This window comes from Crinia signifera, chromosome 8 (assembly GCF_055691185.1).
Source record: "Crinia signifera chromosome 8, ASM5569118v1, whole genome shotgun sequence".
Taxonomy (NCBI): Eukaryota; Metazoa; Chordata; class Amphibia; order Anura; family Myobatrachidae; genus Crinia; species Crinia signifera.
In genome coordinates this window covers 175,617,465-175,761,643 of record NC_139224.1, presented here as the reverse complement: position 1 = coordinate 175,761,643, position 144,179 = coordinate 175,617,465, and positions in this window count along the sequence as shown.

Below are 144,179 nucleotides of genomic sequence, written 5' to 3'. Positions count from 1 at the left end.
TATTTAGCCCTGCCCCTCCCACCAAAACGCCACGAATCGCGGCAATTTCAAGCTTCTGCCCCCAGGTAAATGAGGGGGGGAAGGGGGCTGCTGGAATCCGGGAGGGTTGCCCACCTTCCGGGGGGCCGGGAGGGGGACCCAATTTTCGGGATCCTCCCGGCCATTCCGGGAGGGTTGGCAACCCTGGAGTAATGGTGGATGGTGGCTGTGGAGAAATGGTGGATGGTGGGCATGTACTGTAGCCCTGGCTGGGCGGGGGGAGGTGATGTCAAGGGGGTGAGGTGAGTAGAACACTAGTCTTTTCCTTAGGGGGGGCGGGTTTGTGTATAACACTGGGCGGGAACGTTATACACATAAAACACTGGTCTTTTCCCTAGGGGGGCGGGTTTGTGTATCCCGCTGGGCGGGAACGTTATATACATAGGGGATGAGTGACAGATCTGGCTAAATATATAAGAGATGTGTAATGTGACAATCTGCAGTATTATATGGTGCCGAACCTTCTGCTTCATACAGTACATATAAAATAATATGACCCTGTCCAAATAAGTGATGGGTCTATGTTCCTGCTGATGGTGGTTACAGAACATGAAACATACAATTTGTGCCCCCCCCTCCCCCCAAATAATAATCTATTGACCATTTTTATGACGACAATTGTCACGTCACCGTTTTGTCTTTGTAGACTTAATCCATGTTGACCTTGTGGTGTCACCCGACTCACCCTAATGGCTGTCTATGTAGAGATTGTAGATCTCCCAGCGCCCTTCTGTACCGCAACCAGGTGACGATCGGCTATATCCCAGAGCTGCTGGCTGGGATAATGTGTGGTGGTGGCTGTTTCTGGCCTTTACACACTGTGGGAACGGCATCTTGCACCCTTTACGGGGAGTCGGATTGAGCCGGGATGTTTCATGTGGTTACATGTTACAGTCTACAAACCTTAGTGTCATTGCTAACTAGAGATGCGTTGTTCAGTTTTCCTGAAATTACAAACACACCCAAATTTGGGGGTTCCAAGTCAAATCAAGGTCCCACACGAATCACTTTGGGTTTGCAAGTGGAATTGAGTCCTGGCTTCAGATTTGTTGTCAGTTCAGAACTGGGATTTAAAAAACGAACCAGGGGTGTGGATTGTACTGTATGTCAACAGGTCCAAATTACATGATTTTATCGATTATTTCTCGAGTTTAAACCAAACCGAAAAATAATTCTGATCCGAAAACTAAAATGTGGTTTGGCCAAAACCAAAACACGACGGTGTACTAGAACTAAAATCAAAACTCGGGGGTCCGTGCACATCACTATTTGTAACGTATGACGTCATTGTATAATATTTGGCGTCTATAGAACAGATTGATATGTGAATAATGAGACTCAGGGGTAGATGTATGAAGAAGTGATAAAGGAGGAGAAGTGATAAAGTGCCTGGTACTTTATCACCGGCCAATCAGATCCTTTTTAAACCCAACCTGTAACTTAGCAGTCAGGAGCTGAATGGCCGGAGATAAGGTACCACCAGGCACTTTATCACTTCTCCTCCCTTATCACTGCTTCTTACATCTACCCCACAATGAGCATCTGGTCACAGCAGCTATGTGTCCGGTGTTTTGCTGGCTATATTGATCCCAATAATCCGTTACTTTCTTTTCCCGTGTATACATCATTATCCTTGGCAAAAAAAAAGAAAAAGGAAAAAAAAGGAAAGCAATAACTCCAATAAATACAGGAGACATGTGCTGTCTAATCCAGATATTAAAAGGTTTCAGGAATTACTAATGCAAAGGTTAGACATGATACTATATTACATATTCTGGCAAAGGCCATACATTATTCATGAGCGCAGGCAGAAGCGTTCCTGGTGCAATGTAACATAAATTAAACACTCTATATATTTTATTCTAGATCATATATATTAAATGTTACAGGAGTCAGGAATAAAAGGCATTTTCCAAACAACTATGGAAAGATCCTTTGATATTTCTTAGCTCAGCAAATCCCTGCAGCTTCTTACAGTAGGGCGGATATTAATAACTAGTGAATGCGACGCTGGATGTTCTCGCCATGACCACTTTTATCGGGGGCAAGGAACGAATCCCATTTAAAAATCAAATCATTGAACAGATATTTTTTTTTCTAAACATATTTAAAGGGGCGGCTTCAGCCGAATGGGTACATTGTGCAACACTACATTTCACCTTAAATAGATTTTTTTTTAAATTATATCTATATGCTTTTATTTGCTATTGAATAGGATATTTATCTTATACTAAAACACCCTTCATAACTACAGGCTGTGAAGGAAGACATTTTGTAGCTGTGATAGGGGTGTAACTCCCAGAGACATTGGAGGCAGTGGTTGCTGGGCTCCAGCTGTCAAAGGGGCTCAAACAAAGATCTCTTTGTTCTCATTGCATAGGGATTTGCTACATTCACTGCTTGCTCACAAACCACCTTTGCAGCCCACTTGAGCTGAAAAGTCTCAGAATGGAGGCACTAAATGAAAAATGCCGTAAAACCCCTCTTATAGGGGTTTTACCACATTTTGTAATGCAGGAAATCCGGCATGCCAGGTCTTCGTTACAGGGATTATTACCATGAACCGCCGCTGCCCCCCCCCCCGCATAGACTCCTGCTGTGCTGCTCAGACCAGTGACCTCCTCCTCCCTAGCCCTGTACATCCCCTTCCGAGTGCAGGGAGGTGGAGGCGGAGTCCTGCAGCAGCATCTAGGTAGGAGGGAGAGCCGCGGGGACCCGCTCACCCCCAGCCGGCTGCTTCGCAAAGGGCCGCTCTTACCGCAAGAGCTCCCCTTTGCGATACTCAATGCATTTTTTAGAGCATAGGCAATTAGTATTGCAGCAGTAGCCGGCGTAGGGGCGTGGTAATGGGCTGCGGATGTTATTGCATCCCGCCCAATGTGAGACAACAGATCACCATAGACGTGTGCCCTGGGGGTGCCGCTGTCTTTACCAGAATGTACCAGTGTAATTTACTAAAATGGGAGTTCTATGGAAGATGAGGTGTGATTGGTTGCTATTGGTTACATCCTATTTTCACTTGTGTCAACCCTTTGACCATTGTAACCTAATGCATATCGACTTTATTTTTAAGCGGTCAACCTTTCGACTAGAGCTAGACACTGTCGACCTAACACGAACCATACCTACTTCTGTCACAGGGCCTGTCGAAGCACCCGACACTATTACAGACCCCAAACACGATCCAGCGACTCACGCACAGGTACATCTCAGCAATGTGACCAGATAACGCATGTAAGACACCGTGTGCAAGTGCTAAAGGAACAAGGACACAGAACCCAGTGTGAATCATGCAGAATGAAGCCCTGGGACGTGCGGCGATCTGGCAGAGAGCGCCAGGCTATGACAGATCTTACTTATAATAAAACACTTCTGCCAATGCGGTCTTGCCCCAGTGAGGCCAGCCCGGGTCACGCAGCCGCCGTTCTATCCCCTACGCTAAATAAACACATTTCTGCACCATATAATGTTCCTTATTTATCGGCTAACACGGTGCGGGCAGAACACGCACCGCAACACTGAGCAAAAAGTCAGATATGAGTTTTCTCAGTAGAACTTTACTGATCCGGCGGATTCCTGTGGGTTACAGAACGCACTTATACACTTTGTGTGATTCACCAGTAGCTTAGCTATTCGGCATCGAGCCACCAGTGGGTGGAAAAAAGGATCTATACACTACACTAACCATATATACAGTATATATATATATATATATATGTATATATATATATATATATATATATATATATATATATATATATATATATATATATATAGGAGATAGGGCGGCACTCCAAATGTAGCACAGGTCCCAGCAGGGATAGGAATGAATCCAGAGGTGCCCTCCGTGGCTTGAATCCGATGCGGAGACAAGAGTATGCAGCGTGGGGGGGGGGGGGGGGGGGCGGCGGCACTCGCGGTTAAAGAATAAACACACAACAAGGCAGGAGTATCCCAACGTTTTATGGCACCTTGATAAAGTGGCGACACGGCCACGAAACGTTGGGATACTCCTGCCTTGTTGTGTGTTTATTCCTTAACCGCGAGTGCCGCCGCCCCCCCACGCTATATATATATATATATATATATATATATATATATATAAAGCTGCACTCAGGCACTGGGGATATCTGTACTGTTACCGGGTTTGCATCAACCTTATGGAATTGTCCCTATATTATTGTGCCCATCAGTTTTCCTACATCAGCTGCATATTACTTATACAAAGAATCTGGAATGGGTGGTGGTGCCGCGCTCTGTCACTGAAATTCTACAGATGTTTGATAAAATGTTTCTTTATTTGTTTACAAATGTATCTTTTATACATATAGCAATTGGCCTTTTCAATACACTGTTCAGTCAATCGGGCTGAAAGTGCATTCCTTCAAGGTCAATAAATATTTATTGACCTTGAAGGAATGCACTCTTTCAGCCCGATTGACTGAACAGTGTATTGAAAAGGCAAATTGATATATGTATAAAAGATACATTTGTAAACAAATAAAGAAACATTTTATCAAACATCTGTAGAATTTCAGTGACAGAGCGCGGCACCACCACCCATTCCAGTATCTTGTACAAACGGACCCAGTCATCCGTTCAAAGTGCAGCTGCTAGTCAAAGAAAACACAAATAGATTCAGTGCGCAGGTACAAAAACTTATTTTATACAAAGAATCGATTCAACCAACAACTGTTACTCCCCTACCCTATAATTGATGGAGCGGAGTTGATTCCCCCTGATGAAGTCTTGTATGACGAAACGCGTCAGCTTACCATCTATCTTGAAAGGACAATTCAATGAATACCTGTGTCTGACTCTGTAGTTTAATACATTTTACTAATGCTATTCCACCGTGTATTTGTACAAAGCTGGGGACTTATCATAAAGCGCACTCATTTATTTTATACTTTCCATGTGTTCTATCCCCTACTCACAGGGAGGGGGCTACTGATCTTCACATGACACTAGCCACCCAGGAAATGATGTTTTACCTGTATTACAATGGTAGCACTGATTGTTGCCTGGCATAACTCCGGACTGTAATGTATACAGTTATATGCAGAATACAGCAATAGCATGTAAGATATAATGTACCTAGCTCTGTGCCCCATGTACCCACATATTGCTAACCGTATACTGTGACCAGAATATGATAAATACAATCTAAGCAGTAATTGTGACAGAGGGGACGGGGACATGGCTCTGTGCTTCTGTTATGTCACATAGTTACTCAGAGACTGATGTAGAAATTGCTGCTGGGGAAGAAGAGTCACGTATGTATTATTTATGTTATATTCGGAGAATATGCTAACATGTCCGCAGATTGGAGGAGATTGTAGTCAGATCCGTGCCGGCTTCAGTGTGTAAAAAAAGAGGTAAATAAATAAAAAACGGTCAGGGGGTAATGATTTGGCTGCGGGACCTTATGTAATAAGTGTCCCCCGGCTGTGACATTACCCTGCTGGCTGGTTGGGCCTGGTGCTGGTTCTTAAAATATGGGGGAACCCTAGTCATTTTGTCCCCTGTATTCTGGGAACCAAGTAGAGATGGGCAAAACGGGTCACTAGCGAGAGCTGGGATCCAGCAGATCAGTCAATGAAAAGATTTGTATCTTTTAGGCGGATCAACGCAGAGGCAGAACTCTGGGAGGCAATGGAGTCATCTGCCGCCGGGCTCCTGCTCCCAAGGGGGCACCTCTCCCCCCCCTGGAAGTTTAAATTAGTCATTTTAAAGCCAACAATATTGCTTCTGTGGCTGAGTTCTGAAAAATATATGTTATCTATCTATCTATATTTCTGAACAGAAATATATATTTTATATAAGGTTATATAGGATTGTGTGTGTGTGGGAGGGGGGGCACCAATATATATCTTGCCTCCGGGCAACTGGAACGAACTTACGCCACTGGATCAACGGTTCACTTTGAAAGAAGGGGTAATTTGTTAATAACGAACTTTGTTTTACAATCATTTATTCCCATAATTTTTTACTTTAAAAAAAACAAAAAAACATTGAGCTGAACAAATAAGAACATACATAATCGAGTAAAACACTGATCGATGGCTGGGTGCAGAATCACCATCGATGGCAACCATCGATGGCGTCTGCACCGTTGGCCATCCCTTATCCTAGCAGCAGCAGCCTTATTATTCTTTCTTCTACTTGCAGTAGCAGCACTGAACTCAGTCTCCGGAGTCAGTACATCTCAGCTGCCACAGGTGGCAGTGCTGAGATCAGGAGAATGCATTGTAATTAAAAACGAAACTGAAAGTAAAAGAACGACGGATCACCTTTTTGGGATCGGCGGCTCACTCGTTCTTGAATCGTTCTTTTAAATTATTTATTTGTTTTTCTTTCTTTTTTTTAACATGCAGCCAATATGAATTCGTATCGGCAAAAATATGAATTCCTACGCCATTAGAAAATACGAATCAGTCAAATACAACTGATTAGTAAATTTTCCTCCAGAATACGAATTTGTAAATGCAATACGACGGCGATGCCAGTCACATGTATTCGTATTAAGAATATGAAGGCAAATTCTCGTATTCGTAGTCTTAGGGTTTTGGTGTCAAACCCGACTGTTCTACAGTTCTAGTAATCTGGGTGGGATTCTTCTATCTGCAGCTCAGCAGAATGCGGAGGTAACATAACTTTCATTTTTAGTCACATTAACACTAAAGAATGTTTATTGCTTTCATTGTTTATGTCCTGAAGATACAAATTAGGGGGTGTAATAGGATTCTGCAGCACGGTTTTGCCCAGTTGTGTGCTTTTTTGCTTTGCTTGCTAACCTGAATCAGGCCTAACATTTCCCCTACCCCAGAGTCAGAATGTAATGTGCGAAGACAGCAGTGAGTACGGGACGGTAGCCGTGATCCCAGACAGCTCTCTGCGAGGATTAATTCTCCTAACAACTACATTAAGATTCATGCTGATTGTTTATCCCTGATTAGCTGGTGTTTATCAGCAGCGGGAGTGATAAATGGTTCGCAGGTGCGCACAGGGGAAGTTACTGTTATTTTGTTTAGTACTTAACCCAAAAACTTGTTCTGTGACTGGAGTGATGGGAGGCCTCTCGGAATAGGACGGAGGGCGTACATATTGTAAATGGCAATGTCTGCGCGGCGAGCATTCCAGACAGAGACTAATGACATGGGGCAAAGTGCTAACAATTAAGGAGGAGTCGTCTGATTGTGTTTGTGGCCAAGTTTGATGCTTTTTCTAATAAAATATCCCGGTGAAAATAAACTGACATACAGTATAGTGAGATATTTCTGGAATAGTAAATCTGGGCTTCTAGAACCTCAGAGCTATTTGTATCCCGCAAATAAATGAACATTTGGAGCATTTTCAGGACAAAAGATATTCATGTTCGTTGCCAGGGGTTACATGCTTGTTGCCGAGGGTTTCTTGCTCTTTGCCAGGGGTAGCATGCTCATTGCCAGGGCTCTCTTATTCACTGCCAGGGGTTACATGCTCATTGCCAGGGCTCTCTTATGCATTGCCAGGGGTTACATGCTTGTTGCCGGGGGTTTCTTGCTCATTGACAGGATCTCTTACTCATTTCCAGGGGTTATATGCTCGTTGCCCAGGGTAACATGCTCATTGCCAGGGTTCTCTTACTCGTTGCCAGGGGTTACATGCTTGTTGCCAGGGGTTTCTTGATCGTTGCAGGGATCTCTTACTCATTGCCAGGGGTTACATGCTCTCATTGCCAGGGCTCTCTTACTCGTTGCCAGGGGTTACATGCTTGTTGCTGAGGGTTTCTTACTCATAGCCAGGGGTAACATGTTCATTGCCAGGGCTCTCTTTTTCATTGACAGCGGTTACATGCTTGTTGCCATGATCTCTTACTCATTGCCAGGGGTTACATGCTTGTTGCCGGGGGTTTCTTGCTTGTTGCCGGGATCTCTTACTCATTGCCAGGGGTTACATGCTCATTGCCAGGGCTCCCTTACTCGTTGCCAGGGGTTACATGCTTGTTGCCGAGGGTTTCTTACTCATAGCCAGGGGTAACATGTTCATTGCCAGGGCTCTCTTTTTCATTGCCAGGGGTTACATGATTGTTGCCGGGGGATTCTTGCTTGTTGCCGGGATCTCTTACTCATTGCCAGGGGTTACATGCTCGTTGCCAGGGATTCCCGGAATGTGGTACTTCTGGTAACGCTGCATACGCTGTGCTAGAGCTCCTGTAGGACCTTTACATACCTCCCAACTGTCCCGCTTATCGCGGAAACGTCCCGATATTTTGGGACATTCCTGCGTCCCTCCCGCCGCCGGTAGTGTCCCGCGGCGGGGGGGGGGCAGTTGGGAGTCCCCCCCTGTAGTCCGTGAATAGACGCACAGCGTCTATTCTTGCAGGCAGAGGGGGTGGGGGCTGGCCAGCAGCTCACAGAGCTGCTAGACATGCCCCCACCGCGGTAGAAAACGGGGGCGTGGCCTCGTGACAGCATCGCGAGTGTAGGCCACGCCCCCTTTCGGTAGACCACGCCCCCGAAATTTGGCACGCGCCTAAGGCGCGCACACCGTCCCGGCTCTGCCTTCGCAGAAGTTGGGAAGTATGCCTTTAGCATCTGTCTCTTCCAAGGTAGTGCCCATTTTTGGAGGCCCATTTTAAGCAGGCTCGATTTTATCACTTACCGAGCTTTGATAAATACCCCCTAAGACAATCATTCTTACCTACAAAAAGGACAGATGACGTGTTACTCTAACCTTGTGTATTGGAGAGGGAGGGTTCTGCTACAACACTGTGCTCCCGCTTATACTTAGTATTGCTATCTAAGTCAGTAAATGTCCTTCTGTATCGCAAACCCCGGCAATACCGCGCACTCTGCAGAAACGGGCTATTGCCTGCCTAGACTGACTTTTATTTGCAAAAAGGGTGGACCAATCACCGACCATCTAATGGTTTCCCCCCGTACCCTTGCATGCGAACTCACTCCGGGAAGGGGGACGTGAGTTTTAAGCGCCTGGTGGGCAGTGTCTAACCGCTTGGTAAGCAGCGAATGTACTCTGCTTCCGAGCCAGCGTGAATTGCACTCCTATGTGTGTGGAGTTTGTATGTTCTCATCACGCTGGCATGATGCTCTGATATCCTCCAAACTTCCTGAAAACACGCCAGTAGGTGAATTGGCTTCTGACAAAATGAAGATGTGTGCGCTTGTATCCAAGGGAATATAAGGGAATCAACTCTCTGTTGTACCAGCCAATCAGCTTCCAACTGTCAATAGGGAGATCTATATTCTCTGTGCAGGACCCCCTGCCGTCTCAATGTGATGTCATTGGATACGAGATAAGTGCAAAGAGAGGAACAGATGTCAAATCCAAATGATTTCAAAATGATCCTGTAAATACTTTTAAACCTAATAAATGTTTTTCTACCATAGCAGCCATAGGAGAGGTGGGATGGTGACAGTCATTTGCATAATAATACAGAACAGTGGAAATGTACAGGACACAGAAATGAATAGTTACTCGCGGCACTTCTGTACTCACATAATCATTATTATATAAATAGACTTTTAAAAGCCAGGAAATAAAATTGCGGCCTCAGATCACCATATATGATGTTATTATTTCATTTTGAAGTTGATCAATTACAGGCAGAACACAGAACTTGTCAGAAACACAGTCTTTAAATCAAGTTGTGCTATAACATTTCATTATCCTGGTAGGAAGCAGGAATACACCCTCGTACCTTTCATTCCCAACGTCACCAGCCCCCAGACTAAGGCGTCTCATTTCCCTGCGATACAGGTATGTCTAATATCTACATCCCAGATGCAAATATAATTATGGCATCTAATTAGTAACATAAACAAATATGTGCAAATGAACTGGAAAGCAGCTTTTTTTGTTGTTATGTTAAGTTGACATATTAATAATAATTAATAGACAACCCTTGTTTTAATTGGGATTTCTTCCATGTAGTTGTAAAGGGGAATTTTTCATCCATCTATCAATCAGGAATTGGCAGCTGTTGAGTGTACTTGTTAGCAAGTGTTTTTTTTTTACCAGGATAAATAATTGTTTACAGGGGGGAGTTGGATTGCACCCCTAATTGTAAATGTAATGAGAGGTGCTAGCATGCTGAGACTTATAGTTCCTTACAGTATAAATGTTATTCAGGGTAATTATAAGAAACTCAGATTTGATACATAGAGTAAATGTGAGGTGCTTAGTATAATTGTGGGCCCGCCAACCACGACTGGAGGGTCCCTAACAGTAAGGTTCCTGTCTGGGGGACGGGAACACACAGCCTAGCACAAGCCAATCGCCCCAAGGCATCACACGAATGAAAGATGGAAGTGTTATAAAGCAGTATCTATGTGATAAGAGTGTTACACACGTGAGTGGAAATTAATAGAGTGTTAAAAATTGTTACAAATTACAATAGTAAAAATATTGGGTTCTAAAAACTGTGCTAGATTTAGTAGTCGGCCCCAAATTCATTACTAAAGGCCGCCATCCACCGGCGCAATGTATTTCATGTGATACCCTCCTGGCAGCTGGACCACATATGATACTTCGTATACATATTATTCATGGCAGCCATGATGATCTGAGACTCTGATCTGAGGCGCAATCAGAGTTGGAGAAAATGACACTTTTCATCCGATCCCTCGTTCCGGAAGCTCGGAACAGATGAAAAGTGGACATATAGCACTAGTGGATGGGGCCTTAACACTGATAAATTGTATACATTTATTCAAGACTAATTTAGTAGGGACTGGGCCCTCCTGACCACTCTCTTGTCTCCAGGCTGTTAGTGTTGCTTAGGTACAGCCAAGTATCAGAAAGTCTGGGGGGGGTGGAGATAAAAAAAAAAATGTAACTTGCAAATAATCACTAAGCAACCTCAGATATATACAACCATTATATATGTATAGTATACTGTATGAAGCACCAATGTTAGGACAAATACCTATGGACCAACCTCCCATATAAAATAGCGCCCCCTCTTTCAAATACAGTGTCTCTGTACCCCACAAAGGAGTGGTGGTGAGCCGCTAGAGTTGCAAAAAATAGAATTTATGAGTGTATGGATACAGTGACAACCTGAGGTGCTTCAAGGAGGTATACAGCTATATATTTTAAAAAATCCACCTTTTTAATAGCAGTATACTGTATATACATAAAATGATGCAGCGATTAAAAAATATATAACAAAAAGAAGAGAATCAAGGTAAGATCATAAAAAAATTGAATAAAATATATTTACAGTATGCATCAATCCATCTAAATAGGAGACACATGGGAAACATAAATACGTATATATAATAGGCGTATTCCTATCCATAAATACACCTATGTTATACATTTGTTTTTTACTATCCTGAAAATACATCAATTCGGATTTGTATTCATGGCACATTCATATTTGCATTTACAAATACGAACGTATACGCCATCGAAAGAATACGTACACATATATTGACAATATGGCCGCTTATTAGCTGGATACGGGCACTAATTGTCTGGCAAATACGCCTGGAAAATACACTTCATTTTCCTGGCATATTTGGCTTCAGCCTGCACGGATCAGTCAGATCCATCATATCAGTCAGATCCATCATATCAGTCAGATCCATCATATCAGTCAGATCCATCATGTCAGTCAGATCCAGAGTCGGAACTTACGAGTGGTTGGCCCAGGTGCAAAACTACATTTTTGGGCCCTCCTATTCCACTCCAACCCAAGTTCACAATATGCCACACAGCAATGGGTGGCAGAAGTGGGCCCCTTAGTCTTCAGGGGCCCCGGTGCAATGCACCTGCTGCACCAATGGTAGTTCCGCCTCTGGTCAGATCCATCATATCAGTCAGATTCGTGCAGGCTTTAGTGTTAAAACAAAAAGGGAAAAATAAATAAATAATTTTCAAAAATGCCCCCCCCCCCCCCCCCTTATAAATAAATAGGGTTCCCCTTATTTTTTCAAACCAGCACCAGGCCCAGGGGCCGGTCCTGGTTCCCAAAATACGGGGGATAAAACAAATAGGGGTGATTTTAGCCTGTGTCCCCAATCTTAGCTTTTTAGGTGGATTATACATATATGACTGAATGACGGATACTGTACTCATCAGATCTAATATCATCTGGTTGTATTAGTGTAAGCAGCAGCACCGGACTAGATGGGCCAAGTGGGCATTATCTGGCATCAAATTCTATGTTTCCATGTAATAGCACTCCAGTATATATATATATATATATATATATATATATATATATATATATATATATATATATATATAGACATTGTAGGGGCTCTGCACACACTAAATTAACTGATAATAAATAGCGGAGATTTGGTTCATGAATTGATCAATGCATTTATGCATTTCTCTCATGCACCCTGCTTTAACTAAGATTCCATAGCTTATGTTAACCATTTCCCTAGATGATTAGTGACAGGTGTGTTGGTAGCTGCTCACCTATAAAAGCACAGTCTGCTGTGAGCTTCAGACCAGATAGCATGCCTGGAATCAAACATTGATGTGATAGCTATGTGTATTGTTGTAGCCATATTGAGCGATAGTGCTAGGACCTGCAGAAAGGTGGGGTCCCGTGATGGGGGCTGCAGGCTTAAATGCATTGATCAATTTATGAACCAAATCTCCACTATTTATTTTTAGTTAATTTAGTGTGTGCAGAGCCCCTACAATGTCTGTTTAAACAATGTGGTCACAAGCCATAGGGCACCCCAAAACTAGGAAAGGTGAGTGCCGATGTTAAGTGTGTATATATATATATATATATATATATATATATATGTATATACATATATACATACTGTATTCAACTACTGAGTGGTGATATAAGTGGGATTGACTCATATTTACACTCTGAAAAATCCTTCGGATTAGAAGATAATTTCCTTTTATTTGAGCTGAAATAACCTTCATGAAGATGAAAATTGTTCCGTTCCTTCTGAGAAGTTAATTAAACAATCTTAACGAACATTAGGGTAATTTTAAAAACAGTTTTGATCTGTAAAAACAGGCGAGGACTGCCACCCATAATGCACCAGTTACCAATTTAAGGATGAGCTGACCCTTTACTTCTACTTCTACCAAGTCATGACCCTTTACTTCTACCACATAAAAATCACCAATATTTTGCCTGTTCCTGAAAATGTCGGCACTATAGAACCTGTAGTTTATTATTTCCAGGAAATGTTTATTCTTTCTTTAGTTTGTAGTTTTAACTTTTTGGTTGTTTTTGCAGTTGTTTACGTGTCAATATATGCTGTAACACTAGGGGCCTGTGGAGTATTGCACAATGTTCTGCTCATCGCTAAAGCCATCCACTAAGGCAGTGATTTTCAACCTTTTTACCTTGCAGAACACTAAATAAGATTTTAATATTGCCAAGGCACACCATGAGACCACCACAGGGCAAAACACATAGGCCCCCACAGGACTAAGCCAAACCTATTGGCCCCCATATAAAAACAATCACACTGGTCCCCACAGGTAACAAAAATACAATGCATTGGCCTTTTACATGAAAAGAAGAGACCGGTTAATAACAGTTGAACTGGTGGTGGCTGTAAACTGGTTTGGGCATCTCTAGATCTGGGGCACACTTGAGAACAGCTCAAGGCACAGTAGTGTGCCACGGCACAGTGGTTGAAAAACACTGCACTAAGGTGAGGCATCGCATGCGACCTCTACAAATGTCCTGACAGCTCCCAGCGGCTAGATCCCATGCGATACATCGTATAAAGTCAGTTTGCATACAGTGTATCATTTGCAATCCTATTCACCACCCCGGGAAACAATGTATCCTTGGGGGTGCCGGACGGGTTACCCGACGTCGGGATCCCGACTGTCAAAATGCCGACAGCCGGGTGCCCGACGGCCACCCGCTATTTTCCCTCGTGGGGGTCCAGCGAGCCACTGTGTCCGCAGCGTGGCGAGCGCAGCGAGGGTAGCTGCACGGGATTTTATGGGCATTGCCATGAAAATACTGGGCGTCCCCCTGGGAACATACAGTAGGTTTCCGCCCCCTACTGTCCGCCCCCTTTTCGGCGATCTGCGGTCAGAATAGTTTTGACTATCACCGACTTTTATTCCCAAAGTGGTAATTTGTCTCCTGTTCTGCTGCATGCAAGGGGATGTACTGTAGGTGGCGGGGGCGCGTGTTAGTCGGGGAGGAGGGCGGCACTGACCTGTTTGCTTAGCAGTGAGTATATGCAGGTCTGAATCAGGCACATTGTTAGGGCGAGGCGCTGAAAATATTCCTGCAGTAAATTGAAGACGAGGTTCCCGGAAAACAGTTCCGTTTTGTAGAGAATCATTTCTGAAAGTCCAAATACTAGGTTCAAAACTTGTTTAGACTCTTTGTAAATGTTTTAAAAAACAATTTAATTTACATTTATTAAATCTGTCATTTGTTTTTTTAAATATAAATATTTGTAAAAGATAGTTTATTAAGAAATTATATTTCAAACAAAAACCTTTGGTCACCATAACTCGCCGACCATAAAACGCTGATCTGCGTATAAACACGGAACGCTTCGTCCGTTGCTAGTCCCCCATAATGGCAAATATTTCGTAACCACCTCCGATCACTCACGGTCACGCTTTATTTAACAGTTCACAGAGTCATAAACCAGATATAAGCAGTTTGCCGGATATTTAGGTCGCCTTGCCGATTTTATTTACGGACAAAGCAGCCGTTGTTTATTTCCTTAGTTTTTTTCTCCCTCTGTGTAAACATTTTTGATGAATTCCCTTTAACCTCCGCAAATGGAAATAACGTTTAGGAGGATTCCCAGATTGACCATTTTCTACAAATAGTGTCAGGTAGGAATTTAAGGTCATCAATTAAACTTTAGGCACAGTCAGGAAAAACAGCCCGGAGGCCGTTCTTTGTCACACCACCGAGAGGGCGGTCAGAGAAACACTAATCCATTACGTTCCAAATGAGGCCGCTGGTAATCATTACTGACGAATAAGAAATATCATATTTTATTGACTTGTGTATAGAATCCGTCTCACTAGTTAATTGGGTGACTTTTGCTTTACAAATGTAAGGATCGTTCTAGAAAAAAAGTTGCAAAGTACGTGAAGCTGTGATACAATTTCCTTGACGAAATCACTAACAAATATGACAAGTTCCATTTATTTTCCACCGTGCGAGAGCGCGTTCCAGGAAACCGGTAACATATGGCTCTTTTCATTCCGATCTAATGCTAGGAATATTATTGGAATAGGGTGTTCCCAGGAGCGACAGACCTTAGACCGTTTCTGCCAAATGGACTTAAAATGGCCCTTCTGTGGTCTCAATTCCCAGCATTCTTAGTAACTGGCAGGCGAGGAGCTGGGGTATGTGCGCAGCCCACTAATTTCATTATTGCATTATAGACTCTGTGAGACGCTTGCAGCCACCTATTCCGCATCTGCATTTAATCTGTCGATTTTCCACAGCTTTTCTGCGATTCCTGAAAATAATATATATATATATATATATATATATATATATATATATATATATATATATATATATATTTCCAGAAATCTTCTCTAGAATACGGTTATGGCCTGGTGATTTGTCCGGCTACACAAAAGCCACACAGAACCAGTCGGTATCACGTTGGGTGTCGGAGAGCTGACGTCTAGCGAGGAGGCCTGCTCCCACATTAACGGCTAAGGAAATCATTTCTCCCGATTGTGGGGAAGGGAGAGAACTGACAGTGCATGCGCTTTCAAACATTAAGGAAAAGCCTGGACCAGAGGGCAGAGCGCAGAGCGCTGCTTCACTCACTGCAGAGCATTTCATTTTCATAAATTAAAATACACGGATTTGATGTTTTGTCCATTAGTGTTCTTGCTACAGGCTACAGCTTCTGCGCTAAATTAAAACCTTGCTTGGCCCAATTTAAGGATTTCCAGAGAATCTGAAAAATACTAGAAACTTTAACATTCTGGATGTCATAAGGGTTACATTGTATTACAGTGCGAATTGTGCAATAGTGCGGTACGGGAAATGTAAGATAGATGGATGATAGATAGATAGATAGATAGATAGATAGATAGATATGAGAGATAGATAGATAGATAGATAGATAGATAGATAGATAGATAGATAGATAGATAGATAGATAGATAGATAGATAGATAGATACTATAGATAGATAGATAGATAGATACAGCAGATAGATATATTAGATAGATAGATAGATAGATAGATACAGTAGATAGATATATACTGTACATAGATAGATAGATAGATAGATACAGTAGATAGATAGGTAGATAGATAGATAGATAGATAGATAGATAGATAGATAGATAGATAGATAGATAGATAGATCGATAGATCGATAGATAGATAGATAGATAGATAGATAGATAGATAGATAGATAGATAGATAGATAGATAGATAGATAGATACAGTAGATACATATATACTATAGATAGATAGATAGATAGATAGATAGATAGATAGATAGATAGATAGATAGATAGATAGATATATTAGATAGATAGATAGATAGATAGGTAGATAGATACAGTAGATAGATATATTAGATAGATAGACAGATAGATGGATAGATAGATAGATAGATAGATCGATAGATAGATAGATACAGTAGATACATATATACTATAGATAGATAGATAGATAGATAGATAGATCGATAGATAGATAGATACAGTAGATACATATATACTATAGATAGATAGATAGATAGATAGATAGATAGATAGATATATTAGATAGATAGATAGATAGATAGATAGATAGATAGATAGATAGATAGATAGATAGATAGATAGGTAGATAGATACAGTAGATAGATATATTAGATAGATAGATAGATAGATAGATAGATAGATAGATAGATAGATAGATAGATAGATAGATAGATAGATACAGTAGATAGATATATTAGATAGATAGATAGATAGATAGATAGATAGATAGATAGATAGATAGATAGATAGATAGATAGATACAGTAGATAGATATATTAGATAGATAGATAGATACAGTAGATAGATATATTAGATAGATAGATAGATAGATAGATAGATAGATAGATAGATAGATAGATACAGTAGATAGATATATTAGATAGATAGATAGATAGATAGATACAGTAGATAGATATATTAGATAGATAGATACAGTAGATAGATATATTAGATAGATAGATAGATAGAGTAGATAGATATATTAGATAGATAGATAGATAGATAGATAGATAGATAGATACAGTAGATAGATATATTAGATAGATAGATAGATAGATAGATAGATAGAGTAGATAGATATATTAGATAGATAGATAGATAGATAGATAGATAGATACAGTAGATAGATATATTAGATAGATAGATAGATAGATAGATAGATAGATAGATAGATACAGTAGATAGATATATTAGATAGATAGATAGATAGATAGATAGATAGATAGATACAGTAGATAGATATATACTGTACATAGATAGATAGATAGATAGATACAGCAGATAGATATATTAGATAGATAGATAGATAGATAGATACAGTAGATAGATATATACTGTACATAGATAGATAGATAGATAGATACAGTAGATAGATAGATAGATAGATAGATAGATAGATCGATAGATAGATAGATAGATACAGTAGATACATATATACTATAGATAGATAGATAGATAGATAGATATATTAGATAGATAGATAGATAGGTAGATAGATACAGTAGATAGATATATTAGATAGATAGATAGATCGATAGATAGATAGATACAGTAGATACATATATACTATAGATAGATAGATAGATAGATAGATAGATAGATAGATAGATAGATAGATCGATAGATAGATACAGTAGATACATATATACGATAGATAGATAGATAGATAGATATATTAGATAGATAGATAGATAGGTAGATAGATACAGTAGATAGATATATTAGATAGATAGATAGATAGATAGATAGATAGATAGATAGATAGGTAGATAGATACAGTAGATAGATATATTAGATAGATAGATAGATAGATAGATAGATAGATAGATAGATAGATAGATACAGTAGATAGATATATTAGATAGATAGATAGATAGATAGATAGATACAGTAGATAGATATATTAGATAGATAGATAGATAGATAGATACAGTAGATAGATATATTAGATAGATAGATAGATAGATAGATAGGTAGATAGATACAGTAGATAGATATATTAGATAGATAGATAGATAGATAGATAGATAGATAGATAGATAGATACAGTAGATAGATATATTAGATAGATAGATAGATAGATAGATAGATAGATAGATAGATAGATACAGTAGATAGATATATTAGATAGATAGATAGATAGATACAGTAGATAGATATATTAGATAGATAGATAGATAGATACAGTAGATAGATATATTAGATAGATAGATAGATAGATAGATAGATAGAGTAGATAGATATATTAGATAGATAGATAGATAGATAGATACAGTAGATAGATATATTAGATAGATAGATAGATAGATAGAGTAGATAGATATATTAGATAGATAGATAGATAGATAGATAGATAGATACAGTAGAAAGATATATTAGATAGATAGATAGATAGATAGAGTAGATAGATATATTAGATAGATAGATAGATAGATACAGTAGATAGATATATTAGATAGATAGATAGATAGATAGATAGATACAGTAGATAGATATATTAGATAGATAGATAGATAGATAGATAGATAGATAGATAGATACAGTAGATAGATATACAGATGGAGCCGGGCTCCCTCTTGCTGGCGAATCACCAGACTGTCTCCTGCAGTTTCCGTGCGGCGGGGAAAGGGGAACCTGTCCGTGCGAAAGGGGACGCGCGCGCATCTCGTGCGCGCGCGTCCCCTTTGGCAGATACAAATGGCGGGTGGCAGGGGATGGCGGCTGTCGTCGCCATCGCCATTCCCTGCAAAGACAAGCCCCGCTCCATCTGTATACTATAGATAGATAGATATATACTGTAGATAGATAGATAGATAGATAGATAAATGGTAACCACTGAAGGTCGACATGACTTAGGTCAATACCTGAAATAGGTTGACATGCCTGAGGTCGATGTGGATGGAAGGTCGACACAAGCATTAGGTTGACAATGGCTAGGTCAACAATCAAATGGGTTTTTCACTTTTTTTTAGCCGACATGTGCCGACAGGCGGTATTTCAGGCCCTACCATCCGCTAGGAAGTGACGGGAGAATAGAATAGTGCGCTGAGCGTAGCGAGGCACCGTGCTCAGAGCATGGCGATCGTAAGGGGCTGATACACTTTGACGATGTCCATGTCGACAAAAAAGTGAAAACCCCATACCATGTAGGCATGTACAACCCATACATTATAAGCACCAATGTCTCCCTAAATATACAAAAGCACAAACACGGCATACATAGAAATGCAATTCCAATACTTACAATATGATTTATGTCCAACCATGTGTCCATGTGCCCCTCCAAATATGGCCTCCACCGTAAAGGAGACAGATTCTAGAGGTACTACTGGTCCTCTAGAGTCTGTCAGAGGAGTGCAACATGTTCAGATGGACTGCTGGCACACTGTGTCCACCTACACTCTGGCAATGAGCATATAAACCCTGGCAATGACTAAGAAACCCTTGGCAACGAGCATTAAACACATGTCAATGATCATGTAACCACTGGCAATGAGCAAGAAACTGCTGACAACAAGCATGTAACCACTGGCAACAAGCATGAAACACCTGGCGATGAGCATGTACCCCGGGCAATGACTAAGAAATCCTTGGCAAAGAGCATGTAACCACTGGCAACGAGCATTAAACACGTCAATGAACATGTAACCACTGTCAACGAGCATTAAACACATATCAATGAGCATATAACCCCTGGCAATGAGCAAGAAACGGCTGACAACAAGCATTTAACCACTGGCAACAAGCATGAAACACCTGGCGAGGAGCATGTAACCCCTGGCAACAAGCAAGGAACCACTGTCAACAAGTATGTTTGTACCAAAAATGTATGTGATTAATGTATGGATGGGGGGTTGGGCACCAGAAAATATTTTGGTAGGACGGCCACGAAATTTCTAGTTATGCGAATGCAACTAACATTAATTAGCAAAAAGAAGGGTTAGTGAATAGTAGCATGCAAACGATATCCGGATACACCAGGAAAGGTCCCTGCGGTTACACTTTGGGGGCAACCTTTTTCACACAGCAAATTAAGCTTTACAAAAAGTCACTGCTGGGGGCCCGTTCCTCCAATGCTCTGGATAAATGCTGAATTCTAGAACAGTATTTGCTTTTCTTTTGTGAGGACGATGGACGAGGTCATTATTACCTAATAAGCATTCATGACGTGTAAGACGCGGGATTCTTCTCCCGTTACTATCAGGAGTGATGCGCACAGCATCCGATAAACACTCGCAAACCTCCGCGGCCTGTTGTACTGTAACTAAGAAGGTTATATATATATATATATATATATATATATATATATATATATATATATATATATATAATCCTATTTCACTTGCAAGCAATAATACAGCAAAGCTCTTACATTTTGAGAAATATTTAAATAACATTTTTGAACCACTAATGAGATGCAGGATATTTACATTTTTATTTGATGAAGTCAGTCTGTGCTATCTTTGTTCTTAATTTGGTCTCGAAAGAATTAGCAGTGGGAAGAAAAATAGTCTGTAAATATGTATGAAATGGAATTTAGTGGGTGAGCTAACAGGTAGTGACTGCTGGCGTCTTACACGGCGGGAGGCAAAGTTTCCTCTACAGTTTTATTCTTGGCTGGAAACCCATTGCTTTCCACACAGATTTAATCCTCAAAATGCACATCAAAGCGCCCCGACGGGGGGTGTATATCTTCCGAGGCAGCAGAATGTCAAAGATCTAACTTAAAGATTTTAAAAAAAATGTAAAACATAATAGACCCGGGATAATGACACAGCGGTGCAATGTGAGCGCTTTATGCTGGCAGCGAAGGAAAACGCCCGGCGGCTCCTCCGGAAAGCTGTGGAAAATGGAGAGGAGCAAATAAGGAATTCTCTGGCAAATCGGATGTCGCCCGTGCTATGGTGTAATTGCTGGGTTTTATAACGTGTTACACGCTATGGCGGTGCCCTGTGGATCCTCCTCTGTGGCTCTCCAGTAGTACATATAATGTGACGAGGAATCGCGTACACTGGTTATGATGAAGTCTTGGTCTTCATGTAGTACCAGGTAATCAGCGTAGGCAAGGATGATTACAGCATTGCAGCATGTAGGTGTCACAGCATAATACAGGCACCTCAATATGTTCCCTACTGTAGCCCGCACCCTGGCCTAGCACCTGGACAGCTGTCCCACCATCAGGAGCATTTACCCTCCTGCCCTGGAAACACTTATATCAGGAAGCCACAGGTGCTGCTAATCAGCCCAACCCTGATCACATCAGTTAGGAAGCCTGGACTGGATCTAATTTTACTGCTGCTGCTGCTGCTCTAAAGCCTGGCCTGGATTTTCCACATTTTACCTGCTTGCCTTCATAAACTTAGTACATGGACACTACAATAATGACTACAATTATTATAAATCAGCAGGGCTGATATCAGATTTTGGGGGGCCTCACTCTCCAGTGTCCACAGCACCGCTCACATGGGTATGGGTCGATAGCTCAGCAGTATCTAGGGCGACAGTCAATAGGTCGACACCAAAAAATGTTGAGATGCAAAAGGTCAACACAAGCAAGGGCCGACATCAGAAAAGATCAACATGAATTTTCATGTTTTTTGTGTCTATGTTGATATACAGATGGAGCAGTTCTCTTCTCAGCTGCTCCTGGTGATAGAATCTGCCACTGATCGCCATCTGACAGAAGGGAGCAAGTGCACACAAGATGCTCGCGCCACATTATGTCGGAGCCCGCTGGCAACGTCCTCCAGCTCCCTGCTGCCCCCACTAACCCTGTCTGTCTCCCTGATACGGAGACGGGCAGGGAATCCGCTCCTCGTCGCTGTGCTGACAGGGACGAGCGAGCGTGTTAAACGCTTGTTCTTCCCCGTCAGATGGAGCGCCTGACCGCCAGCCTGCGCATGCTCAGGGGATCTGGCCATTCCTCAGGCTGGCTGGGAGGCGCTCCATGTTGACCTTTTTCCAAGTCAACTTTTTCATGTCGACCTAGGCAGATGAGCTAAAGACCACATCCCAGTCACACTACTCTACCTCTACATTGCTTCAAGTGATATGTGAACATAGTTTATTACAAATTACACTTTACAGACTCCAGTTCTAGGTGACCTTCCTGTCCTGGCCCGGTATGCGAGTCCAGGCAGTTCCCCCTGATGGCGGCCCTGTACACCAGGGGAAACCAGGGCTCTGGGACAAGTACTGCCGCATGCTTTTGTAGGTTGGTAGTTCCCCGTGCACAAGATCTTAGAGACCCAGAAGGGAATTGGGATGGAACACAAACCAGGGAAATTTCTGGAAGCAGCCCTCATAGAGGTGGGGTCTGTGTAAGGGGGTGGAGTCTGTTGAAGGGGCGGGACCATAGGTTCTGATTCTGAGTTGGACACAGTGGCAGCCGTCCTTGTGTGTTTTCCTGCAGTTGTATCTATGACTTTATGACTATACCACCACAAAGCCCTTCCCTGGTGTCATGGGCAGATTGGGAATATTGAAAATGTGGCCCCTTTACACACCCACATCGCCAGACTGCCAACTTCTACCACCTAACACACACACACACCAGCTTGCTACCCTCTACCCCCAAACACACACGGCTGTCACCCTTTACCCTGCCCCCACCCCCTTGGTGCCCTAGACCATCCGGAAACTTCCCTGTCCTGCTGCAAATCTGCCAATGTAGAGCTCCTATGGGTATCAGACAGTTACACAGTGCAGTGCACTCATGGAGGTGAAATAGAGTAAAATGGAACAAACAAGGAAAGAGGCAATACTGGGGCAATCACCTAGCAAAGCAAACCTGGCTGCCATAGATAAACGCTGATCGGGGGCAGAGCTGATGTCACATGACTTCCCCTCACACACCTGGCCACGCCTGCGTATTACCTGACACTCCCAGATAGCAGCCGCTCACCATGTAATGATTCCCCAGTGTGTGCAGTGTGTGTGCGTAGCCCAGGACTTACTCAGCAGCTGTGATAGTATCAGGCTGATCGGGGCGGAGCTGACATCACATGACTTCCCCTCATACACCTGGCCACGCCTGCATATTACCTGACACTCCCAGATAACAGCCGCTCCCCATGTAATGATTCCCCAGTGTGTGCAGTGTGTGCGTAGCCCAGGACTTACTCAGCGGCTGTGATAATATCAGGCTGACCGGGGGCGGAGCTGATGTCACATGACTTCTCCTCACAAATCTGGCCATGCCTGCGTATTACCTGACACTCCCAGATAACAGCCGCTCCCCATGTAATGATTCCCCAGTATGTGCAGTCTGTGCATAGCCCAGGACTTACTCAGCGGCTGTGATAGGATCAGGCTGATCGGGGGCGGAGCTGACACCACATGACTTCCCCTCACACACCTGGCCATGCCTGCGTATTACCTGAAACTCCCAGATAACAGCCGCTCACCATGTAATGATTCCCCAGTGTGTGCAGTGTGTGCGTAGCCCAGGACTTACTCAGCGGCTGTGATAGAATCAGGCTGATCGGGGGCAGAGCTGACATCACATGACTTCCCCTCATACACCTGGCCGCGCCTGCGTATTACCTGACACTCCCAGATAACAGCCGCTCCCCATGTAATGATTCCCCAGTGTGTGCAGTGTGTGCGTAGCCCAGGACTTACTCAGCGGCTGTGATAGAATCAGGCTGATCGGGGGCGGAGCTGACATCACATGACTTCCCCTCACACACCTGGCCACGCCTGCGTTTTACCTGACACTCCCAGATAACAGCCGCTCACCATGTAATGATTCCACAGTGTGTGCAGTGTGTGTGTAGCCCAGGACTTACTCAGTGGCTGTGATAGAATCAGGCTGATTGGAGGTGGAGCTGACATCACATGACTTCCCCTCACACACCTGGCCACGCCTGCGTTTTACCTGACACTCCCAGATAACAGCCGCTCACCATGTAATGATTCCCCAGTGTGTGCAGTCTGTGTGTAACCCAGGACTTACTCAGCGGCTGTGATAGAATCAGGCTGATCGGGGGCAGAGCTGACATCACATGACTTCCCCTCATACACCTGGCCACGCCTGCATTATCCCTGACACTCCCAGATAACAGCCGCTCCCCATGTAATGATTCCCCAGTGTGTGCAGTCTGTGCATAGCCCAGGACTTACTCAGCGGCTGTGATAGAATCAGGCTGATCAGGGGCTGAGCTGATGTCACAAGACTTCCCCTCACACACCTGGCCTTGCCTGCGTATTACCTGACACTCCCAGATAACAGCCGCTCCCCATGTAATGATTCCCCAGTGTGTGCGTAGCCCAGGACTTACTCAGCGGCTGTGATAGAAACAGGCTGATCGGGGGAGGAGCTGACATCACATGACTTCCCCTTATACACCTGGCCCCACCTATATTATCCCTGACACTCCCAGATAACAGCCGCTCACCATGTAATGATTCCCCAGTGTGTGCAGTCTGTGTGTAGCCCAGGAATTACTCAGCGGCTGTGATAGAATCAGGCTGATCAGGGGCGGAGCTGACATCACATGACTGCCCCTCACACACCTGGTTACACCTGCGCATTCCCTGAGACTCCCAGATAACAGCTGCTCACCATGTAATGATTCCCCAGTATGTGCAGTGTGTGCATAGCCCAGGACTTACTCAGCGGCTGTGATAAATACAGGCTGATTGGGGGCAGAGCTGACATCACATGACTTCCCCTCACACACCTGGCCACGCCTGCGTTTTACCTGACACTCCCAGATAACAGCCGCTCACCATGTAATGATTCCCCAGTGTGTGCAGTGTGTGTGTAGCCCAGGACTTACTCAGTGGCTGTGATAGAATCAGGCTGATTGGAGGTGGAGCTGACATCACATGACTTCCCCTCACACACCTGGCCACACCTGCGTATTACCTGACACTCCCAGATAACAGCCGCTCACCATGTAATGATTCCCCAGTGTGTGCAGTGTGTGCATAGCCCAGGACTTACTCAGCGGCTGTGATAAATACAGGCTGATTGGGGGCAGAGCTGACATCACATGACTTCCCCTCACATACCTGGCCACGCCTGCGTATTACCTGACACTCCCAGATAACAGCCGCTCACCATGTAATGATTCCCCAGTGTGTGCGTAGCCCAGGACTTACTCAGTGGCTGTGATAGAATCAGGCTGATCAGGGGCGGAGCTGACATCACATGACTTCCCCTAATACACCTGGCCCCACCTATATTATCCCTGACACTCCCAGATAACAGCCGCTCACCATGTAATGATTCCCCAGTGTGTGCAGTGTGTGCGTAGCCCAGGACTTACTCAGCTGCTGTGATAGAATCAGGCTGATCGGGGGCGGAGTTGACATCACATGACTTCCCCTCACACACCTGGGCACGCCTGCGTATTACCTGACACTCCCAGATAACAGCCACTCACCATGTAATGATTCCCCAGTGTGCACAGTCTGTGCGTAGCCCAGGACTTACTCAGCGGCTGCGATAGAATCAGGCTGATTGGGGGCGGAGCTGATGTCACATGACTTCCCCTCACACACCTGGCCACGCCTGCGTATTCCCTGACACTCCCAGATAACAGCCGCTCACCATGTAATGTAGGAGCTGGACTGGAGGCAAAGCCTGGGGGTAGGCTCCCCTGACAGGGTTTGTAGGGAGCTGACTAGCAGTGTAGTCATAGGAGGAGTGTTTAAGGAGAGGGTCATAGGGGGAGGGGCTTAACGGGGTGTTGGAGGGGTTTATAAGCGGGGTTCAGGCGGGAAATAGGGGTCACTGGGAGATTTTTCTTAACAGCTAAACATCACTGGCATCTCCCATGGCTTCCCCAGGCAACGCTGATGCGGAGGTAACCGCTGCGCTGGCTGCCCTTAGGGAGGCAGCGGGCACCAGAGGGGCAGAGTGGCTGCAGCAGCAGATGTCAGGTCTGCTGGGGGGACTGGGAGCAGCAGCGCAAGAGGCTGCTCCAGCGGGCGCACGGCCTCGGAGGTCTAGGCCTCCGGAGCGCTTCAGCCCATCTGTGTCCCCCAGGGTTCAGCGCCGTTCACGGAGCCCCGTTAGGGACCCTCCAGGCCTGGCTGCGGGCCAGGCAACGCCCGCCCGCCCGCAGGACCAGGTCTGGGAGGAATCCGACCAGCAGGCGGAACCCTCCGCGCGGGGGGGATCCCCCCCCCGTGCAAGAAGATCCAGCGGTGAGAGGTACTGGACCAGGAGCTGCGGGGCATGCGGGGCATGCTGCTGCCCAGCGCGGGGTGAGTCGTGCCAGGGGGGCAGAAGTACAGGCTGAGGAACGCAGGCCTGGTACACGGAGCGAGCGGCGCACAGCTGGCTCCGCCTCCAACGAGGTCACGCCGGCTGGTGCTGTACCTGAGGGTCGGGATGACAGGAGAAGAGAGATGTCAGCATCAGCAGAGGATGGAGAAGTACCTGGTCCATCATCGTTGGCTGGGGCTCGTCCGGACACTGGACCTGCGGCTGCTGGGTTCACAGCCCCCAGGCAGCCTGGTGAGTCTGTCTCTATGTTTGTTAATGCTTTAGCGCGGAGTCAGGGGGGGGGAGGGTCAGCCCTCCAAGGGGAGATGAGCAGGGGCTTTACTGATTTGTTGAGTGGTTTTGCAGATTGGTTAGTGGGTTTGCGACAGGGGGCGGGGCCGTCCCCGGCGGCGGCGTGGGCACCGCAGACTTCGGGCTCGCCAGCTAACTATAGCGTGCCTGTCAGCAATAGTGTGCCGGTCAACGGTGGGGCGCCGGTGGGGAGCGGGGTGCCGGTATCTGGCGGTGAGCAAAGCAGCAGTAGTGCGGGGGCGGAAGGGGGCAGTGTGGGGACGCAGGAGGAGAGTGGGAGGCTCAGTGACACTGCAAAAGGGGAGGTGTATTTATGTTTTGAGGGGCCGTTGGGGGCCCACCTGAAGCAGGAGGTGAGGGATAAGATTTGGAAAGGGGAATACGTGGATATATTTTCACTGCTCCCGTTAGAGCGTTTTAATCTGGATAGGCCCCGGAAGGAGGAGAAAAAGGAGGAGGAGGAACGGCGGCGGTATCGGCTGATACCGAGGTCATTCACGAACTGGTTGCAAGCATTTGCTATTTTAGCTAGTGTGATTGGAGAGAAGGCACCTGACAATTGTTCAGGTTTGTTTTGTTACATGGATGCGATTGGGGAGGCGTACCGTGTGTATGGGGGCCTGGCTTGGCTCAGGTACGATGAGCAGTTTAGACAGAGGAAGGCTGTGCGCCCTAACATACGTTGGGACCACAAAGATATTGCTTTATGGTTAAAGGTGACGGCCCCCATGAAAAGTGGGCAGCCCTTTCGTGGGGAAGGGGGGGGGGCCGAGGGAGGCCACTAATGGGACAGCCATGCAGAAAGGACTCTGCTTTGCATTCAATGACGGGTCGTGCCGGTTTGGGGCTAAATGCAAATTTAAGCACGAATGTTCCTCGTGTGGAGGGACCCATGGTGCAAATAAATGCTTCAGGGGGAAGTCCCGGGACGGTAATTCTAAAGGGGGAGACACCAGTTCGGCTGGAAAGGATGCTGGGCTATCTGCGTAGGTATCCCGACCAGCAGACAGCCGTGTTGTTGGAGGAGGGGTTTAGGGAAGGTTTTAAGATACCTTCCGATGTGCAGGTTTCAGGGGGTTTTAGGAGGAATTTGAAGTCTGCAAGGGAGCATCCAGAGGTGGTGCAGGAAAAATTGCTTAAGGAGGTGCAGCTGGGTCGTATGGCTGGACCTTTTGGGTCGGCACCTTGGCCAGATTTGATAGTCTCTCCATTGGGGGTGGTGCCAAAAAAGGAGGCGAACAAGTTTCATCTTATACACCATTTGTCTTTTCCAAAAGGGGCGTCGGTCAATGATGGCATTGACCCCGACATCTGCTCGGTGGTCTATACATCGTTTGACGCGGCTGTTCAGTGGGTGAAGCGGTTTGGGAAAGGGGCTCGGTTGGCAAAGACTGATATTGAATCGGCGTTTCGTTTGCTGCCGGTTCACCCAACCAGTTTGCGTTTGTTGGGATGTTGTTGGGAGGGGGAGTTTTTTGTTGATCGATGTTTACCGATGGGTTGCTCCTTGTCGTGTGCTTATTTTGAGGCCTTTAGTTCTTTTTTGGAGTGGGTGGTTAAGGATGTCTCTGGGTGCAGTTCAGTTATTCATTACCTAGATGACTTCTTATGTATTGGTCCTGGGGGACCGGTGTCTGCGACTTATTATTGAGGACTGTTGAAAGGGTGTCGGCAGACTTTGGGGTCCCGCTTGCACCAGGTAAGACGGAGGGCCCTGCGACTGTGATCAGTTTTCTGGGTATTGTCATTGATACCGAGAATATGGAGTGCCGCTTGCCTGAGGAGAAATTGCTGGGTTTGAAGGCTGAGGTAGGGAGGGCAGTGCTGTTAAAGAAGATTAGATTGCGGGAATTGCAGTCCTTGCTGGGTAAATTGAATTTTGCGTGTCGCATTATGCCTATGGGCCGCATTTTCAGCAGGAGGTTGGCAGCAGCGACAGCAGGGGTGGCTCTTCCTCATCATTTTGTCAGATTGGGTAGTGAGTTGAAAGGGGACTTGCGGGTGTGGGCAACTTTCTTGGAAGCTTTTAACGGCAGAGCCTTGTGGATGTCAGACACGTGCGTGGCTACTGAGTTAGACCTCTTCACAGATGCGGCCGGGAGTGGCGGTTTTGGGGCATATTGCCAGGGCCATTGGTGTGTAGGCCGGTGGCCGGAGTCTTGGGTGCATAAGGGCTTGGTCAAAAACTTGGCATTGTAAGAGTTGTTTCCTATTTTGGTTGCAGTAGTTGTTTGGGGGGAGTTATTCTGCAATAGGAAGATTTGTTTTCACTGCGATAATTTAGGGGTTGTCATGGCCATTAACCAATTGTCGGCGTCTTCACCGCCAGTGGTCACGATTTTGCAGCAGCTAGTATTGGAATGTCTGGCCTTGAATTTGTGGGTGGTGGCTAGGCACGTGCCCGGTGTCTCTAACGGCATTGCGGATTCTTTATCTCGTTCACAGTGGGAACGTTTCCGGGAGTTGGCACCAGAGGCGGACAGGGAGGGGACCGGGTTCCCGACTCGGCTCTGCTGGACGGGTAGTCGATCAGCTCATGAGGGAATCTTTGGCCCCGAAGACATGGTCGGCATATAATGAGGAATGGAGGAGCTGGTTGGATTGGCGTGAGGTAGTAGGTTTGAAAGAGGACGATGACGAGTTGGCTGTCTTACTATATATAGGCCATTGTAAGGAGATTGGTTGGTCAGTAGCAAAAATCACGCGCTGCATGGCGGGTTTGGCTTTTGGGTTTCGTGCAGGTGGCAGGCCTGATGTTACTAAGAATTTCCTGATTGCGCAAGCTTTAAAAGGTTGGAGGAGAGGATATGTGGTGCAGGATCAGAGAAGGCCGGTGTCCTTCCAGTTGTTGCAGAATATGGGCATGAAGTTAAGGGAGGTCTGTAGTTCCAATTTCGAGGAAAGGTTGTTCGGGGTAGCCTTTTCGCTTGCCTTCTTCGGGGCACTGCGGATAGGTGAGCTAGTGAGTCCAAGCGTGTCCAGGCCGGGGGGATTGTTAGAGGAGGATGTGGATTTATACGCGGATAGGGTGGAGCTAGTGGTGAGGAGGTCTAAGACGGATCAGTTAGGGAAGGGGAAGAAGGTGGTTCTCTTCTCTGTACCAGGGTCGGATATGTGCCCGGTGGCACGCCTGAGGAATTTTAGGGAAGTCAGGGTGGGCAGGGAAAGGGATCCCTTGTTGATGCATGCAAATGGATCCTTTCTATCAAGGTTTCAGTTCACAAGTGTGTTTAGAACAGTCCTACGGACGTTGGGCCTCAAGGGGGAGGAGTACGCGGGTCACTCTTTCCGCATTGGGGCTGCAACTGAGGCTGCTAGAATGGGATTTGGGGATGAGTTAATTAAGCGTATTGGGCGGTGGGAATCGTCTCGCTTTCGTTCTTATGTTCGTTTAGGGGATTGTTGAGGTTGATTGTGTTCTTTTCTGTTTTAGGGCAGCCTCCGTGCCTGATTTGGATTTTGGGACATTCATATGTCTTTTGGGGAGCGTTACGGGCTGATGTCAGACCGAACGGCCGCCAGCTAGGTTTGGATAGAGAGGAGGCAGTGGTTCGCTGGCTGGGGAAGCGCGGTATGGTATGGAGTGGAGTGTTGCCGGAATTTCACCGTTTTGTTCGGCTCGATAGGGCCCCCGACATATTAGTGTTGCATGTGGGTGGGAATGATCTTGGGGGCAGGCCGTTTAGGGAGTTGATACGGGATATCAAGTTTGATCTCCTACGTTTATGGGCAATGTGTCCGGAAGTGATCACGGTTTGGTCGGATATTGTGCCACGCCATTATTGGAGGGATGCACGGTCGGCTGATAAGCTCAATAAGGCACGTATCAAAGTTAACATGGCGATTGGGCGCTTTATGGCCAGGAACGGGGCTGTGGTGGTGAGGCACAGGGAACTTAAGTCGGGTGCCGGGGCATTTTGGAGAGGGGACGGAGTGCACCTGAATGCTGTGGGGATAGATGTTTGGTCTTTGGGACTACGAGAGGGAATAGAAACAGCGTTCCGGATGTGGGGGGGGCGCACGGGGTTAAGGGTTTAACCACGTGCTTGGTGGCGGAGGGGGGTCCTCGAGGTTAGTGGCATTGAGGCTTAATTATGCGGCGGGGAGGGCCCCATGAGGGGGCTGGACTCCCCTGGGTGAGGTTAATTAATGAGCACTGGGTGTTGACAATTGGTGCCCTCGAGCCAATCGCTATCGGCTGGGGGTAAGAACTCCTGGAAGTGCTTAGAGGTGTGGATAGATTTATTGAGGGCCTCGGGGACCACCTTCCGTGTGAATGTTTTGGTTATTGTTAAATTGTATTGTTTTAATAAAGATGGCTGCTGTGGCCAATTTTATCCAACAGGAGAGTCATGTCATTTTTGGGTGGATAATTGGGCACAGCGATTAGACAATACCCTGTCATGATTACCCAGTGTGTGCAGTCTGTGCGTAGCCCAGGACTTACTCAGCGGCTGTGATAGAATCAGGCTGATCGGGGGCGGAGCTGACATCACATGACTTCCCCTCACACACCTGGCCACGCCTGCGTATTCCGTGACACTCCCAGTAAATGTCTGGTTACTACCCCCAAATCAACTTGCGTACGGCCAGCGATCAAAAAAGTAGCAGGACTTTATGGCAGGATGGCTTCACACACGTGTACTATGGGCTGTACATCCAGCATATATTGTGTACACAGTGTTATCTTCACACTCATGCACGGATGCTCATCGGTCAAGAAGTTTTCTATGATAATATTTTTTTTTAAGTAATTTTTTTCCCATTGAACCTGGGTTTTTTGTTTGATCCCCGAAAAGAGGCGGCTTATGCTTCGCTGTCTTGAGGCTGGTGAAACAAAATCCCAGGTAAACCGCGACTCGCAATGACATTTCGGGACAATTGGATAGCCCATGGCGATATATTTACCCGCAGTAATTTACCGCTGGTAATTGGATACCCCTGAAGGACTGATATCGGTGAGCAGGTAACACATATCAAATCAATTCACCAAACCCCAACTTGGTTCTTTGTAAAGAAACAAGGATTATGTGTGAGGAAGCTTAAAACGCGACACATTGGCAACACGTATAATTAAAAGCAATGCTAAGGTTAATGATCTGTGTAACTCAGTTATGCAGTAAGTTGTAATGTGATACAATGATCAGCATCCTAGGGCGAAATTAAGTACAATCTATTAATCAGAAGAGAGAGGTGGTGTGTAATCACCAATGGCACCAAACTATGATTAAATAGGATAAAAACAATATACTTCTCTCTGGTTTCACTTGATTGAAATTTATTTTTGTGCATATGGAGAGAAAAATAATATACAATATAGTGTAATATTGCCATAGCAGATAATGAAACAAAAAAGTTATTTGGCTCCAACAGAATCTCACACACACAAACAAAAACTCAGCTCTGGAGTAATAAAATACGCAATAGGCAACTTAGGCAGTAAGAACGCACAGTAAGTGGCCAGAGACCAGCAATATGTAGGCGTCCAGTGTTGGTTTGTGCTGGGGATAATTCACTCAGTATCGAACCAACAGTACTGTCATCTGGTGAACAATGGGTCACTTACTGTGGAGGCCTTAAAACATTTTGAGAGTCCATTGGTTCATTAGAAGGCAAGTGTGTCAGTATAATAAGGACATTAAATACCTAAAAACCTGAAAAAACAGTGGCTTGTTTCACCACTTTGTGTTCATGGCATACTTGCCGACTTCTAAAATAGCCTCTCCGGGAGAAGCCCGGAGACAAAAGCCGGATCTCTTGGTCGGGGGGCGGGGAAAGGGCTGATGACTCAAAGCCCCGCCCCCAATTGATGCAAACGCCGCAATTTGCGGGTCCACGAGTAGGGGAAGGGCTAAAATTATCCAATATGCATCATTTTCGTCCAGCCCCTTGCCGCCGACCCCCAAAAAAGGTAATTAGTGCTGCATGGAAGGCGAGCTGACTCCATGTGTAGGTCATAGGTCGGCGAGCTGACTCCATGTAAAGGTCATAGGTGGGTGAGCTGACTCCATGTGTAGGTCATAGGTGGGTGAGCTGACTCCATGTGTAGGTCATAGGTGGGCGAGCTGACTATGTGTAGGTCATAGGTCAGTGAGCTGACTCCATGTGTAGGTCATAGGTGGGCGAGCTGACTATGTGTAGGTCATAGGTCGGCAAACTGACTCCATGTGTAGGTCATAGCTAGGTGAGCTGACTCCATGTGTAGGTCATAGGTGGGCGAGCTGACTCCATGTGTAGGTCATAGCTAGGTGAGCTGACTCCATGTGTAGGTCATAGGTGGGCGAGCTGACTATGTGTAGGTCATAGGTCAGCGAGCTGACTCCATGTGTAGGTCATAGGTTGGCGAGCTGACTATGTGTAGGTCATAGGTCGGCAAACTGACTCCATGTGTAGGTCATAGCTAGGTGAGCTGACTCCATGTGTAGGTCATAGGTGGGCGAGCTGACTCTATGTGTAGGTCATAGGTCGGCGAACTGATTCCATGTGTAGGTCATAGGTCGGCGAGCTGACTCCATGTAAAGGTCAAAGGTGGGTGAGCTGACTCCATGTGTAGGTCATAGCTAGGTGAGCTGACTCCATGTGTAGGTCATAGGTGGGCGAGCTGACTCTATGAGTAGGTCATAGGTCGGCGAACTGATTCCATGTGTAGGTCATAGGTCGGTGAGCTGACTCCATGTAAAGGTCATAGGTGGGCGAGCTGACTCCATGTGTAGGTCATAGGTGGGCGAGCTGACTATGTGTAGGTCATAGGTCAGTGAGCTGACTCCATGTGAAGGTCATAGGTCAGTGAGCTGAGTCCATGTGAAGGTCATAGGTGGGCGAGCTGACTCCATGTGTAAGTCATAGGTAAGCGAGCTGACTCCATGTGTAGCTCATAGGTCGGCGAGCTGACTCCATGTGTAGGTCATAGGTCGGCGAGCTGACTCCAGGTGAAGGTCATAGGTCGGCAAACTGACTCCATGTGTAGGTCATAGGTCGGCAAGCTGACTCCATGTGTAGGTCATAGCTAGGTGAGCTGACTCCATGTGTAGGTCATAGGTGGGCAAGCTGACTCTATGTGTAGGTCATAGGTGGGCGAGCTGACTCCATGTGAAGGTCATAGGTCGGCAAGCTGACTACATGTGTAGGTCATAGGTCGGCGAACTGATTCCATGTGTAGGTAATAGGTCGGCGAGCTGACTCCATGTGTAGGTCATAGGTGGGCGAGCTGACTCCATGTGTAGGGCATAGGTGGGCGAGCTGACTCCATGTGAAGGTCATAGGTCGGCGAGCTGACTCCATGTGTAGGGCATAGGTGGGCGAGCTGACTCCATGTGTAGGTAATAGGTCGGCGAGCTGACTCCATGTGTAGGTCATAGGTGGGCGAGCTGACTCTATGTGTAGGTCATAGGTGGGCGAGCTGACTCCATGTGTAGGTCATCGGTGGGCGAGCTGACTCCATGTGTAGGTCATAGGTGGGTGAGCTGACTCCATGTGTAGGTCATAGGTGGGCGAGCTGACTCCATGTGTAGGTCATCGGTGGGCGAGCTGACTCCATGTGTAGGTCATAGGTCGGCGAGCTGACTCCATGTGTAGGTCATAGGTCGGCGAGCTGACTCCATGTGTAGGTCATAGGTGGGCGAGCTGACTCCATGTAAAGGTCATAGGTGGGTGAGCTGACTCCATGTGTAGGTCATAGGTGGGTGAGCTGACTCCATGTGTAGGTCATAGGTGGGCGAGCTGACTATGTGTAGGTCATAGGTCAGCGAGCTGACTCCATGTGTAGGTCATAGGTGGGCGAGATGACTATGTGTAGGTCATAGGTCGGCAAACTGACTCCATGTGTAGGTCATAGCTAGGTGAGCTGACTCCATGTGTAGGTCATAGGTGGGCGAGCTGACTCCATGTGTAGGTCATAGCTAGGTGAGCTGACTCCATGTGTAGGTCATAGGTGGGCGAGCTGACTATGTGTAGGTCATAGGTCAGCGAGCTGACTCCATGTGTAGGTCATAGGTGGGCGAGCTGACTATGTGTAGGTCATAGGTCAGTGAGCTGACTCCATGTGTAGGTCATAGGTGGGCGAGCTGACTATGTGTAGGTCATAGGTCGGCAAACTGACTCCATGTGTAGGTCATAGCTAGGTGAGCTGACTCCATGTGTAGGTCATAGGTGGGCGAGCTGACTCTATGTGTAAGTCATAGGTCGGCGAACTGATTCCATGTGTAGGTCATAGGTCGGCGAGCTGACTCCATGTAAAGGTCATAGGTGGGTGAGCTGACTCCATGTGTAGGTCATAGCTAGGTGAGCTGACTCCATGTGTAGGTCATAGGTGGGCGAGCTGACTCTATGTGTAGGTCATAGGTCGGCGAACTGATTCCATGTGTAGGTCATAGGTCGGTGAGCTGACTCCATGTAAAGGTCATAGGTGGGCGAGCTGACTCCATGTGTAGGTCATAGGTGGGCGAGCTGACTATGTGTAGGTCATAGGTCAGTGAGCTGACTCCATGTGAAGGTCATAGGTCAGTGAGCTGAGTCCATGTGAAGGTCATAGGTGGGCGAGCTGACTCCATGTTTAAGTCATAGGTAAGCGAGCTGACTCCATGTGTAGCTCATAGGTCGGCGAGCTGACTCCATGTGTAGGTCATAGGTCGGCGAGCTGACTCCAGGTGAAGGTCATAGGTCGGCAAACTGACTCCATGTGTAGGTCATAGGTCGGCAAGCTGACTACATGTGTAGGTCATAGCTAGGTGAGCTGACTCCATGTGTAGGTCATAGGTGGGCGAGCTGACTCTATGTGTAGGTCATAGGTGGGCGAGCTGACTTCATGTGAAGGTCATAGGTCGGCGAGCTGACTACATGTGTAGGTCATAGGTCGGCGAACTGATTCCATGTGTAGGTAATAGGTCGGCGAGCTGACTCCATGTGTAGGTCATAGGTTGGCGAGCTGACTCCATGTGTAGGTCATAGGTGGGCGAGCTGACTCCATGTGTAGGTCATCGGTGGGCGAGCTGACTCCATGTGTAGGTCATCGGTGGGCGAGCAGAATCCATGTGTAGGTCAAAGGTCGGCGAGCTGACTCCATGTGTAGGGCATAGGTGGGCGAGCTGACTCCATGTGAAGGTCATAGGTCGGCGAGCTGACTCCATGTGTAGGGCATAGGTGGGCGAGCTAGCTCCATGTGTAGGTAATAGGTCGGCGAGCTGACTCTATGTGTAGGTCATAGGTGGGCGAGCTGACTCTATGTGTAGGTCATAGGTGGGCGAGCTGACTCCATGTGTAGGTCATCGGTGGGCGAGCTGACTCCATGTGTAGGTCATAGGTGGGTGAGCTGACTCCATGTGTAGGTCATAGGTGGGCGAGCTGACTCCATGTGTAGGTCATCGGTGGGCGAGCTGACTCCATGTGTAGGTCATAGGTCGGCGAGCTGACTCCATGTGTAGGTCATAGGTCGGCGAGCTGACTCCATGTGTAGGTCATAGGTGGGCGAGCTGACTCCATGTAAAGGTCATAGGTGGGTGAGCTGACTCCATGTGTAGGTCATAGGTGGGTGAGCTGACTCCATGTGTAGGTAATAGGTCGGCGAGCTGACTCTATGTGTAGGTCATAGGTGGGCGAGCTGACTCTATGTGTAGGTCATAGGTGGGCGAGCTGACTCCATGTGTAGGTCATCGGTGGGCGAGCTGACTCCATGTGTAGGTCATAGGTGGGTGAGCTGACTCCATGTGTAGGTCATAGGTGGGCGAGCTGACTCCATGTGTAGGTCATCGGTGGGCGAGCTGACTCCATGTGTAGGTCATAGGTCGGCGAGCTGACTCCATGTGTAGGTCATAGGTCGGCGAGCTGACTCCATGTGTAGGTCATAGGTGGGCGAGCTGACTCCATGTAAAGGTCATAGGTGGGTGAGCTGACTCCATGTGTAGGGCATAGGTGGGCGAGCTGACTCCATGTGAAGGTCATAGGTCGGCGAGCTGACTCCATGTGTAGGGCATAGGTGGGCGAGCTGACTCCATGTGTAGGTAATAGGTCGGCGAGCTGACTCCATGTGTAGGTCATAGGTGGGCGAGCTGACTCTATGTGTAGGTCATAGGTGGGCGAGCTGACTCCATGTGTAGGTCATCGGTGGGCGAGCTGACTCCATGTGTAGGTCATAGGTGGGTGAGCTGACTCCATGTGTAGGTCATAGGTGGGCGAGCTGACTCCATGTGTAGGTCATCGGTGGGCGAGCTGACTCCATGTGTAGGTCATAGGTCGGCGAGCTGACTCCATGTGTAGGTCATAGGTCGGCGAGCTGACTCCATGTGTAGGTCATAGGTGGGCGAGCTGACTCCATGTAAAGGTCATAGGTGGGTGAGCTGACTCCATGTGTAGGTCATAGGTGGGTGAGCTGACTCCATGTGTATGTCATAGGTGGGCGAGCTAACTATGTGTAGGTCATAGGTCAGCGAGCTGACTCCATGTGTAGGTCATAGGTGGGCGAGCTGACTATGTGTAGGTCATAGGTTGGCAAACTGACTCCATGTGTAGGTCATAGCTAGGTGAGCTGACTCCATGTGTAGGTCATAGGTGGGCGAGCTGACTCCATGTGTAGGTCATAGCTAGGTGAGCTGACTCCATGTGTAGGTCATAGGTGGGCGAGCTGACTATGTGTAGGTCATAGGTCAGCGAGCTGACTCCATGTGTAGGTCATAGGTGGGCGAGCTGACTATGTGTAGGTCATAGGTCAGCGAGCTGACTCCATGTGTAGGTCATAGGTGGGCGAGCTGACTATGTGTAGGTTATAGGTCGGCAAACTGACTCCATGTGTAGGTCATAGCTAGGTGAGCTGACTCCATGTGTAGGTCATAGGTGGGCGAGCTGACTCTATGTGTAGGTCATAGGTCGGCGAACTGATTCCATGTGTAGGTCATAGGTCGGCGAGCTGACTCCATGTAAAGGTCATAGGTGGGTGAGCTGACTCCATGTGTAGGTCATAGCTAGGTGAGCTGACTCCATGTGTAGGTCATAGGTGGGCGAGCTGACTCTATGTGTAGGTCATAGGTCGGCGAACTGATTCCATGTGTAGGTCATAGGTCGGCGAGCTGACTCCATGTAAAGGTCATAGGTGGGCGAGCTGACTCCATGTGTAGGTCATAGGTGGGCGAGCTGATTATGTGTAGGTCATAGGTCAGTGAGCTGACTCCATGTGAAGGTCATAGGTCAGTGAGCTGAGTCCATGTGAAGGTCATAGGTGGGCGAGCTGACTCCATGTGTAAGTCATAGGTAAGCGAGCTGACTCCATGTGTAGCTCATAGGTCGGCGAGCTGACTCCATGTGTAGGTCATAGGTCGGCGAGCTGACTCCAGGTGAAGGTCATAGGTCGGCAAACTGACTCCATGTGTAGGTCATAGGTCGGCAAGCTGACTCCATGTGTAGGTCATAGCTAGGTGAGCTGACTCCATGTGTAGGTCATAGGTGGGCGAGCTGACTCTATGTGTAGGTCATAGGTGGGCGAGCTGACTACATGTGAAGGTCATAGGTCGGCAAGCTGACTACATGTGTAGGTCATAGGTCGGCGAACTGATTCCATGTGTAGGTAATAGGTTGGCGAGCTGACTCCATGTGTAGGTCATAGGTGGGCGAGCTGACTCTATGTGTAGGTCATAGGTGGGCGAGCTGACTCCATGTGTAGGTCATCGGTGGGCGAGCTGACTCCATGTGTAGGTCATCGGTGGGCGAGCAGAATCCATGTGTAGGTCAAAGGTCGGCGAGCTGACTCCATGTGTAGGGCATAGGTGGGCGAGCTGACTCCATGTGAAGGTCATAGGTCGGCGAGCTGACTCCATGTGTAGGGCATAGGTGGGCGAGCTGACTCCATGTGTGGGTAATAGGTCGGCGAGCTGACTCCATGTGTAGGTCATAGGTGGGCGAGCTGACTCTATGTGTAGGTCATAGGTGAGCGAGCTGACTCCATGTGTAGGTCATCGGTGGGCGAGCTGACTACATGTGTAGGTCATAGGTGGGTGAGCTGACTCCATGTGTAGGTCATAGGTGGGCGAGCTGACTCCATGTGTAGGTCATAGGTGGGCGAGCTGACTCCATGTGTAGGTCATAGGTCGGCGAGCTGACTCCATGTGTAGGTCATAGGTGGGCGAGCTGACTCCATGTGTAGGTCATAGGTGGGCGAGCTGACTCCATGTAAAGGTCATAGGTGGGTGAGCTGACTCCATGTGTAGGTCATAGGTGGGTGAGCTGACTCCATGTGTAGGTCATAGGTGGGCGAGCTGACTATGTGTAGGTCATAGGTCAGCGAGCTGACTCCATGTGTAGGTCATAGGTGGGCGAGCTGACTATGTGTAGGTCATATGTCGGCAAACTGACTCCATGTGTAGGTCATAGCTAGGTGAGCTGACTCCATGTGTAGGTCATAGGTGGGCGAGCTGACTCCATGTGTAGGTCATAGCTAGGTGAGCTGACTCCATGTGTAGGTCATAGGTGGGCGAGCTGACTATGTGTAGGTCATAGGTCAGCGAGCTGACTCCATGTGTAGGTCATAGGTGGGCGAGCTGACTCTATGTGTAGGTCATAGGTCGGCGAACTGATTCCATGTGTAGGTCATAGGTCGGCGAGCTGACTCCATGTAAAGGTCATAGGTGGGCGAGCTGACTCCATGTGTAGGTCATAGGTGGGCGAGCTGACTATGTGTAGGTCATAGGTCAGTGAGCTGACTCCATGTGAAGGTCATAGGTCAGTGAGCTGAGTCCATGTGAAGGTCATAGGTGGGCGAGCTGACTCCATGTGTAAGTCATAGGTAAGCGAGCTGACTCCATGTGTAGCTCATAGGTCGGCGAGCTGACTCCATGTGTAGGTCATAGGTCGGCGAGCTGACTCCAGGTGAAGGTCATAGGTCGGCAAACTGACTCCATGTGTAGGTCATAGGTCGGCAAGCTGACTCCATGTGTAGGTCATAGCTAGGTGAGCTGACTCCATGTGTAGGTCATAGGTGGGCGAGCTGACTCTATGTGTAGGTCATAGGTGGGCGAGCTGACTCCATGTGAAGGTCATAGGTCGGCAAGCTGACTACATGTGTAGGTCATAGGTCGGCGAACTGATTCCATGTGTAGGTAATAGGTCGGCGAGCTGACTCCATGTGTAGGTCATAGGTGGGCGAGCTGACTCTATGTGTAGGTCATAGGTGGGCGAGCTGACTCCATGTGTAGGTCATCGGTGGGCGAGCTGACTCCATGTGTAGGTCATCAGTGGGCGAGCAGAATCCATGTGTAGGTCAAAGGTCGGCGAGCTGACTCCATGTGTAGGGCATAGGTGGGCGAGCTGACTCCATGTGAAGGTCATAGGTCGGCGAGCTGACTCCATGTGTAGGGTATAGGTGGGCGAGCTGACTCCATGTGAAGGTCATAGGTCGGCGAGCTGACTCCATGTGTAGGTCATTGGTGGGCGAGCTGACTCCATGTGTAGGTCATAGGTGGGTGAGCTGACTCCATGTGTAGGTCATAGGTGGGCGAGCTGACTCCATGTGTAGGTCATCGGTGGGCGAGCTGACTCCATGTGTAGGTCATAGGTCGGCGAGCTGACTCCATGTGTAGGTCATAGGTCGGCGAGCTGACTCCATGTGTAGGTCATAGGTGGGCAAGTTGACTCCATGTGTAGGTCACAGGTCGGCGAGCTGACGACATGTGTAGATCATAGGTGGGTGAGCTGACTCCACGTGTAGGTCATAGGTCGGCAAACTGACTCCATGTGTAGGTCATAGGTGGCTGAGCTGACTCCATGTGTAGCTCATAGGTCCTCGAGCTGACTCCATGTGTAGGTCATAGGTCGGTGAGCTGACTCCATGTGTAGGTCATAGATCGGCGAGCTGACTCCATGTGTAGGTCATAGGTCGGCGAGCTGACTCCATGTGTAGGTCATAGGTCGGCAATCTAACTTCATGCGAAGGTCATAGGTCAGTAAACGAGCTGACTCTGTGTAGGTCATAGGTGGGTGAGCTGACTCCATGTGTAGGTCATAGGTCAGTGAGCGAGATGACTCCATGTGTATGTCATAGGTGGACAAGCTGACTCCATGTGTATGTCATAGGTGGACAAGCTGACTCGATGTGTAGGTCATAGGTCAGCGGGTTGAATCCATGTGTATGGATTGCTGGGTTTAGCAGGGTTTATCAGGCGCTTGTTGTTGTGAAACGAAGAAAAGTTGACAAGTATTGCAGAAAACTGAGATTTCACTGTAGAGAGTTGTAATGTTGGGAGAGATAAGGTAGGGAATTGAAAGAAATGAATGAATAAGTACGACGGTAGAGAGAAAGTGATAGAAGATAAAAGGATGAATAAGATGAATAAAATTCAACAAAATAAAAATTCAATCAATAAATAAAAGTTAAAAATAAATACAAATAAGAATAAAATAAAATAATGCGCCACGTTTACAATTCCTTTGTAGGAATAAGCGTGGAAGGTATCAGTCCGGAGATCCTATCTCACCCTATCAAATCCTACCTGGAGTCTGTATACATAGATACTACAACCGTAAGTGGGCAGCACGGGTCTCGCGCTATGCGCACCGGGCTTCTGTCGGAGTCTTGGTAACGGTAGTACAACGGTTTGGCCTGTTATACAGCCTGACACCTCCACGTACACGCTGCCTGTTATACAGCCTGACACCTTCACGTACACGCTGCCTGTTATACAGCCTGACATGCCACGTACACGCTGCCTGTTATACAGCCTGACACCTCCACGTACACGCTGCCTGTTATACAGCCTGACACGCCACGTACACGCTGCCTGTTATACAGCCTGACACCTCCACGTACACGCTGCCTGTTATACAGCCTGACACGCCACGTACACGCTGCCTGTTATACAGCCTGACACACCACGTACATGCTGCCTGTTATACAGCCTGACACGCCACGTGCACGCCTTCTATTACACAGCCTGACACCTCCACGTACACGCTGCCTGTTATACAGCCTGACACGCAACGTACACGCTGCCTGTTATACAGCCTGACACCTCCACGTACACGCTGCCTGTTATACAGCCTGACACGACACGTACACACTGCCTGTTATACAGCCTGACACGCCACGTACACGCCTTCTATTACACAGCCTAACACCTCCACGTACACGCTGCCTGTTATATAGCCTGACACGCCACGTAAACGCCGTTTGTTATACAGCCTGACACGCCACGTACACGCCATCTATTATACAGCCTGACACCTCCACGTACACGCCTCCTGTTATACAGCCTGACACCTCCACGTACACGCCTCCTGTTATACAGCCTGACACCTCCACGTACACGCTGCCTGTTATATAGCCTGACACACCACGTAAACGCCGTCTGTTATACAGCCTGACACGCCACGTACACGCTGTCTATTATACAGCCTGACACCTCCACGTACACGCGGCCTGTTATACAGCCTGACACGCTACGCACGCGCCTCCTGTTATACAGCCTGACACGCCACATACACGCTATCTGTTATACAGCCTGACACGCCACGTACACGCCTTCTGTTATACAGCCTGACACGCCACGTACACGCCTCCTGTTATACAGCCTGACACGCCACGTACACGCCGTCTGTTATTCAGCCTGACACGCCACATACATGCCGTCTGTTATACAGCCTGACACACCATGCACACGCCTCCTGTTATACAGCCTGACACGCCACGTACACGCTGTCTGTTATACAGCCTGACACACCATGTACACGCCTCCTGTTATACAGCCTGACACGCCACGTACACGCCGCCTGTTATACAGCCTGACACACCACGTATACCCCGTCTGTTATACAGCCCGACACGCCATGTACACGCCGTCTGTTATACAGCCTGACACGCCACGTACACGCTGCCTGTTATACAGCCTGACACGCCACGTACAAGCCTCCTGTTATACAGCCTGACACGCCACGTACACGCCGTCTGTTATACAGCCTGACATGCCATCTACACGCCGTCTGTTATACAGCCTGACACGCCACGTACACGCCGTCTGTTATACAGCCTGGCACGCCATGTACACGCCGTCTGTTATACAGCCTGACACGCCACGTACACACTGCCTGTTATACAGCCTGACACGCCACGTCCATGCCGCCTGTTATACAGCCTGACAAGCCACGTACACGCTGCCTGTTATACAGCCTGACACGCCACGTACACGCCGTCTGTTATACAGCCTGACATGCCACGTACACACCGCCTGTTATACAGCCTGACACACCACGGCCACGCCGCCTGTTATACAGCCTGACATGCCACGGCCACACCGCCTGTTATACAGCCTGACGCGCCACGTACACACCACCTGTTATACAGCCTGACACGCCACGTACACGCCGTCTGTTATACAGCGGGACACGCCACGTACACGCCGCCTGTTATACAGCTGACACGCCACGTACACGCAGTCTGTTATACAGCCTGCCACGCCATGTACACGCCGTCTGTTATACAGCCTGACACGCCACGTACACGATGTCTGTTAAACAGTGGGATACGCCACATACACGCCTCCTGTTATACAGCCTGACACACCACGTACACACCACCTGTTATACAGCGGGACACGCCACATACACTCCACCTGTTATACAGCCTGACACGCCACGTACACACCACCTGTTATACAGCCTGACACGCCACGTACACGCCATCTGTTATACAGCCTGATGCACCACGTACACACCACCTGTTATACAGCGGGACACGCCACGTACACGCTGCCTGTTATACAGCCTGACACGCCACGTACATGCCATCTGTTATACAGCCTGACGCGCCACGTACACGCTGTCTGTTATACAGCCTGACACGCCACGTACACACCACCTGTTATACAGCCTGACACGCCACGTACACGCCATCTGTTATACAGCCTGACAGGCCACGTACACACCACCTGTTATACAGCGGGACACGCCACGTACACACCACCTGTTATACAGCGGGACACGCCACGTACACACCACCTGTTATACAGCCTGACACGCTACGTACACACCACCTGTTATACAAAGGGACACGCCATGTACACACCACCTGTTATACAGCGGGACACGCCATGTACACACCACCTGTTATACAGCGGGACACGCCACGTACACACCACCTGTTATACAGCGGGACACGCCACGTACACACCACCTGTTATACAGCCTGACACGCTACGTACACACCACCTGTTATACAAAGGGACACGCCATGTACACACCACCTGTTATACAGCGGGACACGCCACGTACACACCACCTGTTATACAGCCTGACACGCTACGTACACACCACCTGTTATACAAAGGGACACGCCATGTACACACCACCTGTTATACAGCGGGACACGCCACGTACACACCACCTGTTATACAGCCTGACACGCTACGTACACACCACCTGTTATACAAAGGGACACGCCATGTACACGCCGTCTGTTATACAGCCTGACACGCCACGTACACACCACCTGTTATACAGCGGGACACGCCACGTACACGATGTCTGTTATACAGCGGGACACGCCACGTACACTCTGTCCGGGAAATGAGAGCCGGTCAGGAAGAGACATTTATATCTGTCTGCAAATGATCTCACTTGTTACAAAGGATAAATGAACTTGGGATCATACAGAAGACGGAGCGACAGTCACCAGCGATGACAGCGCAGCCGACGTCTCTGTACCCTGCGCTTCGTGTTCTGGTCTCCTAGGTAACTAAAAGTGCATATTATTGGAGATATATAATATATCAGGCTCCACCGGCTGGGAATGTACAGCTGAGGAGTAATTGATTTTCCATGAGCTCCGGATTATCTTGTCTATTGTATTTCTGGAAGACGCAATGAGACAAAACATATCTGGGCAGCATAGCGACTTGTCCCTCGTTCTCCTCCTCATCAGTGCACGATGGCAAATTACAGGATCCTTTCTGAGCGCCGACAATTCTCCTTCATACAATTTTATCTTCAATAAAACGCCAATCTTAGTAAACAAACCCACAGTGTCTAGAAAGACAGTTAATAGGCCGACACAGTCAAAAGGTTTATATGTTCGAAATGTGGACATGGAAAAGATCAACATGGTCAAAAGGTCGACGCACAAAAAAGTCAACATGAGTTTTAACATATTGTTGGTGTCAATGTTAACACCTATTGACATGGACCACCAATAATGTGTAAATTCCCTGTCAAACTTTTCATGTCGACCTTTTCACCATATTGCTATCTATGTAGACACTGTTGGGGAAATGTAATAGGGTGTGAGATTTAGAAAGTGAGAGATTTGGGGAGAGTTTTCTAACTTTCTTACTTAAAGCGGCAATCATTTACATGGCAAAATCAGCCTGGTATTTCAGTGTAAGTGATTGCCACTTTAAGTAAAATGGGAAAACTCTCCCAAAATCTTTCACTTTCTGATTCTCACACCCTTTTGCATTCCAACCAGAACCAATTTTGTTATTTGCTTAAAAAAGTTTTAAGGGTAAAAAATGCACATTTAAAAATTAGAAAAAGGCCCTTTAATGACCACTTTAAGTACTTTGTTAAAAAAAATGACTTTAGAATAGATCACGGCCAAAAGCGGGCACTCAAAATAGGAGGCATGGCTTTGCGGCAAGGGGCATAGCCTACACATTGTGTCACTCCCATGAGGCCATGCCCCCATTTGCCACAGTGGGGGCATGGCCAGCACAGCATCTATTCACGGTTGACATGGGGGACTCCTAACTGTACTCCCCCCAAAGGACACGGGAACATCCTGAAAAACAGGACGTTCCCACGAATATCAGGACAGTTGGGAGGTATGCTGAAAACACTGACAGTTTTTTTAACTACCACTTTAAAAACAATTACTCGATCCCTAATTGTTGCTTATTAACCAATACCCACCAATCACCAAGCACGTCACAGCACATTATGGCCACGATCAGAGACTCACTACAAAAATGTTCTAGAAACTTTGTTGGAAAGAATCAGAGAAAAGAGCCCGGAGTTGAGGGAAAAAATATTGTCATACTCCATCAGTCCACACAGTTCTCTCTGTGAAGCAGTTTTTGGCTGAGAAACAGATTGCGGTGCTACATCTCCATCCGCGCACACCAGACCTACTGTAGCACCGTGTGATTCTTATTTTTCAGATCTGCGCTCAGGGGAACCCATTCTCCCTTAGTTTCTGAGGTAAAGAAGGAAATGACAGAACTGCTGAGACAACGGACAGGTAATGAGGTACAGCACAGGTTTGGCTAACGGAAAATAAGAATGCAGCAAGTGTGGATGCAGAAGGTGGGGGGGGGGGGGGACATAAAATGGGGAACGGAAGTAAAACGCACCTAATATAATGAAATGTAAATTATTGTATCAGTCTCGTTATTTAGTACCCTGCTCGGGCACTGACGTCACATGACAGCGTCGCCTGCCCCCAATTCCCCAACCTCCGAGCAGGGTAACAGTAAATCCAGGCTTACTTTTATCTGCGAAGGGAGGAAAAATCATTTTAAAAGTCAGCCGCAATCGTATTATTTTGTCTCTGTGCATGTGAGCCGATGTGTAAGTGTACACATCCGCTCGTGTGGTGCCGCGGGGATTCGGGTGGGGGGGTATGTATTTGGCAGTGCAACATTTATCTGCCCCATCCAGGAGCGTGCTGTCTTGAACAAGCTAGCCAAAATTTGACTGCACATACAGACGACAAGGCGGTCGTTAATGACCCGCGGGAGCGTGCTTCATTAGCGATATAGCGGGTACACATTAGCCGATGTCGTTATTGCGCATATTAACATAACTGTATAACCCAGCTCAGCTGCAAACTCCGCAACTTGCAAAGTAAAAGAAAAACAGATCTTTTGTGGGGTTGTGATAATATAACGAAAATGGCTAAGAATAGAAGGAATCACAAACAGAGCTTTTCTTCTTCCTTTATTCCCAGTGTAATACTTAATAAATTAGAAATGATCTCACAATGTTAACTTGACTTTGTTATCAAAAGATTCCTTGACTTGTCCAAAACAGTAATATAAACCTCGCTCGGGGGAAGTGGAGCGTATAAATAAAAACGGCGATTCCTGGCAGAGCTGAAACGCAAAGAACAACGGACCTGATTTACTGCCGTGCGCAGTGGCCGCGTAGTTCTGCATTTTATTTGCAACTGTGTTTGCTGAAATATCCATAAATACTCCAACACAGTGGCGCAATTATAATGGGTGCAGTATGTGCGGTGCAATCATTATTAAATACCCCTCTGGGGTCCAGCGACCGCGGAAACGGTGCTGTGGAAATCGCTGTTTTCCTGGAGATCTGCATTGGGGCAGAGTGGAAGGAGGCCCGAAACATTGTTAGAAAGTGGCGGGCGTTAGTGTGCAGTGACTGGCAGGTGGCTATTAGTGCGCACAAAAATAATCCGCTCAGCTGCCGTGTCATTGGCGTGTTCATGTCATGGGAGTGTCCGTGTCATGGGAGTGTCCGTGTCATTGGCGTGTTCGTGTCATGGGAGAGTCCGTGTCATTGGAGCGTTCTTGTCATGGGAGTATCTGTGTCATGGGAGTGTCCGTGTCATTGGCGTGTTTGTGTCATGGGAGTGTCCGTGTCATGGGAGTGTCCGTGTCATTGGAGCGCTCGTGTCATGGGAGTGTCTGTGTCATGGGAGTGTCCGTGTCATGGGAGTGTCCGTGTCATTGGCGTGTTCGTGTCATGGGAGTGTCCGTGTCATGGGAGTGTCCGTGTCATGGGAGTGTCCGTGTCATTGGCGTGTTCGTGTCATGGGAGTGTCCGTGTCATGGGAGTGTCCGTGTCATGGGAGTGTCCATGTCATTGGCGTGTTCGTGTCATGGGAGTGTCCGTGTCGTTTCGATGATGCAACCAATAATGGTATAAAGAAACGCACCAATCAGAATACAGATGCTCATACCCTTGGCAGGGAAAGGGTTACATGGTTGCTGCTCTGTACAGTAAATGACTCTCATCAGTGGTGCGGAGACCCTCCCAGCCAAAGGCAGTATATGCTCCTATTACCCAGCATCCTCCTGCTGTTGGGATGCACACAGTAGAGTGCAGGTGCGAGTAGGGGTGGTCTCTGGTGCGACCAATGCGCCTAATCGCGTTTCCCTACACCACAATTATTCCGCCTGATGGATGTGCTGAAACCTAATTCCCCAGCAGCCGTCCTGGGAGCTGGAAGGGGGTGAGGAGGCCACAGATGTGACGGCTACACAATGTACATTACAGAAACGGGATGAAACGCATCGCTATGTACCCGGTACAATCACAGCTTCCTACAGTAACAGCCATTCCATTAATTACCTTCATTAGGCCCTCGGAAACACAGGAAAAGCAGATTGTAGGAGGAAATGTCTGCAATTAATGGCCCACAAGACGCAGCGCAAACCTTACACACGCTATAAAACGCCGCCATAAAATAAACACATTATGGCAATTTTAATCACAGATTTTCCCTGGAATAAAACAATTGCGTTGCTGCTCATTGCCGGGTGAGCTGCGTCTCCGCTCTCGGGCGACCGACTGAACTTTTACATCAGAAATAGATCTTTTGCAGCAAAGTGCACAAACAGGTTAATTCCATTGCGCAGAAGATTTAATACCCACTTAAGCGCTTGGCAGAGGACAGGAAGTAGCGCCGGTAATCGCTGCGCCACTCTAAAATGAGCCATTGTACGTTCACGACCCCTTAATTGAGCTGTAAGTGTGGGAATGTTTCTCCCAACTTGTTTAAGCGGATACGTCGTACCCAGGAGCCCCAGGTGCCCTGCCATATTTGTTATGTCCCCCCCCTGTATGATGTCTGCCGGAAGCTTTTCCACAGGCTTACCTGTGGGAAGATCAGGATGACTGGTATAAAAAGTGAGTAAGTGGCAAGCATGGTTGGCATGGTGGGAAGCATTACTGCCGTGCGACATTGAGGTCTTGGGCTCAATATTCACTAAGATATAATAATAATATTAATAATAATTATTATTATATAGAGCTCTCTCCAATAGGACTCAAGGTGCTTAACAGATAGAATGAATGTTATACAGTACAGGAACAATGACGTACAGAAAAGCTTTTCAGAAACTATACTTAAGGGAATTACGGAAAGCTTGAGTGTGCAGGAAAGTCTTGAGTCGGTTTTTGAAGTATTCTAGAGTGGGGGCCTCTTGAACTGTGCAAGGAAGTGAGTTCCGGAGAGACGGAGCCCCAGATGAATGATGGGAGATTCTAGGTACAGTCCTTCAGCTGCAGATCTAAAGATGGGTTCTGTGTGGAGTCTGTATGTTCTCTCCATGCATGAATTTCCCATGGCTGCTCTGTTTTCCATCCAGAAACCAAAAACTGGCATGATGAAAAAGATTGACACTGGAAATGCCACGCAGACACTGATGAAGCGTTGACATTATTGAGTACTGACAGACTGGGGTAGGGATGACTGACTGACATATTTCCTGTAAGGTGCGTGTGCTATGTAAATAACACGTATTACTAGGGAAAGCCGGTGTTATTGGCAGAGAATGGGCTGCTCCTCCACCAGAGAGAGGTACTGCAGGGTATCGCCAATACACGGCAACAGAGGAATGCTGTCCCTGACATGGAGTACAAACATTTTCTCCTAAACTAGCGGTTATGGTATAAAGAGTCACCAATTCCAAAAGGTCAACACACGAGCAAAAAGTCGATGACTTGAGTTTTTCATTAGTGTTTTTGATGTAGAATTTGTAGTTTTCATCATGTGAACTTGTAATTTGTGCCCCGTGTCCCCCCGCACGGCTAGCTTCCCTCTCCCTTTACCTCTCCCTTTCAGTGTCCACATGGAGGGTCAAGTAAAAAAAGTCCAAAAAATTGAAATTCGAAAAAACTCATGTTGACTTTTTGACATGTGGACAGTTGCTATGTTCACCTTTTGATTGGCCATATTGTGTCGACTTATTGACAACCTAGACACTGTTGACGATATATTATTTTTATATTAATCTGTTGGATATGGTTGTACATAAAACCCCCTTTTCTTTCCCCGTTGGCCAATGGTCTTCGGACGCTGTTGATGGACGGGTGCACTCGCCCCTCATCAATTCGTCTGTGCTGATGGATTTCCTGTGGGCTCCACCACTGAGATCTGGATTTCCTTCGGTGGGGACGTATAAAGCCGGATTATGCAGAATCACTGAAGAACTCCGTGGTCTCTCTTCCTTTTGCTGATTACACTTTTGATGGTTCAGTAAATGTCAGATAAAACCGAATACAGAAATTACACAAATAAATAGGACGTAAATACTGAGAGACGAGTTATGTTTGCTGGATTTATGCATATTTTATCATTTACTTATTACATTTATTAAATCCATGCTTATTTGAGTTCCTGCATAGACATCGGTGGGGGAACCCTGCACCCCGGTTTATGCCATGTATCTGCTGGGATGACACACCTGACCTGTGACAGTGTGACGGAATAACAAAGAGCTCTCATGCTGTGGTACAGGTATTAGTGAAGGAAGGGGGTGGGGGAAGGAGGCGGCGGTCAGGAGATACTGAGCCTCAAAGAGGACAGAAGGAACAAGTGAAAAGAACTAAAATATAACCAATGCCGCCATCAGTGCCCCCGTGTTATGTGTGGTGGCACCGTCCGCACCACACTAGTTATGGTCCTGCATATCAGCTGTCCTTAAATCAAGTCAAATGGGCCTAAAAGCTTCGAATGTATTCTCATAACTCTTACCAATTAACATGCTATCTTTACATAATATAATCAAGTAAATTAACTTATCTTCATAAATTACCCCACTGACTTTAATGAAAATAGATTGGAAAACCGGAGAATAAGGCGGCAACACGTGCATTCATCTGCCAGCTGTGCTATCCTGTGATTGCAGAGCTGCGCCAATTTATCTCCTGTACATTGGGGCCACCCACTAGACACTAAAATATTCCTTGGCAATACCCCGCGAGTACTACTCAGAGTACCACCACCGGGTGTGCACTCCGTAATATCTTATTCTTACATACTGGTAAAAGCTGGAATCTCTTCATTTACTCTCGGTATATATATGCTGATGACTGGATACAGATACAGAAGTACCAACACACTCGCCATTCCTACGAATGGGGTGCAAACAGCACACACACTTCCCAGGATGGGGTGCATTGGCCTGTGACCAGGGGGCCCAGTACTCACTACAACAAACTAACTCACCTTAACATTCAAATAATCAATTAAATAAATAATGGGGTTTTAGTTCATGAATTGATCAATGCATTTAAGCTTGCAGCCCATCGCCAAGGGACTCCATTTCACTGCAAGTCCTACACTAACAACTAGTTTTCATGGGAACCTAGTACCTGCTTACACATCATAGCTAAAATGAACATGTGTTTCTTTCCTTGGTTAATGCTCAACTGCCAAGTACCTTATGGCTTTTAAAGGTGAGACCATCCCAAACACAGCACCTGAATTAGTATTAAAGGGGCAGCTGTCACAGGTTTCAGGTAAATGAGCTTATCTAGGGTGCATGAGAAAGCTATGATCACAGTAACAGAAGTTAATTAAAAATCAACCCAAATATATAGATACAGAAGTACCAACACACTTTCGCAGGAATGGCGAGTGTGTAGGTACTTCTGTATCTATATATTTCGGTTGAATCAGTCTGTTAAATATTCCGGCTCAAGACATTTATACCTTAATGAAAACCCCTGATTAAGTCTCCAAGAGAGACAAAACGCGTTGGGTATTGATCTAAAGCTCTTGAAAAATAAAAAATAACTACTCTTCAAAAAACAAGAAGCTACAAGTATATTTCTTGTATATATATATATATATATATATATATATATATATTTATATATATTCAGAATAGGAATCTATGAATGCAGAGCAAGGAGGTCATTGACAGAAAGCGTGTCCTGATATTATTCCTAGCAATAATTATAGCAGAAGCCCATCAACCTATCAAGTCCAGAAAAAGTCCAATATTGGATCTTATCAAATAAACCAAATTGTGATGTTATTTATTGAGTGATCAGCAGATATTCCTACCAGGATCAGCTGCACAAATTTAATTCTTCCAATAGTTATCACCCCTGATGAAGTCTTATAGACGAAATGCGTTGGGTTTTGTTGATCTTTAATAAAAGGACTATTTTTCCAGACATGGACTGGGCCTAATCATTGTGGATGAAAATACAAGGAAACAAATTTCTAAAATGTTATATTGATTTTATTATGTTATATTGGGAGGTACAGGTTTTATACTAAGTAGCGCACCCCAATCCCCCCCCCCTTTTTTCATATATATATATATATATATATATATATATATATATATATATATATATATATATATGTGTGTGTGTTTTATTTTATCTATTTGAAAGTAATGTAAAGGACATCACACATTTAGGGTGATGAAGACACTATTGTGGGTGTATTTTTACAGGTGGGGCAGATGTAACATGTGCAGATAGAATTAGATTTGGGTAGGGTTTTACTTCAAAGTGAGATCTATATTGCAGTGAAAAAATAAAGCAGCCAGTATTTACCCTGCACGGAAACAAAATAACTCACCCAAAACTAATTCTCTCTGCGCAAGTAACATCTGCCCCCCTGCAGTGAACATGGTTTTGTCCATCTAAGAAGGATTTTGTCAGAAAGAGTGAACTAGAATAAGGCCCTAAGTGTCAACAGCGACTGAATAAGTTTCAGCTAGCGCAACTCTGTTGGGTGTCTTGCCTCGGTGCCTTCCAGAAAGGCGTGGAGCCACTTTAGATAACTTTGCGTGGCTGGCGGCACTCAAGGACTTTGAAACGTGCGGTATAATCAGTGAAAAGTTTGACCCCTTCATCAGGATCATCATATCCTGATGAAGGGGTCAAATACCCTGAAACGTTGAAGTAAACTTTTCACTGATTATAGTCCACGTTTCCAAGTCCTTGAGTGCCGCCAGCTATGTGTATGTATATATATATATATATATATATATATATATATATATAATACTAGCCCAATTATCTGTGACCGAGGATAGGATATCTGATGCCTGAAATATTAATCACAGAACGTCCGATTAATAATAAGCAGATCAGAAAAGTCCCAATTTCCACAATTCATGTCTCCAGAATCTCTCAGTTTAAGGCTAATTACTATTTTCTGCTACCAATGAGCTAATTAATAATTGTACAGCTACTATTTGCTGTGGGGTAATTAACATATTTGTAGCCATTGGGATCTGTGGTGCAGTAGATTTAACACATTAACGAGCAGCTGGAAAAAGATTGTTAGCCCCCTCGTCCAAGGGACAATTAACCCTTTATGGCCTAAGCTCCATGTAATTGTGTGTAGCAGACAGCACCGGGTGAAACATCAGCACGGGCGGCTAATAAGTGCTTATATACAGATGTTCCGGGAGAATAATGGGGCACGGACAGAGGAACCTAGCGCAGTGTACAGAAAACACAGTGTAGCGGGCAGAATTCGTCCCCGGCCCTAATGTTTGGGGTTTGTACACGTGCATGCACGAATATGAGCATTGGTGCGAACCCCGGGAGAGGACAGATTCGGCAAGTTCCCTCCGGGAGGGGTGGCGGGCAGTGGGGCGAATGTAGGGGAGTGCCCATAAGAACACTGGGCATACCGCTACAGAGGCAGCTGTGTTCATGCCGAATTCGGCGGATAGCAGGTGCTAGAAAATGCCACAACAATACAAACATCGAGAAACATAAAGTCAGCAACCGGGACTATGGGGGTTATTCTGGTTCACTCCTTCTGGCAAATTACTTCTCAAATGGACAAAACCATGTGCACTGCAGGTGGGGTAGATGTAACTTGTGCAGAGAGAGTTAGATTTGGGTGGAGTTTTACTTGAAAGTGAGATGTGTAATGCAGTGTAAAATTAAAGCAGCCAGTATTTACCCTGCACAGAAACAAAATAACTCACCCAAATCTAATTCTCTCTGCACCTGTTACATCTGCCCCCCTGCAGTGCACATGGTTTTGTCCATCTGAGAAGGAATTTGTCAGAAGGAGAGAACCAGAATAACCCCCTATAGCAGGTCAAAAATGTCTCGGCTCACCCCAAAAGGTCAACAAAAGGAAAAAGTGCACGGAGAAGGTTGAGACGTATTTTTCACTTCTTTTTTTCCCCGATGTCCATGTCGTGAACTGACCACGTCTATCTTCAATTAGTGTACAGTGTTCCCAATCGGAGGCAACAAACACCTCCCCCCCCCCCCCCCCCCATCACCCTACCAGCATATTTATGGATTGTGGCAATTAACCGGAGCACACATGCAAGCCTGGGAAGAATATACAAACTCCACACAGTAACCACGCTGAGAATGGAACCCAAGACCTAAGTACGCTAAGGCAGCAATGCTAACTATTACGCCGTCCGTGCTGCCCTTATTTGCACTCTGTCTCTTTTCCAAGAATGACCCCCCCCCCCCCCCCCCCCTCAGTTTCTATAGATGCCGCATGAGCAGAAGGGGTACGGGTCATGGAAGGTCAACATGGCTTAGTTTGACACATAAAATAGGTCGACATGACTAAGCTGATAGGGGTGGAAAGTTGACACAAGCATTAGGTTGACAATGGCTAGGTCGACATGAGTTTGTCACGTTTTTTTCTGCCCTGAATGTCGACTCGGTCAACATGGACAGCGTCAAAGTATACCGCGTGGCCCACATGGCTTGCTGTGATCACCATGCTTCGGGCACGGTGCCTTGCTACGCTTGGCACACTATTCTATTCTCCCTCCGTACCCTAGTGGATGGTAGAGCATAAACTACCACCTGTCGGCACATGTCGGCTCAAAAGCAAACATGAAAAACTCATGTGGACCTAGCAATGGTCTAGCCATTGTCGAATGAATGCTTGCGTCAACCTTACAACCCTGCCAACTTTAGTCAGGTCGACCTTAACATGTGTCGACATAACGACCGTATACCGGCAGAAGACTCTAAACTTGTTTTACTCAGTTTCCCAAATGAATCAAGGTCACGTTTCCTTTTATTTCTTGTAAGTGAGCGCGGATCTGGGATGAGCGGGGTCTCTCTCTTCCGCTGAGAGCCTGGAAATCCAGCTGTCGGAGGAAAAAGATGTTATTGAAAACCTCTCTCCCCTCATCGGCTGCTCCTGACAGGAAATCTTTGAGATGCGCCAACATTGATGCGTCCTGAGATTTCATCTGTCTGGTGCAGCTTCAGGAAATGCTGAGCCCGTTCTTCCTATTAGGCAGAATACACCAGTTCCCAAATCCTTCTAACAATCATCTTTGGTCTGCTCTTAGCCTGACAGCCGTCTGTCTACCCCTCTGTCAGGCAGGACCTGAGAACCATATTATAGATGCAGACATGAACAGCGCATCCAAGATTACGCATGAGCCGCTGTCCGCGTTATCGTGCGCAGCGCGCTTTGCATTATGGGTCTCCGCTAACGATGAATGCAGTAATACTCCGGCTTTTGCACCGAGCCGGGGATGAAATGTCTTTTTAATTATTTTCTGATTGGCTGGAAATATTCCTGAGTCAGCCGCATCACTCTGGCAGATGCCGCAACACTTACAGAACTTTCCGGAGTACAAATGCCAGCTTGCAACAATTCTGCAGGTGTCGGAACAGATGTACTTTCCCAGGCAGCGGAAACACATCCGGGGTGTTGTGATATTAATATTTACATGCACACAGCGGTTGTGTGTGTGTGTGTGTGTGTGTGTGTGTGTGTGTGTGCGGCTGGAAAAGGTTTCTGTTTATCAGACAACTGCGCTGTGGAGACGTGCGGCGCTTCTCAGGTTCGCTACAGCGCAAACTAATAATAATCCTACGGCCAAGAGAAGCCGCACATTTCTAATTTAGGGGGAAACAAAGCATCATCCCACTGATGGCGATATCTGATCCATAGGTCGGCAGTGTCTAGGATTGATAGGTCGACACATGTAGTCGACACTGGAAAGGTTAATGTAGACAAAAGGGGTGACCAAAACTACGGCAGATGTAGCAATTTGTTGATACATGGGAAGGTCGACGCGACTTTGGTTTTAATTTTCTTCAGTTTTTTGGAACTTTTTCACACTTTATCGTCCACATGGTTGCCGACTGGGAACAGTATCGTGTGCCAAGCACTGTCGTGGAGGAGCGGGGGCCTTATTCAGAGCAGGGCGAATAGGAGGGGGCACTGTATACTAATTTGGGGTCCATCTGATGCAATATACAAATTGACACAAAAAACTATGAAAAACTCATGCCAACATGTCATGTGTTGAACCATACATGCTGACATTTTGCTTGTGTCTACCTTTTGACTATGTTGACCTTGTGTATGTTGACTATTTGGTGTTGACCGATTGACCGTCGACCCTTTTTACCATAACCACTGGTGGCACGGTGAGCTCCAAATATTCTGTATGTTCTGCTGCCTTCTGTAGAAAAAATAACACATTGGGCAGTATTCAATGAGGATAATTCACCCTGTTTCACAGCGAATTTGTGCTATTTTAACGTTGGGAGGTGATTTTTTTGGGTCAGAAAGCGAATCACCCTATTCAACGTGCACTTCTCGCCGTCTTTCTAAGTGATTTTCGCCGTGTGTCGCCGTGTAGCAAATCGCCATCTTTTCATGGAGAAGTGGAAAGTAAACTTTTATAGTTGTTGTTGTTTTACATTTGGTGTAAAAAAATCAGGAATTTTATTCTGAGGAGGGGCATGCTATTTTTATTCATGTGCTTATAGCACATGAATATATATTTAATTTAACATATTTTTTTTTACACAGAGCAGCCAGCGGGGGGGGGGGGGCAAGAGCCGCTCATTAGATATTCATATATTCACTGCTCCCGATCATTACATATGCACGATCGGGTGTTGTGAATACCTGGTCCCCTGCTGGCTCTCCCGGGGGGCAGCCTGTGCTGCCTGGCTCCTGGGGAGCCCACCTCCCCCCACATACGTTCTGGGGCAGGCAGGAAGACTTCCATCCAACGTCCTCAGGCTCCCTGCGGGGTTCACACTCGCCGTCAGGGGCAGCGAGCCCCTGCGACGTTGAATAGGGGGGACAGCGAGGCTCCGGAACACGGCGGGCAGTGGCGAGTGTGCAGCAAATCCTAAACAGGATTCGCTGCACGCCGTCAATATTCTCATTGAATACTGCCCATTGTATTAATGTTGTACTTAATCCTAACCAATCTACTTATGAGCTAGAGATGTCACCTGTGCGGTCCTACTGTACCTACTCCCCCTTCTGCAATAACAATAGGTCAGGTCTCAACAACGTCTGCAGCTGTGGCTCAGTGGGCAGAGCTATGACGTGCTGGCTTTGTGCTACAGTCAGTGACTGGAAGTTACACCCCTGGGTGGCTGTGAGAGGCGGAGCTGAGTCAGGTAATTCAGACAATCCCAGACTGGTTTAGGATTGGATGGACCATGGTCAGGTGATTGGAACATGTCACAGCAGTACTCCAGGTTAGGATCTGATGTGAACTGAGGCCTAGTAGGCCAAGAAAGCTGAAGCCTAAGTATCTTACAGAGGATGCTGACACAATTCCATAAGCTCAGACCACTACATTGCAGGAGCGGTAAGTGAACCAGCGGCACAATATACAGACTGGATCGTGACACCCGCGAATCTGGCTTTAAATAGCCGACTAGCGAATCAAAATAGTAACTAAACACAGATTAGGAAAAACTTCAGGGTGGTCAGGACGGACTTCCAAAATGGCAAGTGAAAGATGAACCACATGTCCTTATATACTGTCTCATAAGCTCCACCCACTAAATCCCTAATAGGTAGGGAGAAAGCACATGGCAGCTGAACCACACACCTTAAAGCTAATTTAGCACATACTGACACAAGAAACAGGGCTCTTAGATGGCCTTGCGCCTGTACAGCCTTCGGCCAGGATTAGCGACTCACTTGCAAGCAGTCGCGGGATGTAATGAGTTAGTGAACCTGGGATTTGCAGTGCTCTTAGCGGGCGTTCAAAGTGGTATTCTTCCATCGAATAACAGAGGAACATTAGGTGTTACCCAGTGGTTGGAAATGCCGACGGTCCGACGTAGAGTGATGACGCTGATCTTGTAAAGAATCTGCTGCAAAGTGAGTTCCTGGCCACTAATCTGTAGCAGAGTATCACTAATTAACAATTATAACGGTAGGTTCCGTCCCTCGCCACGAAACTCGTTTCAAGTCTTAATGCTCCGAACAGCTCGGAAACCACCTAAATGTGTTCACATATGATATAAAAACTTTATACAGTTAATAACAATCCCCAACATGTCCGCAAAACTTGGCTTTGTGATAAATAATAAATGTCCGCTACATTTTTTAGCGATTCCACTAGATGGAAAAATGATCTCCATGCCGCCATTATTATACATGTTCTTATTCTTATAAGGGAGCGGCCAAGCTCAGCGCTGCCATCTGGTGGTTGGTCTGGTGTACGGGCCTACTCTATTCAGTTCCCAGGACTTTGGGGATGTGGCCAAGCTTGTGGGTGCGGGGAAGGGTGGCCATGCCCCTTGCAAATTTTGGGCCCTGCTCTGACAGTGTGGGTATGGGTCATTAGGGTGACAGTGTCTAGGTCGACAGTCAAAAGATCGACCATTATTGATCAACAGTCAAAAGGCTGACACATTATAAAGGTCGACATGCATTCAGGGCTGGCAACAGAAATCTTGGGTCCCTGTACACTGATATTTCCGGGGCCCCCTGTCAGCCACCCCCAATCCCAAACCCACACAACCCTCTTCTCAGGGGCGGATTGGGATTGAAATCTGGCCCGGGAAGGGGGGGGGGGGGGGGGTGTTTGCTGATGCTGACACTACAGCCCCAGGGGGGGGGGGGGGGGTGATGCGGTCACTACTCACCACCGTCGTGCTTCCGCTGACATCCAGCAGCCGCAGCTGCTCACACAGTGCAGCATAGCCCAAAACAAATATGGCCACCACATATGTGCATATAATATATGCATATATGCGGCGGACATATTTGTTTTGGGCAATGCTGCCATTTGTGACCAGGCTGGGCTGCGGCCGCTTGGAACCAAGGTAGGCGGCCCAGCCAGAGGGAAATCTGGTCTGGCCCACCGGGAAATGGCCTGGTTTCCAATCTGCCTCTTCTGCATGTGTCCTTATGCCTGGCTACAGCCCCCTAATTCCTCTTTATTTGCTGGAGACTCCTCATGTCCGGCACAACAGCCCATTTCCCCTTTATGTGATATAGCAGCGCCTTAAATTATTCCCTTATATTATTAGTCCAGTTTTAAATCATCTTCCTGAGGGAGAATTCGGCTCAACCACAGTAATCCTCAATTTTTGCAGGTCCCACGGCTACATTATCCATACTAACAATATCCATTATTCTACAGATGTAGCAGACTTTATATAGTAATACTCGGATTATCGACACACTATTTTTAGGACCCACAACATCATGTAGAGCGCTGACATGCTTGGTACTGTATATAAACCACAGTCTGCTCCTTCTGTATTAGCTGACTACAACAATTGATACAAAGACACCGGAGCGCTTAAGTTAAGTTTGTCAGACTCCTAAAGTTCTCCGGTAACATCGTGTCCTTGTGGACTGTGCGCGGATGGCGGCAAACACTCTGAGTCTCATTTACAGAAATATAAAACCTGAATTATTATTCAGCAATGACTTATGTGATTCTCTCCCCCCAAGAGGCCCAAAGTCATCAGTGTTGTAGTCTCTAATAATGGGGAGAGCGACTGATGTGTTAATCAAGCAGGTTTGAAAATTCCGTCCGATTTTCACATTTCACGCTATAAAGACATGGTAATGAGGAGAATCTTGGAAGGCTGACCATTGATGTCACTGCCTTCTGTAGGAACGCGCAACTTTATCATTCATGAGGCTCGTCAGGAGAAACTTTCCCATTTGCCAAATAGTGATAACCTTTAAAAAGTAATTAATATTATGCGATATTATTATTATGATGATTTTAAAAAAAAATAACGAATGTTACTGTTTTAATCCGTAGTTTCACTGTTTTACTTTTAAAAACATACAGTTCACACGGTTTAATAATTTTACATTGTGGAGGCCTAGTACACGGGGAGCGGCCATTTTGGGGCTGTGGTGGAATCGCCAGAGTGCCAGGCATGTCCAAAGGCTCTCCAGCTGTTGCGAAACTTCAAGTCCCATCATGCCTTGTCACAGTTTTGCTTTAAGGTAATGCAAAAACTATGGCAAGACATGCTGGGATGTGTAGTTTAACAACAGCTGGAGGGCCACAGTTTGGACATGACTGCGCTATACGGTGACTGCACATCCAGGCTGCAAGCAGCATCCATCAGATATAACTCTCCCACCATGATTATTATCTGGGGCGTATTAGGAGAGAAGAGGGACTGTTTGCAAGTCCGCTCTTGTAGAGCAGGCAGCGCAGTATGCCCTAAGCACTAGTATTACTAGAAAATCCTAGGGCTCAGCCAGAATCTAATGTGCATGCAAAGGACTTCAGGAACATGGCCGCCACATTCTCGGTGTCTTTCCTACTGTGCATGTGCAAAACGCTGGGCTGTCAGACGCGAGATGTTCTCTGTGACTTGGTGTTAAATGGGTGCAGTGTGGGCCATAATTTACACACTGCACCCATGTTTTAATGTTTATCTTTGCAGAGTCTCCCATTGGGAGCTGCAACCGCTGCAAAAATGGGTACTTGTGAATTATCCAGGCGCCCGATATTGAAACTGTATTACAGTACATTAAGTATACGATGCGACGCGATGCAACGCGATTTCCTTTGAAATTTCCTTGAAGACAAAATCGCGTCGCATTGTATGGTATTGTATGGTATACAATGCGACGCGACGCGACGCGATTTTAACCCATTTTGCCCAATTATAATCCCGCCCAGGCCACTATCAACGCAAACCCGAAGTGTGGCGAGCGCAGCGAGCCCGCGAGGGGTGGCGGTACGCGTCCTCCGACCTTTTCATACCCCCACTATCCATGTCGGCGTGGAGTTGAGAATATAAAGTGTGGCGAGCGCAGCGAGCCACCGAGCCCGAAGCGTGGCGAGCGCAGCGCGCCCCACGAGGGGAAGCGGACACCTGTGAAGCCCGCGAGGGGACGCGGATAGCTGTGAAGGTATCGGCGTCCCCTCGTGGGGCTCGCTGCACTCGCCACGCTTCGGGCTCGGTGGCTCGCTGCGCTCGCCATACTTTATATTCTCAACTCCACGCCGACGTGGATAGTGGGGGTATCAAAAGATCGGAGGACGCGTACCGCCGCCATTCGCTCGGGTTGGCGTCATTAGTGGGGTGGGGTGGTATTTCACTTTTTGGGGGGTTTTGGGCATTTTTACATTGAAATAAATGTAAAATCGGGTCTCAGGGACCATTTTACATTGATTCCAATGTTAAAATCGGGTCCACTGCTAAAACCGGGTCCTTCTCTTGTCGCATCGCATGCCATTTGGTTAACACGCGATGCGACGCGATTTTTCGGACCCGATCAAAATATCACAATAATATCACGGATAATTCACAAGTACCCAAAAATTATAGCACATGGGCAGTAGCCCCATGTTTCTGCACAGTCTACTGTACCGCAGAGAGGAAAGGGCCCACCCTGAGCTGGCAAAAGGGCCACTTCTCTGTTAAAATGACAACCTATTATAGATAGTGCTGTGGTGATAATGATGATTCATTGCTCATTGCCTAGGGTTACATACTTGTTGCCAGGAGGTTACACGCTTGTTGCCAGGGGTTACATGCTTGTTGTCAGGGGGTACATACTCATTACCAGGGGTTTTCTGCTTGTTGCCAGTGGGTTACATGCTTGTTGCCAGGGGGCAGTTGGGAGTTTCCTCTGCCACTTGCACCTATTCCCAGAGACAGAGGGACAAGGGCCATGGCCAGCAGCTCACAGAGTGCTGACCATGCCCACGAGTGGCTGAATGGCGTGGCCTCTCAATCAAGGCCACTCCTATGAGGCCTGAGTTCCCCAGCCGAAAGTTGGGGTGTATGGGTTACATGCTCATTGCCAGGGGTTACATGATCATTGCCAGGGGTTACATGCTTGTTGCCAATAATTTCTTGCTCATTACCAGGGGTTATATGCTCATTTCCAGGGTGTTCTATGCTCACAGTGCGTTGTACGCATTTAGCTCCCATGGGAGATGCTAGAGGTCCAGTAGTACCTGTAGTATATGTCTCCTCCAAGGCAGTGGCCACTTCTGCAAGGACGTTTTAGTAGATTCCATGTGTATGGTCAGACCCCCTGCCGCCATTTGGGTACACTTGCTGTATGGGAGCTCCCATTCACACCAGATCTAGGCACTGATTCTATTTGGGACATTTATCTTTTCCTGTGTTTTGGCATTGAACTTCTGCTGAGGCATTTGCTGTATTTATTGCCTAAAAACTATGAGACAGTTTACCTTGAGGCATTGGGCGTATATACCGCCTAAAAAATCCTATGAGACACAGCACCTCATTGTCAATCATTGGATATTTGAAAATCTATTTATAGGATCAATTCGCATTACACTTGTGATTTGTTACCTGTCTGCTTAACCCCTGATGAAGTCTTTATAAGACGAAACGCGTAGGGTTGGAGTTACCTTGTATCATCTTGAATTGAACTAACAGATGTGGATTACAAGTTTTTAATGAATTTTTTATAAAACACAAATTGTATTGTCATTTCTCTTGTCTAAACTATTGGTGACAACCTACTATTATAGATAGGTGGACATCAATAGCGCCCTCTATTTTACTCTCTCTCTCTCTCTCTCTCTCTCTCTCTCTCTCTCTCTCTATATATATATATATATACATATATATATATATATATATACATTAATGAACATAAAATGAAGCATTACTGTACTTCGTTGCACTCATGTTTTTCCTCTATTGGAATCCTAAGCTGGATCCTCTCCTCGGAGCACATGTGAGACATACAGAATCAGTACAGCGCACTCGCCGAGATTAATACAACACCCAAGTGAAAATTCAAAACAAAATAGTACTTTAGAGAAATTCTTGTTCATTTCAGAAGATCCAAAGGAAAGTGGATAGTGCTCACCGCGGGGATCCCCTCTGTGTATGGCGTTCACTTAAACGATGCAGAATGGTTGTTTCTCAAGGAAAACCGCTGAATCAAGGATCCCGCAGGGGGTCCTTATTAGTTCTTACTCCAAAATTCAAGTTTCCACAGATACGGATAGAAAGAGAAAAGTAAAATCTTGCACAATAATCTGTGGATAACAGGCTTTATGTTTGTTATATGCGCTCACAATGCTAAGAACCGCCAAGGATCCCAACGCTGAGCCAGTCACTGCCTGTGGGAGTCTTACTGGTGGAGAACGGAAAAACATCACTATAGAGAAGAATACAAGAAACTTCCTCTGGTTCCAATTATCAAGTATCGACGCCACGAGAATTCTAATTTCTTATTGATGCTATAAGTTATGCCACTATGTACCATTGATCACATGCATTTGTCATCATTTCCAGTTGCCTGGGAACCCAACCACCCCCCCTCCCCCAAACATACACACGCACACTTTCTAAGATCACATTCTCCCACCTCATGGTAAGACTCCTGTCTCTTCTTCCTGGTAGCTGCTCTCTGGTCCAGTATATTGATTGAGGACTAAGATCCCCACACAGCAAACTTTGTAGAAGTTGCTTCCACTGGGCATGTGCAGCCGCTCCGCTCTGTCCCTTACATGGCATGATGTGGCGGCAGCACTATTAATCATATTATATACCATTGTTAAAGTTGTCAGAATTTAAGTCACTTGCCAAGAAGAGAGGGGGGGGGGGGTGTTACTCGGCAATCAAAACACCCCCCTCCCCCCCCCCTGTATTTGCCTATACAAGCGTGGAGATTGTTTCACAGATTCCCTGTCACCTAGAACCGTTCAACTCCTCTGTATTGATATAAATAGTAGCAGCTTAATCTCACCAAGTAACCCCCCCCCCCCCCCCCCCCCTGGTCCTTCCCCAGAAAAAAATGTAGCTTGCTTTCCCTATATAATAATAATAAACACTATAAATGTCTCCTGCATTCACCAGGAAGCCTATCCGTCTTCTCTCATCGCTGACTAAGATAACAAGAAAATATTGTTACTGGCTGGAGAGAAAGTAATAATTATACGCCAAGTGCAAACTGTACTACTTATTCCATCAATTCTGTAATTATAATAAGTCTGAAATGATCAGCATGTGGCTAAGGCAAAAGCAAGTTCTGTACATTAGATTTTACTTAAAGATATTCTAGAATGTAAAGATATGGCTTTACTACTACTGTATGTATTAAGGGCAGAGGCGTAACTCTGGGAGACAATGGAGTCATCTGCTGCGGGCTCCTGCTCCCAAGGGGCCACCTCTCCTCCCCTGTGAGTTTGAATCAGTTACTTAGAAGCCATTGATATCGCTTCTGTGGCAGACTCCTCCTCTTAATGTTTTTTACAAGTGTCACACTCGTTATTAGAACCCATGACCTGTCTTACTTCACACAGACACCTTACTGATTGAGCTATTTGGGGGGCGCCAATATTTACCTTGCCTCCGGCCAACTGGGACAAACTTATGTAATGATATGCCCCGGTGCTGGGACAGCTCCCCTGCTCCCAGCACCGGAGCAGCAGCGGAGACGAGGAGAGGGAGGGCTGGGTCCCACACGGGACACCACCTTCCCCGGCGCAGGGATCAGCTGTTGGATCCCTGTGCCAATGGTGCAGGCGGCGACGGGGAGGAACAGCGCTGGGATCAAAGCACCGATCCCAGCGCTGACAGTGCGGGCGGCGAAGCGCCGCTCGCGTCAGTTTAAATCTCCCGCCGTTCGGGAGCCAATCATGGCTCCCGAATCGGCGGCCAATGACAGACGGCCGCGGCGAGCCAATCAGCGCTCGCCGCGCCGTCCTAAAGCCCGCCCCCGGCGTCTGACGTCAGACGCCGCCGGGAGGCGAAGGAGGAAGAAGGTCCCACGCCGGCGGAGCGCAGGAGCGCACCGGCTGAAGCGAGAAGACGCCGGAGGAGAGAGGACACAGCGGCGACGGACTGAAGAGTTCCGGCGGCCGCTGCAGAGAGAAGACGCCGGGATCAAGAAAGAAGATCTCCGGCGCCTCCTGGAAGAAGAACGGAAACGGCGCCGCTGCTGGCCAGGACAGGCCAGCGGCAGAAGAAAGAAGATGGCCGCCGCCCACGGAGAGGCCAGCGGGGGTGGAAAGCATCAGAGCTGAGGAAGCTCCCCCCCGCGGCCTCTCCCAACCCCAGGTAGGCGGCCCCAGGCCACCTACCCCCTACCCTTGACCACCGGGAGTCGGGCACTAGGCCCGTGGGTATTTTCAGGCCCCTCCGGCCTGTGGAATTGAAGTCGGGCCCTCTTGGCCCGTGGCCACATGATTGTTGGGCCCTCCTGGCCCTTGGGTAGTTCGTAAGGCCCGAGACCCAGATAGCCGGGCATTAGGCCCGTTGCACCGTAGCCGGGCGTAAGGCCCGAGGCCCTCCATAGTTCGGGGGGCTAATTGAATCAGGCCCCTAGGCCTGTGCCCCAGTCAGGCACTAGGCCTGTGGACCCAGACAGGCACTAGGCCTGAGCCGTCAGTTAGGAGTGATTGTAGTAGCTAACTGGTACTGATTTAGAGTGAGCATACGCTGGCCAGCTCTAGCCAGGAAGGGAGTACATCTGAATACAGGCAGAGGTTAAAGGAGCAGCTGGTTGGTAAGGTCTTGTACTGTATTGTATGTTGTCCGTGCAGAGCAAAGTTGTTTAGATTTTGCGTAGTTGTGTTGCACCACACACACTTAGTCAGTTCTAGGGCTTTGTGTTGTAGTTATGTAGTCGTGCCACGTTTAGGTTTGTTAGGCTCTGCACGGGTCTGGTGTTTGTCTCCTTACAGGGACCTGTGAGGAGAACCGTGGGTTAGAGTACAAGAGTGCGGACGCAGTACAAGAGTGAGGACGGTGAGTGTCGTCTTGTTTGTTTGTGTGTTCCTGCCTATCTCCCTTCCTTCCTCCATCCAGGGCGTACGCGGACCTTGTACCCCGTGCAAGGTCAAGGCTTCACCTAGGTGCGCAAGTGCCAATAGGTGACACTCCGGGCTCTGAGGCAGTGCGCCGATGATGATGTTTCCCGGAGCCCGGAGGGTGCCACTGTAGAGACGTCGCGGGACGGAGGGCGCATCGGTCTTCGTCCAGGAGGAACAGCTCTCACCTACTCTCCTTCCTCCTAGGTGTTCGTGTCCGGGTGCCGGAGAATTCCAGGACCGTGATTTGGCACGGCCTGAAGGTGAGAGGGTGCGGCGCCAGGTAAGTGGTCCGACGACACCTGCACGGCAGCAGGCACCACACCGCACCGCCCCTACACCCATCTCACATTTGGCGTAGTCGGCAGGATACGCACCGCGGACACGATGTGGAACGTCCCCAGGAAGACCCCCCAGCGGATTGCGTCGGAACCGATCCACGCCCCTGTGGTTGACGACGATGGATGGGCGACTGTGACAGGAGAAGAATTTAGGACGATGGTGGAACGGTCGATACAGAGAGCCAAAGAAGAGCGCCGGGAGAAGGGGTGCAAGAAGGCTGCCGTCACCCCCTGTAGGATGTGCCAACAGGTCGGACACTTCACCAGTGATTGTCCCTACGACAGATGGCTGACGAGACTAGAAGAAGTCCGCCGGCAGGCGATCCAGAAGGTCCAGGATGTCGTTCCAGCGCGTCGACAGAAGGTCCCGGTGAAGAAGCAGCCCCGTTGTAAGCTCTGTGGGGAGTATGGACACAAGGATAATAGCTGCCCATGGGAGGAGCCGTATAGTGAAGATGACATTGGCCGGTGTGAGTTATGTGAAGATCCGAGACATCTGCGACCGGACTGTCCTTTTGGGGACTGGCCGCCGAAGACCAAGTGGACAGAGAGGCCACAGACTAAACCACGACGGAAATACGGGGACTCAGACCTGATGGATGAAGAGTGGATGACCCCTGATGGCGGAGTCCAGAAACGACAGATAGAAGCCAGAGAAATGGAGCGGAAGAGCCTGTTTGAAGCGAGTTCACAGGTGCCTATTTCGTCGGTGCCAGCCCCGAAGAAGAGAGGCGCTCGTGTGAAGAAGGGGGTCATGGTAACACCAGCGGAGTTCACGTGGAAGCCCCCCTGCTTGGAATGTTGGCGGCAGGGACGCTGGACTCATGAGTGCACCTGTGAAGATACCATGGCGATGTTGTGCCCAGAGAAGAAGTCCTCTGGAAAAGATTCGTTCCCGTTGAAGGCGGACGTGAATGACCAGGAGGTGAAGCAACCACGCATTGAGGAAGAGCGTGAAGACCCAGTGGCAAAGAAGCCCAGAAGTTCCCGAGGTTGGCAGAGTCCTCAATCTAGACGGTTGGAACAGGAGTGCCCTGGGTATCGTGAAGTGCCAGCGGAAAAGAGGGAGTACGCTGAGGAAGAAGGTCGGCACCTGGCGCCGGAGTCTGTGGAGAAGAATCCAGACTCTGAAGTGTTAGCCATGCCTGAAGAACCAGATTTGCAGGATGTGGAGCAGTGTTCGCAGTCGATCGCCCTCGGGGAAGAGGGAGAGAAGATCCTGGCGCAAGACCCCCTGCTGAAAGGATGGATTTCGATGGAGGAAGGGGAAGGAGAGGATGGTGATGCCATGGGAGGGACCGTTCCCAGAGATATGGAACCGTTGGAAGTGCCCCATGAAGAAGCTTGTCCGATGGTGACGATTGCCCGGGAGGAAAGAGATGCCCCGGAGGAATTTGCCATAGGTTGGTGGTCAGCTCCACCCCATGGAGCCCGCGATGACGACCCAGACCAGGTGGAGGAAGAAGCATGGGTGAACGCTGCACCCATTGAAGAGGATTCTCCCTGGTGGCCTATGGTGAATGGCCATAACAAGCAGCCACTTCCCCAGAGGATCCGGAGAGTAGTGTCAGGAGGGACGGAGATTAGTCCGGAGCCAGTGGAAGAAAGTGGGGCCACAGTCGGTCCAGACTGGGCTCCCGAAGACAACTTCCCTGAGAGGACTTCAGAATGCCCTGACCCCCGGATATTGGTGAGTGAGGACTTTGTAGGGACTACAAAGGAAAAAGGGGGGGGAAATGTAATGATATGCCCCGGTGCTGGGACAGCTCCCCTGCTCCCAGCACCGGAGCAGCAGCGGAGACGAGGAGAGGGAGGGCTGGGTCCCACACGGGACACCACCTTCCCCGGCGCAGGGATCAGCTGTTGGATCCCTGTGCCAATGGTGCAGGCGGCGACGGGGAGGAACAGCGCTGGGATCAAAGCACCGATCCCAGCGCTGACAGTGCGGGCGGCGAAGCGCCGCTCGCGTCAGTTTAAATCTCCCGCCGTTCGGGAGCCAATCATGGCTCCCGAATCGGCGGCCAATGACAGACGGCCGCGGCGAGCCAATCAGCGCTCGCCGCGCCGTCCTAAAGCCCGCCCCCGGCGTCTGACGTCAGACGCCGCCGGGAGGCGAAGGAGGAAGAAGGTCCCACGCCGGCGGAGCGCAGGAGCGCACCGGCTGAAGCGAGAAGACACCGGAGGAGAGAGGACACAGCGGCGACGGACTGAAGAGTTCCGGCGGCCGCTGCAGAGAGAAGACGCCAGGATCAAGAAAGAAGATCTCCGGCGCCTCCTGGAAGAAGAACGGAAACGGCGCCGCTGCTGGCCAGGACAGGCCAGCGGCAGAAGAAAGAAGATGGCCGCCGCCCACGGAGAGGCCAGCGGGGGTGGAAAGCATCAGAGCTGAGGAAGCTCCCCCCCGCGGCCTCTCCCAACCCCAGGTAGGCGGCCCCAGGCCACCTACCCCCTACCCTTGACCACCGGGAGTCGGGCACTAGGCCCGTGGGTATTTTCAGGCCCCTCCGGCCTGTGGAATTGAAGTCGGGCCCTCTTGGCCCGTGGCCACATGATTGTTGGGCCCTCCTGGCCCTTGGGTAGTTCGTAAGGCCCGAGACCCAGATAGCCGGGCATTAGGCCCGTTGCACCGTAGCCGGGCGTAAGGCCCGAGGCCCTCCATAGTTCGGGGGGCTAATTGAATCAGGCCCCTAGGCCTGTGCCCCAGTCAGGCACTAGGCCTGTGGACCCAGACAGGCACTAGGCCTGAGCCGTCAGTTAGGAGTGATTGTAGTAGCTAACTGGTACTGATTTAGAGTGAGCATACGCTGGCCAGCTCTAGCCAGGAAGGGAGTACATCTGAATACAGGCAGAGGTTAAAGGAGCAGCTGGTTGGTAAGGTCTTGTACTGTATTGTATGTTGTCCGTGCAGAGCAAAGTTGTTTAGATTTTGCGTAGTTGTGTTGCACCACACACACTTAGTCAGTTCTAGGGCTTTGTGTTGTAGTTATGTAGTCGTGCCACGTTTAGGTTTGTTAGGCTCTGCACGGGTCTGGTGTTTGTCTCCTTACAGGGACCTGTGAGGAGAACCGTGGGTTAGAGTACAAGAGTGCGGACGCAGTACAAGAGTGAGGACGGTGAGTGTCGTCTTGTTTGTTTGTGTGTTCCTGCCTATCTCCCTTCCTTCCTCCATCCAGGGCGTACGCGGACCTTGTACCCCGTGCAAGGTCAAGGCTTCACCTAGGTGCGCAAGTGCCAATAGGTGACACTCCGGGCTCTGAGGCAGTGCGCCGATGATGATGTTTCCCGGAGCCCGGAGGGTGCCACTGTAGAGACGTCGCGGGACGGAGGGCGCATCGGTCTTCGTCCAGGAGGAACAGCTCTCACCTACTCTCCTTCCTCCTAGGTGTTCGTGTCCGGGTGCCGGAGAATTCCAGGACCGTGATTTGGCACGGCCTGAAGGTGAGAGGGTGCGGCGCCAGGTAAGTGGTCCGACGACACCTGCACGGCAGCAGGCACCACACCGCACCGCCCCTACACCCATCTCACACTTACGCCACTGATTGTCCATTCAGTTATATTTCTCTAGGACAAGGCCTTCAGCGGATGATAAAATAACTTGTTCAACTTCAGGGTCCCATAAGCTTAAAAGCAAAATGTAAAACTAAGTAAAGGAGTGACAGTAGCTGCTGTCTGCTGTTCTGTGTAATGGACAATGGAGGGGATGTGAGAGATGCAGTCTAACATATGACTATGAGTAAGGGCCACAGCATGATCGGTGAAATGCATACCTCTCCTTCATTCAGTATGCATAGGAGCTGGTAAGCACACAGTGAAGGCTAGTCAATGTTCAGTAGAGCCCTCTCTCTCTCTCCTTGTATCTGTATGCGTAGAGGCTGGTATCTGTTCAGTGACCCAGCCATTCCCAGGAGACCTCACTCTGCTATTCTGAATATATGCAGGAGCCAGAACACCATGAAGACCCACCCATGCGCACTATAGACATCACTCCCTCTACTACACTGAGTATGTGCAGGGGCTGGTACATATGCAGGGAAGACCCGCCCATGCTCACTATAGACATCACTCTCTGGGCTACACTGAGTATGTGCAGGGGTTGTAACATGTGCAGGGAAGACCGGCCCATGCTCACTATAGGCATTACTCATTCTGATACACTGAGTATGTGCAGGGGCTGGTGCATGTGCAGGGAAGACACGCCCATGCTCACTATAGACATCACTTCCTCTACTACACTGAGTATGTGCAGGGGCTGGTACATGTGCTGGGAAGACACACCCATGCTCACTATAGACATCACTCTCTCTGATACACTGAGTATGTGCAGGGGCTGGTACATGTGCTGGGAAGACACACCCATGCTCACTATAGACATCACTCCCTCTACTACACTGAGTATGAGCAGGGGCTGGTACATGTGCAGAGAAGACCCTCCCATGCTCACTATAGACATCACTCTCTCTATTACACTGAGTATGTGCAGGGGCTGTACCATGTACAGGGAAGACCCTCCCATGCTCACTATAGGCATTACTCATTCTGATGCACTGAGTATGTGCAGGGGCTGTACCATGTGCAGGGAAGACACGCCCATGCTCACTATAGACATCACTCACTATGATACACTGAGTATGTGCAGAGAAGACCCGCCCATGCTCACTATAGACATAACTCCATCTGCTACACTGAGTATGTGCAGGGGCTGTAACATGTGCTGGGAAGACACGCCCATGCTCACTATAGACATCACTCACTCTAATACACTGAGTATGTGCAGGGGCTGGTACATGTGCAGGGAAGACCCGCCCATGCTCACTATAGACATCACTCTTTGGGCTACACTGAGTATGAGCAGGGGTTGTAACATGTGGAGGGAAGACTGGCCCATGCTCACTATAGACATCACTCTCTCTGATACACTGAGTATGTGCAGGGGCTGTAACATGTGCAGAGAAGACACGCCCATGCTCACTATAGACACCACTCTCTCTGCTACACTGAGTATGAGCAGGGGCTGTAACATGTGCAGGGAAGACACGCCCATGCTCACTATAGACATAACTCCATCTGCTACACTGAGTATGTGCAGGGGCTGGTACATGTGCAGGGAGGACACGCCCATGCTCACTATAGACATCACTCCCTCTGCTACACTGAGTATGAGCAGGGGCTGGTACATGTGCAGGGAAGACACGCCCATGCTCACTATAGACATAACTCCATCTGCTACACTGAGTATGTGCAGGGGCTGTAACATGTGCAGGGAGGACACGCCTATGCTCACTATAGACATCACTCTCTCGGATACACTGAGTATGTGCAGGGGCTGTAACATGTGCAGGGAAGACACGCCCATGCTCACTATAGACATCACTCTCTGGGCTACACTGAGTATGAGCAGGGGCTGTAACATGTGCAGAGAAGACCCGCCCATGCTCACTATAGACACCACTCTCTCTGCTACACTGACTGTGAGCAGGGGCTGTAACATGTGCAGGGAAGACCGGCCCATGCTCACTATAGACATAACTCCATCTGCTACACTGAGTATGTGCAGGGGCTGGTACATGTGCAGGGAGGACACGCCCAAGCTCACTATAGACATCACTCTCTCTGATACACTGAGTATGTGCAGGGGCTGTAACATGTGCAGGGAAGACCCGCCCATGCTCACTATAGACATCACTCTCTCTGATACTCTGAGTATGTGCAGGGGCTGTAACATGTGCAGGGAAGACCGGCCCATGCTCACTATAGACATAACTCCATCTGCTACACTGAGTATGTGCAGGGGCTGGTACATGTGCAGGGAGGACACGCCCAAGCTCACTATAGACATCACTCTCTCTGATACACTGAGTATGTGCAGGGGCTGTAACATGTGCAGGGAAGACACGCCCATGCTCACTATAGACATCACTCTCTCTGCTACACTGACTATGAGCAGGGGCTGTAACATGTGCAGGGAAGACCGGCCCATGCTCACTATAGACATAACTCCATCTGCTACACTGAGTATGTGCAGGGGCTGGTACATGTGCAGGGAGGACACGCCCAAGCTCACTATAGACATCACTCTCTCTGATACACTGAGTATGTGCAGGGGCTGTAACATGTGCAGGGAAGACCCGCCCATGCTCACTATAGACATCACTCTCTCTGATACTCTGAGTATGTGCAGGGGCTGTAACATGTGCAGGGAAGACCCGCCCATGCTCACTATAGACATCACTCTCTCTGCTACACTGAGTATGAGCAGGGGCTGGTACATGTGCAGGGAAGACCCACCCATGCTCAGTAGAGACATCACTCATCTGCTACAAGGAGGGTGAATTTTAATAAGATGAGAGATTCAGAAAGTGATATTTGGTTAGAAATCTCCAGGGTTTTTTTAAAGTGGCAATCATTTACACTGCAAAACCAGTGTGATATTGCAGTGTAAATGATTGCAGCTTTAAAAAAAAAAACTTCCAAGTAGATAGGTTGTAAATATGTCCATATATCTCTAATTTCCTGCTAGAAAACAGCAACACAGGTGATCACAATAATTTTACCATCAGCCAGGATATCCGATTCAGACATGATCGCTGGGCTGTGAATCTCTGATCCCAGTGATCAGTTAGCCGCCTCCTCCCTAGAGTGATAACGCGCCCTTGTGCACAGCAGCCATGGAGGTTAGGGGCAAATCCATTCATAATCCCTGGATTCCCCCCCTCCCCCATGTGTACTTACTCAGCGCTACAATGATCCGGGAAGTTCAGGGCTGGAGATGACGTCAGACGTCCTCCTTACTATGCTTGTAATCCACCTGCTTTTTCCTTGACACTCCCAGAAAATGTCTGGGTGCCAGCCTCAAACGTCAGCCGTCAATCAATCATCTTGTAAACGGCCAGCAATGAAAAGCCCTCGCTGGCTTTGTTCTCAAGATGATCTGTGAATGGGGCTGAATTAGGCCCAATGTTTTCACCCCATTTCACAAGACATTTATGCCGAGGAACAGAACTCTATGAAATCATATACTCAGTGGCGTAACTACTGTAAGGCAGCCCCAGCTGCTGCTTGGGGGAGCAAGCAGCAGCGGGGTCTGTGTGGGCGCATGCTGCTGCCTGCCGCTGCCCACTGGCTGAGCACTGTAGGCGAGTCAGCCGCGGCACGGGTGCGGCCATGGCAGAGATGACAAATTCCCCCACTGATTCAATTGACTGTACACAGAGCCGGCTATTGGCTACTGTGTACAGGATGGGCGGGCAGATGGGAGTGCTGGGGTGGCCTGGGATGCGTCGGAGCCAAGGGAAGCAGCAATGTCTGCTGGTCTCTCTGCCTCTATCCTGCTTCAGCTTCTCCGTTATGTGTGTGATGTCATCACCTCATGCTGGGGAAACATGCTGGAGAGGATCCCAGGTGGGGGGGAGGGGGGATATGGGGCACAAACTTTTTGGCAGGGGGGGAGCAAAAAAATGTATAGTTAAGTGACTGCTTATTTAGGGGGTGTTTCGACACCGCTCACTAAGTAGCAGTCAATGCTTAGTGAGTGGGCATGTCCATAAATATGATTGGTATTTCCCACTTGCACATGCGCAGAGCCGCGCAATCGGCCCCCGGAGCACCGATTTACCCTGAATCAGGCCCATAGTGTATTATATCAGAGCATATTTTTTGTGAGACCTTTAAAGGCTTCATCCTCCCCAGAGGGTCTGTGCGATATAGTTCTCTGTAATCTCTCAGGAGAGGGGTCACGTTATTGGCTGGAAGTAATATTAGGTGGAGGGATAATAACGTTTTTATGTGCTGGGAACCTGACAATGGCAGCGTAGTGTTTAGCTGGTGATTGATGACTGTGGCATTAGAACATAAATGTAGTTTGGATGTATGTTATTTCTGTAATATGTGCAAGCTGCAGATGCCCAGAGCTATCTGCGCTCTCTCAGCAATGAAATAATAAGGAATTCTAAAGAACAAAATCTAATTATTCCTTTATTACTACAACAGGTTCTGCCTTGTGAAACGGGCAAAGCTCCACATGTACTTAGAGGAGTGGGAGTTCCCGCAGTGATGGATGGACAGAGTAATGGTATGACCATCGGCACACACTGGATGTGCAGTAACTGATGCTGTAATAACAATACACTCAAATAAAAATGTCACAAGTGACTGCAGGGGGACACAGGGGCCAATCCAGGGGTGGGAGCAAATAAGAACAGCAAGAAACTGCAACTGAAACAAGCCATGCTGCAATGAAAGGCCCATACAGATGTGTATTATTTGGCATGCATGGTAAATACAGTCCGTTTTTGCATGTAGCCCACCAATACTGGAGATGAATGTTTTTCCTGTAATTTACAATAGATTTGAGTTAGGAGGTGCCCGTACAAATTTAAAACACTCTGTAAACCCCCCTCGCCCCTGTTTGCAGTGGAACTTGTTTTGTCCAGGTTAAATGTTGTTTAGCTTTTTTTTTCAGTTGTGTTCCCATACACAGAATCTGCCGCATAGAGAAAAACTGTGAATTAAAGGTATATTTGCTGAAGTTAAACGGATTTATTTATTAACTAAGTGAATTTGTTAAAATAAGTGTGAAAATTACCAAGCCAACATTTGTATTCATTCATTAATGACCTTTGATGTATCCTTTATATAGAAAATATCATCTTTTTGACACAACATTTTTTTATTTGAATTTATATAACAAATTTGAGGGACGCTGGCAATTTTTAGCGGATATTTTGCCCATGTTGGCACTCAAAGGGTTAAAAACTAGCAGAAGGAAAGCGTACCCCTACTCACGGTGTCTCATGGGGTCTTCAAACCTATAAAGGTTTTTTTTCACATGTGTTATCCTACTGATGTGATGTCAAGGGTCACATGTGCATTCATGGCTCCAGTGCTCCCAGGTGTATAAAATATAGAAATTCCCAATGTGAGAAATTTATATCACTTAGTATAAATTATATATGATTATACACCATGTAAAAATGGCGTACCTTACTCACCCCTTTTAGGATCCTGCCAGAGGAAAGTGAACAGCCACACTCCTGGATGTATGTATACTTGACATTTTAAAGGTTTTTTGGTTTTTTTAATTTTTTTTAATTTTTGGTTTCTTTTGGTTCTGGAATTTTTCTGGATGTTTTTCTTTGGATTTTATGTCTTTCGTGCGTCCACATGACCTGCCCATGGGACTGTTGTAAAGTGTTTTTTTTAATTAAACTATATAAAATTTTTTTTACTTCAAACTGGCTCTCGGGTTCCATACAAGAACACCAGTGATTAGTACCTAACACATTGGGAAAAGATACCTTTACGGGCTTTCTGCCCCCTACCAAAAGGGGTGAGTAAGGTACGCCATTTTTACATGGTGTATAATCATATATAATTTATACAAATTTATATAAATTTCTCACATTGGGAATTTCTATATTTTATACACCTGGGAGCACTGGAGCTACGAATGCACATGTGAACTCCACAGTCACCCATGACATCACATCAGTAGGATAACACATGTGAAAAGAAACCTTTATAGGTTTGAAAACCCCTTGAGACACCGTGAGTAGGGGTACGCTTTCCTTCTAGTAAAAAAGAAACTTCTACATGTATGTTTTCCTCTTCAGTTATGTAAGTGAGGTACGCTGTCAAAGTTCATCGTATTTGTACAGCCCTCACATTATTTTGTTTGTATACACTGTGAGACTGTAGATCTCAGACACTATTGCTCTTTTTTTCTTTACCGAGAACATATGAAAACTCTGTGACCAATTCTCACACACGTAAAGAAGTACACACATTGAAAAGTTGAACCCCTTCTGGACAGTACAACAAGAAACCTTTGTGAGAGGGATACCATCAAAAACCCACGTGAGTTTTGGTACGCCCAGAGGGAATCAACCCATCTTCACACTTAAAGCACTACGCATCTGAGCGTTTATAATAAAAGACACAGACACAGTTATCTCATTTGTATTTTTATATTTTCTTTTCACACGCTAACACCATGATCCGGCAAACTCTACTCATCTGAGAACAAACATCATCTCACCAGAGGGAGGAGCCCGAACATAAAAAAAATTTAAGTATCTTCTTTTTGCGCCATTGGTTTATATATCCCATCTTTTCCAAAATTCGGTATTCCGAAGTAAGGGTGTATCTTCAGGGATTTGCAACCTAAGGCAGCATTGCGCCACGTACCAACTGTCAATTCTTTTTTCTTAAAAACTAGCAACCCGGCCCTGCTTTGCACGGATACATGGCCGATGGCCGGGTTCCTCCCCACTTTATATACTGTGGCGCGAGCTGAGCCATGAGCGAACGCGCGGCACCGTCAGTCATAACCTTATTGCTCGACTCCCATACAGGACAGGCTGATGGTGAATATAACAAAACCTTCCTCCAGAACTGCACTATATAAAAGTGAAACCTGCACTAAAAATCATCCTGCAGTTTTTAAGATAAGTGCGTTCAGACAGACAGACAGACAGACAGACAGACAGATGCCCTTCGGGAACTTTTTTTTATATTATGTAAGAATAATAACAATAATAATTAAAATGTATTTATATAGCGCTCTTTCTCCAGTAGGGACGTAAGGCGCTATATTGAATCATGTGATCTTTGATCTATCCACAGATATCACAAAAAGTGTTTAAAAAGAAAACACTTTTAGATTTGGCTAATTTCTTGCATCTGCGCATTCGCACAAGGGAGTGAATGAACCAGAATTACCCCCTGTCTGTGTGTGTAGTGGGCATTACGGGGTGCAAACACACACACACAGGTGGCCAAGCCTATGTCCTCTCTGTTTCTTTCCCAGTATTATATACAGTATTATTAATGATGGTAAGTCTATTTGCAGAACTCGCCATTGAGTACAGTTCCATTATATTCCTTCTCTTGTCCACCATCACCTTCATTCCTCCCAGCTCCTCCTGTCCGTCACACTGACGGAGATATGATAATTGTTGCAAATTCCAAGCGTTTAGAGACAATATGAAACAGAGCGGGCAGACCGGGTGTTTACAGCCTGCACATTAGGGATTAGATAAAACCCCGTCTATCACATACATTGCACAGTACCGGGGACAAATGAACAAAGGAAATGTTTGAGGTTGCAGTCCCTTTAAAGTCACTGCATGTTACATAATTAATAACAGAGTTTTGGTGGCATTTTATAGGCAAAGACTGTGTGGTCTGAATCTGTAACCAGCCGCTGACTTCCCCGGAGATGTTAATACCTCTAGGGGCAAACACAGGAATTCTAGAAATGTTTGATATTGGAACAAAGCAAAATAAAATAAAAACTTCATTGAATATGTTATGTTTATTCTGTAAAATAAAACTTGACGGACAGTTGGATAAGTATTTTGTGGACTCGTCATCTCAATTTCAGTTTTACTTTAGGACTATTTAATATGAGGCGCAGAAAGAGAATGGGGAGTAAGCATTTAAATCAGTAAATGCAAAGGAATAAATGTGATCCCAGGAGAAAATAGTATTTGCAGATAACCATCTTTATATTTTCCAAGGCAGGGATGAAATAATAGATGAGAGATACCAGGAAAGTCATCTGCCTGCTCTGGCCATTTCCATGTGCTCCTCTTGTGCGCTCCTCTCGTGGGCTCCTCTCATGCGCTCTCTCGTGGGCTCCTCTCGTGCGCTCCTCTCGTGGGCTCCTCTCGTGGGCTCCTCACCTGCACTCCTCTCGTGCACTCCTCTCATGTGCTCCTCTCGTGCGCTCCTCTCGTGGGCTCCTCACCTGCACTCCTCTCATGCGCTCCTCTCATCGGCTTTAAAACATTACCTGCAATTCAGTCCTCATTATAGTGTTCCGTACTGAATGACTTGTTATTAACGAGAAATTAAAACATACTTTATATCTCACAATTTTATTTCTCTCCAACTTTCATAAATACCCACCATAACTTAAAAAGTAGCCCTCAGGTCAGACATTGCTGAATAATTATATAGCTGCAAGAGCCTCCTCCATCACCTACTGTATCTCCAGGGGAAACTGTCCTCTTCTCCTGTTGATAAATGCTCACAGTCCTGTATGTCTGAGGTAGCCCCCTCTCTTCCTCTCCCTCTCTCTCTTCACCACCCTCTCTATCTGTCTCTTCTCCCCCTCTCTCTCTCCACCCTCCCTCTCTCCCCCACATCCTCACTCTCGCCATCTCTCTCTCTCACTCACTGCCTCACCCTCTCTTTCCTTCTCTCCCACTCTCTCCCGCATACCCTCATGCTCACCATCTCTCTATTTCCTCTTTCTCTCTCCCCTCTATCTTTCTTCTCCTGCCTACCCCCCTCTCTCCCACTCCCTCTCTCGCTGCCTCTCTCCTCTTTCTCTTTCTTGCTTACAGTACACTCTTTCTCCCCCCAACACTGTCTCTCTCTCCCTGACACTGTCTCTCTCTCCCTGACACTGTATCACTCTCCCTGACACTGTAATGTAGGGTACACACCAGAACGATTTGGCCTCAATTCCCCCAATTTCAATCCAATTCCGACCGATTGTATGTTGATTCTAGGTAAATTGAACATGTTTTGGGTGTTTACATCCGATCCCCGCTGTCGTTTGGTCGTTTTACAGATCCTACCTGCTGCAGGTAGGATCTGTAAAAGATCCATTCAACTGGCTACAGATCCAGATCGGGATTGGGATTGGATCGGATGCAGATCGGATGCAGATCATGTGCTCCAACAGATCGTGCGACCATCACATGATCTGCTCACGGTCAGGATCTTTCTGGTGTGTACCAGGCATTACTCTCTCTCTCCCTGACACACTCTCTCTCTCCCTAAGATTGTCTCTCACCATCTCTCTCTTCCTTTCTCTCTCTCAATCCCCCTGGCACTGTCTCTCTCTTTCTTGGATAGTGTCTCTCACCCAACTCTGCTCATTCCCTCATACCCTGTCTCTCTCTCTCCCTCCCTCCCACTCTCTCTCTCTCCCCCATATTGTAGGAGTTCTATCTTGCTTTATTCATTCTCTCTCCTTGACAGTCTCTCTCTCTCTCTTTCCTTGACACTGTCCTTCGCTTTCTCTTCCTGATGCTGCCTCTCTCTCTCTCTCTCTCTTACTCTGACACTCCCTCTCTCCCCCCTCACTTCTCTCTCTCGCTCTCCTTGACAGTCTCTCTCTCTCTCTCTCTCTCTCTCTCTCTCTCCTTGACACTGTCCTTCGCTCTCTCTTCCTGATGCTGCCTCTCTCTCTACCTTACTCTGACACTCCCTCTCTCCCCCCCTCACTGCTCTCTCTCTTTGTCTTTCAGTCTCCTTATGCAGCCCATGCATCTGTGGGATATAGGGTACAATCACGTGATTACAAAAAATCGCAGCGATAAATCGAATGGATCGCACACCAATCGCATGTGTCACCTGGTGTCGGAGGCTGGTGGCACATATTTAGAGCTACGCCACTGCTCCCACGGACAGGGCAGCAGAGAGGAATGCCGGGCCCGGTAAAATTTTGGGGTGTGGCCTAAGTGTGGACACCTCCCACACTTAGGCCATGCCCCCAAAATGTTTAGAGGAGGGTGAAAGAAAACTGTAATCTCAGCAGCAGCAGCCCGCACCTACAGCATGTGCTGTGCTGACAGCAGGCTCAGCATGATCTCTCACGCTGTCAGTGAGACACTCATGCTGAGCCTGCTGTCAGAACAGCACATGCTGTAGAAGTGTGTGCTGCTGTTGATACTCGAGAGGGACAGAGGGGGCCCTCCCGCAAGCCTGGGCCCGGGTAATTAGTACCCTCTCCCCTCCCGGCTGCCCTGCCCACGGAACTCTGTTACATAGTGCCGTGCCTTAACAAATGGCGCAAAGTATAGAACACTTCTCAGGAGCGGTGACTATTGGCTCATTGCTTCCATTGTTTTCTCAATTACCAATGATGACGCACAGAGAGCGTGTGTTGGATACATATCATTAACACCGTACATATGTATGAGCCCTGGAATCCGGCGAGGATTGTACAGTCATCCGATGGATATATAACCCAGGGCCGCGGCACTGTGGCGCAGATAGGGGGGGGGGGGTGCTGATGACTGTTCTGTGCAGCTGTGTTAGGAGACATCCAAAAGGAAACAATGAATGTTTAAACAGACCGAGCAAACTGTCTTTATACAGTGAAAACAGGGGGGTAATTAAAGTTCTCATCGAAAAAACAACACAGTAATTGTAAATATCTTCCAACCAGCTGAGAATTGCCACCGATGGAGAGACAGAGACAACACCACCCAAAGGAGGATCGGATGTTACCGTTACATAAATTCGCTGGGAAAGCGGAGACATAAACAGTCTTACGGTCTGGTTTATGTATTATAAGAACATTTCTGGGCTCGTCTGCCGCAGCGCTTCCTGGAATCTGGCTTATATTGGAGTAAATCTGAATTATAATATATATTGTAAACGGATGGATCCCAAGACATTTCCAGGGGAGACGCACAGAGTTGGGGGGAGGGGGGGGGGGGTGTCAATACCGAATTTCTTAGTAAGGGAAACTTTTTAAGTGATTTTTGATGTCTGCGCGGAGAATGGGGCTCAGCTGCCTGTTAGCGCGTCCCCATCCCCTCCGATAGTTTCTGCCTCCAGGTGCCGCATCCTGAAAGACAATTGATTTTTAAATGAAGATATACAATCACCTGTTTCCTTCCTCCAGCTCCCCCCACCCCCCCGCAGAATTGAGGACCCCTAAGGCGTAGTTTCTCTTACGTCCAACTAGCACCAGGCGGCGGTGCAGTGCAGCGATGTGCAGGAGGGCTGGCGGGTGGCAGGGGTGTTCAGCTCCCAACTGCCATGTGTTCAGCTACCAACTGCCATGGAGTCATGTGTTTGAAAAATGACAGTTGCCCACTGCCTAGATCCCCAAGTCAGAACTCACCCTATAAGGTTGCACAGTACAATCCTTAACCTCTGACCTCCATGAAAGTGTCCCCCTGGACGTAAATATTGATCATAAAGGGAATGATCATTAGGGAAGAGGATCCCTCCCATGCAGTGGCATAGCTACATATGTGGCAGACCCTGCGGTGGCTTGGGGGAGCGGTGCCAGTGGGGTCTGTGGTGGGCACCGCTGGCTGAACTGACAGGCGACCCAGGCAGCAGTGAGCGCTGAGCTGGTCCTGCCCTGTACATATCTAGCAGGGACCCATTGCAGTGCATAGTGAAATGAGCGGGTCACTATGGGTTGCCCATAGTCCATCGCCTTGCCCATTCTTGGGGGGAGGGGGGGGGATTTGGGCAGGGGGGGATTTTTTAGCTACGCCACTGCTCCCATCTATTTACCTTTTTAATTCCCATTATTAGAAGTTACGTAACGGCGTATTGGAAACTTATTAAAATTAAATATTTACACTAGAAGCGCCGCTCCGCTCTCCGCCCCAGATATTGATTGACCACACGCATAATATTTTCATTTCTCCTTGTTGTCTTAATACCATGGATCCTTTTAGAGCGCAGTTCCCAAATCATTGTGAGGTCCCAAATCTCAGGATTAATGTGTGGGAGTGCAGACCTCTGATGCCGCCACTACGCACAACTCCTCGCTAATTTCTCTTTAAGACACCGGCTTAATTGCATTTTAAACAAATGGGCCTCTTCGCTGGCCAACTTTTAAATGAGATAACAGTACTGTGCACTCTCCAGCAGCGACGGGCGCTGCCGTGGAGTCAGAGAGTACCCTACTCAATAACTGCTTTAATCTCCCACCAGCAGATTTACTGCAGCACAAACTGCCACTGGGCTCATAATTAGTAACGGGAAAAAAATCACGCTACTAAATATTATTTTGCAAACAGCAGGTTTCCTCTCTGTATAATACATAATGTTCGGTCTGTTCTTTGTGAGGTTATTGATTGCGCGTCCGGACGTGGGAATTAGCACTTTCCATTCAGCATAGTGTCCCTAATCAATTGCATCATCTGTTATGTAGTTATCCAGTGGGGGATAGCAGAGGCACAGACTACATGGGGGATGGAACTACAAGTTCTAATACTCTATTCCAAACTTTGTTTTTTCAGGGTGTTTGTGGGAGGGGTATAGGGGGAGGACTGTACATTCGCTTTTAGAAACAGAGCGCAAAGCTTCCTTTGATGAAGGCTTTAACTGTCTGTGGCCGTGTTGGATTAGAGAGGTAGAAAGTCATCCCAAACTAATCCATCTTAATGACTTGGGGATCAGGTCAAAATGAAATCAGCACTTCCGCCAATCAATTGATAGATGAATGTGAGCGTGGATTCCGCGCTGATGCCTTTATACTGACGGATCGGAGGTTCTCCCAATGCACTTCATTACATTGTATTGTTGTCAGTAGAGGAGATTTCGGAGGAGATTTGGAGCAGAACAATGAATGATATTCGCAGTAAAACTCATGCGGCTCCAGGGGGGGCACCTATGAAATCGAAAAAGGGGAGGTGCTGAATATAGCATCCAATCAGATTGCAGCGTTCATTTATCTAGCGTATTTTCAGAAACCGGTAACTTAACCCTTTGAGTGCCAAGGGAATTGGTCCAAATAGGTGTGAGATTTGCTGAGCGAACCTTTTTATTCACCCTTTGAGCGCCAGCGTTGCTGTGAGAGGTTCTCAAATTATCCGTTCAAAATGCCGGCACCGCCCACAGCGACTGCGCTCACGGCGACTGCGCTCACAGTGACTGCGCTTTTTTTGGATTTAATATTTAACTAAACTTTAATGAATTGACTCGGTTGTATTGATATTTATTTATCCTAAAAGAACAGGCGCTGTGGGCGGCGCCGCCATTGTTAGCGGATATTTTGAGGATCTCCCACAGCAACGTCCAAAGGGTTAAATGTGATTGGTTGCTACGGAGACGAGGTTTTGCGAGGTTTACGATTTATTTTACAGCTAATAATTATAATCAAACAAGACATCTGGTGACTGGATATATTCCATCCCATAACAATGGCCGCCTCCGCCATCAGGTACACACCATATACAGACCTCCGCCATCAGGTACACACCATATACAGACCTCCGCCATCAGGTACATACCATACACAGACCTCCACCATCAGGTACACACCATATACAGACCTCCGCCATCAGGTACACACCATACACAGACCTCCACCATTTCCTGCATTCCTCTTACAGTCACCTTTGTCCGGGATACGGCCGTATTGTCAACCCGACTTAAATCGACAGTCATTAGAGGTCATTAGGTCGACACCATTGGGTCGACAGGCAACAAGTTTGACAGGGTTCCAGGTTGACATGGATGAAGGTCGACAGGTGTCTAGGTTGACATGGGACAAGGTCGACGTGGTTTTAGGTCGACAAATGCGTTAGGTTGACATGGGTTAGGTTGACAGGTTGCGAGGTTGACATGGGTTTTTTCACTATTTTTTGAGTCGACATGTGCCGACAGGCAGGATTTCATGCCCTACCATCCACTAGGGCAGGGGTTCCCAATCTTTTTCGAATCACGGCAGCCTAGAATATCAGAATTTTTCCACGGCACGCCTAGGCCCAAACAATATATATATATATATATATAAAATGAAGTAGATAGTGTGTATATGTGAATACTAGGTTCAGTTATGTGTTAAAGGGTATATTTTGCTTCTGATTGTACACATTTTATGATTGGAAGCCACCAGCACTGGTTTTGTCCATAAATAATTGATCATAAATATTTTGAATTGGTCCTGGTCCACCAACCCGTGGCACCCCTGCAAGTGTCCCAAAGCACCCCAGGGAGCCACGGCACACAGTTTGGGAACCACTGCACTAGGGTGTGGTGGGATAATAAAATAATGTGATGAGCGTAGCGAGATACCGTGCCTGGAACAGTTGACTTCCAACTGTGTCCATGTCGACGGTGTCGACATTCAGGTAAAAAACCTGTGAAAAAACCCATGTCGACCTCGCAACCTTACCCATGTCGAACTTACACATTTGTCGACCTATACCCATGTCGACCTAGAACCCTGTCGACCTTGCTGCCTGTCAACCCAACGGTGTCGACCTAATGACTGTCAACTTAAGTCGGGTCGACAATACGATCCACTGTAGCAGGCAGGGGCGCCAATTTATGTTTTTGCTGGTGGGTGCTCAAGGGGGTGTGGCCTTTAGGGAAGGGGTGTGGCCCTGCAATGGGCCCCCACAGACCCCCACCCCCCTCACAGGGGTGTAGGAAGGGTCAGTGGCGTAACAAGATATCCGTAGGCCTCATAGAAAAGTTGGTAAGGGCCCCTATTTAGCAACTGATTGTGACAAATGTATGTAAATCATATTACTTAGACAGTAAAGATGGGCCCCCTTCAGCTCTGGGCCCCATAGCAGCTGCACCCCCTGCACCTATGGTAGTTACGCCCTTGGGGAGGGTGGTTCCAGTGGAGCTTATGCTCCAGGCGCCAGAAAGTTCAAGTGGCACTGTACAGCCCTGTGCCCGGTCTCTCTCCTCCTTGCTGCTGCGGCTGCTGTGAGCTGCAGTTACAGCCGCTGGCAGGCAGGGGGGGCACGTCTCAAGCTGATATTGAAAGTGAAACTTAATAGGAGCGAGCGGCGACTAGCCGGGAGAGACCGTAAACTATTAGTCTGCGCTCCCAATGCCATGAGATGCTACCATTGTCTTGCTGGTATTAGGATGGGGGCAGGGAGATAGCAGTGAAAGGATAAGGGGTGATAAAAGGGGGGAAGGTAAGAGAGAAGCAGGTAGTAGGCGACTCCCCATGGGAGTAGACTTATACTTAAGGACAGGACAGGTAGGGGGAGGATCAGAGAGAGCAAGAGGGCACGCAGTAAGGATTGTGGAGACTCACCAGCAGCTTTAAAGTTAAAAAGAAGCAATGGACTGTCCTAAGAGATCCAGAGAAGTGCGAGCGAGATTTAAGGGACCGGAGCAGCAGCAGAAGAAAGCAAGGAGGGCTCCAGCAGCAGGAGATCTGAGATCGGCGCCAGGAGGAACGGGCCGGCCGTGAGGAAGAAAGAGGCAGAAGACAGGACTCTAGCAGCGGGCAGCAGCGCCGAAGAGAAGCAGCAGCAGCCGGGACATACACACAGAGTTGGGTTGGAGCATCCCCAGGGCCGCACTCGCAGCCAGAACGCAGCCCGTCCCCTCCTTACCCGACTCCCAGCAGCAGCGGGCACCAGCAAGAACATCCAGAAAGCAGCAGAAATATTATAAGTATCTATATTTATTGGCATTTGTATCCCTTCTTATTCTTTTACTTAATTCCATATTCGGCACCCTGCTACCATCAGATGTCACAAACTCCCAATGTCTCTGTAATCTTATGAATTCAATCTTTAATGCAGATAGAATTTTACCACATGTTTTATATTATGCTGGGTAACTTTCCCCTAAGGAATAACAGCACCTAATAGAGTTTCACACCTATAACCTAACAGTACAGTTGGGATTCAGTGCTGAAGTTTTTTCAATGCAGACTTCTAGCAGTTTAAGGCCAAAAAATGAGTACTTAGGGATTTATTATTATACTCGCTGCAGCCTTTAGCAAAACAGCAAAGAATTAGGCCCAATGTTCAGGCAAGTTGCAAAAAATGTCCAATCCCCCCCTCCCCCTAATTAAATTACTGAGGGCTTGTTTACATGGCATAGCATGTAGATATCATGATAGAGGTATCCTTTCAATACAATCCATTCATCTACTCCTCCCACTAGGCAGAGCATACAATGGAGTCAGCAGGCTGCCTAGCAATGATAAACAAATGTATAATTTGCGCAATAAGACATTAATATGGTTATTATTATTATAGTTTTATTTATAAGGCGCCACAAGTGTTTCGCAGCGCCGTACAAACATGAAATGTATGATTACAGATGAGCGCCGAGTCGTGTCATTTCATATGTACTAGGGGAATGACATAGTTTTCAGAACATAATATAATATTGCTTAAGAGTGTTATTAGGATACGGCAAAGCATATACTTAGATAGGCAGAATCCAAATATGGGAACGCATTGTTTTGATTTTAATGTTAAAAAATAATGCTGTTTAATGTTAAATATAATGCAAAATAAGGCAGGAAAATTAATTATGCAGTGCAATTTTCAGCGTGCAAGGCATCATAGGGGTATAATAGACAGTATTATAAATATGTTGCTGAATGGGGGAATGATATATGGTAACAGGTTAGATTAAGCTGCAGTCAGTAATATAATATGGTGTCACATACAAATGAGTAAGTTCATTGTTACGTGCATGTATGTACAATAATAATAATAGTACAGGATATCAATAAGTGAATTCATTACATTTGTGCATGATAAGCATTTTACTTCATATTAGACTGTTATATCTTTGGCAGATCCAAACTTACTGTTGCTTCCTGAAAAGCGCTGGGTTAATCTGCTGCTTTATAAAAAATCCTTTGCTGTTAGAATTCTGTTAAGTCAATTCATGCAATTATATAAGAAGTAATGTATATAATTAGGGCACAGGGGTGGAACCATAGTTCTCACAGCAACTAAGTTTGTAAGTTCATTTTTTTTTTAGTTTTTTGTTTAAAGGGGTACATGCTTGGCCTTAGCAGGGAAGACCTATGCGCAGTGCACCTGCCAGCAATGTGGTGGCTATATCTTATAACCTTTATGCTAATACAAGGGATAACAGCCCCTTCTTTTGAAGCTTAGTACAAGTTCTCTTTCACGGTCATTTAGAACAAAGGTAATGCACTATTTACTGAACAAGCTTAGTCCAACAATGTCCAATGCCAACGGGGCTTAATGGGACATTACAAATTTCCACAGTACAAACTAACATGTTTTATGTCACCTCGCAGTGCAACACTTCCTCTTCCACCTGCAGATGCCTAAGGATCGGAGGGGGCGGGCAGGCTGATGACCTGGACAGACGCTGATGGTTCTTGGGGTTTTGGGGTACCTCGAGGGAGAATGGGGCGCATCGCAGTGGCCGCAGAGCTGGGACGAAGCAGGACTGACCAGGAACATGCTGCTGCTAGAGCTGTTCCCGATCTTAGTAGCGGTGGAGTTGTGGGGTAACAGGTTAGCCAACAAGGAAATAACCTTCTGGTATGACAGCCTGGGGGTGGTCCAGGCGGTCTATAAGCAAAGTGCCTCCTCCCCACAAGCGATCAATCTGATCAGGCATTTGGTATTGGTTTGCCTGCGGCACTACATTAACTTTTGCGCCAAGCACATCCCAGGGGTAGATAACATAATTGATGCCCTCTCAAGGGGAAAATGGGAAGCCTTTAGGGAGGCAGCACCGCAAACACAGCTGCAAAGGTTAACCTGTCCTCCTAATTTATGCAAGGTTGTCAATATGGCGTGAACAAGCTGGTGAAAGACTCATTAGTGCCTGCGGCAGGGAGAAGCTACAGCTCATGGCAGCAGCAAAGGGCGTATGCAAAGATGTCTTTAAAGCAGCGATGCTCAGGGAGGCATTCGCAACACCCTTCAGGAACTCATTGCAGGAGGAAAATGAGGACTCCCGGAACGGGGTCCAAGGGTGAGATACGGTGGGGAAGCATTTCAGTTCAGGAGCAGAGAAGAGCGTGCAGATGGTTACATATAGGTTCTAGATTAATAGGGCGAGGGAAGGTCACGGTGAGGTGGCGGGCTATGGTTCTAGGAACCTAGCGTTGGCGGAAGTACTGCGGGCCAGCCAAAGTTTGGCGCCAGGAAACGGAGGCACCCCAGAAGAGGGGGTGCAAGATCCAAGGCCTGGCGTCGGAGGGGGCAATTGGGGACCCCGGGCGGTTACATGTTTCAGGTGCGAGAAGGGGTCCCCACCCCCGGGCGGCTTGATTCAGTTACGTTGGAGGGCTGGTGGACCGCAGTGCTATCTTTGCCACCTAAGAGAGTAGGATTATATTGGTAATCTGATTAATAAATGTGACCTTTAATTCGCCATAAATAAATGACTCAGTTTGGTTATTCCAGGTGAAGGGGAAAGGGGAGGGGGCGCTTTATAGGTGGGGGTGCTTGGTCTGTTTAAGGTTAAAGGAATGGCGGGAGCATCAGACGCTCAGAGGTTTAATAGGAGCGAGCGGCGACTAGCCGGGAGAGACCGTAAACTATTAGTCTGCGCTCCCAATGCCATGAGATGCTACCATTGTCTTGCTGGTATTAGGATGGGGGCAGGGAGATAGCAGTGAAAGGATAAGGGGTGATAAAAGGGGGGAAGGTAAGAGAGAAGCAGGTAGTAGGCGACTCCCCATGGGAGTAGACTTATACTTAAGGACAGGACAGGTAGGGGGAGGATCAGAGAGAGCAAGAGGGCACACCGTAAGGATTGTCCCACCCACCCACCCTTGGACGAAGAAGGAGCAACATCCAAACAGCATCTAGGTTACAGCAGAGATTGTCTTAACAGAGGCGGAAATACTGCGGGCCAGCCAAAGTTTGGCGCCAAGAAACGGAGGCACCCCAGAAGAGGGGGTGCAAGATCCAAGGCCTGGCGTCAAAGTGGGGGTTGCAATTGGGGGACTCCGGGCGGTTCTAGTTACAGGAGAGATTGTCTTAACAGAGGCGGAAGTACTGCGGGCCAGCCAAAGTTTGGCGCCAGGAAACGGAGGCACCCCAGAAGAGGGGGTGCAAGATCCAAGGCCTGGCGTCGGAGGGGGCAATTGGGGACCCCGGGCGGTTACATGTTTCAGGTGCGAGAAGGGGTCCCCACCCCCGGGCGGCTTGATTCAGTTACGTTGGAGGGCTGGTGGACCGCAGTGCTATCTTTGCCACCTAAGAGAGTAGGATTATATTGGTAATCTGATTAATAAATGTGACCTTTAATTCGCCATAAATAAATGACTCAGTTTGGTTATTCCAGGTGAAGGGGAAAGGGGAGGGGGCGCTTTATAGGTGGGGGTGCTTGGTCTGTTTAAGGTTAAAGGAATGGCGGGAGCATCAGACGCTCAGAGGTTTACAGCCTGAGAGGGGAGAGAGAGAGACCGAGGAGCAATCAGTCCCGTGGCCAGCTGTTCTATTTATGTGACTTATGTCTGCATTACTAGGGCAGACTCACTGTGACATGTGTGTGTGTGTGGGGGGGGGGTACTTGGGGTTGGGCTCACTTACATGTACATGTGACATGTCTGCCTATGAAGGGGGGCTGTGCTGGAGGGGGGTGACTCAGATCCCCCTCCTGCGCTGAGCCCCACCTTTATAGGCAGAATATCAGACATATTCAGATTCTGAATATGTCTGACATGTCTGCCTATGCGGGGGGGGGGGGGGGGATAAGGGGGGGGGGATTTGGGAAACCCCCTCTAAAATCCTGCATTAGCCCCTGAGCCCTGTCTGTGCAGACACAGCAGGGAGTGCAGTGCTACAGGCACAAGTACCCCTACTGAAGGCGGCACGCTGCATCGCTGGGGCAGCTGCCGTTTGTGGGACAGGGACAGTGTTTAACTGTCTCTGTGTAACTGGATGGCTGTGTCCACAAACTGGAAGGGAGGAGCCGAGCAAGGGAATTCGGCAGGTAGGGTGTACTACACAGTGGGGGCAGCTTAACAAAAGACACGTAGTTTTCATTATTTAATTTATATCTATTGTGTGTATATAATATAACATTATTTCTTCATGGTTGTGTATATATTTGGGTGCCATTGGTTCACGCTATGCCTCTGCCCCCTCGGGACAGAGGCAGGTGGGGATCCGGGCACCTCCGCAGCAGCGCCGGGGAGGCAGCGGGGTCCCTGCAGCGGATAGGCAGTCAGCGGCGGAGTCCCTGCGGTGGAAGGGAACTAGTAGCCTAATTGGCATTATTGCTACTAGTTCTTATCCGCCGCAGGGACCCCGCTGCTAACTTCCCATCCACCACAGGGACCCCGCCGCTGACTGCCCAGCAGTTTCGCCAATGTGCTTTCAGACTCAGCAGCACAGGTTGGTAGCGAGCGTCGGGTGAGCTCCGGACGTGGCCCATGGGTGCTTATAATTTTCCATGGGTGCTCAGGCCCCGCAGCACCCACAGAATCGGCACCATGGTAGCAGGTGATCTCTGACAGATGGCTGTAGCAGGGGTATCTCTGACGGATGGCTGTAGCAGGGGTATCTCTGACGGATGGCTGTAGCAGGGGTATCTCTGACGGATGGCTGTAGCAGGTGATCTCTGACGGATGGCTGTAGCAGGGGATCTCTGACAGATGGCTGTAGCAGGGGGATCTCTGACGGATGGCTGTAGCAGGGGATCTCTGACGGATGGCTGTAGCAGGTGATCTCTGACGGATGGCTGTAGCAGGGGATCTCTGACGGATGGCTGTAGCAGGGGTATCTCTGACGGATGGCTGTAGCAGGTGATCTATGACGGATGGCTGTAGCAGGTGATCTCTGACGGACGGCTGTAGCAGGGGGATCTCTGACGGATGGCTGTAGCAGGTGATCTCTGACGGATGGCTGTAGCAGGTGATCTCTGACGGAATGCTGTAGCAGGGGGATCTCTGACGGATGGCTGTAGCAGGTGATCTCTGACGGATGGCTGTAGCAGGTGATCTCTGACGGATGGCTGTAGCAGGGGTATCTCTGATGGATGGCTGTAGCAGGGTATCTCTGACGGATGGCTGTAGCAGGTGATCTCTGACGGGTGGCTGTAGCAGGGGGATCTCTGACAGATGGATGTAGCAGGTGATCTCTGACAGATGGCTGTAGCAGGTGATCTCTGAAGGATGGCTGTAGCAGGTGAGCTCTGATGGATGGCTGTAGCAGGGGATCTCCGATGGGTGCCTGTGGCAATGCTATAGCTCAGATCCCCAAACTCTACCCTGACAGTCTAAAGCAGGCATGTCCAAACTATGGCCCTCCAGCTGTTGTGAAACTACAAGTCCCATCATGCATTGCCACAGTTTTGCTATTAGAGAATGCTAAAACTATGTCAAGGCATGCTGGGACATGTAGTTTCACAACAGCTGGAGGGCCACTGTTTGGACATGCCTTATTCTAAATGAAGTCATTATAAAGGAATCCATGCTTGAGCACAGGTGACTTCTCTAACACCTAAGTCACCTCGATTTAATAATCCGGATTTTGGCAGGGGTATCCTGAAAACTTGGACTGTAGTGACGGAGTTTTAGAAACTGTGCTATATGAACGTTTTGATAGAACAAGAAGAAATGTGAATTAGACCGGATTGGTTGGACAAGACGTCTGACCAATCATCTCCACCCTTTGTCATATTTGTCCCTTCTGTGGCCCTCTGGGTCTGTCACCCACTGACCAGCAGAGCAGAGACCACCACTGAATACACTGTGAGGGTTCTGCTGCATCTGATGGTAGGGATGGAATGTAAGGATGCCCCCAACCTCTCACCTTCCTCATCTGTACCAAACCCCTTTAATGTTCTTTTCTTACAAATGATAAATGTTCTGTGTAACGTCTGCAATGTATCTGATGTCACATAAGCAGTGTTATCACCGGATTTGCGCCGGTCAGCACGATATTTCCACGCCGTTGCGTTGGGTTGTATGGTGCCCGAAGGTGACATTGACATTATATTCAGTTTACTATATTTATTGCAGCTACTGTTACGTGTGTTTCCCTGGATCCTTATTGCTAAATATTCATGATGAGACAAACACTTTCCTCCTGCAGGATGACAGCATGGAAAGTTTCTCACAATGCAGATTCCGTTCGGGTGTGTGAGGACAACAGATGGCAGTGCTAATATTATGCTGTAGAAAGCTTACGCAGAGTACAAGTGCAAATGGTAAAGTGTCGCCGTCATTGGAAATCCATACGGAGTTATCAGATTATTTTTCGTGCTTAAGAGCAGGTGTGTTGTTACATTCCATTCTTGACATAAATGCTGCATTTACTAAAACGTGTCTGTGCCGTGGCTTCAGACAACTGTGTGTGCCAGGACTGCTGACACCTGTGTGTGCAAGGACTGCTGACACCTGTGTGTGCAAGGACTGCTGACACCTGTGTGTGCAAGGACTGCTGACACCTGTGTGTGCAAGGACTGCTGACACCTGTGTGTGCCAGGACAGCTGACACCTGTGTGTGCTGAGGCTACTGACAACTGTGTGTGCCACGACTGCTAACACCTGTGTGTGCCAGGCTGCTGACAAAGCGGTTGCAGGGAATTCTGGGAATGACTGGTTCCATTGTAACTGGTGGGCCACATGTTGGATACCCTGGCTGCATGTTACTGTATGGTCTCCAGCATTTTGGGGGCCCCTGGGCATAGCTGGATTAAGATATTGGGGGTCTACTATATAACAAACGCATCTCTGTTAATCATCGGGTCTGAGTCATCAGTTCCACAGTGTCTAGGTCCACAGTCAAAAGGTTGACCCCTATTGGCCCGGCAGGCAAAAAATCAACACATGAAACAGGTTGACATGCATTAAGCTGACGTGGTCAAAAGGTCAACGCAAGCAAAAGGTCAACATGAAAATGTTGACATGGAAAAAGGTTGACATGACTTTTACACTTTTTGCAGTGTCTATGTCGTCATGAACACGGGATAAGTGTGACACTCGCTGCACTCGCCATGCTTCCGCACAATATTGTAACATAACTCTATGCCCATTTGGATGGTAAAGTATGAACAAGCCCCCATGTCGACCTGTTTCATGTTGACCTTTTGCCTTTCAACCAATAGTGGTAAACCTTTTTACTGATGATCAAATATTGAATCCTCTCCTCAAAATCCTCATGTGGGACACTACCAAAAAGCTTAGTAAAGTCTAGATAAGACACATATATGCCCCCCCCCCCCCCCACCATCTACTGTATTTCTTTTGTCACCTAGTTAAAAAAAGTAAATACGATTAATTTGACACGATCTCTCCCCCTTGATATTCTAAAATTCTTTCCTTTAAAAGTGTTTCCATCACTTTCCTTAATACTGATATAAGGCTCACTGGTCGGTAGCTGTGTGTCTCTTCCTTGCTTTCACTTTTGTGCAGTGGTACTACATTCACTCTTTAACAGTGCTCTGGAATCGCACATATATCTAGTGACTGGTTATATAATTATTTTTATGTTGTAACCAGGTCCCCTTTAAGCTCTTTTAGCATACTTGGCTGTATCACATTTGGCCCCATTGATTTATACACTTTCAGTTATGAGAGTTGTACTTGTATCTAACTCATTATTCTGCATCTGCTTATATTTCCTAAAGATCTATTTTTATTTTAAAATACTTGCTACTTCTGTTGCAATCCACACTGGCTTCCTTCCCCTTGAGTTTTTCCTAAACTTTTCAATTCAAAGGTCTATTTCCATTAGTATTGCACTTTTTCTTTTTTACTAGTGATTTTCTTTTGCCACCAATGGTGCAAAGTGGCCTTAATGCTGTGTATGTATATATATATATATATATATATATATATATATATAATTCTCACAGTCGCTTTGTTGCTATACTGTCGTTCAGACCCCGCGAGGCTATCTGTTCTCATTTGCAGTATATTGTATGACTCACTGTTCCCGAAAGAAGCAACTTTCACCATAATGTCCCTTTCATGACCTACTCTACCCCAGTTCCCCTACTCCAGTGTATTTTAATTCCTACTAAGGAACCTTTCCAGCCCTGAGCCGCATTCCTCCTGGTTACTGAGAAGTGAGTAAAAGTACTCGGTGCAATATGTTGGCCTCACAGGGCATAATCTGCAAAGACATTATCGCCTTGTTAGTTACTAAAGACGGGAAGGAACAGCAACAGTTCACTCCGCTGGGTGATATAAAGAGAGCGAGCGTAGGGAGCGTTCCCTTCACCATGATGATGAACTCATGCTCTAATTAGTACATTAAAGTGATGTCTTTGTGCTCCGCTCAATGCCTAGCAAAGGAATGACACTGAAGACATGCTGGATCCTGGCAGGCCTGTTCGCTGGAACGCTCCCGCGCTAATTCACCTATTTAGAGATCAGCAGGAGAGCATCAGATATTAAACACATGAAGGGAGAGATATGGGACCAACCATTAGCCTGTCTCCAATTGGCTCTCCAATGCCCTATTAAGGGACAAGTGATGGGGGCCGCTATCCTGGGGCCCCCACCCATTAGGGTCCCCCACGCTCTGCTGTTTCCAGTGGAGTAGTACCCTCCGTCTACAGTGATTCATAGATCAGCAGACTCTGGCGGATCAGGGTCAGTGTCTTACAGCATTTCTCTTTGCTATACCACCGTGTCTGCTGCTCCAATGCATTGTCCCTGCCTAGGCTGCAGCTTTGATGTTAAGGTTGGTAGGTAGGTAGGTGGGGTGTGGTATGGTACTCCGACAGTTGGGATCCCGACATTCATTAGCCCAACGTCGGGATCCCGACTGGCCGGACCCAGACAGCATGGTGAGCGCAACAAAGCCCCTTGCGGGCACGGTAGCTCACTGCGCTCGCCACCTATTCAATTCTCCCTCTATGGGGGTCGTGGACCCCCACGAGGGAGAATAGCCGGTGGCCGTTGGGACCCCGAGTGTCTGGGTTTTGACTGTCTGGATTCCAACGTCGTAATGACTGTCGGGATCCCGAGTGTCAGGAAACTGTCCGGCACCCAGTAGGTGTGTGTGTCCTCGTTGTGCACATGGGTTGGACTTAAGGATGTTTGGCAGCAATTTGAGTTGTGGCAGGGGGGGGGGCACATCCTCATTGCCCCATGGCCTTAATCTGGTCCTGACTGCAATATTCACTGGAGAAACATGCTCCCTAAGATTAATTTATGGAGGAACCAAGTGGATTGATTCTGCAGCTGATCCCCAAGGTCCAAACTGAAGGAGGGAGAACCACTGTACCATAAACTGGGCGAGCAGTGTCGTGTTTTCGATCTATTAAAAAGTCTTGGGTTTCGTTTTGGAAAATCTGGTTTCAGATTTGAGAAAAAAAATTATAATCATGGACAAAAAACAGCAGCTAAATTCATATAGTTTTTGGATTTAAAATCTGAATTCCAAACCACGTGAAGATCCAAACTCGGAAAACGGTTTGGATTGGATTGTGATTAGGTTATATACCCTACATACTGTGTATACAGAACAACAAATAATACCCTTCCCAGAGAATCCAACCAACCGCCACCGACAGCATCACCACAGACTCCTCCTTGAAACAAACTGCAACCTTGGGGGGCTAGAACGTCCTTTATTACCATCACTCCGGTGTGTACCCGTCTTTACTTTGTCGCTTAGCAGGATTTTTAATATCCAATAAATTCTTTGGTTCCTTAAAAAGCACTTGATTAAAGGATTAATAATCTCAATTATTTAAGATATACTGTATTATACAGTTTATAATAACATGGTGCAAACATCGATACCAGCGCAACTCCCGGCACAGAATGAAGTAAAGCATTTTTTTTTGCTGTCCATACATATGAAAATGTACTGTATTAAGCATTCCTGGGTGGTAACAGGGAGGTGTTTTAGCACCGTTGCAGAGTTTAGAATGTTCAGCACATTTGTGATCAGTTCGTCTTTCCATAACTCAAACAAACCAGTGGCGGATCCGGGTGTGGGACTGCAGCACAGTTCAAAATCCAAAACGCAAACGCAGCCAGATAAAATGCTTAGATGCAGAAAATCATCTCTAATAGTTTGTGATTTTTGTATGTTCAGGAGACACACAGACACACAAAATGAAATGTGACGCTTTATATTATGGTAAAGTGCAATCTAATATGTTTTTTGTTTGTTTTTTGTGCTGTGAGCGTGGTTTCAATGTTGATTTTGATTCATTTTGCTGTTGTTTTAATTTTCTTTTTTAAATCTGAGCAAAATCTAAAAAGCAGAGAAACATTTTTGCATCCAGGCGCCGAAAAAAAATCATCCCGCAGCGAGGACTTATATTTTTTAGGACAGTTTAAAGACAAGTTACCGCACCCATCTGCAATTTATATTGTATAAATGTTTTTTATGTTTTTTTCCAAACCAGTGTTCTGAATTACTGGAAGTACGATGACCAGTGTTTGCTTGTTAGTACACCCAGTTGTCAGGACATTAATCACCTGTGACAATGACTCACTGGGGACCGTGCAACAAGCTGGGATGGACAATCTCTGGAAATGACTTGTAAACTTTTTCATTGAAACTAATATTTTTTTTTTAATTATTTTTCTTCCCCCATTGTACTTAAGAACACTTTACAGCTTCTTTTTGCAGTGGAATGTGCTTTATTTTTGGCAATGACTCAACCAGGGATCAAAATATCCTGTTCCTAATTCACAGTCACAAATATATAAACTTCCTTTAATTTATCATCTATCTTCCAGAGGAAAGGAATTATTTTGTACATTAACGGAAGGTGACATCAGGAATTATTCCTCCTAAGAGTGCCCCGGGATATGAGGACTACATTGCCAGGATTTATGCGCCCTTGTGTCTGGAGGTATTAATCGGGGACCACTTAGACTGCGACATCACTACTATGAGTTAGCAAATTTACACGGTGAGAAGTCTTCTGTAGAATGTCGTAAAACAAAAGTCGTTTGCAGAATTTTACTGAAGAAAAAAATATATATCTCAAAATCTAAATACTGTAATTATTTTGTTTTTCTTAAAATGAATAAGATTATGGGGGATACTCAATCTCCCACTGCTATTCCTAACGGGGGAAGTAGCGGCGGGGCCCTATTCAATGCTGTCTTCCCCAAAATCATTGAACAGGGATCTTGGCAGAACGTGCCCGACTTCACAAGCAGTCGGGCACGTTCTGCCGAGAGCGGCCGGGAATTGACGAGCTCCCAGCCTCAGCTTGACAGTTTCCGGCCATGCCCCCTTCTCGGCGCTCGGCAGGCGGGATATTGAATCCCGCCTGCTAAATCAGCCGGCCGAGAACAGGACAGGGTCACGGCTGTTGGGTTGGCCCCACAGTCATGACCCTGCATTGAATATCCCCCTATGTAACAAATGGGTAGGTAATTAATATAACAATATATAAACAACAATGGCAAATATTCATATTTTGTTAGTGGTAAAAATGTTATATATATATATATATATATATATATATATATATATAGAGAGAGAGATAGAGAGAGAGAGAGAGAGAGAGAGAGAGGGGGGTAGATTGCGGTCTGACACTCTCCCACAAAGGTGAGTAACCCGGTGCCTCCGTGTAATAAATGTGCACCTTGACAAATGGGCGGACCAGCAGAAACCAGAAACTTTGGTTGATTTCTTTTTTAATATACACTTTTTGAAAAAATTCCTCAGAGCACCATTATCTAATGTCCCTACTTTGAAATACAATGTTAGAAGTCAGTTACATGCGTATTAATGATGGCTGATGATAGAAGAAAGGGGAGGAACGCGCAACCTGCCGGGGAAGGATCAGAAGGTCCCTCTCCAGACAGACTTTGACTATAGGCCCATCTACAGATTGCGTCAGTTATTGGAGACAAAGCGTTGATGTATCATACCTGCTAAAAAGGACATGATAAACTGTAGCTAAATTCTATTTGGTTACTATGGACCATTCCTCCATTGTTCCATTTTAGAACAGTTGAACGCATCTCCTCCAGGTGTCGCTCTACAAAACTTGTCATATATTCTCTTATCACTGTTCCCATTGACAAACTATTGGTATTGATGTTCTTTAGTGGAAAGCTATTTGCAGTAACAAGTAGCTAACTTTAGAATGTAACTATCTTTAGAATGTAAGCTCCCACGAGCAGGGCCCTCTTCACTCACATGCTTCTCCTCTTATAAACCAGATCCTGCATGGTGATAGATTATAGAGGTAATTACACTTTAACCATTGAAGCCACAATCCGCAGCTAGTGGAGATGGAGTAAGCATTCCAGTTGCCCTTCAATAGGTTCACGTTGTAGAAGACTCTCTTTGGGCAACGTGGGACAAGAGAAAGCCAAGAATATAGTATATAGTATATATAGTGGTATATAAGGTAGAACATTTGGAAATGGACTACACCAATATGGTAAGGCAGGAATTCCTTCTGTATCAGTATTTCAGGAATAATGGATGAATGAGTCACTTGTGGTTATGGTCATTACACCTTCATTTATTGAAAGGAAAATCAGTAGATAACACAACCGTTGATGAGAAGCAGAGAACAGTTCGTTTTTTCTTCTTCTTGGTGTAGAGATGAGTATGACTGGAGATTGTTTAAAGCGCGTTTCATCTGTCCTCTTCATCAGAGCCATCCAAAATCGTTACATTTAAATATAAGGGATCATATCATTGTGGCAACTCCACTGTTACAATAAAGTAACTGGTTGATACATTTTTCTTAATGTAAGAATGGTGCCTGATGGTGTATGGCAGGTATGTCCAAAGTCAGGCCCGGGGGCCAATTGCAGCCCGTGCTGTCATTTCAAGCGGCCCGCAGCCTCCAGCCGGAAGCTGGCAAAGCATCAGGTGTGGTAAGCACAGCACAGGACACTAAAGGTGGGGCCCCGGCGAGCCCGCCTTTACCTTGCTGTCTGCTGCAGTGAGGAGGTGCCGGCCGCCACAGTCAGATGTGTTTGGCGTCCTACCCCTGCGGCTGCAATCGTATATCACCCTACTCCACAATCACAGTGACAGCAGTGTGCGGGGAGGGGGGAAGCTTGCTTCCGTAACATGCAGAGCGGAGGAGGGCAGCAGCAGGAGCGCAAGCATCTCCTGTCCTTGCAGTGCCTGCTTTGCCTCTCCTTCCTCTGGCTCACACAAGGGGCTGGGAAACATACAGAGACGGGAGGGGGCAGAGTGGGGAACATACAGTGAAGGAGGGTCAGGATGGGGGACATACAGTGAATGGAGGCAGTGATGGCCATTCAGAGAAGGGGGAGCAGGGGCAGGCTGGGGGAGATACAGTGAATGGGGGCAGAGTGGGGTACATAGTGAATGGGGGTCATACATTGAATGGGAGTCATACAGTGAAGGAGGGTCAGGCTTGGGGACATACAATGAATGGAGGCACTGATGGACATTAAGAGAAGGGGGCAGGCTGAAGGACAGAGTGAATGGGTGCAGAGTGGGGAACATACAGTGAATGGGGGACATACAGTGAAGGAGGGGCAGGCTGGGAGACATAGAGTGAATGGGGGCAGGCTGGGGGACATACAGTGAATGGGTGCAGAGTGGGGAACATACAGTGAATGGGGGACATACAGTGAAGGAGGGGCAGGCTGGGGGACATACAGTGAACGGGGGCAGACTGGGGGAAATATAGTTAAGGGGCAGGCTGGGGGACATAGAGTGAATGGGGGCAGAGTAAGGGACCTTTCTGATGTGATTAATAATTCAAATGTCAGGCTGAATGGTCGGCCCCCACACATTTACACTTCACCAAATCTGGCCCTTGTCGCAAAAAGTTTGGACACCCCTGGTGTAGGGTATGAACTGAAAAATAAGAATATCATTGTTTGTCATATTTTGAGATTCTATAAATGTCTTCAGCCGATGTACAATATTACAAGTCACAATTAATTGCCATGGTACTAGACTGATAACTATGCATAGATAGGGCCATAATGCCAAAGAATGGTCCAGCTACTCGCACCATTTGGTAGCATCAGGCTGACGCGTTTCCTCCGGAGTATGTCATGTTTAATCAGAGACATATCCTCAAGTTCCATTGTGTTCTTCATAGTGTATGTGAGTAAGATGGGCTAGTCGCACCCTACACAATTGAAGAAATGATAGCATGATCCTTTTGTGTTTATTATTGCAAGATATGTTGTATATTTTACGTGACCTCAGCAATGTTTTTATTTTTCTTAATGGGTGAAATTAGATTTTTTTACATAGTTTTAGTAAATTTATTGGCAGTAAGTAACATTGGGCCTTATTCTGGTCTGTGCGTCCTAAACCCCGCCTTCCGTACGGATCGCTCACTCCGTCCGAATGCGGTAAGCCGCTGACCGCACGGAGCACGAGTGGATTTCTCATGTATACACCTCCTCCATCTCTGGGAACCTCCCCCATCATTCGATGGTCGCATACCATCGAATGCAGGACCGAGCGGTCAGGCAGCTCCCGCGAGCTCAGACCACTCGGGCATTTCTCCGTGCAAAAGCAGGGATCTGGGCGGGCAGATGACATCCGGCAATGTCATATGTCTGCCCCCTACACGTGCGTCACGGCCGCATTACCATACATACGCCCAGCATTTGCATGGGAACGCCCATGAAACGCGGGGCGTATGCATATGTTAATGAAGCCAAACAGCCCTTCACGCCCCTCTCCTCCCCCTGTTCGTAGTGTAAACAATTCATGCGGAATTTGGACGTATGTCCCTTTCGCACATGCGCAGACACAAAACATCGGCGGAACGAACGCACGCGGACATATCCGCACCAACCAGAATAAGGGCCATTGTGTCGCTTTGTTAGTTTTCCCATTCATGGAGCCTATTTATCACCATGTGAAACAGTAATTTCTTATATTAAAATACTTGCATTCAGCTTTCACTGCTTTTATGTCAATTTATTAAACGCCATAAATGCCTTTTTCTGTTGTGAGTGTTGCGTTGTTACATTCATTTTGATTTCACATCACAATGTGGTCAAATTTAATGGAGCAGAAATAAATTGTCCATTTGTCAACCTCCAAAAACACTTAATGGCACATTACAGAGCGGCCTGTTACGCCTGGACCTGCATTGTGTATCAGCGAGTATTCTCATGTTCAGCCCTGATACGTAACTGTCCCACTGTCCAGCTGTAGCCGTGACCATCTATTCTAATGAGAGAGCTGATTGGATGATACATTGTGTCAGTGTCTGTGTTATTATGGAGAGGCGCTGAATTCCGCCTCCACGATGACTGCGTTCCACCACGCACCCTTAAATGCTGCTGTCATCACAAGGCTGCAACGCCGATAAACAACACATCACTCTCAGCCAGTCAGACTTAACAGGTACGTACGTTGTTGGACATTTGCTTAATAATGGAAACTCACAACTGACATATGTAATGCATTTTCTTGGCATCCCATAATTTCCTGTTGCACTGTTACTTTCAATGACTTAAGAAAAAACATTTTTTTTTTCAACTTATTTTCTAACCTTTTAACTATATTTTAAATAGGAACTTTTCTAAATTCGAAGTTTTTGAAAACTAGGTTTTGAAGAACCTTTTTCAGATTTTAGACTTTGTATTTTGCATTTACTTTTTAACGTCCTTTTAACGTTTTGTTTTTTTCTACACACTTTCAAGTTGTGAAGCTATACGCATGTTATGCTGTCAGAGGCGCAAGTGGAGGGGTCTCCTGTTGCCCATAAAGCATCCTATTCATGAAAATGTTTACGTAACGTCCTTTATCACGCAGGGACTAGGGGCGCTGCAGTTGGCTGTAAACAGAGGGGTGGTGCCGGGACTAGATCAGGGAGAAAAACTACAGTCCAATCACTGTCAGTGTGCCTGCCTGAGCTGTCAGTGTGCCTGTCTGAGCTGTCAGTGTGCCTGTTTAACCTGAGACCCTGTCTCTCTGCACTTTGTGCCCTTTCAGCGGGTCTGGATACCAGTCCAGTTTTTGTTCCCCTTATGCCTATCAGTAGCCCCGGTACAAGTCAGGGTGATGTTATGATGCAGTGGAAATACGCCAACAAATGAGATTTTGACTGGGGGCTCTCATTGCAAAACACTGCAACGTGGCTCTTTCAGGAGAGGGCGGGGCCAAAATAATGGATTTCTAATGGAATTAAAACTACCTCTGCCTGCTACACAGTGATGCGCAAAATGTAACAGTTTGCCACAAAGGGGCGGGGCTTCATGATATCATTCCTAGTCTCTTTACTCTATCCAGGGGGTGTTCTGGGTACTCAGAAACCCCCCATGTATGTGCTACTGCCGATTAATCACTTTGCAACATCTCACCCAATCTCACAAGCTTATTCCTGGGGGTAGATTTACTAAACGTCGATGTTGGTTGATTTTTGGTGTATGTTGATCGATTTAAAAATTGACCTTAATTGAGGTTGGGCTTCCAAGGCAGAAACATAAATTTTTGGACAGTTGAATCTTTATATTCATTTTTAATGTTATTAAATGTGTGTTCTAAAATATATTTATATATAAATGTGTGTGTGTGTCTGTTTATTCAATATATACAGTATATATATACATATATATCAAAGTTGGTTGGTCATATATAAAAAACACAATATCACCTACAGCGTCGCTGTAGGCGATGCTGCGTGGTCTGTGCTGTTTATACGATGTTGCGTATATACCCAATGATGGTCGCTGTAGGTGATGCTGCGTGGTCTGTGCTGTTTATACGATGTTGCGTATATACCATCTGATGATGGTCCCGAGACAGGGCCGGTGCAAGGCATCTAGGCGCCCTAGGCAAACCTACAGGAAACCGCCCCCCCCCCCCCCAATAGAGGCAGGAAGCACCACCACCGTGTAAAAAAGAAATAGCTGCCATTGACACCCGACCCCCCCCCCCCCACCACTTTGTAAAAATAATTACCATGCAGAGGAGGATGGAACCCCCCATAGAGGGGGGAAGCAAGCACCACCGTGTTAAAAAAAATCACTGCCACCGTGCTCCACCTTACTCCCACCCCGGAGTTTTGGCTGACAGTCACTGCAGTGCAATGCATTCAGATCAGGTAACAAGAGCAGATGATGTTACTCTCTCCCTTCTCTCCCCAGTGACACCCCCCCCCCCCCCATAGAGGGAGGAAGGGGAGGGGTGTCACCGGGGAGAGAGTAACATCATCTGCTCTTGTTACCTGGTCTTAATGCATGGCACTGCAGACAGTGACAAGGAAGCACAACCTTGTAAAAAAAATGACTGCCAGTGTACCCCCCCCCCAATAAAGGCAGGAAGCACCACCGTGTAAAAAAGAAATAGCTGCCATTGACACCCAACCCCCCCACCCCGCACCACTTTGTAAAAATAATTACCATACAGAGGAGGATGAAACCCCCCATAGAGGGGGGAAGCAAGCACCACCGTGTTAAAAAAAATCACTGCCACCATATGAAGAGGGAGAGGATGAACAGCTCGGCTCGGACGGTGTCACCGAGTAGCTGGGCTGGGGGAGGGGGGCGGGCGGCGGCAGCTCCTCCACCCGCCGGAGATTTACAAGACAGGAGCATTGCTCACTCACTGTCTGTGCCGCTGACGCTGACTTGCCGGCGGGGGCAGGGGCTGCTGCCGCCGACCGCCGCCGAAGTTTCCCGCTGGCTGCTGTAGCTGTAGGCCCGCCTGGCCAGGCCTGATGACTTGCGACTGACTGACTAGTCTGTCAGCGCCTGTCAGGCGGCAGCGCAGCAAGGTACTACACTACACAGGCGGGCTCCGGCAGGGGGGGACAGGGTGGGGGAATTCTTACATAATAGCTGCACACTTGTTTCTGTAGAAGTCCTGCAGGCAGCTTGCTTCTTGATCCTCTCCTCTGCGGACTGCGGTAGCGACGCAGCTTCCTGCTGCTGCTTCTTCTACTGCTGCTGGCCGGCTCACTAACGCCCTCCAGTGGCCGGCGCCCTAGGCAAATGCCTAACCTTGCCTAGTGGTGGCGCCGGCCCTGTCCCGAGAGGACAGAAAATGTGACCACATTGACCTTTAGTAAATATCCCCAGTAGCCTCAGAGACTTTTCTCTGTCTTCATCTGGTTACCAGTGGTTTATTAACGCTGCTAATTACTATTCTGGATATTATGCAATAAAGTAGATTTCATTCTCATCGTCTTGGTACCGTACAATACAGATAGGCTAATTATTACATTTTGGGATTTGCATAATGCTCACATACTGAGAGTACAACAGAAAGTTTAGAAACACTTTTTTTGGAATTGCTCAATTACTAATTATCAAAGTCATTAGTAAAATCTAAAAATGTTAATTACCATATCTTGTGTAGGATTCGACATTTCAAATATTAATACATGCAATTGGCAAAGACTGTTGTCTAAATGTGTTGTCATTACCATCTGTGTACTCTGGTTGTATTCAGAATGAGAACTTATTATTACAGTATATACGGCTTTCGTAGAAGGGGTTTTTTATAGAACCTCCCCATTAATGCACTGTTATAGGGAAAGCTAGTTGGGATTCAGATGGGAACAGATTTTGATAAATTCATGCAAAGTTTCGGTGACTTTGTTGCTGAGAATGTTATTGGGTTCTGATCTCAGCCGCCTGAAAGTGGTATATAACAGTGCTGAGTACTGACGTATGTGCACTGCACAGTTATCAGCGGCTGGGAGCCGCATGCAGGGGAGTATACAGGTCAGTGTGCGGCTGAGTGTGCAGGGGTGAATACAGAGGAGTATGCAGGAAAGTATACATGTGAGAGTGCGGGTGAGTATACAGATGTGTGCGGGTCAGTGTGCAGGGGTGTACACAGGGGAGTATGCAGGAAAGTATACATGTGAGTGTGCGGGTGAGTATACAGGTATGTGAAGGTCAGTGTGCAGGGGTGTATACAGGGAAGCATGCAGGAAAGTATACGGAGTGTGCAGGTGAGTGTGCTCTGGCTGGGGGGCCCGGGTACAGTTTCCCCCGGTTACCCCCATAATCTGGCTATTGTGGGCAATGCCTTCTTTAGATAGTGTTAGCCAATAGAAGCCTATCTGAAAACAAAACAAACAACACAAATCCCTCCCAGAATCCCCTGCAGCGTGGGCAGCATTCAATGCAAGCATCAGACAGTACTTGTTTCCTAGCATTGCGCCCGTCGGGGTTGATCGCATGCCTTAAGTTAAGGTAACAACTCCACGCCGACGTGGATAGTGGGGGTATGAAAAGGTCGGAGGACGCGTACCGCCGCCGCTCGCCACGCTTCGGGTTGGCGTCAATAGTGGGGTGATGTTAACAATGGGGGGCCATTTCATCCATGAGGGGGGTTTGCACTGAAAATGGGGGGGTTTTGGGGCTTTTTACATTGGAATCAATGTTAAATTTGGTCTCAGGGACCATTTTACATTGATTCCAATGCAAAAATTGCGTCAATCACCTGCGATTTGGTTGGCATGCGATGCGATCGACGCGATTTTTGCGGCTGCGATCAATACATTCAAAATAACGGGTGCCATGCTAGGAAACAAGTACCCATCAGCCTACTCCTGGGAGAGAAGTCCCGTAACACGGAGGACGTTCCTATAGGGGGAGCTGCCCTTTGCTGACATCTACTTGCGATGATTGGCGGCATGCATCGCATGTAATAGACCTGAAAACATGCACATGCCTTATATCCCATGTTCTCAAACTCGGTCCTCAGGACCCCACAGTACATATTTTCCAGGTCTCTTCACAGAATCACAAGAGAAGTACTTAGCTCTACCTGTGGATCTTTTAAAATGTGTCAGTCAGTAATGAGTGCACCTGTCGGGTGACCTGGAAACCATGAACTGCGTGGGGTCCTGACGACCGAGTTTGAGAACCACCGCCTTATACTAATGTCCCCAATCTGTAACCGCATTACTACTGTATTTGCAGCTGTCAATCTTCCCAGCAGATGGACTCTTTCCTAGTCAATGTATATATATGCAGCTGCCTGCGCCGGCTGATGTATATTCAGCATTTATGTATTATTATTATTTAGCTGGAGAAAAATCAAAACCAATCAGGAACGGGCTCTGAAGAGGCTCATTGTCCCTCCAGCTGAAATACGGTGACTGGCAACAAACTAGAAAATGAGCATTTATAGTTGAAAGGCCGGTGAATGAGTGAGCCAGCGTGGGCCCGGCTGCCGGGGACGGGGAGAGCAGTGAATGGGGGACCGCCCGTGGAGAGATTTATTTACCGTTCTGGAATGAATAATAATCTGACAGGCCGAAGTCAGATCTATCACCGATAACCAAGCTGCAAAATGGATTCAATATTTCGGACATATAAGTTGATTAAAAGCTTAAAGCGAGGAATTTTTTCCATTAATGAGACATACATATGGCAGCGGAGGGTTCATTACCGGGCGCTCGGTAGGAAATCCATGGGGTTCTGTGTCCTGCTTGAATGAAGAAATTAACAAACAGGGAAATTTATGTTCAGTATCTGGCACAGAAGCGTCGTTCTCTGAAGTAACTTTCCCTACTGTCGTTTCCGATACTTTCTAGCTGATGGGCCGTAAATGAGAATGAGAGAAACATTTACAAGGTACAATAAATTCTACAAAGGATAACATATATAGACTGATATAAAGATACAAGATAGCAAAAAAAAAAGTTGTAAGACAAATAAAAAGTATATAATATCTTTTGTGTGGGAAGTCAGCGAGGAATCCTACGCGTTTCGTCCCTCAGACTTCTTCAGGGGTTAATGGCATCCTGGGACAGGGTACCTTAGTAATCACATGTATATGACATATCTTCTGTCAGGTGTCTGTTGTAGTGTTGGATCATTAAGTCATTAAATATATTTAAAAAGGGTGAAGCGTATATAGTGCAAAGTGTTATTAATGTATGGTAAAAGTTAGTGGTTTTTTTTACTGGAAAAACCATAAAGAATTGTCCTTTTTAGTCCGAAGGCGGCACTTCTGTCACACTTCCGGTGTCCATATACACTTTTGGATGCGCGTCTATTGCACCCTGCTTGTGGTGTTTGCCTGCGCACACGTGGTTCCCAGAAGCACTTCTCCGCTACCACACATCTGGACACATCACATCTTCCCTGGTCTTCCTCTTTAGATCTTAGGGGCAGATGTATGTTTAGCCGGGCGAAGAGATAAACTGGAGATAAAGTGGAAGGAGATAACGCAGCAGCCAATCAGCTGTGTTTGACATATGACAGTTGGGGGATGATTGGCTGGTGCTTTATCTCCTTTCACTTTATCTCTTGTTTATCTCTTCTCCAGGCTTAATACATCTGCCCCTAAGTGTGGCAGACATGGTAAAAGCAAAAATGTTGACATTGAAATGGTCAACACCAGAAAAGTTTGAAATGAGTTTTCATGTTTTTTTGTGTCTATCTTGACATGTGTTGACATGGACATCATATTAAGGTGCTGTATCCCCTGTCATGGCTCGCTGCAATCGCTATGCTTTGGCCCTTCTATGCCAACTGGGACCGCTAATTAAGAGCAAGTTGGTTTAAAAAAAAATCACCTGTGACACGCGAGGTGTGAATTCCGCACAGAGTTTTTCCTTTTACATTGAGTTCCGCTCCAGAGTGAACTATGACTTGTTGTAAGGGGAGTGGCCTGAGTAGCCTATACCAACAATACTCTACTGGGGCCCTTGAAGGGGTCAGTATTTAGGTTGGTGGTGCTCCCATGAGTCCAGACATATACAAGTAGAGTCAGAGAAAAGAAGCCTCTTTTGCTGGGGCACTCTTTGGATAAATATTCAAAAACTTTCAACAAATTTATACAGCGATAATACACTTTTAGAACCCCACCCAGTAACGGTAGCAGGAAATTGAAACACATTGCTGTATAAATTTGTTGAAAGTTTTTGACTATCTATGTTTGTATGTCATCTGGTGCCACATATTTTAAATGAAGTTGATTAAAAGTTATATTTGAAATCATTAATTCTATCATAAATTCCAAAGAGTGCCCCAGCAAAAGAGTCTTCTTTTCTCCGACTCTACTTGACCATTGACACGTCAGGCTTTTGCTTATGTCAATGCAGACCTAGACCAATTTGTCTTGTGTTGACCTATTGCCTGTCAACTAATAAGGGTCTACTATTGACTGTGGACCTAGACTCAGTGGACCCATTGACCAGCCAGCGGCCAGCATTGTAACAGTTACTGCCACAGTGTCTCCAATTATTCCCGCAGCCTCCGTAGACTTTACACTTGTCCAACTTGTTGTCCAACAAGTTGGACCTGATTGACTCGAGATTTATCCTATGTGCAGGAGGATCAATCGCTTGCAATCTCTTGGTTATACTCAATGGCACGGGATTGTGCATTGGGTCCTACACATCAGATTTTGTCAGATAAATTGATCAATAAGATCAGGTGATGCTACAATGTACTAGATAGTGAATCGGGAAAATGTCTCACCATCGGATTAGTAGTAGCATGAAGTCCGTGTAATAATGTACACATCATCGCTGGATATACAGGAAACAATCATTCCAATGGCTACATGTGCTGCCGCGGACCCAGGAGGTGATCAGCCGGGGGCCCGGGGCACTGGCTGCAGGGCTGTATGTGGCCTGCTGAAGGCCATGAAATATGGTTCATATGATGCCTGCTGAGCTGTAACATCAGGAGGACACATTGAGCGGCTGATCGGAAGGTATAAACGCTTTCCTACATCGGCCTACTCAATCAACCCAGCGTGGACCCAGCTTATGATAATCGTCAGACAGATTTGGCATTTTACAGGCTGGAACGGGGCAGCTGCAATTTGTACCAATTATTTTGCTGGTAGACCCAGGTAGAGGGCATTGGGTAGAAGATTAATGGCTTCAAAAAGGATGACATCAGTTAGTCAAAGAAAAGTGTTGACCATCATTGGGTGAAACACCCAATGATGGTCAACACTTTTCTTTGACTAACTGGCCTGTTGGCCAATCAGAGATTGGAGGCGGGGCTTCCTGGGTGCTGGGGGCAGAGATATGTTCAGTGTCCCAGCATCTTTGGGGAAAAAAAGAGAAACTATTTGGTTATGCTGGTTCTCCATCGATAGCAAAAGTATTCTACATCGACCATAAACCGATAATGATAAACCACTATCAACTGTTGTACTGCTGGAAGGTGAAGATACACTGCAAGCCGTTCAGATGCCAGGTCCAACGTAGTATCCTCAGCCCGATTGTTTATCCTTACGTCAGGCCTCCGGAACCAGCACGAGACCCTCTGTATATGAATCCAAGGGGTGAGGTATACCTAAGTGTACACTCCCTTACTGCCCTCAACTCACACTCGCCCTTGTTTCTCCTCTACATGCAAAAGATTAATGTACAATCCCACATAGGGACATGTACATTATTGGTGCAACAGGGATGTCCGATTACTGTATCTACTACCCCCAGATATCCCATTTACTAAAGGCTACAGGTCCCAGGATGACTGTCCATACCATAGTACTGGATTCTGTGGCCACTCCATTGTTTAGTCCTCATGGAGACTGGATGTGGATGACTGGAAAATTGGGGAATAATTCTAACTTTTGGACCTAGTGCCTCGTGCCTCATACCTCATTGTCTCCCTGATGCCCTGTGTACTGTCTGGCTGCATTCGCATGAACATACGATTTGCTGCCTCTTATATTTGCAGCTCCAGGTGTATATATATATATATATATATATATATATATATATATATATATATATATATATATATATATATATATGGGAGCTGTACAACATGTCTTACACGGGTGCGTTCTGTTGCGTCTCTCGTCGTCATGTTGCGTGACGCCGGTGACCTTGATAATGAATAATAAAAGGACACAGACTAACTACAGAAACTTCTTACTGCATCTACAATCTGTACGTATCAGGGAAAGTTGGCAGATAGAGAATTATGCCGGGTAAAGCGCTTTTATTCTTCTTATTAAACCTTAGATTTGTAATTAATTGCTATTTCAGAAATGAGCCATATGCGCTCTTTGTGAGAGCAGAACGAGCGCTGTGGGGGGGGCGGCAGCTATTGTGGGATAATCAATTAAACAGACATTTACAGCAAACATACAAATGGCTTCCTCAGTTACAGTATTTCTGGATGCAATTGTAAGTTTCACTGGCAACAGGATAGGTGCCGTTGCCCATAGCAATAACATGTTGTCTGTCAATTTCTAGGATGCAATACAGAAATGACACAAAGGCCCTTATTCTGGTTCACTCTCAAGGGCAAATTCCTTCTCAAATGGACAAAACCATGTGCACTGCGGGTGGGGCAGATGTAACATGTGCAGAGAGTTAGATTTTGGTGGGGTTTTACTTCAAAGTGCGATCTATACTGCAGTGTAAAAATAAAGCAGTCAGTATTTACCCTGCACAGAAACAAAATAACTCACCCAAATCTAATTCTCTCTGCACATGTTACATCTGCCCCCCTGCAGTGCAGCATGGTTTTGTCCATTTCAGAAGGAATTTGCCTTTGCAAGTGAACCAGAATAAGGGCCAAAGAGTCTGGTTGCTATTGGCAACACCACCTATTTTTATATTTAGAAGCTTGAGTAATTTTACCTCACAGTTTCTGTCATCTGCAGAAATTCTGTTGCCAGTGAAACGTACAATAATACCCAGAAATACTGTACTTTTTAGAAGCATTGGCAAATGTACCTCTTTGGTATGGGTGTACTGCATTGGAGACATTTGTAAAACTTGTGCACAAGACAAAAGTGCTGTTACCCCTAGCAACCATATTGGGTGCATTTTTTCTCACAATGGTACTAAAGTCTTAAATTTGATTTCCACCATGACCCTAACTGTGTGGAGTTTATGTATTCCCACCATGCTTGAGTGGGTTTCCTCTGGGTTTATTTGCACCAAAACTATACTGGTAGGTTAATTGGCTCCCAACATAAATTTACCCTAGCATGAAAGTGTGTGTACATGTGATTATGTAGCGCAGTCCAAGCGGTGGTGAGTGGGAGCCGGCAGGGTCTCTGCAGCTACCATTTGTTCTGGCCCTCCAAAAATGGCCACTGCCTTGTGGAAGAGAGATGCTAGAGGTCCTACTGGACCCCTAGCGTCTGTCTGAGGAGCGCAGTTTGTACAGAGCCACCCGGAGGTGCAAAATTCCATGAGTGATGGTGCATTGTGATCATGTAATCCCCTGGCAATGAGCATGGAAATTCCTGGCAACAAGCATGGAAACTCCTTACAACAAACATGGAAACCGCTGACCACGAGAATGCAAACCCCTGGCAATGAGAATTGAAACCCATGGCAATGAGCATGGAAACACCTGGCAATAAGCAAATAACCCCCATGACATTGAGCATGGAAACCCCTGGCAACATGTATGGAAACCCCTGGCAATGAGCATGGAAACCCCTGTAAATGAGCAGGTAACCCTCTGGCAAAGAGCATGTATGGTAACCCCCTTGGCAATGAGTATGTAATCCCTGGCAAACAGCATATAAGCTCCTGAAAATGATCATGTAACCCCTGGCAATGGGCATGAAGCCCCTGGCAAAGAGCATTTACTGTAACTCCTGTCAACGAGCAAAAAAACCCTGGCAACAAGCATGTAGGTTAAAAAAAAATTATATAAATATAATTTTTTTGGGGGCGAAAAATTTCTGGCATCAACCAGGAGTGAAAGGGGCCCAAAGTTAGGTAGCACCATTTGAGGCCTCTAGTACACCATCCCCCACCAGACACACACAAACATGGCACCTGAAAAACTACCAAAGAGCCAACCAGGGTGGCCAATGTTTAGTGAGCACATGCGTCAAACTTGCTCGGCCCAATGAGACCCCCGTTTATTTGTTCCGTAGCACAATTGGAAGGACCAGGAGGCCACAGCCGCATTGCAGCTGTTCCACCTCTGCCTTCCATACAAATATGAACAGTATGTAACATTGTAGCTATTACATTCCACTACAGTAATGACCTAGATCCAATTGATGTGGAGAACACCCCTCGCTCCACACAGCGCACAGCGTCTCTGTGTAAGTTCGGTGGCGCTGATCTTGTCTGTTCCTGCTGACCCTGGGTCCTTATAATGTCTCATTACTTCCAGAGCAGGATCCCAACTGCAAAATGAAAATCTTCAAAATGAAACAAATGAAAAGCATTTAATAGGATATTCCGTAAGTCTGATAAATGGTAATTATTCATGTACTGCACCAAAGGCCTGTACGTCATTCATAAATCACTATTACTTTATGGTTTATGTCTTATGAGAACCCTGACAATGATTTCTTTCAATTTCGCTCCATGATATAATTTGACAAGCGGAATAAGTCTGAATCAGATATTGCACAAATAAAAAAGAGAATAAGTGTATGCCAATTTTCTTTTTCATTATTAGATTGTTAATATAATTGCTGAGTTTAGACATATTCAATAGAGCTATCCGTCTTTGCCAAAGTAGCGAAATGCACCTAATCTCCCGATTCTATTATACCTTTCTTTACATATACCCATTTTCCAGGGAAGATTAGTAGAGAGCAGATTCCTCTGACAGTTCAAGTTCAAATCTGTGGCACGGAATTAGCTATCGCTCTCTATATTGTGACAAGGCACAAAAGCTATCAGCAAATATGTCCGCCCGGTGACTTCTTGTGATATCTAAGGTCATAAAAGTCATTTGGAGTCCAAAAAAAGCCCAATAATTATTTTAAAACAGAGACTTCGCTCAAACAATGTGACATGTAATTCTGCAAAACACACTACGCTTTCATTCTGAGGAGAAGTGAAGGATTTAGACATATCCTATATAAGTAACTTGATGTTGCTCCTCACCTCTGTGGTGCCACCGCCGGCCACAAAAGGCTACGCAATGCAGCTCCATCTGGAGGGGACACATCCCAGCTTCCCGAATTAGATGCTCCTCCTCTCACCCGGTGCTTCTGCTGTATCATCAGCCGAGTCCTGGAGAGTCATACGAGTCCCTCGTGGCAGCTCCTGTGTGGTGGAAACCGTACCCTCTGCCAAATTCATTTACATGGGTAAATAGGGCATGTGCAAAACAGAGAGAGATAAATAAACGATGCAGGATTGGAATAAAATATACAGATAAATGATGTTGTTAGAAAAGTGCGGGGTGCAGGTGCACTCAGGGCCAGTGTAAGGTTTCTCAGCACCAAAAAAAAACAACAACACTGCAACCAATACCCACTTTCCAGCCCCACAAGTAAAAGTGTGGAGGTGACATCTTAGCTATCCCTGAGTCACCACCTGAGTCAAGTACTCTACAACAAAGCTATCTTCATCATAGGCATCTATACTTTTGTGATAGGCATACTCTGTGGCGCCCCCCAGATACCGGCACCCTAGGCAGCCTAATGGTAGAGCCGGCCCTGGGTACACTAGTCTAGATTTATCTGAACATGTATCAATTGGGTATGGTGGGGTTGGGGGTTGTGGGTAGAGATTGAGTGGTTCGAGGAGGTCCAGGGTGGGTAGTGTTCAGATGCGGGGGTGGCACGGCTGTAGCGTCCTGCTGTTCCGTGCTAGTGGATCTTTGTATGCTCCTGTTGGTGGAGGGGCCCGGCTGTCAGCGTGCTAGTTGTTCCTGGGTATTGGAGAGTGCGTCTTCTCCTTGATGGGGTGTGGGCAAGATGGCCAGAGCGGATGGCGGTAGTGGTGGGTCTGGGCGCTCCATGTGACCCTTCCGTGGCTGGGTCTGACCACGCAGGCTTTCAGCTGTGATCCGCCTGCCTTTGCTGTCAGCTTCCGCGGAGGGGGATGTGGTGCGTATGACCGAGGTGGTGGGAGGGTGGCGCTTTTGATTGCTGCCTTCCGCCCTGGTGCCTTGATTGTTGGTGGACCCGCTGTTCTCTTTTACTGTGCCTTCCGGGTGCTTCTCCCCTGGTGCAGATGATGACGTTCAGGAGGATGTACCGCGTGTCTGTCTTCTCTGATTCCTGGTTCCTCTGCTGGACTGGTCGGGGTTATTTGGGGTTGTGAGGGTTCTTTGAGTGTCCTCCAACGCGTTTCGGCCTTGTGCTGGCCTTCATATAGGGATGAAAACAGATGATAATGATAATCAATGTAATATGTAGGTTGAAATACAGTCATTAAATGAAACAGAACAGAAACAGCTGTTTAGGAGGCTTACGACTGGTGAGGAACAGCCAAACTGCTACAAAGGTGAGGTTGCGGAACACACTTTCATATCAAAGGTTAGACACCATTTCAAAATATGTACACAAAATATATATAACAATAGGATTGATTTTTGTCGAAAACGGGAGACAAACTGGATACAAACTCCGCACAGTTAGGGCCATGGTGGGAACTGAACCCATGCCTTCAGTGATGTAATACTAACCACTACACCAACAATGCTGCACCAGTCTTACTGCTAAAATTGCTTTACCCTCCTATACAGTAATCACATTGATAAAACCCAGTATTTTGGCACAATCCATATAAACATGTAGACAAGAAGCGAGTAAGTAGAATTTATTGTTTTTAATTCATGGATAGACGGGTGTGCTAGTAACACGACCTCAGCAACCATCGCAGGCAAATGATCTATAAATCCAGGGGAGCATATTTTAGGATCACTTTAGGGAAACGCTAGCAATGCCAATGAAACCTTAGACTCTCACTACATATTACTAGTCCCGCACCATCACTCTAAGTGTACAGCAATCACCATCGTTAGCGGAGTGCCAGAAACAAATGATGTAACATCTACCGATTCAAATGCGTTTTACAAATGTTACATTCTAGAATTAGTCCAATAAAAACATCCATTCACTGCTCGCCTCGCCTCTGCCGCATGAAGCATATGTAGGACGAGACGTTTGTGCCAAAATTATGAGCCACTTGGAAAAGCTCCATCATTACAGTCTCAGAAGGGTCATCTAAGTAGTCAGCTAGAGGCCACCTACAAACCGTGAGGCAGGCACGCGTTCCTCCCCATGGCCTGGTATGAAGACAAGCCAGACTCCGTCTTAGATGCAGCCACAATATCCAAGGGTTACACCTCTATTACACGGGGCACTCGGTAATGTATCTCTCTGACTTATAGGTTCTACACACATAGCGATGTGTGTGGGGCGACCTAGCTATTGTAGGTCAGGCACTGCCGCGGTGCTGTCGCTTGGCACACAGCGTGAGCTGACAGCGCCAATGGAGAACACTGGTGACCAGCAAGATTGATGGACACTGCCCAGCCATCTCAGACAGCGACGCACAGGGATGCACATTTGTGTCGCTATAGCCCCTATACACACGGATGTAGAGGCATTGCTTAGTTTGACAAAGTCGCTTAGAAAATGCCTTAATATTGGCATGTGTGTAGGCCCTAAAAAACAGGGAATAAATAAATAAAATAAAACCAAATAAATAAAATTAATAATAAAACAAATGAAATAAAGAAATATTTATTGAAAATGAACGAAGAAAATAAAGCAAAATAAGTAAATAAAATAATGATTTTTTTTATAAATAAAAAAAATAAATACATTTAATAAAAAATGCATGAAATAAAATAACAAATAAAAATATAAAATAAAACCAACTATTCAAATTATAACGAAATAAAATAAAACAAAATAAATAAATAATAAACAAATAAATAAAGTTCACAGGCGAATACTCGCACACAAGCACAGAAGCAGGATTGTGGTTAAACACACACCTCTATGGATGAGGACGCACCTGCAGTACACACACCTCTATGGATGAGGACGCACCTGCAGTACACACACCTCTATGGATGAGGACGCACCCGCAGTACACACACTTCTATGGATGAGGACGCACCTGCAGTACACACACCTCTATGGATGAGGACGCACCTGCAGTACACACACCTCTATGGATGAGGACGCACCTGCAGTACACACACCTCTATGGATGAGGACGCACCTGCAGTACACACACCTCTATGGATGAGGACGCACCTGCAGTACACACACCTCTATGGATTAGGACGCACCTGCAGTACACACACCTCTATGGATTAGGACGCACCTGCAGTACACACACCCCTATGGATGAGGACGCACCTGCAGTACACACACCCCTATGGATGAGGACGCACCTGCAGTACACACACCCCTATGGATGAGGACGCACCTGCAGTACACACACCCCTATGGATGAGGACGCACCTGCAGTACACACACCCCTATGGATGAGGACGCACCTGCAGTACACACACCCCTATGGATGAGGACGCACCTGCAGTACACACACCCCTATGGATGAGGACGCACCTGCAGTACACACACCCCTATGGATGAGGACGCACCTGCAGTACACACACCCCTATGGATGAGGACGCACCTGCAGTACACACACCTCTATGGATGAGGACGCACCTGCAGTACACACACCTCTATGGATGAGGACGCACCCGCAGTACACACACCTCTATGGATGAGGACGCACCCGCAGTACACACACCTCTATGGATGAGGACGCACCCGCAGTACACACACCTCTATGGATGAGGACGCACCCGCAGTACACACACCTCTATGGATGAGGACGCACCTGCAGTACACACACCTCTATGGATGAGGACGCACCTGCAGTACACACACCCCTATGGATGAGGACGCACCTGCAGTACACACACCCCTATGGATGAGGACGCACCTGCAGTACACACACCCCTATGGATGAGGACGCACCTGCAGTACACACACCCCTATGGATGAGGACGCACCTGCAGTACACACACCCCTATGGATGAGGACGCACCTGCAGTACACACACCTCTATGGATGAGGACGCACCTGCAGTACACACACCTCTATGGATGAGGACGCACCTGCAGTACACACACCTCTATGGATGAGGACGCACCTGCAGTACACACACCTCTATGGATGAGGACGCACCCGCAGTACACACACCTCTATGGATGAGGACGCACCCGCAGTACACACACCTCTATGGATGAGGACGCACCTGCAGTACACACACCTCTATGGATGAGGACGCACCTGCAGTACACACACCTCTATGGATGAGGACGCACCAGCAGTACACACACCTCTATGGATGAGGACGCACCCGCAGTACACACACCTCTATGGATGAGGACGCACCTGCAGTACACACACCTCTATGGATGAGGACGCACCTGCAGTACACACACCTCTATGGATGAGGACGCACCTGCAGTACACACACCCCTATGGATGAGGACGCACCTGCAGTACACACACCTCTATGGATGAGGACGCACCTGCAGTACACACACCCCTATGGATGAGGACGCACCTGCAGTACACACACCTCTATGGATGAGGACGCACCTGCAGTACACACACCTCTATGGATGAGGACGCACCTGCAGTACACACACCCCTATGGATGAGGACGCACCTGCAGTACACACACCTCTATGGATGAGGACGCACCTGCAGTACACACACCTCTATGGATGAGGACGCACCAGCAGTACACACACCTCTATGGATGAGGACGCACCCGCAGTACACACACCTCTATGGATGAGGACGCACCCGCAGTACACACACCTCTATGGATGAGGACGCACCTGCAGTACACACACCTCTATGGATGAGGACGCACCTGCAGTACACACACCTCTATGGATGAGGACGCACCAGCAGTACACACACCTCTATGGATGAGGACGCACCTGCAGTACACACACCTCTATGGATGAGGACGCACCAGCAGTACACACACCTCTATGGATGAGGACGCACCCGCAGTACACACACCTCTATGGATGAGGACGCACCCGCAGTACACACACCTCTATGGATGAGGACGCACCTGCAGTACACACACCTCTATGGATGAGGACGCACCTGCAGTACACACACCTCTATGGATGAGGACGCACCTGCAGTACACACACCCCTATGGATGAGGACGCACCTGCAGTACACACACCCCTATGGATGAGGACGCACCTGCAGTACACACACCCCTATGGATGAGGACGCACCTGCAGTACACACACCTCTATGGATGAGGACGCACCTGCAGTACACACACCCCTATGGATGAGGACGCACCTGCAGTACACACACCTCTATGGATGAGGACGCACCTGCAGTACACACACCCCTATGGATGAGGACGCACCTGCAGTACACACACCCCTATGGATGAGGACGCACCTGCAGTACACACACCCCTATGGATGAGGACGCACCTGCAGTACACACACCTCTATGGATGAGGACGCACCTGCAGTACACACACCTCTATGGATGAGGACGCACCTGCAGTACACACACCTCTATGGATGAGGACGCACCTGCAGTACACACACCTCTATGGATGAGGACGCACCTGCAGTACACACACCTCTATGGATGAGGACGCACCAGCAGTACACACACCTCTATGGATGAGGACGCACCCGCAGTACACACACCTCTATGGATGAGGACGCACCCGCAGTACACACACCTCTATGGATGAGGACGCACCTGCAGTACACACACCTCTATGGATGAGGACGCACCCGCAGTACACACACCTCTATGGATAAGGACGCACCCGCAGTACACACACCTCTATGGATTAGGACGCACCTGCAGTACACACACCCCTATGGATGAGGACGCACCTGCAGTACACACACCCCTATGGATGAGGATGCACCTGCAGTACACACACCCCTATGGATGAGGACGCACCCGCAGTACACGCACCTCTATGGATGAGGACGCACCTGCAGTACACACACCTCTATTAATGAGGACGCACCTGCAGTAAACACCTCTATGGATGAGGACGCATCCGCAGTACACACACCTCTATGGATGAGGACGCACCCGCAGTACACTCACCTCTATGGATGAGGACGCACCCGCAGTACACGCACCTCTATGGATGAGGACGCACCCGCAGTACACGCAACTCTATGGATGAGGACGCACCTGCAGTACACACACCTCTATGGATGAGGACGCACCTGCAATACACACACCTCTATGGATGAGGACGCATCCGCAGTACACACACCTCTATGGATGAGGACGCACCCGCAGTACACACACCTCTATGGATGAGGACGCACCTGCAGTACACACACCTCTATGGATGAGGACGCACCTGCAGTACACACACCTCTATGGATGAGGACGCACCTGCAGTACACACACCTCTATGGATGAGGACACACCTGCAGTACACACACAACCACCCACCACTCCCATGAGAAGGGATTCATTATATTTAGTCTACAGTTTCCATGTTGACATTCATAGCATCAATACAAGAAAATTGATAAGGCATAAATGTCAACTGACATGTCAACATCTTCCGCACGCCATCATGTAACTTGCTAACATATATTATATTGAGATTGACATGGTCACAATGTAAAAACTGTTATTTTTTGAGTAAAGCAACCGCTAAACTTAATCCTTACTCTGTAGCGAAGTCTTGGCCTGGTACACGCGTGTGCGCCCTGCCGATGTTTTCATAGCTGAGTGATAATATTACAGCAACTGTGCAAACCAAAATGTGTGATGGCGTTACCATTTGCTTATAACATCACTAGAATGGCATCCCCCATCCATGGGCAGCTTAGGGTAGAGGGAAGAGGATAACATGTCATGGGTGTGTCATGGAAGTGTCAGGGGTGTGTAATGGGAGTGTCAAGGGCATGCTATGGGACTGTCAGGGGTGTGTTATGGGAGTGTCAGGCGTGTTATGGGGGTGTCAGGGGTGTGTCATGGGAGTGTCAGGGGTGTGTAATGGGAGTGTCAAGGGCATGTTATGGGGGTGTCAGGGGTGTTATATGGGAGTGTCAGGGGTGTGTTATGGGAGTGGCAGGGGTGTGTTATGGGAGTGGCAGGGCATGTTATGGGAGTGGCAGAGGTGTGTTATGGGTGTGTCAGGGGTGTGTCATGGGAGTGTCAAGGGCATGCTATGGGAGTGTCAGGGGTGTGTTATGGGAGTGTCAGGCGTGTTATGGGGATGTCAGGGGTGTTATATGGTAGTGTCAGGGGTGTGTTATGGGAGTGGCAGGGGCATGCTATGGGTGTTAGGGGAGTGTAAGTGGTGCTATATGGGAGTGTCAGGGGCGTGTTATGGGAGTATCAGGGGCGTGTTATATGGGAGTGTCGGGTGTTATATGGGAGTGTCAGGGGTGTTATATGGGAGTGCCAGGTGTGTTATATGGGAGTGTCAGGGGCGTGTTATATGGGAGTGCCAGGTGTGTTATATGGGAGTGTCAGGGGTGTTATATGGGAGTGCCAGGTGTGTTATATGGGAGTGTCAGGGGCGTGTTAGGGGAGTGCCAGGCGTGTTATATGGGAGTGTCAGTGGCGTGATTTATGGGAGTGTCAGGGGTGTTATATAGGAGTGTCAGGAACGTGTTAGGGGAATGCCAGGCGTGTTATATGGGAGTGTCAGTGGTGTGTTATATGGGAGTGTCAGGGGTGTTATATGGGAGTGCCAGGTGTGTTATATGGGAGTGTCAGGGGTGTGTTATATGGGAGTGTCAGGGGCATGTTATGGGAGTGTCAGGGGCGTGTTATATGGGAGTGTCAGGGGTGTTATATGGGAGTGTCAGGGGTGTTATATGGGAGTGTCAGGGGCGTGTTATATGGGAGTGTCAGGGGCGTGTTATATGGGAGTGTCAGGGGTGTTATATGGGAGTGTCAGGGGCGTGTTATGGGAGTGTCAGGGGGTGTTATATGGGAGTGTCAGGGGCGTGTTATGGGAGTGTCAGGGGGTGTTATATGGGAGTGCCAGGTGTGTTATATGGGAGTGTCAGGGGTGTGTTATATGGGAGTGCCAGGTGTGTTATATGGGAGTGTCAGGGGTGTGTTATATGAGAGTGTCAGGGGCGTGTTATATGGGAGTGTCAGGGGCGTGTTATATGGGAGTGTCAGGGGCGTGTTATATGGGAGTGTCAGGGGCGTGTTATATGGGAGTGTCAGGGGCGTGTTATATGGGAGTGTCAGGGGCGTGTTATATGGGAGTGTCAGGGGCGTGTTATATGGGAGTGTCAGGGGTGTTATATGGGAGTGTCAGGGGCGTGTTATGGGAGTGTCAGGGGCGTGTTATATGGGAGTGTCAGGGGCGTGTTATATGGGAGTGTCAGGGGCGTGTTATATGGGAGTGTCAGGGGCGTGTTATATGGGAGTGTCAGGGGCGTGTTATATGGGAGTGTCAGGGGTGTTATATGGGAGTGTCAGGGGCGTGTTATGGGAGTGTCAGGGGCGTGTTATATGGGAGTGTCAGGGGTGTTATATGGGAGTGTCAGGGGCGTGTTATGGGAGTGTCAGGGGCGTGTTATATGGGAGTGTCAGGGGCGTGTTATATGGGAGTGTCAGGGGCGTGTTATATGGGAGTGTCAGGGGCGTGTTATATGGGAGTGTCAGGGGTGTTATATGGGAGTGTCAGGGGCATGTTATGAGAGTGTCAGGGGCGTGTTATATGGGAGTGTCAGGGGTGTTATATGGGAGTGTCAGGGGCGTGTTATGGGAGTGTCAGGGGCGTGTTATATGGGAGTGTCAGGGGCGTGTTATATGGGAGTGTCAGGGGCGTGTTATATGGGAGTGTCAGGGGTGTTATATGGGAGTGTCAGGGGTGTTATATGGGAGTGTCAGGGGCATGTTATGGGAGTGTCAGGGGCGTGTTATGGGAGTGTCAGGGGTGTGTTATATGGGAGTGTCATTGCCTGATTCATCCTGTGGCTGCGATCTCTCCCGCATTATTGCATCCCTAGTGCATGGCCCTATATTAAAGGCTTAACAAGGGGACTGTGCCCGACAGGGGCTTCTTGAGTAGTCAGTGTTGCTATCGATGGTATATCGATGGTGGATAGATCGTACGGCAATCGAGCATTACTGAGATGTGCACAGAGGGCGACGGGCATTGCAGGGCTGGAGAAGCTGACACTCAGTAGTTCACAGGGGGAAAGCTTAATCCCCCAACTTGCAAATCTATGAGAGACCGCAGCCGCGTATGATCTGAATCAGGCCCCATAACCTTATACTGAGCCGTGACCCCTGACCTTAACGATAATGTCAACATTTTCACCATATTCAGATTGTAACATTTGACCTACTGACATTATGATTGCCGACACACTGAAAGCTGACATCATAATGACACAACCATGACAATAATACTTCCAGCTAGTGGTTATACACTAGCTGAATCCAGGTTTTTGGTCGACAGTAATTATGTCAACAGTCAGTAGGTTGACCACATGTAAAAGTTAGACAGGATCTAGGTCGACACAAGAAAAGGTAGACATGAAAATGTTCAACACAGGAAAATGTCTACATGAGTTTTTCATGCGAGGGGACGTGGTATATCGGCATAAATAAATACATAAATCGGCAGATTTTGACACAGACACACAAAAAAATTGTAGACTTTTCATGGCGACTTTTTGCGTGTGTTGACCTTTTCATGTGTCGACTTATTGCTTGTCGATCTATTGTTAAACTGACACCTGTTCTGCCTATGTAGGAACCGCTGCGATTTCATCATGGCTCCACATCTCGCAGGAGATTCCGGCACCCTGCGGCACGTGCCAACTACAGGGCGTCACCATCGGGCAGAGAAATGGTCGCTGTGCGTCTGCGCCACCACTTGAAGTCCTTTGTGTAGCTCTACAGTTCCTCCAAGGTGATGTTTCTGCTGGAGGATGGATCTATACCGTGTAGAACAAGTGTTTGGCTTTCGCTTCTCAAGTATTCTTAAAGCAGTAAACTGGAGGCACTTGGGAAATGTCAGCGATGTTTATGGATGTTCCACTATAGTACATCCGCTGAGATGAAAAGGTTAATTGGGGACATCTTGCCATCTCACAAAACAAAAGCTTAACGATGTAAATGGAATCATGAAACGGTCCAGATTGGCCGGGAATCAATACAAATTACCTTAGCACCGTGTTGTGTTCAGAGTTAATTGTAGGTAAGACGATCATACACCTCATCTGTTAAAAGTTATTTAAAAGCAGCCGCATATTTATGTCCCACAGCGGCGGCGGCGGCAGCTACAAACCTTCCTGTGATTAGATTATTATAACGCCGTACAATAGGATGCGGTACGGAGAATTACAGGAATAGCGCGCTTACATCGTAACCATTGTACATATCCGAGATTACATCACTGATTGTACCCATGAAATAAGACATTTACAACAGAGCTAGGCCGCGTATCAGTGGTGGTCACCCCGAGAGAGAGACAGTCTAATAGGTCTCACACCTGGGGTGTACACTGACACCGGGGTCCCAGAACAATGACACACTGACACCTGGGGTCCCAGAATAATGACCTAATGACACTCAGGGTCCCAGAACAATGACACACTGACCAGAGGCGTAGGGAGGGCGGAGCCGGCTGAGCACGGGCTCCGGGCGCCGATACATCAAAGAGCGCCAGAGCCGTACAGCCCACTCCTTGCTCCCTCCCCGCTTCCTGCGCTGCCCGACCCCACTCACTGATGACACTGACAGGGTGCTGCTGGGCTGGCAGAAGGTAGGGGGCGCTGTGTGTACAGAGTTCCTCCCAGGCAAGCAGTGCTCCGTGGCGGTGTGAGAGAGCGGGCCGAGTGAGCCGGGAAAGCGGACCAGCAGCTGCCGTGAGTGTACTATTATCTGACCAAGGCCAGGGTGGTTTATGCTGGGGGGCTCAGGGGTTTCCCTGATGTTTGTTTGAGGGTGGAGGATGTATGCTATGTTTACATATTGTGCATGTGTATGTATGGTATGTCTGTGTATGTATGGTATGTATGTGTACATGATTGTGTGTGTATGTATGGTATGGTATGTGCGTGTGTACATGATGTGTGTGTATAGTATGTGTGTGTACATGATGTGTGCGTGTGCCTGATGTATGTACTGTATGCATGCATGTTTGTGTACATATGTGTATGTATGCTATGTGTGTACATAATGTATGTGTGTACATGATGTGTATGTAAGGTATGTGTGTACATGATGTATGCTACAGTATATGTGTGTTTTGTGTGTTTGTGTATGCATGATGTATGTATGCATGGTATGCAGGGCCGTTTCTAGAGGCGGACAAACCGTGCAGCAGCCCGGGGCGCCGCACGGCTTGTCAGCCTCTGTTAACAGTCGCCCGGCAGCTCCCCCCAGCGCCGCTGCCTCCCTTTCTCCCCCTCTCTCCCCAGCCGCCACTTGATTTCCCAGGAGAGGGGAGGGGAGCGCATCGCGCGGCGTCTCTCATTCCCCTCGCTCACTGGGCTGTCAGCCAATCAGAGGAGCTTGCGGGCCGGCAGCCAATCAGGAGCCAGCCCGCAAGTTATGAATGGCTGACAGCTTCAGGTACACAATGAAGGGGAAGGAGAGATGCGCGATGCATATCTGTGGCACTGTGGGGGGCATATCTGTGGCACAGTGGGGGTATATGTTTGACACTGTGGGGGCCATATATGTGGCACTGTGGGGGCATATGTTTGGCACTGTGGGGGCATATATGTGGCACTGTGTGGGCATATGTGTGGCACTGTGGGGGCATATCTGCCACTGTGGGGGCCATATGTTTGGCACTGTGGGGGCATATCTGTGGCACTGTGGGGGCATATGTGTGGCACTCTGGGGGCATATGTTAGGCACTGTGGGGGCATATGTTTGGCACTGGGGGGGCATATGTGGCACTGTGGGGGCATATGTTTGGCACTGTGGGGGCATATGCTTGGCACTGTGGGGGCATATGTTTGGCACTGTGGGGGCATATGTGTGGCACTGGGGGCATATGTGTGGCACTGGGGGCATATGTGTGGCACTGTGGGGGCATATCTGCCACTGTGGGGGCATATATGTATGGCACTGTGGGGGCATATCTGGCACTGTGGGGGCATATTAGTAAACGGCATCAGTTGTACGGCAGCGGCGCGTGGGGCATAATGTGTAATAGGCATTGCGGTGTGGGAAGTATTGTGTAATTGCCATCACAGTGTGGGGTCTAATGGGCATCATTGTGAGGGACATAATGTGTAATTGTCATCACGGTGTGCAACATAATGTGTAATTGTCATCATGGTGTGCGGCGTAATATGTAATTGTCATCACAGTATGTGGCGTAATGTGTCTGTCATCACAGTGTGCTGCATAATGTGTCTGTCATCACAGTGTGCAGCGTAATGTGTAATTGGCATCACGGATAAATAGTGTATAATGATTTAAGTAGCCTGTCATTGTTTGGCCTTGATCTGTGAGGTGTACTAGGTCACTGTGTGGGCCTTTTTATTTTTATGTCACTGTGTGGCCTTCAGCCCGCCAACTTAAGTGCGGGAGGACAATGACAATTCCTGCAGTAACCAATGTCTGGACAGGTTGCGAAAGTAAGATGCAAGGTAATTGTTTTCCTGCTAGACCACGCCCTTATATTAAGCCACACCCCCTTTAAAATAAACCACGCCCCTATTTTGCCGCGCAATTTCTTCTCTATATATGGATGGTATGTGTACATGATGTGTGTTTTTATGTATCGTATATGTGTGTGTACATTGGGCCTTATTCTAGTTCACTCTTTCTGACAAAATCCTTCTTAGATGGACAAAACCATGTGCACTGCAGGTGGGGCAGATGTTACTTGTGCAGAGATAATTAGATTTGGGCGGGGTTTTACTTCAAACTGAGATCTATATTGCAGTGTAAAAATAAAGCAGCCAGTATTTACCCAGCACAGAAACAAAATAACTCACCCAAATCTAACGCTCTCTGCACATTTTACATCTGCCCCACCTGCAGTGCACATGGTTTTGTCCATCTAAGAAGGATTTTGTCAGAATGAGTGAACTAGAATAAGGCCCATTGCGTGTATGCTGAGTGTATGCTGAGTGTATGCTGCGTGTATGCTGTGTGTGTGTGTATGTAGGTTATGTATGTGTATGTACATGATGTGTGTGTGTGTGTGTATGAATGTCATGTATGGATGTGTACATAATGTGTGTATGCTATGTGTGTGTGTGTACAGGATGTGTGTATCTATGGCATGTGTGTTGTTTGTGGGTATTTGTGTATATAGTTATGTGCATGTACAAACCCCCCCCCCCCCCCCTTGAAAATCCTGTGTTTGCCCCTCCTCCTAGAAGTGCATCGGCATCGCTGCCCAACACAACTAAGTGAAGCCACAGCGGAGCAGTCTCCCCCCCCCCCCCTGTCAAGCGGTGGGCTGGCACTGGGGAGCAGGGGATAATGAGGCAAGCAGCGGCCAGTGGACGGACCAGTAGCTGAGCAGTGGCCAGTGGACGGACCAGTAGCTGAGCAGATGCTGGTGAGAAGACTTGCCTTACCTACCCTCCCATACACTCTTCCCCTGTCACTTGATCCCAATTATCTCACTCCCTCTTGCCCCTTATCACCACCTCAACCTCTCAAGTAACCCCATGTCACCTCACCCCCAATCACCTCACCCCTTTGCCCAACCAAGCACCTCACCACCCCTATCACTCCCCTGTTGCCTCACCCCCTTTCACCTAACCCCCTTCCATCACCTTACTTACAGATGGGTCTGGTCCCATCTTGGCAGGAGATGGCGCTGGCGTCGCCAGCCGCCATCCCCCGCCAGCGCCATGGCGATGGTGAGAAGGGGACGCGCGCGCACGAGAGGCGCGCGCGTCCCCTTCCGACGGCGCTTCCATCCGTTCCCCCGGGTCCCCGCCGGCTTGCCGGCGGTAACCCGGGGTCCCCGCCGCCTGCCCGCACCGCCCCCTAACCCCCCCTAACCCTGTCCGTCTCCCTGAGGCGGAGACGGACAGGGTTTCCGTTGCGCGTCTCAGTGTATTCGCTGGCGTGGCTGCTGGTGGGTCGCCAGCGCGGACGTTCTGGCGACCCGCCAGCAAGGATTGGACCTGACCCATCTGTATTCACCCCCTGGCACCTCACCTTGTATCACACACCCCCATCTTGCGCCGTCACCTCACCCCTCTTTCAGCTCTCCCCCACACCATCTTTCCTCTTTATTGCTCTCTTCCCTTCCCTTCCCATTCCCAACCTTTTCTCCCACCCAGTCACCCTCTCTCCCCTGCGCCCCCCACCCCCACTTCTCTTTCTCTCAACCCTCACTCACCACCACCACCCCACCCCCCGTCTGTGGCTATATGTGTAATGGGTAGTTTGTTAAAATGTGCAACGGGCATTACTGTGTGTGGTATAGTGTTAGGCTGCGCCCCCTTTTTGCTGTGCAAGAGCCCCGCCTACTACAAATCAGGGGGGGCGCGAAACATGCCCTTGCTCTGGGCACCGTGGCACCTGGCTACACCACTGACCCTGACACCTGGGGTCCCAGAATAATGACACTCGGGGTCCCAGAATAATGACACAATGACACTCGTGGTCAATGACACACTGACACTTGGGGTCCCAGTACAATGACACACTGACACTTGGGGTCCCAGTACAATGACACACTGGAACTTGGGGACCCAACAGGGCTGAAATGGTTTTCCAGAGGAGCACCCCCTTAGCTCATCTAAGGAAAAGCAAGGATCCTGTGAATGTGTCTTCAGCCTTCTGTTTTTCTCGCTCACCTATTATTCTGTACGAATGGAAACTGAACAGAAGTAAATAAATCTCTTCCAGATTCTGACCTTAAGAAACATTTCGGAGGGGAATCCCCAGTAGATGACCTTGGCTGGGAATGATTTGCTTACTGCATAATTCTGACATGTTTAGCCAATAAAATAAAATCTGTAGATTCATAAAAATGTAGAAGAAAAGGCGCTGACACAGGGAAACGGCACCGGGCAGCACACAATACGCAGCTTGCCGCACAATGCAATCAGACGCCTTGTTTCTGCTGCTCTGGAATATAATAATTGGTTCCCATCTCAAATAAAATGTGTACTCCAGTAAATTAATTGAGCAACATAATTCCCCAATTTTCCCTTTGATAGTATCCAAAATGCCATCAATCTGCTACAGAATAAGAACAATCTAGTGACTGGGAGACGACAGAGCCTTTGATGGTGTGAATTTTCATTACAATGTAGCACTTATCGGAACTAGCGCTGATGAGATCCAATCACGTACAGCAGCTGTTGGAGACATTTCACATTGAAGATTCAAAACCCATGATTGTGGACTGTGCAGATGACGGTACAAACCCATCCCTTGCCGGGACTCAGCAATGTCAGTGACTGTATTTAATAATTATATTATTATTACACTTGGGAATTATCCCCTGTAATAGTCGCTTTCAGATCATTGAGGTCTGGGAGTCCCCACGTTTGTACTGCACATGCGCAGGGACGGATAACATTCCAGGCGTCAAACGGCGCAATGTATCCGGGATCAGATGTCATCTAATTACGTACAGTCCAATGAGCACCTGTCTCTACATTTGGGGCCTAATTCATGTTTTTACACAAATGCAGCTGCGTTTATCTAGGTTACGGAACGACCAATCATCGCGAGTGATCCTGCCGCCCAGGAAAGGAGATATTCGCCCACCAGAGCCATCGCCAAGTCCTCCGCAATTGCGTACTCATAGGCAGCAAAGAGGTAATAACAATGATCATTGACTCCAAGGATTGACCTATTGCTACACAGACTGGCCACGGCAGTAGTGATGCTGGCGCCATGTTTCTCTAAATACATGATCGCAGCTGTAAGGAAGACACTCGCCATGAGGCTGTGACACACCTGAGTTTTTAACCCCCACAAACCTAGGAAAAGTATATACAGCAACGATATACTCATATACAGTATCTGGTATTTTCTGTTGACATGATAGAATGGCAACAAAATATTCCACTCACAGCCTAACTGTAATCTTACCTCTTACAGGCTAACCCTAACTTTCACTCTCACAATTAAACTCCAACCTCCCCTCTCACAGCCTAAACCTAACCTCCATTCTCACAGCCTAACCCTAACCTCCCCTCTCACAGCCTAACCCTAACTTTCACTCTCAGAATCTAACTCCAACCCCCCCTCTCACAGCCTAACCGTAACCTCCATTCTCACAGCCTAACCCTAACCTCCCCTCTCACAGCCTAACCCTAATCTCTCATCGTGCAGCCTATCCCTAACCTCCGCTCTCACTGCCTAATCCCAGTTTTCCCTCCCGCAACCTAACCCCAACCTCCACTCTCACAGCCTAAACCTAACCTCTACTCTCACAGCCTAACCCTAACCTCCACTCTCACAGCCTAACCCTAACCTCCACTCTCACAGCCTGACCCTAGCCTCCCCTCTCACAGCCTAACTTCCACTGTCTCAGCCTAATCCTAACCTCTCATCCTGCAGCTTTACCTTAACCTCCGCTCTCACTGCCTAATCCCAATCTTGCCTCCCACTGGCTAACCCCAACCTCCAGTTTCACAGACTAACCCTAACCTCCCCTCTCACAGCCTAACCGTAACCTCCATTCTCACAGCCTAACCCTAATATCTCATCATGCAGCCTATTCCTAACCTCCGCTCTCACAGCCTAATCCCAGTTTTCCCTCCCACAACCTAACCCCAACCTCCACTCTCACAGCCTAAACCTAACCTCGATTCCCACAGCCTAACCCTAACCTCCACTCTCACAGCCTGACCCTAACCTCCACTCACAGCCTGACCCTAACCTCCACTCACAGCCTGACCCTAACCTCCACTCTCACAGCCTCACCCTAGCCTCCCCTCTCACAGCCTAACTTCCACTCTCTCAGCCTAATCCTAACCTCTACTCTCACAGCCTAACCCTAACCTCCACTCTCACAACCTAACCCTAACCTCCACTCTCACAGCCTGACCCTAGCCTCCCCTCTCACAGCCTAACTTCCACTCTCTCAGCCTAATCCTAACCTCTCATCCTGCAGCCTTACCTTAACTATCGCTCTCACTGCCTAATCCCAATCTTGCCCCCACTGGCTAACCCCAACCTCCACTTTCACAGCCTAACTCTAGTTTCACAGCCTAACCCTCACCTCCATTCTCACAGCCTAACCCTAACCTCCATTCTCACAGCCTAACCCTAACCTCCTTTCTCACAGCCTAACCCTAAATTCTGCGCTCACAGCTAATGTTAACCTCCACTCTCACAGCCTAACTCTAACCACCCCTCTCACAGCCTAACCTCCCCACTCACATCCTAACCCTAACCACCCCTCTCACAGCCTAACTTCCCCTCTCACAGCCTAACCCTAACCTCCACTCTCACAGCCTAACCTTAACCTCCACTTCCACAGCCTAACCTCCCCTCTCACAGCCTAACCACAACCTCTCATCCTGCAGCCTAACCCTAACCATCCACGGCCTGTCTGTACAAATTGTTGACATGCCGCACAACTGCCATGTCACGAATGAAAAGTCAGTCATCCCTGAACACTCTCCATATGAATGAACGGGGACATTCTTATTGGTTCACAGCAGTTCCACTTCCCACGCTCAGACCAATGATTGTGATTACAGTAGCCATTATTGTCCTACCAAACCATCGCAGAATGGGCAAGAGGGTTTACCTGCAGATATAACAGATACTAGTGTAACAGTGGAGACTCTGCATCTGTGTTGTTCCCCTTTCTTAGCTGAATCCTCCTACACTCTCCGCAACGCCACATTACCCGATGTTCCCACCACGCCACTTCTACAAATGATTGACTATCTCTGCGCCAGACAATCGCACCCCGCCCACAGAATGAGCAGCTTTTGATTTCTGGTCAATTTTATGAGATACAAATATGCAAAAGAGCAGCGGTAACCCAACATCTCCCCTCTCCAATCGCTACAATATACCTGCACTTCACAAGACATGAAAGGAGAATCTGGTAGCGATGGATCATTCATAAAGCAGAAATCCCATAGTTCTGTGCTCGGTATAACAAGGAGATTATCTGTCATGATCTTATCTACTGTTCCTTTCAAGTATACAGAAAAAAACACTATCAAAGGCTTAATATCATTCAAGTACATGTACATCTGTCAGGGAAACGTGTGAGATCTCAGTGGTGATACATTGTAACCAGGGGCGGATTGGCCATTAAAGTTACCGGGAAGTTTCCCGGGAGGCCGGCCGAACCCGAGGCCGAAAGCTCCACCCAGTCGCAGGTGTAACACTGCCCGGACACTGCAGGACAAGCACAGCCCATGTGCTGCGTTGATCAAACTGACATCGCCGGCGCCGCAGCACCACACAAATATATAGTTCAACTTCAATCCCCTAAAACAGAACTACCGGCGGTGCAATGAAAGGGCCCACAGCCGTGGACACTGCTAGAACAAATAATTTATTAGTACTAGTAATGTCCACGTCTGTTAGCCCTTTCATTGCTGCGGGCGGCAGGCTGTCGGGTGACTGTGCGCCTGAACATGAGGAGCCGCACACAATTCTCAGCGTCTGCACTCTGCATCCAGGTACCTCCTCTCAGTAACCTGCTGGCCTGACACCTCCAGCGCCGTTCCCGAGGCTCCAGACGCCGACCCGCACCACTCCCAGCTGCGATGATCAGGAGGAAGACGGAGATGGGAGGCTTAGGAAATCCTAGTGCCCAGCTCCGCATATTGCAGAGGTTGTGGATAGGCAGGGGAGGATGTAGGGGAGTCCGAGGCAGAGACGCTAACTGAGCCCTGCACGCGTCCAGCATGGATGGTGCGGCCGAAAATGTTTGCTGAGAGGTGTCTGAGGCAATGACACCTGGCGATCCCTGCATCCCCTAGGGAGATTCCTGCACTGGAATCACCTGGAAGAAGCAACTCTACCATCCTGGTGTTACACAGGTGACTTGCTATGCACCTTATGGAAGTCTCAGGTACCCATTTGCTCTCTGCCTGATGATGGCGATATATGTTAATATTTCTTAGTATTTGTATAAGAGTGTGCTGGGAGCTCAGTGATGCAGTTGTTTTTGTGTGATTCGGCGCGCTTCTGGAAATTTCCTGGGTTGGTTTTGTATTTCAATCCTGCCCTGTATCTATCTGCCTCTGTATGTTTCTCTGTCGTCTGTGTCCCCTACTACCCCACTCGTCAGCCTGTGTCCTCTACTACCCCACCCATCCATCCATGTTCCCTACCCCCCACCCATCCATCCGTGTATCCTACCACCCCACCCCCATCCATGTCCCCTACCCCCCCCACCCATCCGTCTGTGTTCGCCACCCACCCGTCTGTGTTCGCCACCAACCCGTCTGTGTTCGCCACCAACCCGTCTGTGTTCGCCACCAACCCGTCTGTGTTCCCCACCTACCCGTCTGTGTTCCCCCATCTATCTGTCTGTGTTCCCCGACCTATCCGTCTGTGTCCCCCACCCATCCGTCTGTGTCCCCCACCCATCCGTCTGTGTCCCCCACCCATCCGTCTGTATCCCCCACCCATCCATCTGCGTCTCCCTCCCCCACCCATCCATCTGTGTCCCCCACACATCCGTCTGTGTCCTTACCCCCCCACCCATCTGTCTGTGTCCTTACCCCCCCACCCATCTGTCTGTGTCCTCTACCCCTCCTCCTAACCTCTTTTGATCCTCCTATCCTGCCTACCATACCCCTCCATCCGTTCCTACTTATCCTATTGTTTTGCGTTCGTCCACCCACCTCCTTTTAGTCTGTTAACTCTTATGAGCAGGGCCCTCCTTCCTCACGTACTCACCCTACCTCATTACCTCACCAGCACTCCTGCCCTGTTCTTCCCTTCCTCTACTTCATCTTCAGTCTCCTCGACGATTTCGACATCTTCTTCAGAACTGATGCTGATTTTAGTTCTACCAGCTATACCCCTATTTATGCTGTATTTTATTACCACACCCTGTACGTTACCTTGTAATTTGTTTTTTGTTTGCTATGTACGGCGCTGCGGACACTTTGTGGCGCCTTATAAATAAACGTACTACCTCCCACCCATCCCTCTGTGTCCCCTACCCCCCCATCTGTCTGTCTCCTTCTCCACACCCATCCATCTGTGTCCCCTCCGCCCAAACCATTTGTCTATGTCCCCCATATGATGCTCTGTCTGTTCATCTGACCAACTATGCCCACATATTATTGTTTGCTTGTGCGTCTATGCCCTCTTAACCTTCACCTGTCTACCCATGCCCTCATCTGTCTGTCCATCTATGCCCCCTGTTCTGTGCTGTAGTCAGGTAGTGATTTTCTGTTCGCTCCCCCTCCCTCTCTCCCTAACTTTCTTGCTCCTTTCTCCATGATACACACACTCTCTCTCCCTCCCTCTCTTGCTGACACCTTCTTTCTCTCCCTCTTGCCCTGACACTGTCTCACTCTGACACTTTCCTTACTGTCACTCTCTTCTTCTTTCCCTTCCTGAAACTCTATTTCCCACTTCTGTTTGCACGTTTCTCTCTTTTTCTCCATCATACCACCTGTGAAACCCTCTCCTGCTCTGCTCCTCTGATCCCTTTATCTCTCTTTCTTCCAGACACCCTCTCCCTTTCACTTCTTTCTTCCTTTCTCTCTCTCTCTCTCTCTCTCTCTCACACCCTCTCCTGCCCTCCTGAGAGGCATTAAACTGACAGTGTGTGTGTGTGTGTGTGTGGGGGGGGGGGGGGGGCTATGGGGCCCTTCAAGGTTTTGCTATGGGCCCCAGGGTGTTCTAGTTATGCCCCTGCATGCTTCACTATTTTTTTATGAGCCCATTTGACCTGCTACAATCACTGTCAATGTCATTCATAAAACATACATTTAATTTCCATTTTTAGACTGCAGCACCTCACTATCTTCAATTGAATGGTACAAAGGAATTGACTGTATCACCAATTTAGGAATTTTAAATTTTTTTTTTTCTTTTCAAATGTAACATGCCACACCCACAGTTGGGTTCCCAACATACCCTTGCTCCTGGCACCATCGTAACCTAGCTACCCCTCTGCTCCCTTCACAGTGTGACGGTGCTCCGTGCTGGAAAGGTAGCCTTGCGCAGAGCCCCAACTCCATCTCTGTCCCCACTGTCAATGTCCTCACATCCTCTCCACCTCTGCCCATGCATCCCGCAATCGCAATCCCTGAATCCCCTCCGCCTCCGTCCCCATGACCCCTCAGTCTCTTTCCCCGCATCCCTGCCATCTCTGTCCCCGCATACTCTCTGCCTCTGTCCCAACATCTCCTCTACCTCTGTAACCGCTGCCTCTGTCCCCGTGTCCCCTCTGCCTCTAAACCCACATCCTATCTGTCCCTGGGTCCCTGATGTCTCTGTCCCTGTGTCCCTGCTTTACCTGGATTTTGGCTCAATTGCGTGGCATAATGTGAATTTTGGCTCAAACAGTGTGGCATAATGTTATTCTTGCCTCAAACTGTATGAATTTTGGATTATTCAGTGTGGCATAATATGAATTTTTAAAGTGAGTAGAGTTGATGCTGGGTGTGGGAAGATATGCCAGGCTGCAGTTAGGAGGCTGCTGCTGGGGTCTGGGGAAGGGGATGTAAGGGGATGCAGCAGTGTGTCTCCCGTTTAAAATCCAGTATTGATTAGGCTGATTTAACGCTTATGGATGGTATGCTTAAACCAGCTTAACCAGCCCAGCGAGCCGCTTAACACTGCCCCGCCAAATGCCCTCCGCACCCGAATCCCTTCGCTAGCATGCGAGGGGATATGTTCTCTGAGTGTAACATCACAGAGAACCAGTATCAAAAATATCAACAGCCTGAAGGTGAGTGTGTAAGGTGAAGTTAGTGTCAGGCAACCATACAGGGTCCATTCACATTTTACAGTCCCTCCAACAAACACAAGATGAGTTTATGAATTTAATATTTAGACACTATCAATGCTTTAGCCTTGCCTGTCACTGATGTCTCTAAGTATACTTATGTGGTAATCCTGCCTTCTATTATACTGGCTCCGCCCATTGCTGATTTAGTGCCGCCCACATGAGGCCACTTTCAGAAATTTTCCAGGGCCACTTTTAGTCCCCAATCCGTCCCTGATTGTAACAGACACTTAGCGGCATTGTACCCACAGTGCTTCCTGGCTGCTGGGACCACCACTATATAATGTTTCTAAGGGCTTTCTTTTGTTTTTAGATTTACATTGAATGTTAATTATAAATTCTTTTATTTTTGTTAGACAAAATATCACATTTTAAAAACAATTTGTGATATGTTCAATTCCATTGTGTGTAGCAAACGTTAACATTGTCACCTAACACATCGCGTGTAAATGCAGAACATAGCAGGGGCCTGGGGGGGGGGGGTAAATCTTGGGGTCCTCGGGCTGGCTCAATGTTTCCCAGTGATGCTCACTGGTGTGTGTGTGTGTGTGTGTGTGGGGGGGGGGGGGGGATTCCTCTGTACCCCCAGGGCCGGTGCTAGGGGGTTCGGCGCCCTCCTGCAAACTATAAATTTGCGTCCACAAAAGCTTTACAAAGGAACAGTGCACACCAAAACAAAAACATGTGATCTCACAAGGAAGGGAAGGCCACACAATAGTACTCACACTCCAAATTATACCACACAGTAGCCCAATATTATTCACCTTACACAGCTGTAACTAGCCATTTTGGTGCCATGAGAGTGGCTTCATGGGGAAGAGGCGTGGTCACATAAAAATACACCGTAATCCCCATAACACATTATGCTTCACACCTCAATGCCCATTACACATTATACCACACAGTAATGCAAATTTGTTAGGAGTCCCAATGGACTGCACGATAAGAAGCAATGATACTTGCTGGAGGAACAGACAAACGGAGGCAGGATGGATAAAACTCACTGCTTTATCAGGTTAAATCAATCAGGAACAGGAATCAAGGTACAGGAATCAAGGTACAGGAATCAAGGCTCCAAACAACTCCCAAAAACTCCATAACTGGCCCTGAGCTCAGGGCAATTGCAGTTTTTAAACCAGAGCCAACCAATAGCTGCAGCACACAGAGACAGGCCCCTTAATGATCAGAATGTGCTGCAGCTGGGAATGGCACTCTGAGAGCAGCCCAGTCCAGCTAATTACACCAGCTGGAACTGCTCTCAGAGACCACTGCTCTGTAGGCAGAACCCACTAGCAGCACCTCTGGTCACCCACAGGTACTGCCGACAAATAAATCAGCACCTCTGACCACACAGAGGCACTGCAAGGTGAACATAACAGCAGTACCTCTGTGTAACCAGAGGTACCACAGACCAAACAAGATATACATGGCAGTCCTGACATAATGCCCCCCTTGAGAAGGCGGATTCCAGACGCCTTCTGGAAGTTCATGCTCAGGCTTCTCTCACTGGGCAGAGCAACAGTCCATTCCGGCACCACCAGGACATCAGACGTGGACAGGACCTCCGAGATGGCAGACACTGGCTGGATCTTGGTTACTCTGAAAATTTTTTCACCATGAGCGACAGCCGTCACGGTGGCACTCAAGACAAATCCAATGGCAGACGCAACCAGGTCCTCATGCCCGAGGGCAAGGGCAGACGGGACCACATGCCCGAAGGCAAGGGCAGACGGGACCTCATGCCCGAAGGCAAGGGCAGAAAGACCCCCTCCTGGGTCTATGATACATGGACCCCCTTCTGGGGCTAGATCATCATAATCGGTAGGCAGACCCTTGCGGACCTCTGGGACATCAGGCGGACCCTCACGGACCTCTGGCACTTCGGGTGGACCCTCACGGACCTCTGGCACTTCGGGTGGACCCTCACGGACCTCTGGCACTTCGGGTGGACCCTCACGGACCTCTGGCATGGCAAGTGATAGTGTACTAAAAGAAAGGACATTGCGACTGACAGCCGACACGGCGGCTCTCAATTTATGCTCCATGACATGGGCATTAACGGACTCAGGCCCGGAGGCCACAGAATCAAGCCCGGATGCCACAGACTCAGGCCCGGAGGCCACTGAGGCAACAGACTCAGGCCCGGAGGCCAGGGCAATAGCGTCCTCAGGCCCGGAGGCCAGGGCAATAGCGTCCTCCTCCTGGGGCTGGACGGGACCCCCTCCTGGGGCTGGACAGACGGAACCCTCTTCAGGGGCTAGACAGACGGAACCCCCTCCTGGGGCTAGACAGACGGAACCCCCTCCTGGGGCTAGAACATCGGGCTCCTTGGCGGGGACCGGATCATCGGGCTCCTTGGCGGGGACCGGATCATCGGGCTCCTTGGCGGGGACCGGATCATCGGGCTCCTTGGCGGGGACCGGATCATCGGGCTCCTTGGCGGGGACCGGATCATCGGGCTCCTTGGCGGGGACCGGATCATCGGGCCCTCTGGCGGAGACCGGAACATCGGACCCTCTGGCGGAGACCGGAACATCGGACCCTCTGGCGGAGACCGGAACATCGGACCCTCTGGCGGAGACCGGAACATCGGACCCTCTGGCGGAGACCGGAACATCGGACCCTCTGGCGGAGACCGGAACATCGGACCCTCTGGCGGAGACCGGAACATCGGACCCTCTGGCGGAGACCGGAACATCGGACCCTCTGGCGGAGACCGGAACATCGGACCCACTGCGATATACGACATCGGCAACCTCTCCTGGGAACACACCAACAGCTACGGGATCGGCCACCTCTCCTGGGGGCACACCATCAGCTGAGGCATCGGATGCAGCTTTGGGGAGGTGCACATTGGACACTGCTCCGGAAGCCTGCACCCTACAATACAAGCCTGCCATAATACGGGCCAGGTCTCTGATCTGATCTTCCAGGCTTTGAGATGGGTTAGGCTCCATAATGACACACAGCAAAGTTCACTGTTCTCCCTCCAGCAAGTCGGTATGGCCAGTTATAATGTTAGGAGTCCCAATGGACTGCACGATAAGAAGCAATGATACTTGCTGGAGGAACAGACAAACGGAGGCAGGATGGATAAAACTCACTGCTTTATCAGGTTAAATCAATCAGGAACAGGAATCAAGGTACAGGAATCAAGGTACAGGAATCAAGGCTCCAAACAACTCCCAAAAACTCCATAACTGGCCCTGAGCTCAGGGCAATTGCAGTTTTTAAACCAGAGCCAACCAATAGCTGCAGCACACAGAGACAGGCCCCTTAATGATCAGAATGTGCTGCAGCTGGGAATGGCACTCTGAGAGCAGCCCAGTCCAGCTAATTACACCAGCTGGAACTGCTCTCAGAGACCACTGCTCTGTAGGCAGAACCCACTAGCAGCACCTCTGGTCACCCACAGGTACTGCCGACAAATAAATCAGCACCTCTGACCACACAGAGGCACTGCAAGGTGAACATAACAGCAGTACCTCTGTGTAACCAGAGGTACCACAGACCAAACAAGATATACATGGCAGTCCTGACATAATTATACATTATGCCACACATCATGATGCCCCTTACACAATATGCAGCACACCATAATGCCCATTACAAATTATGCCACACCGTAATTCCCCATACAAAATACAAACCTCCCAACTGTCACGATTCCGTCGGGACAGTCCCGATTTTCGGGTCCTGTCCCGACGTCCCACCCGCGGCAGGCATTGTCCCGCTGCGGGGGGTGGCAGTTGGGAGACCCCCCAATCTAGTAGAATAGAAGCTGTGCGCATGCGCACAGCGTCTATTCTCGTATGAAAATGAGGTCGCGGCTAATTAGCATAAGCCGCACCCTCATTTGCATACGCCCCGCCCCCTTTTCGGGCGCTCGCGCGGCTTCGCCGCGCGAGTGTCCCTATTTCCTCCGGCCAGAAGTTGGGAGGTATGAAAATATGCCATGCACCATAATGCCCATATGACATTGACACACATTATGCTACACATAATGCCCCGAGTACTCCTGGATTTGCCCATATTTGAAGGGCTGCTTATTCAGAACGCCCACACCAGTTGCCAAAAGTAGTTTCTCTGCTTATACGTAGTGCTCACACCAGTTGCCAACATTAGTAGCACTGTGTAACCATATGCCCACACCAGTTGCCGACATTAGTAACGCTGGCTATACACGTTACCACACCAGTTGCCGACATTAGTAGCGCTGGTTATGCACATGCACACACCAGTTGCGGACATTAGTAGCGCTGTCTACACACATGCTCACATCTGTTGCTGACATTAGTAGTGCTGCCTGTACACGTGCCCACACCAGTTGCCAACATTAGTAGCACTGACTATACACGTGTCCACACCAGTTGCCGACATTACTAGCGCTGTCTACACACATGCTCACATCTGTTGCTGACATTAGTAGTGCTGCCTGTACACATGTTCACATCTGTTGCTGACATTAGTAGTGCTGCCTGTACACATGCTCACATCTGTTGCTGACATTAGTAGAGCTGCCTGTACACATGCTCACATCAGTTGCCGACATAGTACACTTACACTTTAGTCTCCTGGCAGCTCAGCCTCTCCTGTGTCTTCAGTGACAGTCTTGCTCCCTCATAGCCACGCCCCCTCCGTTCGTGTAGCCCCGCCCTTTTCGTCCGTTCTGCTTGCTAGAGATGGTCAAAACGGCTCATTAAGCTGAGCCGGGATCCGACGGATCTCTCAACGAAAAGATACAGATCTTTTAGACGGATCCTCGGCTCGCTTTAAAGACAAGGGGGATATACATGACCGAGTAAAAACACTGATCGATGGCTGGGTGCAGAATCAGCATCGATGGCAACCATCGATGCCGTCTACACCGATGGCCATCAATGGCAGCAGCAGCTAATCTTTCTATCACTTGTAGTCACAGCACTGTAGTGTCTCCAGAGGTAGTACATCTCAGCTGCCACAGGTGGCAGCACTGAGATCAGGAAAATGCATTGTAATGGAAAACGGTTCGTTCGCGAGCAGCAGCCGGCAGCCACAGAGACAGCAGGGGATGCAGAGCAGGGACAGCGCCTCTCCTGCCCAGCGCCTACCTGCCTGCATCCTCTGCTGAGCGGGTAGCGCTGGCCCTGTGTACCCCTGTGGGGTAAAGTGGATCCTGCTGCAACCATTACATTTTGCTACATAACTACTGCTTGTTGGCAGCTAGTTTATACAGGTGTTAGGATGGCACCATGCAGCATAGGCTGGTGCTCTTGCCCAGCAGTTTATAAAGCCTCCTGCAAGCTAAGCCACTTTCCCCCAGCGAATTAAGTATACCAGGTACTGCGGGGCCGCCAGGTCTTACAGAGGGACAAGGCTGCTACAGGACGCTGGGCAAGGCAAATACAGGACTGGAGTCAGACTGGGACCCAGGCGGAAGGACCAGACACACAGGATGAATAAGACACATTAGGACTCTACCGTGTGCGACTAGCATGTGACCACTGTGGCAGGTGCACACACTAGCGCCACAGCACCAATGCAGGTGAACAGGCAGATAAACAGCACCGGACTGAGGAGCAGCACCGGTTACAGGCAGAGAAACAGCACCAGACTGAGGAGCAGCACCTGTTACAGGCAGAAAAACAGCACCGGACTGAGGAGCAGCACCGGTTACAGGCATACAAACATCACCGGACTGAGGAGCAGCACCGGTTACAGGCAGACAAACAGCACCGGACTGAGGAGCAGCACCGGTTACAGGCAGACAAACAGGCAAGGTCAGACTGAGGAGCAGCACCGGTTACAGGCAGATAAACAGCATCGGACTGAGGAGCAGCACCTGTTACAGGCAGATAAACAGCACCGGACTGAGGAGCAGCACCGGTTAAAGGCAGAGAAACAGACTGGGTCAGACTGAGGAGCAGCACCGGTTACAGACAGACAAACAGCACCGGACTGAGGAGCAGCACCGGTTACAGACATACAAAAAGGCACGGTCAGACTGTGAGCAGCACCGGTTACAGACAGATAAACAGCACCGGACTGAGGAGCAGCACCGGTTACAGGCAGACAAACAGGCAAGGTCAGACTGAGGAGCAGCACCGGTTACAGGCAGAGAAACAGGCACGGTCAGACTGAGAAGCACCGGTTACAGCCAGATAAACAGCACCGGACTGAGGAGCAGCACCGGTTACAGACAGATAAACAGCACCGGACTGAGGAGCAGCACTGGTTACAGGCAGATAAACAGCACCGGACTGAGGAGCAGCACCGGTTACAGGCAGAGAAACAGACTGGGTCAGACTGTGAGCAGCACCAGTTACAGACAGACAAAAAGGACCGGACTGATGAGCAGCACCGGTTACAGACAGACAAACAGCACCGGACTGAGGAGCAGCACCGGTTACAGGCAGATAAACAGCACCGGACTGAGGAGCAGCACCGGTTACAGGCGGATAAACAGCACCGGACTGAGGAGCAGCACCGGTTACAGACATACAAACAGCATCGGACTGAGGAGCAGCACCGGTTACAGACAGACAAAAAGCACCAGACTGATGAGCAGCACCGGTTACAGACAGACAAACAGCACCGGACTGAGGAGCAGCACCGGTTACAGGCAGATAAACAGCACCGAACTGAGGAGCAGCACCGGTTACAGGCGGATAAACAGCACCGGTCTGAGGAGCAGCACCGGTTACAGGCAGACAAACAGGCACGGTCAGACTGAGGAGCAGCACCGGTTACAGGCAGATAAACAGCATCGGACTGAGGAGCAGCACCTGTTACAGGCAGATAAACAGCACCGGACTGAGGAGCAGCACCGGTTAAAGGCAGAGAAACAGACTGGGTCAGACTGAGGAGCAGCACCGGTTACAGACAGACAAACAGCACCGGACTGAGGAGCAGCACCGGTTACAGACATACAAAAAGGCACGGTCAGACTGTGAGCAGCACCGGTTACAGACAGATAAACAGCACCGGACTGAGGAGCAGCACCGGTTACAGGCAGACAAACAGGCACGGTCAGACTGAGGAGCAGCACCGGTTACAGGCAGATAAACAGCACCGGACTGAGGAGCAGCACCGGTTACAGGCAGAGAAACAGACTGGGTCAGACTGTGAGCAGCACCGGTTACAGACAGACAAACAGCACCGGACTGAGGAGCAGCACTGGTTACAGGCAGAGAAACAGACTGGGTCAGACTGTGAGCAGCACCAGTTACAGACAGATAAATAGCACCAGACTGAGGAGCAGCACCGGTTACAGGCAGACAAACAGGCAAGGTCAGGCTGAGGAGCAGCACCGGTTACAGGCAGACAAACAGGCAAGGTCAGGCTGAGGAGCAGCACCGGTTACAGGCAGAGAAATAGACTGGGTCAGACTGTGAGCAGCACCGGTTACAGGCAGATAAAAAGAACCAGACTGAGGAGCAGCACCGGTTACAGGCAGAGAAACAGACTGGGTCAGACTGTGAGCAGCACCGGTTACAGACAGATAAACAGCACCGGACTGAGGAGCAGCACCGGTTACAGGCAGACAAACAGGCAAGGTCAGGCTGAGGAGCAGCACCGGTTACAGGCAGAGAAACAGCACCAGACTGAGGAGCAGCACCTGTTACAGGCAGAAAAACAGCACCGGACTGAGGAGCAGCACCGGTTACAGGCATACAAACATCACCGGACTGAGGAGCAGCACCGGTTACAGGCAGACAAACAGCACCGGACTGAGGAGCAGCACCGGTTACAGGCAGACAAACAGGCAAGGTCAGACTGAGGAGCAGCACCGGTTACAGGCAGACAAACAGGCACGGTCAGACTGAGGAGCAGCACCGGTTACAGGCAGATAAACAGCATCGGACTGAGGAGCAGCACCTGTTACAGGCAGATAAACAGCACCGGACTGAGGAGCAGCACCGGTTAAAGGCAGAGAAACAGACTGGGTCAGACTGAGGAGCAGCACCGGTTACAGACAGACAAACAGCACCGGACTGAGGAGCAGCACCGGTTACAGACATACAAAAAGGCACGGTCAGACTGTGAGCAGCACCGGTTACAGACAGATAAACAGCACCGGACTGAGGAGCAGCACCGGTTACAGGCAGACAAACAGGCAAGGTCAGACTGAGGAGCAGCACCGGTTACAGGCAGAGAAACAGGCACGGTCAGACTGAGAAGCACCGGTTACAGCCAGATAAACAGCACCGGACTGAGGAGCAGCACCGGTTACAGACAGATAAACAGCACCGGACTGAGGAGCAGCACTGGTTACAGGCAGATAAACAGCACCGGACTGAGGAGCAGCACCGGTTACAGGCAGAGAAACAGACTGGGTCAGACTGTGAGCAGCACCAGTTACAGACAGACAAAAAGGACCGGACTGATGAGCAGCACCGGTTACAGACAGACAAACAGCACCGGACTGAGGAGCAGCACCGGTTACAGCCAGATAAACAGCACCGGACTGAGGAGCAGCACCGGTTACAGGCGGATAAACAGCACCGGACTGAGGAGCAGCACCGGTTACAGACATACAAACAGCATCGGACTGAGGAGCAGCACCGGTTACAGGCAGATAAACAGCACCGGACTGAGGAGCAGCGCCGGTTACAGGCAGAGAAACAGACTGGGTCAGACTGTGAGCATCACCAGTTACAGACAGACAAAAAGCACCAGACTGATGAGCAGCACCGGTTACAGACAGATAAACAGCACCGGACTGAGGAGCAGCACCGGTTACAGGCAGATAAACAGCACCGAACTGAGGAGCAGCACCGGTTACAGGCGGATAAACAGCACCGGACTGAGGAGCAGCACCGGTTACAGGCAGACAAACAGGCACGGTCAGACTGAGGAGCAGCACCGGTTACAGGCAGATAAACAGCACCGGACTGAGGAGCAGCACCAGTTACAGACATACAAACAGGCACGGTCAGACTGAGGAGAAGCACCGGTTACAGGCAGATAAACAGCACCGGACTGAGGAGCATCACCGGTTACAGACATACAAACAGGCAAGGTCAGACTGTGAGCAGCACCGGTTACAGGCAGAGAAACAGGCAAGGTCATACTGAGGAGCAGCACCGGTTACAGACATACAAAAAGGCAAGGTCAGACTGAGGAGCAGCACCGGTTACAGACATACAAACAGGCAAGGTCAGACTGAGGAGCAGCACCGGTTACAGGCAGACAAACAGGCAAGGTCAGACTGAGGAGCAGCACCAGTTACAGACATACAAACAGGCACGGTCAGACTGAGGAGCAGCACCGGCTACAGGCAGATAAACAGTACCGGACTGAGGAGCAGCACCGTTACAGACATACAAACAGCACCGGACTGAGGAGCAGCACCGGTTACAGGCAGAGAAACAGGCAAGGTCAGACTGTGAGCAGCACCGGTTACAGGCAGACAAACAGACTGTGTTGGACTGTGAGCAGCACCGGTTACAGGCAGAGAAACAGACTGTGTTGGACTGTGAGCAGCACCGGTTACAGGCAGAGAAACAGACTGGGTTGGACTGTGAGCAGCACTGGTTAAGGACAGTCAAATGGACAGGATCCACAAGTGTATTATTTGCTAAGAGCGACACCAGGATATACACGTGGACTCACAGAGGCTCAGTAAATGCGGGTACATATAGGAAACAGGGTCACATACAGAAGTTCTACCAGAGCAGGGACATACAGGCTGGAGAGCACAGGATGGACTTCATGCAGGTCCATATGCAAGGTTCCCTCGTTCGCACAGGGACCAATGTTTTTTAATGCGCATTTCTGTGCATTCGCTTGTTGTGTGCCGCCACATCAAATAGATGGTTCACTGGGTGAACCTTGCAGGTTGGGGCAGAGAGGGGCGTGGGGTGGAGGGCTGCCTATTACCATATAGGTACCACCAGCATTTCATGGGCATTTCTCTGAGAACCATAGGCATTCTCATGGTAATGAGGCATAACGCACAGGTGGGGGGTGGGCAGCTGACATCATCAGATGTCGGCTATCTGCCTTCTTCCACCCGAGGAGACACACATTTTTAAGGTTACATATGCGTGAGCCTTCACCATCATTCGATGGTTGGCGACCATCAAATGATTGGGGCGGATCCCAGCATACTGCAAATGGATACTGCAGCTGAACAGCCTGACACAAAAGGCAGTGGGTGACATTCTATGGGATGAGATTTGCGTTTTTTG